Source organism: Hypanus sabinus, chromosome 15, assembly GCF_030144855.1.
Source record: "Hypanus sabinus isolate sHypSab1 chromosome 15, sHypSab1.hap1, whole genome shotgun sequence".
Classification (NCBI taxonomy): Eukaryota; Metazoa; Chordata; class Chondrichthyes; order Myliobatiformes; family Dasyatidae; genus Hypanus; species Hypanus sabinus.
Window position 1 is genome coordinate 10,518,468 of NC_082720.1, and position 144,179 is coordinate 10,662,646.

At 41.5% G+C, this 144,179-nt stretch overlaps 1 long non-coding RNA gene across 1 annotated transcript; it reads right to left on the minus strand.

Annotated features, from left to right (window-relative positions):
* Window positions 1-23,514: 23,514 nt before the first annotated feature.
* On the minus strand, window positions 23,515-115,055 carry LOC132405296 (uncharacterized). The gene is made up of 4 exons (XR_009515801.1): window positions 113,791-115,055; window positions 42,570-42,740; window positions 31,616-31,760; window positions 23,515-24,294 (listed from the first exon to the last, which is right to left on the minus strand). It is a non-coding gene; the product is annotated as an uncharacterized LOC132405296 (long non-coding RNA).
* Window positions 115,056-144,179: the final 29,124 nt, after the last annotated feature.

Consider the following 144,179-nt stretch of genomic DNA (forward strand, 5'->3'; position numbering starts at 1 on the left):
TGCAGAACACCTCATAATTTGTAGATTTCCTTTATCCTATACATGAGGTGCCTACCTTCTTCCTAACTGTCTTATTCTCTCCTTAGGTTCTTACAAAGTTACAACTTCAGGGCTCTCCTGTCTTACAGTAGACAATGCAATAGATGCAAACCATCCGACAAGCATGTTCTGAACCAGGTGCTGACATTGAGAAATCCAACACTATGTTTTGCTTCATGTATTAAAATGTAAATCTTGACTACAAAATGGGGAGTGATACTTTATCTCCAATATCATTAAAGTTATTAAGCAGGGGAAGAAACTTTCCCAGTCTGTCTAACTGCATCTCCACTCCTTCATCCAAGATATTCTGAGTGGTGCAAAGGGTCCATCATTCCTCCATTGAGCTGATGATATATAGAAAGACTCAGTCAATATACACCTCACGTCACACTTACTTGGTGAGATCCTCAGAAGACAATGACAAGGTGGCTAGATTTAACATGCACTATGAGAATAATTAGTTTATACAAATGAGCACCAGGACTCTGTGATATCCTGTCTGCATATAGTCTTGAGATATTTTGTGTAAAAGTCTTCAGCGTACCAAGCCGAACAGTGACGCATAGCTCTATCTGATAATGCGACAGAGAATATTCAACTGCTCAAAAATGCAGACGCTATTTTTAAAAGTGGAGTCGCAAACTGCAGAAGAAAGGGAATTCATATCTCATAAATGTACATTTTTAACCACCAATACCTCTTTTTCTCTCTGTATGTGCATCTCTAAGTAGCCCATTAACTTATTGTCTAGTTTATAATTTACTTGAAATTTTTTACTCTCAACAGATAAGTCTATTTTAGCACTGGGACCATATTGACAGAGCTCATTACACCTTTTAAGGGGACTAGCACAGTAACAAATGGGACCTGACTAGGCTGGCGTAAGGAAGCAAAAAAAACAGTTCAGCGAAATAAATTAAGTGAAAATCAAACATGGAGGATTATAATAGATGGGTTCGTGTTGCAGGGTAAGCATTATTTGATTGATGTCATCGTGTGACGATAAATAGGTTCCAGGTGAGGGAGATTAACCGAAGTATTAAGATGCCAAACGCTCCTCCATTTATAGAATAATTGGACAGAATTATCATTGTTGACGGGTGATTTGGTTAATATCTCTCACCTGGAGCCCATTTATTGCTACACATTCTCCGACCATTGAGGAGATGCTCTCCCAGCAACACTAAGTAGCCTATTAGAGAAAACGCGAGCCAATCAGGGAGAAGCGACAGATTACCCAAGAGAGTACTAAAAAAGTGAATGGAGCTTTTAGTTCACCCACGATAAGTAAGAAGCTTCAGTTCTCCATGCATTCCCACTAGTGCTCGTCATTTGAATGAAGATTTTGTCTACTATTTGCAATAATTAGCAAAACAGGGTTTAAAAAGAGGTCTATTTTGAGTGCTAGAGTTATACGAAGAAAGATTGTACAGGGGAATCAAACTTGCCGTGCAGTTAAGGCGTTAATAGTAACATTTACCCAGAACACACTTTGCGGTGTTACTGCGGACAATTACCCAGAATGCACCGCACAAAAGAGAACCAATGCTGTTTCCCAGGTGGCGAATTCCTAATTGGAAAGCTCCATTGCACAGAAGGGACTGAGCAGAAACCTAGGTTTATGAGTATGCTATTGTAATTTAATGTTAAAATATGCTCCAGCTTCTCCTTTGAACATACCTGATTTCACTTTATTAATAAAGTGAGAATTTCCATGTTTAAATGCTAACGATCTATTCCCTCAATGTTTGCTAGCGTTTTGTTTGATGGTGTTCTCATCCACAGCCGGTATGGGTGAATCCTGGTACACAGCACTGAAGCTATCTCATTAATATCCTTTTGAGCACTATCACTGATCAAGAATAAGAGAACACCATGGCGGAACCAGCAACAAAACAGGAAGAAAAGTGGATTAAGTAATCTATTTAAAAATTGCAATAAATTGGTATGATATGTGTGTGGAAAATATTTAATGTTAGATACCATAAGGAGGATATAGGTTTCATTCTAATCTGAAGTTTGAGGTCCAAATAATTTAATGTGAAAACATTTCATTTTCTCTCCTTTCACTGACAAAATGATGATCACACTCATTATCCACAGGCAGCGATTCACTAGCCTGCGGCCAGGAGCGTTCATTTTTACCAGCGAGGAAGAACCACTTACAGATATTCACTGGAGCCTGAACTGGAGGCTCACTTTATGAGGGGTAAAGGGGTAAAGCTCAGTCCACTCGAACATCATATTTCTGACGTTTCCATTCATGCTTCCTGACACCCACCTGTGGAGGTGACTTTCAAGCTTTCATTTCTTACAAATCAAGAAAACTTGGTCATCCGCACCTCAGTTAAAATAACTGCCTGGAAAGTGACGGAACAGAGTGAATGTACTGCTAGACGGGCCAGCCCAGTGTCTAAACGTACAAACTCTTAATGTTACTTCATCTGTGGCAGTCTATTTCACACATTTCTCTCACATTGATGCAATCATAATTAACCATACCTGCATTTTTACTGTCTTGGGAAGATATAAAGATTTGGCATGTCACCAAATGCTGACAAACTTCCACAGATATACTGTGAGAAGTATCCTAACTGGCTGCATCATGTGTGGTAAGGCAATTTGAACATAACAAGCTGCAAAGCACGGTGTACTCAGTCTAACATATCACAAGCCCATCCCTGATCACTATCAGTACCCTCTGCAAGAGACACTCCCTCAAGAAGACAACATCCTTCAACAAAATTCCCCATCTTTTGGGCCATGTCATCTTCTCAAGTTACCAATGTGCAAGGATACAGAAACCCACAGTCCCACACCATTAGCTTCAAGAACAGCTACTTCCCTTCAACCATTTGGTTCTTGAGCCAACCAGCAGAACCCTAATCCCTATAGTTTAGCAACAATAAGACCATTTTGATAATTTTGCACTGAAAATTACTTTTTCTTGTTTTAGTTGTGTTCTTTCTTGCAGAAGTTGGTGCTTGTATGATGCTATGTACCTGCCAGAAAGTTTTTCATTGCACCTGTGCATTCACTTGTGCATCTGGCAATAAACTCAACTTTTATTCCCTCATTTACCACTTACTATGCTACTGATTGTTGCTCCAATGATGTTCCAACATTCCAAACTGGAATTAAGAACTGAGGCTGATATAGAGAATCAAAACTATGGTATAATATCAAGCATGTGGTAAAATGCTTGAATATAAGCATTATTATAAAACCGAGCATGATTTGAACCTCAGTTAATTTGTTTTTCATTTTGTATCATTAATTCAAACTTAGAGTTATGACCCGTTGAGTTTGAATGTGGTTGAGAGGGTTAGTAAATCATCCCTGATCAAATTGCAGAGCAGGCTGAATGACATCATCTGCTCCTATGTCATATGAGTTTAAATTTGCAAGTATTCTGTGGGTTAGAAATGTTCGACTTTTGGAAACCAAGTACCTATGGACGAGATTGTATATAAAATATTCAATTCAAATGAGAATCAGTCTTGCAAAAGAATTTGTTTACATCTAACCTCCCTACAGTAATCAGACACTATTGTGTCATAAGAATTCAAGCTGCCAATTTCACTGTGGCAGTTCACTCAAGGGAGCTGCTTTGGAAATCAACAGATAATCGCTTCTAATGATACTTGTCCATCACTGTTTTATTAAGTTCAAAGTTCAAAGTAAATTTAATATCAAAGTACATACATGTCACTACAACAACCCTGAGATTCATTTTCCCCAGGCATACTCAGCTAGTCTATAGGATAGTAACTATAACCAGATCAATCTTAGCAGGTAGAAGACAACAAACTGTGAAAATACAAATATAAATAAATAGCAATAAATAACAGGATCATGATTTAACAAGATAAGGAGTCCTGAAAGTGAGATAATTGGTTGTGGAATCATCTCAATGGATGGGCAAGTGAGCATAGCTATCCCCTTTTGTTCAAGAGCCTGATAGTTGTGGGATAGTGGCTCTTCTTGAACCTGGTTGTGAGTCCTGATGCCCACACCACCAGTGGGTGTAACATCTACTGATATTTCAAGCTCACTTAACATATCTATTGAACATCAGACACCTGATTCTGTAGCATTGTATCTAGGTAGGTTGTGTTGGTGCGTGGCCTAGTGGATAAGGCATCAGGTCTGATGATCTGAAGGTCACTAGTTCGAGCCTCAGTGCATTGTGTCCTTGAGCAAGGCACTTAACAACACATTGCTCTGCAGTGCCAAGCTGCTTGGGTCCTAGTGCCCTTCCCTTGGACAACATCGGTGGTGTGGAGAGGGGAAGGCTTGCAGCTTGGGCAAATGCCGGTCTTCCATACAACCCTGCCCAGGCCTGCGCCCTGGAAACCTTCCAAGGCACAAATCCAGGGTCTCACAAGACTAACGGATGCCTATATAGGTAGGAGATGATGATAGATAAATAAATTAATAAAGTCATATCTAAAAACACCTTTAATAGACTGAGTGCAGTACCTTAGTGACAGAGATCGTTGATAGAAACTTTCATACTAGAACCCTGATACTCTGAACCTTCACTTCCAACCAGGCCTGGTGCCATGATGCACTGACAGAGATAAAAGCTCTCATACCACAGATTCTCTGAAGCTTCATTTCCCAACATTCCTGATGCAGTACATCCTCAATGCAAGTAACAGTTAGAAGATATTATAGCACAGCTCTGATACTCTGACTTACAACAGCTTCAGCTCCTAATTCCAGTTCAGAATGTTGGCATGTTGTTCAAGCAGCAATCAAAAGCTTTCCAATAAATTACGCTTGGCGTTAACTGTATTTAAACATTATTGGAAATATTGGTTACACACACACTGAAGTTTGAAAAGCTTACTCCTGCCTCTGGTGGGTTCTAGTCCAAGTTGGGAGAACAAACGTGGCACTGCACATTGCCATTGTTTAAAGCTCCTGTGTCAGCTGTCATAATGAGGGTGCACGTTCTGGTCATTGATACAATTCTGTGGCCCCACTTCATGAAGCCTCCCTCCTAACCCCATTTACAACATGTGTATATAAATAATTCTATATTCACCAACTGGCCTGAGGCAATGCCAGGGGAAATTTACTTGTATGATATTAATTTCTGTGGTGTCTAATTAAACTGTCAAATTGCAATTGGTTGATGTTTAGATTTAACTCTCGGCTCTGATTGTTTTGAGGTTAAGGGAATATGAAGTATGTTTTCTGACTGAAAATTAAAGTTTGCCTGAAACACATTCCGATGGCTCAGTGAACAATACATGGAACTATCACCCGAACCACAGGCAGCCCAACTAAAGCTATTGTCAGTTCCCCAAACACTGACTTTATAATATAACAAATGTAGTGTTCAACCTCCCCCATACCAGTATTAGGAATAATGTTAACCACATTTTATAAATTTATTGGTGAACTATTTAAGTCAGCATAAAACAGGCCCTGGAACAAACATGGTACTGTCCTAATTTCCGAGCTGCACCATCCCAAATGGTGTTTACTAAATTGCAGATGTTACATTTTAAACCCCAATTCACTGAATCCTATTGAGCATTACTATATATTAATGTGCCACTTAATTCCCTGAGACCAGGATTCTCACCTAACTAATAACGTATATAAATGTACCCCTGCAAATCCCTGTATGCATGATCCCCCAAACACTATTAATCATGCAGCCAAAGTATTCCATTCTAAACCTCTTGTAAAGGAGAGCAGTTCCTGGAATACATATCAGTGGCGCATTTTAAATCCCTAGTCAACCATTCGTCCATTGCTGATGGCATGCGCTGCAGTAAGGCAATCGTTTAAATTCCTGTATATAAGTTCCAGAACCACAAGAAATGATGGATGGGCTTGGGGGAGTTACACTGCAGTAGCTTCTTTCTATCTATCCATTTTATTTTCCCAAGAAGATGCTGAAAGTTCTGCTTTATTGTTTGGTGATGCATCAGTTGGAAAACTGAACCCACTAAATTACTCAAAGACGGAGTACCAAATAATGTAAAGTAGAATGCTCATATTGATTAATTGTGCAGGAAAGCAAATAATAGACTGCTACCTTAGTAGACCAACGAGTGATGGATCTAAGAAAATGTATTCCTTATGAATTTCTTTCAAAACTGTAAATTAGCCCAAACTAAGGAGGAAAGTTACATCAACAATCTGAAGAAGAGTTTTCTGCCCACAGTGCTTTTGCCTTACTAAGAAGCTGTGCTGAGCTTACAAGTCTCTGTTCTGCTGACAGAGAAGGTCAGAGTAATCACCTGTGTAGCAACAAGGAATATGTTCTAAAGATTTTGTAATGCCTCAAAAAATCTACAAAATTAGTGAATGCACTGATCCACCTTTGGAAAAGAAGGTATCCGGAAGACAGCCAACAATGAAAAGTAGGAAGACAATTACAGGCTTACTTTAGCAAATAAAAAACAGATTGGAAATTAAGACAAAAATGGAAAGAAAATCATTATATCAAATTAAATGCTGTAATCAAAAAAAATGCAAGCGCAGCTAACATACAGTACAATATTTCCAAGAATACATAAATTTTGCTTGGATATTTCATCTCTTCAGTAAGGTTATTATTCTATACACAACTGTATCCTTGCCAGCCCTCAGCTACCCACCTAATCTAATCCCATTTCTTTGCACTTTGTCCATAGCCTTCAATGCCTTGGCGATTCAAGTGCTTAGGTAAATCCTGTTAAATACTCAGACTACCTGCCTCTGCCACCTATTCAGGCAGTATGTTCCAGATTCAAACCACCCACTTAGTAATGAAAATCTGCCTCAAATTCACTCTACTTCTCCTTTTGCTTACCTTACACCTCAGCCATCTGGCCATAGACACCTTTCCTAATGTATTCTGTCTATGCTCATAATCTTCTAAATCTCATTTAGGGCCCTCCTAACTTCATCACTTCCAAGGGACATAAACACAGCTCGTGCAGTCTCTTCTTATAACCGAAATGCTCCCCCTCAGGCTATGTCCTTGTGAACATCCCCTGCACTCTCCAGAGTTCTGATATAAACTCATACCTCTCTTTTACTCTTCATATATCTGAAAAAAAATTTTGGCATTCTCTTTGATACCTATTAATTGGATTATCATATTTCATTTTTCCCTCCTTATAGCTTTTTAATTGCCTTGTGTTGGTTTTCAAAATCTTCCCAATCCTCTAAATCCCATTTTTCTTTGCTCTAGTATATGCCCTCTCTTTTGGTTTTATGTTGGGTTTGACTTCCTTTGTCAGTCACAGTTGCATCATCTTCCCTTTAGAATACTACTTCTTCTTTGGGATGTATCTATCCTGTGTTGTCTGAATTGCTCAAGGATGTCCAGCCATTGCTATTCTGCTGTCATCTCTGCTAGTGTCCTTTTCCAATCAACTTTGGCCAGCTCCTCTCTCATGCTTCTGTAATTCCTTTTATTCCACTTAATACCAATACATCTGATTTCAGCTTCTCCCTCTCAAACTGCAAGATGAATTCTATATTTTGATCTCTGCCTCCTAAGAGTTCCTTTATCTTTAATCAAATCGGTTCATTACACAGAATAGAATAACTGATCCTCTAATGGGCTCAACCACAAGCTGCTGTAAAGAGCCCTCACATAGGCATTCTATAAATTCTCTCTCTTGGGATGCAGCACCAACCTAATTTTCCCAATGTACCTGTGTAATTCCCATGACAATCATAACATTGCCCTTTTGACATCTGTTTTCTTTCTCCTATTGTAATTTGTAGCACACATCCTGACTCCTGTTCACAGAGGCCTTCCATCACCAACAATGTCTTTTTACACTTACAGTTTCTTAATTTACCTACAAGAATACTATATCTTCTGACACATTGTCACCTCTTTCTAATGATTTGATTTCATTTTTTACTAACAGAGCCACACCACCCCCTCTGCCTACTACCTGTCCTTTTGATACAGGGTACTAAGCTCCCAACTATGATCTTCTTTCAGCCTTGACTTGATGATGCCCAAGTTGCTGACCTTCTCCACCTCTGTTTCCTGAATGAGGACTGGCCATAGAGCTCATGTTTCCTTCTCTTGAAGACAATAATCCTATCTTTGGTTCTGCTGACATTGAGTAAGAAGTTGTTATTGTGACACCACTTCATCTCCCTCCTGTATGCTGAATGGTCACCACTTTAGATTCAGCCTATAGTGCTGGTGTCATCAGCAAACTTAAACATGGCATTGGAGCTGTGCTTAGCCTCAGTCATAAGTATAAAATGAGTAGAGCAGGGTGCTAAGCACACAGCCTTATCGTGCACCTGAGCTGATTTTGATGGTGGAGGACATGTTGTTACCAATCTGAACTAATAGGCATCCGCAAGTGAGGAAATTGTGGATGTAGTTGCACAAGAGGTAGTTAGGTCTTGAAGATTATTGATTAGTTTTGAGGGGATGATAGCATTGAATATCAGCATAGTCAATGAAGAGCATTCTGATGTATGCATCTTCACTGTCCAGGTGTTCCACGGGTTGAGTGTCAAGCCAATGCAGTAGCATCTGCTGTGAACCTGTTGTGACAGTAGGCAAATTGGAGAGGATCCATGTCGCTTTTCAGCTAGGAGTTGATAAATTTCGTCACCAACCTCTCAAAGAACTTCACCACAGTGGATGCAATCATCTCCTTCCTATAGTGTGGTGACCAGAACTGTCCAACTTGCTCCAAACCAAGGCTGAACCAAAGTTGAACCACAACTTCTCTGCTCTTATAGCTTACAGCTCCAGCTAATGAAGGTAAGTATCCAGCATACCTTCATAACTACAAATTCAACTGTACAGCCACCCTCAATCCTTGGATTTGTACAGCATGTTTCCTCAGTGTTCAATACTTGCTGGAGCCCTACTATTTGCTCTTTGTGCTTTTGCCTTATTAATTGCCAAAAATGCATCAATTATAAAGATTAAAATCATCAATATCATCCTGTATCCTAAGACTACTCACTTGACTATCAACAAAACAACTATTTTGTGCAGTCTGTCAATTTGCTAATCATACCTCCTATATTTGTATCCAAGCTGTTAATATATAGAATGACCAGCAAGGGCTCTAGCACCAATTTCTGTGGAAAACAGGTTTCTAATCACAAAAACAACCTTCCGTCTACTCCATCTGCCTCCTGTTTTGGGTCCAATTTGCCAACTTGCCACGGATCCCAAAGGTTCCATTCTTTCGGACTATTCTCCCATCTGCCCCAATGAGGCCTTATCAAAGACTTTACTGAAGTCTGTGTAGACTGCGTCCATTGCACTGCTTTGATTAATACCTGGCTTTCTTCTTGAATAAAAGTCGCAAAGGTGTTTGCTGACCTTATCTGGCAGCTCTCTTGTGGTCATCAAAGTTAACAAAGTTTTGCCCATTCACATGAAATCTGTAGACTTCAAAAATTCAAAGTGTGCATGTGGTATTCAACTCTGAGATTTGCCTTCCCACCGAGAGCCACAAAACAAACAATTCTGTTCAAAGAAAAGCACCAAACCCCCAACATGCAAAGAAGAACAAATTATGCAAGTAGCAAAAAAAAGAGGGAGAAACAGAGAATATAAAACACCAAACCATGTCATCGAAAGAGTCCGGGTATATTTGGTTCAGTTCAATCTAATGCTGTTGTTCTTTATCTGCAAGCCACAGAGCCTGTCCTCCCCAATCAAAATCACACAAGAGAGCAACATAAAGAGAGCTGACCAGAAACACATCATAATGTGAACTTGTCATGGTCCTGATTGTCAATCCCCTATCTTGCCCCTAATCTCCTTTGATTATGCCTTGATTCCAATCATTAATTTCCCATTTACTGCTAATTCACTTGATGACAGCACACCTGATCTCCATCAAGAACTGCAGTATATGAACCCTGGTGACATAACCACTGGTCGCCAGTTTGTTGGTCTATTCCTGTGTGATAACTTCATTTCCTGACCACTTAGAACTGTTAGTTCCAGGTTCAGCTCCAGTTTCAAGATATTCCCTGAAAACCCCATCTCTGTGTCAAGACTCCATATCAGAGCTCTGTATCAAGATTCCACCTGTTTGCTGTTCAATGTTCACATCTGTGCAAGCATCCTGACTCCATCTGTGCCTGTCTCCTGCACTTGGGTTCTCCTCAGTTGCTCAGTGCAACAGAACTACAGAGTTCGAGCCACAAACCGCATTGACTAAGCCTTATCCAAGACCCCAACCCAGTTGGAGATCTTATTTACACTGCACCTATCTGATGGCAGACCAGTTTGTGTGGCTTCAGAGCTGTGTGTCAGATGGGGCTATAAATAGCACAGGGTCCTATACTGCCTTCCTTTCTGTTTACCCTGTATACCTTGGCCTTTAGATACAACACTGAACCATGTTATCTGCAGAAATTCTCTGATGACTCAACAATAGTTGGTTGTATAAGGTGATGATGGGAGGATGAATACAGGGCCTTGGTGGAGGACTTTGTCAAATAGTGAAGCTGAACCATCTACAGCTCAACGTCAGTAAGATAAAGGAGGAGGTGTTAGACTTCAGGTGTTAAGCCTGCACTGTTCCCACTTGCTATTGATGGCAAGGACCTACAAGTACCTGCAGGTGCACCGGGTGACAGATTTGAGTGTAGCACCAATACAGAGGCTATGTACAAGAAGGGCCAGAGTCACCTTTACTTCCTGATGTCCTTTGGAGTGTGCAGGCCTCTCCTTCACTTGTTCTACCAGTCTGTTGTCGCCAGTACAATCTTCTATGCAGTGGTGTGCTGGGACAATGGCATCAACACGGGTGATGCTAACAGACTCAATAAACTGATTAGAAAGGCTAGCTCTGTTATAGGAGTCAAACTGAACCACGGGAGAATGTGGTAGAACCAAGGACCCTACGGAAAATCCTGGCAATTCTAGACAATGTTTCTCACCCTCTACATGCCACCTTGGCTGAACAGCGGAGCACTTTTAGTATCAGACTAAGACAACTGTGCAAGTCCAAAGAGCACTATATGAGGTCATTCTTACCCTCGGCCAATAGGTTTTATAATGAGTCAACCTATAGCCGGGGAAATAATGACCCCCCTGTTGGACTGCTTGAGATGACTTATTTTTTTATTCTTTCTTACTTCTCTTCTAATATCTGTAGATCTGTGCACTTGTTATGCTACTGTGACACTATAATTTCCTTTGGGATCAATGAAGTATCTATCTATCTACTGTCAATTGCTTTAGAATAATAGGTAGATGCAATACATTGACTTCTATAGATATAGAACAGTTGCACTCTAAGCACAGAACCTTATTTGTCACTAGCTGTTGCTTCTGGCCAGTTGCTCACCATACAATCAGTTTCCCAATAATTTACCTTCAGTCCCTTAAACTTGCACTTCAGCTAACAATCTCTTATCAAGTAGCTTCTGGAAGTTCATGTAAACAAGATCAGTGGACAACTGTCTACCCTCTGGTCAGAAAGTTTTATTACATTCTTTAGTTTTCAACCAATCTTTGTTTTTAAAAAAACTGGCTCTCTGATCAGATGGATATTTTCAAGGTGTTCAGTTATTCTGTACTAGTGATTTGGTGATAATTGATTCACAAATATCACTTTTTCTTTCTCCCAATTTTTTTTTTAAATAGCCGAGTGACGTGCACAATTTTGAAAGTAGAAAACATACTTCTTTGCTTCAGTGTCTAAATTGTGCCTGTATCTCTTGCAGTTTAAAAGTATGCCTTAGGCCACAATCTATCAATGCAACTAAATGGCTTCTTTTGAATTCTTTTCCATCCCTTCCAGTCCTGATAAAGTGTCTCGGCCCAAAATGTCAACTGTTTAATCTTCTCTGCAGGTGCTGCCTGAACTGCTGAGTTCTTCCAGCATTTTGTGTGTATTGATCTGGATTTCCAACATCTGCAGAATCTCTTCTGAATACAAGTAATGATTCATACGTCATCATTATTATCAGAACTGAAAAAATTATCAGTGAAAAACATTCTCAATAAAATTAAGTAATGCTTAATACCTTTGTACAGTTTTAACTATTCTGTCACAGCACATAACAGGTTCACAAACAGATTTATTCATTCTGGTAATAAACTAACCAAATGGAATGTAATCTTCGATGATTAAATCCTTTGGTTTTCAATTAATATGTGGATGAAGCAAGTCAAATTAATTCAGTATAAACATTTTGTAAGACTTGTTCAAAACTGATTTTGGTCATCAGTGTGCTTTTCAGTTTGACAGAAAGTTGCTGAGAAATTGGAGTTAATCTTTTTTTGATATGATAAATGAATGTGCCAGCACCCAATTGGGTGACCCACAAAAAAATTAGGAAATTGGTTTAAAAAAAAAGTATTAAGAGAATAATTGGTGCACTCTTCAGCTTGAATCACATGCGAGAATCCCACTTGGGTGTTTCTCGTCAGTTAGTGCCTGCATAACTTATAGCTATGGAGTCAGTGTCACTCTGACCATTGAGAAGTGAGAAGATCAGTTCTTAAAGGGCAATGACAGAATGGCAGCACAAAGAACTGCCTTGGAGGTGAAAGTGCACTCACAACATGCTCAATGAGACCCGCCCGACCACGCTGCTAGTGGCCTTCGGTCACTGCTGGGTTTGGGCTCAGCACCTGCATAGAGGTGACTTATTTGGAAATGCTGACACTTATGCCGTGGTATTGGAAGTTCAAGATTCAAAGACCAAAGTAACTTTATCATCAAAGTAGATATATATCACCACATACTACCTTGAGATTCATTTTCTTACAGGGATTGCAAGCATTTTTGTGCAAATGTAAAGCACAGTATAGCATAGATGTGAGCAAAATTCTGATACCCCACTGGAGACCCTTTAACTTTCATCTTTGGTGAGAGTTTGTTCCTTCTTATACTGTGAGTGAAAAAGCAGCTTTTATTTTGTATGTAACTTAAAGATGTTCTTCACTGGATGTTGCCATTCAATGCAGGTCTAATAGCAGACTAACAATTTTTGTGCCCAGGGAATCACACTTAGAAGTGTCTGAACCAATTTACCAAAGGTCACAAAAGTGTGCACAGAGGCCATGGGCACCACTACAAATTACTTTGAGAGACAGAGATGCACTAAAAGTTTCCCAAAAATCCATTAAAGATAATGATCTAGTATTAGCACCCTTCTCCCTCAAACTCTGAAGATGTTGAAGATTATTTGGTGAGCCCACTGAAGTTATTATGTCATTACTCATCTCACAATTCTATTACAACACTGATGTTTTGCTATAATAATGCTGATGGAGTTATTTTTATTTCACATACCATGTTTGCAGAAACAGAGTTCACAGAAATATGCTGATCTACTCTTTTTTTACATTTAAAACTTCTAAATAAAAGTTATTACCTGCAAGTAGTTGCAATTCTGACTGTTCTGAAAAGTGACAACTTATCACAAACCTGTAGGAACTGGATGCCTTTCACAGTGTCTGACATAGAGCTTGCACACCTGTCTATAAAGCCCATGCAACTTATCACTTCTCACATCGATACAAGGGAAGCAGGTATGAAATAATGCCAATGAACTAATGTGATCATTGGGGTCTAACTGGACAGGGTTTAGTCTAATGATGAGCCTAGGAAAGGTTCTTCATACTCTTGCCACTTGTATTTTGGTTCAGACTCGGTTGTAATGTCTGTTAAGATGTAGCAACCTGTATGCTTCTGTAAATTTGACATCCTTGAGAAACTGTGCTGGGGCCCTATGCCAGTATGAAAAAAATATATTTCCCTTTGCAAAAATAAAATGCTCAGCTTGCGTCTACCTTGGCCATTTATTTTTAGTGGGGCCATTGTTCTCTGGTTTCGAATTCTGTCAGTATATTTGTAGTGATTGGTTTCTCAAAATAGCATTTCAAGGGAAGAAATGGCTTGTCTTATTCACAATTGTTGGGATATGCAGTTTGGGAAGTGCAGCGTTGAGCATGGATTCTGCTAGTGAGTTATTAAATACAGAGAAAAATAGGCATTCTCCTGGGGCTTTTGTAATAAATGATAACATTCATTCTTGGTGCTCAAAGATTCCTAACACTAGCAATGATTTTCTGGGACTTTTCCGACTGGGAAGTTCACTATTATTTACAGCTGTAATTCCTGTAGCATAAATTAGATGCTAATTGTGCTCCATCTAACTTCACGGAATGATTGCTATTTGTAATCTGTTATTTATTCAAACAGATGTCGAGACAAGTCTCCTTCATATTGGTGGATCAGCAGACAACGTGACATTCCCAATGAGCAAGACTCTTCAACAGCCAGCTCAGGGGAACCAAGCTGACAAGTCTATCAAAGGTTGCCAACAGATCAAGGGACAACTATCATTCTGTTCAGGAACATTCATGTGAGTGCGATTTCATTTCAAGAAAGACAAATTATTCCAAGCTTATACTACCAGTAAGGAACCCAATCTTTTATCTAAGACCAACCTTTATACATGGCTTTGATACAAATAGACCTCTTGTGGCATTGTTCACAGAAGACTGCAGAAGAGCTGTAATGCCATCGAGTGGTCACAGACTAAAATGACAACAATACCAACACCTGTTTACATAAGAAATTGTCACTATGCTGACTGCATAAACTTCTTCAACACTAAACATTTAATGAAGTGTAATGAAGGACGAGAGTTAAGGATTGTTAACAGCACACAAAGAAAACAAGAGCAGAAAGATAAATTACTTCCACCTGTAATAAAACTGGTAGCCAAACTGGCCACACTTACTTTGTCTACTAATAGATAGTCAGCTGATTTTGAAATAATTAACAAGTTAACATCTATCATCAGAGAGCTCTACCACATGGGCAATTCCATCTTCTTGCAGCATCAAGAGGCTGGCAGTACAGGAGCCTGTAGTTCCAGATTCAAGAACAGCTACTCCCTTTAACCATTTGGCTGTTGAAGCAACCTGGAGAACTCTAATGACTACCTTAGTACAACAGCACTGTAACTGCTTTGCACTACAAAGGACTTTTTGTTCTAATTAATATCTTTCTTGTAAAAGTTGTGTATAATTTTTGTTTAATTTATATTTTTCTTGTGAAACATATATCTGCTGCTAAGTGTACCTGTGATACAGGTACAAGTGTTTATTTAACCTCTATATATATGTGTACTCATGCATAAGACAGTAAACTCAACTTTGACTTTAATCACAGTGGTTTATAGATTAAAACAATTACTTCTTTTTAAATATCCAAAAATTAAAATGTTGACTTCTAGTATGTGCCGAGATTACATAAAGTGAAATAGAAGCAGAATATGCTGGAAATTCTCAACAGGTCAGATCTCTTCAGTGGAAAGAAAAAAAAGAATTAAGAGCCTTTGTCAGAAAGTCTTCATATTTAATCTGAAATGTTCATTCTGTTCATCCTGCCAGACCTTCTGAGAATTTCCAGCATCTTTTATTTATATTTCAGATTTCCAGCATCCATGGTTTATGATTTTTATAACCATATAACAATTACAGCACGGAAACAGGCCATCTCGGCCCTTCTAGTCCGTGCCGAACGCTTACTCTCACCTAGACCCTCTGACCCGCACTCAGCCCATAACCCTCCATTCCTTTCCTGTCCATATGCCTATCCAATTTTACTTCAGACAATTTTATATAATTGCAACAATGCATGTGTGGTTTGTCAGTTCTAGTCATTAACCTTTCTGGACAATTTGGACTGGGCAACATTGTAGTATCTGCTCTGAGTGAGTAAGAGCATGGACACTAAACCTTCACTGACAAGTGCCCTGCATGTTGAACTATCACAGCAGAAAGATAATCTTAGCTTCAGTTCTCTCACCATCTCTGACCTGATTACCTTTCCATTAACTTATCTCATTTATAGTCAAAGTTAATAATATGGTCAGCATTCAGTCCAAGATGACAAATGAGTAAGCTTGTTAAACTCAACAATTGTTTTTAATTGTGAAAAACACAAAAACAGACAGGGCACTATGACCCAAGGAAAGAACCCACTCAGTCACATACAGATGGGGGAGGTGATTATTACACACCCCAGTTACAGTCAGGGTGACCCACAAACACACACAAGTGAATAACTGTATAACTCAAGCTAAAATGTAACAATTATATTGTTTAACTTTTCCCCAGTCTCTGGGTCAAACAAATCCTGGGAGTTACATCTTTTAAGACACAGGGACAATTTCAGTTACAATTTCATTACAACTGGCAAAATGACCCCTTGTTTTGTCCATGTTTGGTGTTAGAGATAGAACATTGTGTTATTTAAATTAATTGCACCATTCTATTAAAATTCATTACCTTTTCATCAAAATGCTGCAAGGACATTTTCTATCAAAAGTGCTTAGTCGTTCTTAGTCCTTAGTCATTCAACAACTAATTGCAGTGAGTAACTGAACCACAAAGAAATATGTGGTTTAGTTTAAGAAATTGATTTTAAGAATTGGTGGTTAAATAACAAAGTTTTTGATCTAGGTCAGGAAGCTTTGATTGGCCTCTTAGTTTAAGGAGAGAACTGAACCAGGACTCCAGTGCAGATTGTTGTGCAAATCATCAGTGCTGGAGCTACACAAAGGCAGATATTGCTACAGGAATTCCTCAGTACTGGATGCTAAGCCCAATTCTCTTCAGCTGCTTTTGCAAGAGCCTCCTTTCCTCATAAGCCTGGAGTGTAAATGCCAGCTGATCATTTTTAATATTCATTTCAGTTCACAGTTTCTCTATTCATGACATTCATTGACATTGCATTTCCAAATTCCCTACCATCCCAAAGGATTTGGGGGGATACCATGGGCCAGATACGAGCAAATAGGACTAGGTTAAATGGGCACCTTGGTCACTATGGATGAGTTGGGTTGAATGGACTGTTTCCATGCTGTATTTACTCTATCAACCTTTGACCAGAAACTCAGCTACTTAGTTACCATAGATATGGGAACTAGTCAGAGGCTGGACGGTCCAGAGTAATTGAGTTCTGGACAGCTCTAAACCTTTCAGTCATTCACAAGGCTAAAGTTGGGAATCCTCTTTACTTCTCTGTACGAGTGTGGTATGAACATCTTTCAAGATCTCAACACAACCCTGGACAAAGCACCACATTTACTGTCAAAAGCATCCATTCCCACCACCACTGTTGAGTACTGGTTGTTGTATGTACCATCTACAATAAAACTGTAATTATTCACCTGGTTCCTGCAACAACATCTCCCAAACATGCATTAGAACACACTGCAATCAGCATAATTCCCTGACCTGAAATCTGTTGCCAGTGTTTCATTGTTTCTGTGATTAAATCCTGAGACAGCACTGCATGTTCATGGCTCATCACCATCTTCTCAAGGGCAGTCAGTGAGGGGCCTGGTCAGCAAGTCCAGGATCTTTAAATATAAATCAAGTAAGTGTCTTCACTGAAGTAGGCAAACAATGCTCAAGTTTAACCAAGAAATGCTAATGCCTCACCATTTCAAAGGGGAACTCTGGAATGAGCCACTAAATTTGTGCTAACCTGTATGGTTCATAAGGCAGACCTGCATAATACAGACTGGTGTGGAAATGCCAATGCCCATGAATGGAAAAGCCTGCACAAAGTGATGGCTACAGCCAGGTCTATCACAGGAAAAGCCCTTCCCACCACTGAGCACATCGACAAGGAATTCTGCCACAAGAAAGCAACATCAACCATCAAGGACCCCCACCATGCAGACCACGCTCTCTTCTCTCTGCTGCCATTGGGAAGAAGGTACAGGAGCCTCACACCACCAGGTTCAGGAACAGTTATTACCCTCAACCATCAGTATCCTGAACCAGAGCGGATAACTTCGCTCACTACAACACTGAACTGGTTCCACAACCAACGGACTCACTTTCAAGAACTCAACAATTTAGGTCCTCAGTAATATTTATCTAATTACTTATGCATTTGTTGTTATTATTATTAGTCTCTTTTTTGTATTTGCACAGTTTTATTTCTTGTGCTCATTGTTTGTTTGCCAGTCTTTGTGTGTAGTTGTTTCATTGATTTAATTGTGTTTCTTTGTTCATCAGAATCAGATTCAACATCACTGGCATATGTTGGGAAATTTGCTGTTTTCCAGCTGCAGCGTATTGCATAGAAATAAAAACTATAAATTACAGTAAATATATACATAAAATAGATTAAATAAGCAGTTCAAAAAGAGTGGGAAAAATAGTAAGGTAGTGTTCATGGCTTCACTGACCATCCAGAAATCTGATGGTGGAGAGGAAGAAGCTGTTCCTGAAACATTAATTGTGTGTCTTCAGGCTCCTGTACCTCTTCCTTAATGGTAGCAATGAGAAGAGGGCCTGTCCTGACTGGTGGAGGTCCTAAATGATAAGTAAGGCATCGCCTTTTAAAGAGGCTGAGAAGGCTAGAGCCCATATGGAGCCAGCTGAGTTTACAACTTTCTGCAACTTTTTCTGATCCTGTGCAGTGGCCCCTCCAAACAAAACTTCTCACTCTTTTCACTTCTGATCCCTCAATAAGGACTGGTGTGCGTTCTTTCGACTTCCCCAACCTGAAGTCCATAATCAATGTCTTGATCGTAATGGCTTTGAGTGCAAGGTTGTTCCTGCAACACCATTCAACTTCCGATCTATCTTGTTTCTGTACACTCCCTCAGCACCATCTAAAATTCCGCCTACAAAAGTTGTGTCATCGACAAATTTGTAGATGGCATTCGAGCTGTGCCTAGCCACACAGTCATGGGTGTAGAGAGAATAGAGCAGTGGGCTAAGCACACGTCCTTAAGGAGGAGATGTTGTTTCCGATCCGCACAGACTGTGATCTCCCAGTGAAGGATCCAGTTGCAGACGGAGGTACGGAGGCCAGGTTTTGGAGCTTATTGATTATAACAGAGGGTATGATCGTGTTGAACACTGAGCTGTAATCAATAAGTAGCAGCCTGACGTAGGTATTACTATTGTCTAGGTGATCCAGGGCCAAGTGGAGAACCAGTGAGATTGCATCCACTGTAGACCTATTGTGGTGATAGGCAAATTGCAGCAGGTCCAAGTATTGCTTAGGCAAGTGTTGATTCGGCAAACTGCTGAATGAAGCTGGCATTGAGTGGAAGGCCTTTCTGAAAACTAGGGTATAAACTTACCTTCACTTTCTTTGTGATTCAAATCGCTGACTGCCATCCAGCCTTTGCCTCAAAGTATGCAATAATTAAATCTCAGACAGTGAAAACATTTCCCTTGTAATTTGTAGTCTGGGAAGAGTAAGAGGGAAGCATTTCATCACAGTACATGTGAGTGTAGCTGGGCAATAGTCATTGAGGCAGCTCACCCTGATCTTCTTGGGCACTGATCAGTATAATTGTCACTGCTTGAAGTAGGTAAGAACCTCCAACTGCAGCAGCGAAAGAGAGATTCTACTGTGAATGGCTACAAGAAAATGAATGCCAGGGTTGAATATGGTGGCAAATATGTACTTCGATAATAAATTTATTTTGAACTTTGAATATTACAGTCCTGTGGAAACAGTCCTTACATCTCTTGTAGCAGGAAGGGAAGTGGCTTATAGAGGAGGAAGAGCATTAACCACCAGTGCCTCAGGCTGCCAGAGCTCCCCATACACAGCTCATTGAGAAACCATTCCTCCCATCCCCTCACAGAAAACCCAATCATCATTGTCCTTTTTACTAGCAATTGCTTTCATCCAGAATACCATTACATGTCTCAGTCCTGCTCCTGCTTCAGGACAAAAATAAATGCCAAACTTAGAACAAAATAAAATTCTTTCAAATAACTCTCCTTCTGCATCTAATTGTGAACAAAAATAAATTAAAGCACTCCACACAGGGCCTAAGGTACTTCACATTGCTCCTACAGATTGGCTCAGCACCCTATGCCTACAGCAAGGGAGCAAGAAGGTCGCTGGATTCATTGGAGACACGTTCAATGGCTGTAGTCAATGGCCTTAAAAAAACATGGACTAAAATTCCTTAGAAAAGGATGGTGTTGTGACTCAATGATAGTGGGACCAGGGTAGTGACAGCAAGCAGAGATCTCCTCTTCTGGAACTCTGCCTCTGTGCTGGGGTAATAGATCTCTCAGTAAGCACTAACAACAGTGCTTGCTAAAACTAAATTGCCAATATCAAGCCCTAAACTATTAGCAAACTGGGAAGCTATAGAGCAGTAATTCCCACAATTCATACCAATTGTTTAGTCAGTCAATTCAGAAAGCACGGTGACTGGGATGTATTACACTTAGTTCCCTTCCCAAAATCATTGCTATAGCTTGTGAATTGCCATGATTCCACCCCGGTCAATCTGAAAATTACTCACCCCCTCTTACTCTCCCCAAACCCCAAATTTCAAGGGAAATGTTTGCACTGTCTGAGATTTAATTCTTGCATACTTTGAGGCAAAGACTGGATGGCAGTAAGCGATTTGAATCAAAGAGGAAGTGAAGGTAATTTTAGACCCTGGCTTTCAGAAAGGCCTTCCACTCAATGCCAGCTTCATGCAGCAGTTTGGCAATGGAAAACTATGAGCCCACCACTAATGGACAGAGTTAATTCAGGAAGGCACAAAGGCTTGTGCTCCACTATTGGCTCCCACTGACCCAAGGCTTTTCACATCACTGAAGCAGTTATTGTGTGAAAATAGCCTGAGAATATTTAATGTTATCTGACCTTCTTGTTTTTACAGATATGAATCACAGCCAACAGTTAACTCAATCATTCCAATCAGTTCCAAAAGTCAGCCAGCAGTACAAATAGTATATGTATTTTAAAAAGGCTCATCCAGGCAAAGTATGGATTTCAGGTCTATTAAAAGTGTTTAACTTCCCCTTGGCTGGAATCAACAGCTAAACAGCACATTCCACACTTCAATTCATTAGCTGGTTAAACTAAACTTCACTTCATCTAAGGTGTGGATATCAAGTCATGGATAACATCTCCAATATCTGCAGGAGTTTTGCACAATCAGCCCCAGCTTAGATACTGCATTTTGTAAAGCGAGTTTGATGTTGATTTAATTTGCCATACAGACAGCATACGAGTACCATATTCAGCAGGGCAAACATGAAGTACATTTAGGCACAGATATCAAATATCTCAGCCATTAGCTTCAAGTATTGGCATCAGAAATAACACTGGCATCACAGAGACTTTGGCATTAAAAGTTGCCAGTTGCATTGGCACTATTACATATTGTCAACAGAATCCCAAATGGCAAGGCAAAACTCAAACACAAATGTTGCCTTCTAAAATTTGTACATCATGAACACTGTTGCATTGCCATTGTATGTGTACTGCCCAGTCTCTGCTCAGTCACAAAATCATAATATACAGTATGCATTAACATCAGGTCCTATGTCATTATTTTGATAAAAGTAACCCTATATGCATTAAGATCGGAGATTGATCAAATGGTGTTTATATATGCATTGGCTAGTGAGAACTGAGCACTCAGAATGCCACTGTTAGCATTAGGTACTGAGCAGTGTTTGTCATTGAGGTTGTACTCACACAGCTGATGAGAAGCTTCGAGAAGTGTGGACAGAATGAGAAGCTGGTAGTTCAACCATTGAGATTTAGGGTGAAGAGTGCTCTGGAGTATAAGTGATAATGTTTCAGTGGCACTGAGAAATTTGTATCGACCACTTAGTCCATGCTATTAAGTACCTCCTGCCACATCAGTGTTAGTCTACAGGTCCATTTCGACTGCAGTGGTCAACTCTCAGAGCTACAGATTAGTTCCAGCCCTGCAGAAAGCTTGTTGGTTGGAAGGTGCAGGAATGTAATGCGAGATGTCAAGGCAATGTTCAGCCTTGCTTGAGTGGATCAGTTGTTGACCTGTAGGTTAGTATAACAGCTTGCATGCCTTTGCAAGAAAATGCAAGAATTTCTCCAAAGTTGAGGATGGTGCCTCACAGTCAATGGCTTGGTAAAGTCAAATTCATTAGTGAATTCAAAAATACCTGTGATTTGCTTTTACATTGGTTTCAGACATACTGCCAAATGATAGAGGGCAATTGCATAGTTTGCTGTATTGACATCAGATACTGGAAAGGTAGATTTTCACCAGATACACATTGCTGAGGAGTACAAGGCAACTATCACATCATTAAACGTACTGGCATTAGATATTAGATAGCCACCTGGACACTATAATTGCCAAATGAAGCCACTGTTACACTAGTATATGTGGTGAAATGTGTAGGCTAATGATTTCAGTGGGTTTGTGAAGATTTTCATGACCGATTAGTCATGAATTCTTTTCTAAAATCCTTTAAAAGTCACTAGTAAATATACCAGAAATAGAATTTATTTCCCAACTTGCAGTCACCAAATCCTGAGGCTATCTGTCACACTGGGAAAAATCAGCTCTTTCAGATCCCAGTGTGTCATTTGAGTGAAAACCCTGATACAGCAATATCAATCTTCCAATGACCAAATCAAGGCCTACTCCCCTGATCAAAGCCATGGGGGTCGTAACCACCCAGTCCTCTGGACAGTGTGGTACAAAGATAAACAGGAAGCAAATCAAGACTGGTAAAAGTCCCAGAGGTATTCTCCATCCTCTCCAGTCAGATAAAGGAGAAATTCATGACTATGAGCCATCATGATTGTGAAAAGATACCACGGGGAAAAAAATAAGGACCAACCAAATACATCCATTGGCTTTGAGGAGCTTTGATGTTTTAAAAACACAATGATAACAATTTACTGATCCTATTGCCTTAATAATTCTTCTGCTTCCTGCACCAGTACAACCAGCTTAGATTATTGAAAAATGGCTTTTGGATTCCTCCAGTAGTTTTTGAACATATAATGATTGTTTATGGCATCTCGTCCAAGGTATTTGAATTAAAATACATAGTTATGTAGAGTGCTCTGGTGTGCTCTGTGAGATTCAGCAATTTAGCCTCTGTACTCCAGGGGCTGAAAATATCCCTTAATCATGGTGGATAATAGTTCCCACCCAGCCCTAAATCATTCATTAGTGTAAATTCTGCAGAGGAACAATCATTTTATGAAGTAATGATGTTGTTATGGCAGGACTGCACACTGTGCTGTTTGTGATCAAATTAATGATAAAACTTTGTATTTTTCTGCTGGTATTAACTCATTCGGCACTCCCTGTACAAGAGTGTTGTTAATGACAAAGCTTCCAACTCCTTTGCATTTTCCTTTTACCACTTTTCCCCTCACCACTTTTCCCCTCTATTGCTCTGAAGGTGTCATCTTTGTTCCACAACTTATTCTACAAAAGGCAATGACTCTCATGGAGGCTATTTTCCATGTGTAAACTGGACTGAATTTTGCCGAGCTACAACAGTGTTCTTATTTAAATCCAAGAACACAGTCTCTTTGCATTCACACTCAGAAAAATATACACAGAGAGTTTCCATTAGGAATCATTTAATAATCATCAAGATTGGGATTACTTTTTCAATATTTTCATTGTGGATTTGTGCTAAGATCAAGTGTGTCTCCTTGACTAATTCACAGTTCGGGATTTGGATGTGTGCGTCTGTCTTAGACTAGTGTCTGGGATATCGTCTGAGGTATATCGAAGATTAGTGGAAATAACTGCAGAGCCATTGAGCCTTGAGCAAGCTCCAGGCTTGAGGCTCCAGCTCAAGCTCCATTAAGCCTTGAGCAAGCTTTTGACCTCCTGCTACCAGGCTGTATGAATTCGTGATGAAGAGACAAGCCATGATCTTACTGCTCCAGCTGGAATTGTGTCAGCTATTTCTTATAGAAGGGCATTGTCACTTCATTTGAAGAAAGCGTCTCTCTCATTGGCCCCAATATTTCCCATGGCCTGAATTTCTTGAGAAGCATCAATAAGGGTTCAAAGTTTGATGTAAGAGAAGAATTTGTTGAAGTTGGGTTTGCCGAAGGACACAATATCCTAAAATGTCAAACTGCCATTTATAATTCAATGGATCACCAAAGTCCAAAGGTTTACAACATTTTACTTGCTAAGATGCCCCATTAATTATGGCAGTCCACAAGAGCAACTTGCCCCTACATAATACCCCCTTGCATAATAAAATATAACACAATTACATGGATGTAATTATTCTATGCTGGATCAACTTGTTGACGTTGCGTGGAGGCTTGTATGCTTCAAGCACTCCATCAGGCGATGCCAGCTCAGGGCTACCCACAACCGTGGATGAGGTGCTAGATGAAGATTGATCCAACCCTGGCTCTCAAACAGACAGACTCATATCTGCCCCTCCAGGGCCACACTTCACTCGAGGAGTGGCTTGACAAGAGCCAATTAGAACTGTGAAGAGAAGAACACCGGCTATATGAAACAACAACAACAAAATTATTCTAAGCATGGCACCAAGTCATGGAAGAACACCAACGTTGGTAGGTCTGCACCCTCATTCTAAAAATGCTTCCTTCCACATCATTGCTTCCAATCTGGCTTCCCTTTTCTTCAGCCAACAGTTCCTCTGAGTTATTGTTGCCAGGCCATAAATAGTTCGACTCCATTTGCTGAAGTCTGCTCCCACTCCTTAGAGTCATTCACTATAGAAACAGGTTATTTTTCTGCCTAAGTTCACACTAGAAAAGTGCCTGCCATTTTAATTTCCCATGTCACTCTCATTTCAACCTTCCCACCTGTGGCCGACTATGTTTTTCCGCTTGCTGCAACCTCTCTGAGCACTGGGTCAGTGCTCTGCCTTCTACAGCACTGCCAGCAATACTGCTTGGACGATATTAATTAATATTCAGGAACAACCAAAATTCAACTGCAGTGAAGAAGCTTAGGAGGAGGAATATTAATCCTGTCTTTTCCTACCACATCAGTAGGTGTCCTTTTCAGTCTGGTGGATAACTTTATTATTTAAATTTTTCAACAATCTTGGCATATGATAAAGAACTTCATCTTTTACTTTCCTCCTTTCAAACTACAATAGCTATGAGTAAATGAGCAATCAGGGAGACAAACTAACTAAATATATTTTATTCTTTTTGAATTTGTATGACAGATGTTAGACTGAGATCCTGAGTACCTACTCTAACGTCAAAGTTTCTTCAGCTTTATCCTGTGAAAACTCAGCAAAGATTCCTCATGATTGGTACAACCTTAGCTCTAGGCCAGAGTCTAAAATAGATTATCTAATCCATTTGCTTTAGGAAGATTGTTTCATGTGGATTGACAGCCTTGTTCTCTATATCATAAACTATATATTTTTAAAATACTGCATTGAATGGAGTGTTGTGATTATCTTGGGTGATGTAAAGAACTCTATGATGCAAGTTCTTTTTGGAAAGCCACACCTTAAAACTCAGAAAAAGATTAATTGTTCAATGGATGAGAAATTTTGTCAGTTTTTTGTCCAAAATTATCCAAATGCATAGAGGCAACTCAAAACTTCACTCAACAGGCGGCACAAATGAGAAAAAATATCACAAGGAGGATGGATTTGACTTAACTTCTGTTTCTTATTCCCTTTCTCATAATGTATAACAGCTTTGCAAAAACTTTACAGATATTCATTGTGCTGATCCACAAACTCTGAGATTTAGTGTTTTCTTTGAGTTCATAAACTGGATTCTGTCAGTGATAACTTTTAGCTTTGAATATGTTGTTTGGTTGTGGAGAACATGGAAAGAAGGTTACTAATCATTAACTTCTCACCAAGTTGGTGCCAGCTTAAAAGTTTCTAAGCAATGCCAGGACAGGACTCAGAATAAAATGAACAAACAAAGAACTACAAATTAGTATTATCAACAGAACATATTCAGCAGGTCAGGCAACTGGAGAGTATGGAAAGAGGAATAAGGTTAATCATTAAGATCAGTAACCTTTTACGGGTTTTTGAATAATTTAGTAGAAACAGAGTTCAACATACTATATATGTAACAAGAGGACTATGGACATACTGTATGCATAACAAGAGAGCTAAGGATGGTAGTGAATCAAAAGACAGAATGTCTAGAATGACTCAGACTCAGAATAAACAAGACAACACAAACAAAAGCCAAAGTTGAGATCACAAATGGAACTGCTACTATTAAGCACTGAGTGCTTAACCATGAAGTTGTTGACTACAGATTTTCCATGAAGGAATGTTGCAGGCAATAATTGGCAATCTGAGTCTTAAAGGGACAGCTAACCTTACTCCAAGGAATTGCAGTGACAAAACTTGGATACTCGCAGCTGTTCTGTCGAGATTATGACAGAACCATCTCTCCTGTGGCTGGCTCTTGATGGCCCAGGGTGATCAGAATGGGGCAGGTGAAAGTCCTCTGTCAAGGTAGGATCCAGGATGCCCCATGAAGGAATCCAGCTTTTCTCTTCCTGGCATTATCCTTCACAATCCACAAGTTTTACTTCATACAATGAGGGCGTCCAAAAGTCACCAGAATGCGTAGGTGGGTTGTCCCTCAATAATTCTGGGAGGCAGAGGAGGTTTGGGAACTGGAACCGAGAGTCTGGCACTCAAGGGCTTGGTGCAGTATACATGGGAATGTGAGGTGAATCCTCATGGTGCTTGGGAGCTGGAGAGGATAGATAACTGGGTTGACACGTTGCAGGATTTTGAACAGAGTTCAATTTTATGGATTCAACACCCAAGGGAGACCTCTAGTTGAGAGCCAGTCCTGCGAACTGAGAAGTGCAGGTCCCTGTCTTATTCTGCAATGGGCCCAGTCTTCTTGTTGCCATGAATTGGGTCGCAATGCCTTTCTCACTTTAACCCATTTCTGGTGACATCTCTGGACCAGTTAGTCTGCTAATGGAACCCTCACCTTCATTTCTTGTCTTGGGAATTGTGGGGGACAGTACTCAAATTGGCATTCAAAAAGGGACATTCAGATAGACAAATGGTGAAGTATGTTGTGCTCAAGCTCTAACTAAATCAGGTTGTTACTCCATGTGATAGGGCTCCCCGAGGCTAGACACCTGAATGTTCTGTCTAGGCCCTTGTTGTCCCTCTCCATTTATACATTGGTCTACAGATAGAACCCAGACAACAGATGGGCAGAGGCCCCAATGAGCCAAAACTGGAGGCTGCGATCATGCCATAACATGAGCTTGGCGGTCTCTGAAGCCAGTGATATTTTTGTAAGTGATAAAAAGCAGCAGGCCTTGGGGAACTCGAGAGACTGAGAAACCAGGGAAAGTTGAAAGAGATGCTCAGGAGCCCTCGAGATGGGAAGAACATGGAAACATTGAGAAAGCTCCTTGGAAAACCTAGAGAACTTTGACAACCTTGAGAACCTTGACTGCTCTGGCAGGAAAGCTTAGACCAGGACACAGACTGATTAAAAGCCTTGAGATCCGGAAACTCGAGTCCTTGAAAACATGAAACCTAGGGAAGGATCCTGGAAGGAGCTTGCTCACTGTATTTTGCTCTTCACTAATCTTCCAGAGGCAATTTAGAATACAAAGGCTGTACTGTCAATTTTACAGATTGAGACAGCATTGGGAGCTATCTCATCGCTGAGCTATCCGGCTCTCTGTAGGTCTGTTTCATTTGTTACATGGAAGTTCAGTTTTTACATTCTGTACCATGACTTTCATCAAGGGGTTAAATATAAGGTAGTTTACTCTTGATAGGGCTACTTTACTTGTGTGTTTGTACAGTCCAGCCAGCGATCAACTTTTGGAGCTGGGCTCCTCCAAAATTTACACCATTGTCTTGTGTAAAGGATTTCTTATGTTACTGCGTATGTTAATCAAAATGGCTTCTTTGTTATGCTAACTGGAGAGAGAGTGCTTTCTCTCGCAGCTTGTTTGGGTTATGATAACTGATAATGGGAATTATATTCATTTGTTAACCAATTGGGATAGATGTTATTCTCTTTTGTCGGTCTGTGAGCTGTGGTTTCATGGATTTTTGGGGAGTTGGAGAGGAGATCGCAAGGAAGGTGGACAGTGCTGGAGGCCCTGCTGGACGATCACCGAGGGTGGTCCCAGGCACGCGGGTCATGGAGGTTGGAGAAGATCAAATAGTGGACCGGAGACTTTGATGGTTGAGCTCCAACGATTGTGCACTAATGGACTGAACCCTGATAAGTTCTGGCGCCTTTTCTTTCCTTTCACATATATCATATCGCTATTAGTCACTTAGTTCTAGTAAGATTTATAAAGTGTATTCTGTAAACGTACATGGTGTGCGGTTTGATATTGTGTGTGTGAGTTTGTACTAGTGTACATTTCACAGCATCCACATATACGGGAGGCGCAGTTTGGCGGGTGGACAAATTTTCCCCCAGACATACACCAGCCAATCACGTAAGCGTTACACTTGAATGCTGATTTGTTGAATCAAACAAACTTTATTGATAAGCTTGTTTGAAGCGCTCAGTTGTTACGCAGACCTGTGTCATTGGACCCTGAAGCTGGGAAGCCAGGAACTTACAACTTGAACAGCTTGGAACAGAGATTGGAGAAACAAAGAATGTAGAGGAGAGAAGCTTGGCACACAGGCTCAGGACACTTGCAACATAAGGGCTGAGAATAGAAGTTACCCTCACCTCCAGCTACCAATGTCAAAACGCCGCTGGGCCGATTACTTGGCAGGGTCCTTCTGTCAGTGAGGTGGCCCAGGCAAGGGCTCTCCCAGTAATCATGGTATAGGTTACCTTACTACGTTCCAACGGGAACTTGGATGGCTGTAACAGGAATCCGCGACATACTTCGGGGTTACTATCGTACCAGTAGGGGCAGCATCCCTCACGGGTACAGACAGAGCCTGAGCGTGAACTTGCCTGGAAATGGGGCCTGCTCCGGCTGAGCTCAGTATTGGCCTGCAGCCGTCGGTGAGTATGTGGATAATGGTGAAGATCTCCTGAAGCATACTGTCATGTTTGCCTACAATTGCTCCCTGGTCGGCTAATGCGTTTTGCAGACATTCATACCCGGCTGGGTTCATGATGGCTCAAGCATACTGTAATGAGAGACCTAGGGAAGGTGGATAACAATGCTGAGAAAGATCTAGAATAATTCAGACTCAGACTCAAAGCAAGACACCATGAACAAAATCCAAAGGTAAAATCTCAAACAGTAGTACTGGAACTGGAACTCCTATGCTTGATCACTGACTGGTCAGCACAAGACCTTTAAGTACGGAGTTTATATTAAGGAACATTAGCTTAGGTTATTTCATTCTGCACCTTGTGGCATATCTGGCAGCAGCCTTGCCGTTTCTTAAGCATTTTGTCTGTTTTTTTACAAGTCCGAGTTGCTAGCTCGATACTCAACCCAGCGCGGATAGAAAGTGTGCAAGGAGCTGGCCGGTTTCGAATCTGGGATCACTCGCCTCAAAGTCCGGGGCTGAAGCGACTACGCTAAATGAAGGAATGTTGTAGGTTATAATTGGCAGTCTGAGTCTCAAGGGGACAGTGGCAGCTAAACATACTCCAGGGGATTGGAGCACTGAACCTTGGATGCCTGTTGCTTTTCAGTCAACTTAGTTCAACACACTGTTGGATTAGGATCGAAGATTATTGATTAGTGTTTTCTCTTGTAGTTTTAGCTTTCTTTGCACATGTTTATGTTTGTATAATCACTTGTTTGCCTGAAAACTTTAGAAATCTGAAGCATATTTGGTTCTATGTTTCTATGGTTTCTTGGTGTGCATCACTAACGTGTAACTCAGTCAGAACGTGCTCACAGGTCTCTCATCTAAACTGCTTCAGAGCGGTTTGCAGTGTAAAAGGGAAGTTATTACTCAAGTTATGTCCTTACTTGTATTGCTTCTTGGTATAGATGGAACCCATCTGATCTGCACTGTGATGAACTTCTAATAAAACAGCTGTAACCATAAAATTTTCACTTCATTCTTGACTTCTGAAGAAGCTCCTGGATGATATCACTTCCAGATCTAATAACACTAAGAATATAGACCAGGACATTGACAGGATGCAAGGGCTGGCTGAAAAGTGGGAGACAGGGTTTACCCTGGAAAAGCGTGAAGTGATATATTTTGGAAGGTTGATTTTGAAGGCAAAATACCAGGGTTAATGCCAGAATTCTTAGCAATGTCGAGGAACAGAGGGATCTTAGGATCCACATCCATAGATCCCTTAAAGTTGCCACACGTTGATAGGGTTGTTAAGAAGGTGTATTGAGCATTGGCCTTCATTAGATAGAGGATTGAGTTCAAGAGCCATGAGATAATGTTACAGCTCTATAAAACCCTGGTTAAACCACACTTAGAATATTGTGGTCAGTTCTGGTCACCTCATTATAGAAAGGATGAGGAAGCTTTAGAAAGAATGCAAAGGAGATTTACCAGGATCCTGCCTGGACTACAGGGCATGACTTAAAAAGACAGGTTGAGTGAGCTAGATTTTTTTTTCTTTGTGGCGAAGGATGATGAGAGGACTTGACAGGTGTACAAGATAAGAGGCACAGATAAACTGGATAGCCAGAGACATTTTCCCAGGGTCAAAAAGGCAAATACAAGGGGGCATAATTTTAAGGTGATTGTTGGAAGGTATCGGGAGCAAGGTAAGTTCTTTATATTGAGAATGGTGGGTGCTTGGAATGTCCTGCCAGAGGTGGTGGTGGAGGGAGATACATTAGGAACATTTAAGAAAGGCACATGGATGAAAGAAAAATATAGATTTATGTAGGATGGAAGAGTTAGATTGATCTTAGAGTATGTTAAAAAGTTAGCACAATATCATGAGCTGGAGGGCCTGTGGTCTATTTACTTCTTCCCTCCAGTACCTGTAGCGCAAGATTGCAGTGCTCACTTGCTTACCTGACCAATTGCAAAAGAATTTCTGTGTTAACGTACATGCCCTCTTCTCGTTACTACCATTGGAGAAGAGATACAGAAGCCTGAAGACCCACACTCAACAATTCACAAACAGCTTCTTCCCATCCACTATCAGATCTCTGAACAAGGAATAACACTATGTACCTTGCTGTTCATTGTGGTCCGAGAGGTCTGTTTCTATGCTTTACACTACTATTTCTGCATTAGTTATTTGTTCTTGTAATTTATAGAAATGTTATATCTTTGCACTATAGTGCTGCCACAAGACAACAGATTTCATGCCATCTAAGTCAATGATAATAAATCTGATTCTGATTCAGAATTATGCAAACTAGTGAGTAGAATAGTGCTTGTAAATGCTGGGCTTGAGCTTACAATAACGAAAGGCAGTAAATATAAGATGGTTGTGGGGTGGGGGGGCAACAATTTAAAGGAGACTGAGAAAGAATGCTTTTTCACACAGGGTGGTGGACAATACAATGAGCTGCCAGAGGAAGTGGTAGATGTGGATACAATTATGATGCTTAAAAGATATTTGGGCAGATACACAAATAGAAAAGGTTTGGAGAGATGCAGGCCAAAAGCTGGCGCATGGGACTAGCTCAGGAAGGGCTGTTGGTTGGCATAGATGTATGTTTTGATCCATACAACTCTACAACTCTAATTTAGGCTATTTCTGTCCTCTTGTAAGTTTGCTTGAAGAATGAAAAAGGAGAATGATTAATAGAATATCCTTGCAAGGAAAAGGGAACCGCACAATGCATGATATTTTTCACATTGGAAATAATATAGTTGTGTGCTTATTACACAACTATGTTGATTACTGACATGATAAAGTGGGCTGGTCATTTAGCTTACCGCTAGAGGGAGAGGCAGAGTGGAGAGCCTCTGCCTCAGAGCTCCAATCCTGAGTCCAGGTGCTGTCTGTGTGGAGTTTGCATGTTTTCTCTCTGACAGTCTGGGCTTCTTCTGGGTGCTCCAGTTTCCTGCTGTAAATTGTCCCCTGTGCAGATGAATGATGGGATATAGTATGGGGGGGGGGGGCAGATCAAGGAAATGGGAGAGAATAAAATAAGTAAGAATAGGATTAATGTTAATAATTGGAAGATAGTTGGCACAGACCAAGTAAGCCGAAGAAGAGCCCTTTTTTGTATTACATTTCTATATGATTATGGGTATGATTTTTTCTGTATGAAACCTTAATTATGCACTGGACACCTTTTTAAGGATCTTACCTTTCACTGCTTATATTTATTTATTTATTGAGATACAATGTGGAATAGGCCTGTGAGCAAACCCCAATGTAATCTTAGCCGAATCACGGGACAATTTACAATAACTAATGTATATCTCTGGACTTTGGGTGGGAACTGGAGCACCCAAAGGAAACACATGCAGCCATAGGGAGAAATTATAAACTCCTTACATGTAGCTGTGGGATCCTTACATATTCTTTCTGTATCAGCCTGGAGAACCAACACCCCCTCCCCCAGTGAGTGTGATTTCTTTAAACTCAGCTGACGGGCATTGTATCTTAAGTGAGATAAATGCTTCCTCAATACTACACACATGGAATTTGACCATGAACTAGTTCTCTGGTGGTGGCTTGAGTCTGTGCTGGGAAAAGACTGCAGGATTTGATTGACAGTACGAACTCAATGCTCGTGGTTTCTAAGAATTCTATCTCATGCATAGTAGACTTTGTTTTCTTAAGGCAATGCTTGCTGTAGATACTAACAATGATGGAGAGGGCAGTACTTGTTATGTATTGGGCAGAATCCACTACGCTCTGTAGCTTCTTAGTTTCCTGAATATTCAAAATATTGTTGCACCAGATCATGATAAAACTGCCCAGGATCCCTTCAACAATATCAGTAGAAGTTTGATAGAGTGTTAGGTGAAAAAGAAAGCTCCTTACCCTTCTATGAAAGTAGAGATGCTGGTGCACTTTCCTTATAATAGTGTATATGTGCTGGATGGGGGTGTGGGGGAAGGCCATCCAATATGTTAACATGGAGGAACTGAAAGCTGTTGACTCTCTCCACTGCTAATGCCCCAATGTAGGGTGGCTCATGTTCATCTCTCTCACCCTTCCTGAAGACAACAATTTTGCTGAGACACATTTCCACCTACGATTTGTCCAACAACAGCAGTGGTGTTGGTGAAGTTTAAGATGACATTGGGGCCATGCTTAGCAACACAATCATGTGTATATAGGAATAAAACAGGCGTTACGCGTGCAGCAGCGTTGATGATCAGCAAGGAGGTGATGTTGCTGGGTTAGCCTCACTGATTGAGGTATACCAATGAGGAAGTAGAGTATCCAGATGCCTAGAGAGGTAAAGAGGCCCACGTCTTTAAGAGCAATGATAAGTTTGGAATGGGTATTTGTGTAGAACACCAAACTGCAGTTGATGAACAGCAGAGTGATGTGTGAGTTCCATTTGTCCAGATGGTGCAGAGCAGAGCAATGAGCCAAAGTAATTGATGAACATGAGAAAGTCTGCAAATGCTGGAAATCCAAAACAACACACACAAAATGCCGGAGGAACTCAGCAGGTCAGGCAGCATCTATGGAAATGAATAAACAGTCAATGTTTCAGGCCAATACCCTTCTTCAGGATTGAAAAGGAAGAGGGAAGACACCAGATTAAAAAGCTGGGGGAGGGGAAGGAGGATAGCTAGAAGGTGATGGGTGAAGCCAGGTGGGTAGAAAACTTAAAGAGCTGGAGAAGAAGGAATCTGATAGGAGAGGAGAGTGGACCATGGGAGAAAGGGATGGAGGAGGGAACCTAGAGGGAAGGGTGATAAGCAGGTAAGAAGAGGTAAGAGGCCGGAGTGGGAAATAGAAGATGAGAGGAGGAGAGATTTTTTTTTACCAGGAGAAATCAATATTAATGCCATCAGTTTGGAGGCTACCAAATGGAATATAAAGTATTGATCCTCCATCCTGAAGGTAGCCTCAATGTGCATCTGCTTTTAATATGTTGTGCAGTAAGCTAATTGGAGTGGATCCAGATCATGCCTTAACCAATCTTTTAAAACACTTCAGTACAGCTGAAATAAACATTATTGATTGGTAGTCACTGAGTCAGGTCACCACATCGGTATAATAGATGTCTTTTTAAGCAGGTGGGAACCTCAGACCACAGAAGCAAGCATTTGAATATGTCTGTAAACATTCCAGCCAGATGGTCCACACAGATCTTAAATATTCAGTCAAGTAGGCCATCTTGAAGTTGGTCTTGACAGTTGCACAAATGACTGCCTGTCATACAACCAGTTCCTTTGACTTTGCTACAATTAATGTCATTCACAGGCTACTGTGCCCATCACAATGACCATGCTTGGAAAGCCTGAAAATTAGGTTCTTCTTTAAGCTCATTTCAGTGTTTCAACCATTCATTTTGTAATTGACCTCAGTAGGTTAACCAATATCTCCAATTCCTCCTCACTCATGATTCCCCTCCATTTAGTCTTAACAATTAATGTACTTTCAATACTGAACCAGTAATCCAGTGCTTGGGTTAATAATCCAGAAAATATGTGTGTAATTTCCAACACAATAACTCAGTTTTCAAAAAAATTATAGTTAAAGTGAAATTTACTTTGGGAGTTTTTTAAAATTAAAATCCATTAGATCACGCTTGTATGTGACTTCAGTCACACATCATCTGCTCTTTAGAGGGAACCTTACATGGATACCCAATGAAGTCAAACCTTGCTGATAAATCCAACAACTGATTATTACAAAATGACCATGAAGCAGGATTTGGACATTAGAACCTGTTCTGTTCTGTTCTATAACTAAACCCAAAGTTGCAGAGGCTCCCATGTCTCCATTGACCTGGGTGCAGTTGGCATGTTCTCTCTGTGGCCATGTCTGTTTCCCCAAAAACTCTGGTTTCCTCCCACATCTAATTCATACTAGTAGGTTATTGGCTAATAAGGCCATAAGAGATAGGAGCAGAATTAGGCAATTTAGCCCATCAAGTCTGATCTGCCATTCTATCATGGCTGATCCCAGATCCCACTCAACCCTATATACCTGCCTTCCCACCATAATCTGTGATGCCCTGACCAATCAAGAAATGATCAACTTCCGCCTTAAATATATGCACACACTTGGCCTCCACCACAGTCTGTATCAGAGCATTCCACAGATTTACTACTCTTTGGCTAAAAAAAATCCTCCTTACCTCTATTCTAAAGGGTCTCCCATCAATCTTGAGGCTGTGCCCTCTTGTTCTGTATAGCCCCACTATGGGAAACATCCTTTCCACATCCGCCCATCTAGTCTTTTCAACATTCGGTAGGTTTCAATGAAATCCGCCCATATTCTTCTAAATTCCAGTGAGTACAAACCTAAAGCTGCCACAGCACCTCATATGTTAACCCCCTCACTTCCAGAATCATCCTTGCGAACCTCCTCTGGAATCTCTCCAATGACAACACATCTTTTCTGAGGAATGAGGCTCAGAACAGCTGACAATACTCCAAGTGTAGCCTAACTAGTGTCATATAAAGGCTCAGTATTATCTCCTTGCTTTTATATTCCATTCCCCTTGAAATAAAAGCCAGTATTGTATATGCCATCTTTACCACAGACTGAACTGTAAATTAACCTTCTGGGAGTCTTGCACAAGGACTCCTAAGTCCCTGTGCACTTCTGATGTTTGGACCTTCTCTTCATTTAAATAATATTCTGCACTGTTGTTTTGTTTACCAAAATGCATTATGAAAACTTAGAAACATAGAAAACCTACAGCACAATACTGGCCCTTTGGCCCACAAAGCTGTGCCAAACATGTCCTTACCTTAGAACTACCTAGACTTACCCATAGCCCTCTATTTTACAAATCTCCGCGTATCCATCCAGGAGTTTCTTAAAAGACCCTATAGTTTCCGTCTCCACCACCGCCGCCCGCTGTCCATTCCACGCACTTACCACTCTCTGCGTAAAAAGCTTACACCTGACATCTCCTCTGTACCTACTTCCAAGCACCTTAAAATATATATTATCATATATTTCCCAACATTGTACACCATCTACCACTTTTTTGCCCATTCTTCCAATTTGTGTAAGTCCTACTGCAATCGCATTACTTCCTCAGCACTACCTACCCCTCCACCTATCTTCTCAATGCATCTGAAAACTTTGCCACAAAGCCATCAATTCCACTATCTAAATCACTGACAAACAATGCGAAAAGTAACGGTCTCAATACTAACCCCAGAAGAACACCACTAGTCACCAGCAGCCAACTATAAAAGGCCTCCTTTATTCCCACTTATCGCCTCCTGCCTGTCAGCTATTCTGCTATCAGTGTCAGTATCTTTCCTGTAATGCCATAGGATTTTATTTTGTTAAGCAGCCTCAAGTGTGGCACCTTATCAAATGCCTTCTGAAAATCCATGCAAATAACATCCACTGCCTCTCCTTTGTACACCCTGTTTGTTACTTTCTCAGAGAACTCTAATAGATTTGTCAGGCAAGATTTCCCTTCACAGAAAGCATGCTGACTGTCTTATTTTATCATTAGTCATTAAGTACCTTGAATCCTCATCCTTAATAATAGACTCCAACACTTTCCCTGCCACCGAGGTTAGGCTAACTGGCCTATAATTTACTTTATTTTGCCTTCCTCCCTTCTTGAAGAGTGGAGTGACATTTGCAATCTTCCAGTCCTCCAGGATCATGCCAGAATCACATGATTCTTGAAAGATAATGACTAATGCATCAGTTATTTCTTCAGCAACCTCTCTCAGGACCCTGGAATGTAGTCCATCTGGTCCAGGTGATTTATCCACCTTAAGACCTTTGAGTTTGCCTATCACTTTTTCTTTTGAAATAGCAATGGCACTCACTCCTGTTGCCTGACATTCATGGACCTCTTGCACACAGCTAGTGTCTTCCACAGTGAAGCCAGGTGCAAAGTACCCATTAAGTTCATCTGGCATTTCTCTGTCCCCCATTACTACCTCACCAGCATCATTTTCCAGTGGTCCATTGTCAACTCTCACCTCTTTTACTCTTTATATAACTGTAAAAAAAACTTTTGGTATCCTGCTTTATATTATTGACTAGCTGCCCTCATATTTCATTTTTCCCTTCTTGCTGCTCTTTAGTTGCCTATTGTTAGATTTTAAAAGCTTTCCAATCATCCAACTTCCCACTCACTTTTGCTACCTTATATGCCCTTTCCTTGGCTTTTATGCAGCCCTTAACTTCCTTTGTCAGCCATGGTTGCCTATCCCTGCCATTAGATAACTTCTTTCTCTGTGGGACTTGCCTATCCTGCGCCTTGAGAACTATTCCCAGAAATGTCAACCATAGAACATTACAGCACAGAAACAGGCCTTTTGGCCCTTCTTGCTGTGCTGAACCATTTTCTGCCTAGTCCCACTGACCTGCACCTGGGCCATATCCCTCCAAACCCCTCTCATCCATATACCTGTCCAAGTTTTTCTTAAATGTTAAAAGTGAACCACTTCATCTGGCAGCTCATTACGCACTCCCACCACTCTCTGCGTGAAGAAGCCCCCCCCTAACATTCCCTTTAAACTTTTCCCCCTTCACCCTTAACCCATGACCTCTGGTTTTTTCTCCCCTAGCCTCAGTGGAAAAAGCCTGCTTGCATTCATTCTATCTATACCCATCATAATTTTATACACCTCTATCAAATCACCCCTCATTCTCCTACGCTCCAGGGAATAAAGTCCTAACCTATTCAATCTTTCTCCGTAACTCAGTTTCTCAAGTCCCGGTAACATCCTTGTAAACCTTCTCTGCCCTCTTTCAACCTTATTAATATCCTTCCTGTAATTAGGTGACCAAAACTGCACACAATACTCCAAATTCAGACTCACCAATGTCTTATACAACCTCACCATTACATTCCAACTCTTATACTCAATATTTTGATTTATAAAGGCCAATGTACCAAAAGCTCTCTTTACGACCCTATCCACCTGTGACGCCACTTTTAGGGAATTATGTATCTGTACTCCCAGATCCCTCTGTTCTACTGCACACCTCAGTGTCCTACCATTTACCTTGTATGTTCTATCTTAGTTTGACCTTCCGAAGTGCAACACCTCACACTTGTCCGCATTAAACTCCATCTACCATTTCTCAGCCCATTTCTCCAACTGGTCCAAATCCCTCTGCAAGCTTTGAAGACCTTCCTCACTGTCCACTACACCTCCAATCTTTGTATCATCTCTGCTTTGCCCTCATCCGCGCTAGTATGCTCCTCCAGTCCACCTGCCGAAGGGTTTCATCCTGAAACGTCAACTGTATTTTTTTCCATAGATGCTGCCTGGCCTGTTGAGTTCCTCCAGCATTTTGTGTATATTGCCTCAGTCCAGCTGGGCAAGCTTCTTTCTCATGCCTCTGTAATTCCCTTTATTCCATTGCAATACTGACCCATGTGAGTTATGCTTTTCCCTCTCAAATTGCAGTATAAATTCAATCATATTATGATCACTGCCTCCTAAGGGTTCCTTTATGGGTCCCTAATAAGATCTGGGTTATTACATATGTAAATTGCCCCAATGCTGTCTTCAATCCAAAGCGAGCTGAAGCATAAGGTACAATGAGAATGGAGCTGCTCTGAGTACCATAATGGATTTGATGGGCTGAATAAAATGTATTAAGATTATGAAGGTTCAACTCAAATACTTTAATTACAGTTGTCTACAAATCCAAGTACCTGACCTCCGAGTTAAGTGTGAAAATTTGTAATTGTGTACAAATATGAATGAGAACATCACTGTCAAAAGTATGCTGCCAAATTATAACAAAAAATAAATGAGGGAGCCAATAAATCCAATAAGGTATCATGATCCTGATTTGCTAGCTAGTTTGACTTTTCTCACATCTTATAGCACTAATTTGCTTTGCCCCCAACCTACTAGAAGATCAAAAGGATAACATAATTATTAGTGGTTTATGAAAAATAAAATCCTGCAGATTCTGGAAATCTGATGCAAAAAGGCTGGAAATACTTAGCAGATCAGGCAGCATCTGCGGAGAGAAACAGAGGTAAACCTTTAAATTGATGAAGTAACTAATGGTCTATCTCCACAACTACTAAGAATCAGAATTTAGGCTGAACCAGAGTCAATAAAACAGAGAAAGAGTCACAAAGTGAGGACAGAAAAACTGGACTATGAAAAAGAGGTAGAATAAAAATATTAATGAAACCAAAAAAAAATTAACACAATTTTGTTGCCTGAGGAAATAAATGCAGTGCAGTTTAGTTTTCTCACTTGCTAGTCCTAAAGTTTGCAAGAACTATCACAGCAAGGATTCTATGCTGTTATAGAGCCACCCTAATCTTACCTTAACCAAGCTCATTGGCCACACTGCATAAATAATGCAACCGTATTGAACTTTGTGTTGAGGTTGAGGACAAGCTATTAATTTGGTGATGTTAATGTTGGGGCAAAAATATTGTCCTACTGATTCATGATTCCAAAGGTGTTGTGAATATGGGGTAAGAAACATGATGTTGAAAGAATTCAGGCAGCATCTGAGGAGGGAAAAGGACAATCAACATTTCAAATTGGTAAATTTCAAATTCAACCTGGGCTGGAACATAAGTTTGAATTGCACCACAGCTGTAGGGAAAAATAAATTCAAGTACCTAAATAAATCTGGAATTCTAACAAAAAAAAATCTAGTTTCAGTAGTTGTAACTATGAAACAAATAGTTGTTGTAAAGTCCACTTGGTTTGCTAATGTCCTATCAAGAAGAAACACTGCTGCCCTTACACAACCTAGCCTTGATGTGTGTCTAGGTCCAGCAATGTGCTTGACTCTTCACTGCCAGATCAGTTCATGGACAATCAGACATGGCCAATAAATTCTGAACCATCAATGATATCTAAATTCTGTGAAACTGCAGTATAAAGGTAAAGAAAAAGGACAAATTAGTATCCACCCATGACATTTAATAATTACACACAATGACACTTGGATGATTTACTAGCAAAATACGGATGCAGATAAATGGCACATACATATTTGGAAGCCTTTTTAAAATTATTTTAATAAAAACATAACATGCTACAGGTTTGGTGATTTTGTAGTACTTTTATTATTTCATCATGGGTTACTAAAGCACTATTGTTCTGAAATGTCATGACATTAAATATCAAATCTGAGTACCACAGCTGGCTGTGAATCTTTTTTTCACCCAAAGCTGAACTCTTCCTTAATGTGATCTTAAAATCTGTCACCTTGGTCACTCTCATGAGCCAAATATCTATTCATATGGCTCATTTTCAAAATTCATTTGTTAAAGCTACAGTGAAGCACCTTCAGATGTTACAGCATTAAAGATGCAATATAATTGCAAGACATTGCTGTTTATAATATCTCACTCTTCCGCAATCAAATGTGCAGCAATTTCTCTCTCCCAATAAAGCAGTATCCACACTGTGTAATCACTCACTCCCTGCTTTTCCTTCCTATGCTCCCATGCCTCCCCAAAAGACCCATAACCTTTGGTTGCCAGGAAGGGAGAAGAAGCCTTTTTTGCAGTACAGCAGCAGGTCATCACTCAGTCTGGCTAGTTGCCAATAAATTGCATATTAAAATTGTAATGAGATCCTGAACTTCAGTTCCCCTGAAATGGTGGATCTTTCACCCACAGAGTCATTTCCTTGCTGGTTCCCACACAGAAGGTTTCAGCTGTTCCTAGGTTTCTAGAATCCTTCAGCTGCACCACCATTTAATGGCTGACAGAGATGCTGCCTCCAAGTTCCAGTGACCTGGGTCCACCATTGCTGTCTGTGTGGAGTTTGCAGTTCTCCTGGAAAATCACAAGGGTTTCCTTCAGCTAGTCTGGTTTCCTCACAATTGCTAAGGAAGTGTGAAATGATAAGTTAATTCTCCACTGCAAACTGCCCAATGTTCATAGCTGATTGGTAGAATTTTGGGGGCTGAGAGGTAGACAGAATATAATTGGGTTAGTATAGGAATAATGTAAATGTGAGTTTAGCTGTCAATGTGAACAATGGATTGAAGTCTATTTCTGCAGTCTAGTTCTCTCTTTCTCACTGAAAGCTGTAGTCTTGTTGTCTACATTTCCTTTATGTACGAGACTCCCCATATTGCTCTGTTCATAAGCATTTCTTAACCTTCAATAAGTGCACCCTGCTTCCTCACTCTTCCACTCCCTGCATCCTGGGGGGGTGTTGACAGAATGGATATGGAGAAAATGCTTTCACATGGGAGAATCTTGAACTAGGAGTTGCAGTTTAAAAGAATTGGGTCACTCATCAAGGACTGAAGTGAGGCAAATTTCTTTCTCTCTGAGGATCATGGAAGTTTGGAATGTCTTCTTCAAAGTGCAGTAGGCAGTCTCCATAACTGTTTGTAAGCTTAAACTCTAAGTTGGAAATGAATAGTGTGTGTGAAAAGATCTCAGAAACATTTGTGACAGAAGAGTGATCAGGCACAGAAGTTTGACCAGCAACTGGCCTCACTGTATCAGTGAGTGGGCTCAGCAGTCCTCAGCTCTGCTCGGCTCTACCTATCGTCTGTTTGTTATGGCTCTGGGGCAGGCGTAGGGAGAGAAGGCATGGGGCAATACCCGGTTCCCACCACCAGAAGATCCATATGGTCCTGAAACAGCCCGTAAATCGATTCCCGTTCGTCTCATCGGTCTTCCGAACATTCATTCAACAGAATGAGGTCTCCATAAGTAATCGGGGAGGATGTATAATGTGTAGAGTCATTTTAGATATCGATATTTGATAAGCAGGATGTGAAAGGTTACTAGGGCTAGGAAGGGTTGCAGGGTTGAGGTTAATAAGATCATTGACCTTATTAAATAACAACACAAAAACAATAGTTCAGGTGCCTAACATGTGCATGTTGATACAGGTTTCTCTCTCTCCCTCTCAAACGTGTGAGGATTCAACAATCCCTCCTTTCCTCCACGGTCAGTGAGATCTGAAGAGGGTGGATTCTCCATTCTGCATTGCTCGAGAGAGCTGTGAGAAACAGCATTTCTGGTCATTTCTATTGCAACTGAATTATTCAAACCATCTTCTCTCTTTGCATTTTGCTTTATCAGCTTGGTATCAGGGAAGTTCGTCAGCTCTGAAGCAGAGGATGCCGTGCATCAACATGTGCAATTGTGTGGCTGATTACCATAAATGAGTTTTAAGAGTAATTTGAGGAAGATCCTGGCTGCAGGCAGTTTGAGCAGCCTGCAGCCATTGACATTCCTACAGGGAGACAGGAGCAGATGGTGGTTTCGACAGCCTTGGCAGGAAGGGCTGATATAGCATCCAAAAAGTCACTCTTTGAAAAAGTAACAGGTGCACATGCACATTATCCTCTCTCTTTCGCATTTATTCGCTAACAGCAAATATTAATTGTAGTATCAAAACCTCTGGGCACTTTATATTTGAAGCTGTTATGGGGTGACTGAAGTTTTCTTATCAAATTTTCTTTGCTTTGAATATTCCAACTACTCATACTGATAATTGTCTTTTAATTGTTGGAAGACCTAATTTGAAACAATTCACTTGTTCAGCATTGTGTCGAGAATACAACGGAGACCTTCCAAAATTGGTTCACCTTATTATCCACTGTCTGCTTGGGGATTTCCCAGTGTGCTGTAAAAATGGAAAATCCTGGAAGTGCACAGGTTCCCAGAGATCATGGATGTTAGAGGTGGGGCGGGGGGGGGGGGGGGTGACAGGAAGATTAACTATTCAGTGTGATTTCTTTCCCACCTTTGACTCAAAGAGATTTCCACATTGTGAACATCTTTATAACTTGCTGATATACCTGCGATGAAATTCTGACATCCTCTGGTCCATTTGGAGTTGTTTTTGTTTCCTTGCGGCTGTCCTTGTTGTGACAGACTTCCTTTCTCCCTCCATCAGTGAGGCCAGCTCTCTCCTAGATGCCATTTGTTTCTCATGGGATCTTACTGTGCCTAATGTGGCTGCCATACATCTGCTCCACAGAAGAAGAAGAATTCAACAGTTCATTTTGAGATTTTTAAAGATATATTGTCAGTATTAATATCAGGGTTCCTTTTCCATCAAATACATTACATGGATGGTGCTTATTTTCTTTGTCAAGGTACACGAACATTTCTGTGCTCTTGTTATACATGGCATAGAGTGGAATTGTTAGCTTTTCTTTTACATTATTAACACATTGGAAAGTGTTAATAATGTAAAAGAAAAGCTAACAATTCCATGTTCTATTTGAGCCAGCTGACATCTCTCTAAACCAGTTGTTCCCAACCTAGGGTTGACAGACCCCTTAGTCTTTGGCATAAAAAGGTTAGGAACCCCTCCTCTGAATGATCATTGATGATAGAATCAAACCAAATGATCTTTATAAAAGATATAATGATTTATTCATGTGCTTATCCATTGGCCTAGGAGTCATTATCTGAATAAACTAGAGGACTAGATATCAGTCTGAACTGGACTAAATATCCTAGTCTTGCTACCAAAACCAACCTCAACATTCTGACTGAGGTTCACTTGTTGAGCAAACTTGAAGTATAAGACTGGGGTTGGCTGTCTGAACCCCTCCATGAATGGACCATGTATGAAGGCTTCTAATAAGTAAAAACAAGGAGAAGACAAAAGTGAATCATTCAGTTAAATCATTGAGTGGTTTCCATCAGTCAACTAGATCATGAATTCACTCTTTACTTGCTCACTGATGTTCCATATTCTTTAACACCCACAACAATCTACAGGTATCATTCATCACAACTCCACTTCGTCCCAGCCACCTTTATACCTATCACCTTTATAGAGGATAGAATCTTAGACTCAGGCTGCCTTTATTTGGTGAAGTTCCCCTGGACAATGCAGAAGAATGGATTCACTCTCACTTTTAACTTCAACTCATCAAGACTCCTTAAGGAGTGCCAGCATCATCAAAAAGACCCTCCCAACCAGGCACTCTCTCTTCTGTGCCCCCGCCCTTTGGCAGAAGATACAAAAGCCTGAAAGCATGTATTACCAGGCTAAAGGAAAACATTTGTGGAAAAGAGTAAACAGTCAACATTTCAGGCTGAGACCCTTCTTCAGGACTGAGGAAAGAATCTTAACAATTTTCCCATTATTCCCTTGCCCATTATTGTCTGCCTGCTCTGCAATTTTTCAGTCACTGTAACAGTACATTCTGCATTCTCTTATTGTTTTCCCCTTGTACTACCTTGATGTACAGATGTAATGAAATGATTTGCACAGATGGTATGCAAAATAAAGTATTTCACTATACCTTGGTTCATGTGACAATAATAAACCAATTTACCAACTTACCTTCCAATCCCAGAACTTTTACCAGATAGAGGACAAAGACTGCAGAAACAGGGATACCACCATCTTGAAATTGGCCTCCAAGCCACACATTATCCTGATTTAGAAGTATTTTGTCAGTCCACCACCATCGCTGGGTTAAAGTCCTGGAACTTTCTCCCTAACAGTATCATGGGCATACCCACACCACAAAGGCTACAACAGTTCAAGAAGGCAGCTCACCACCACCTTCTCAAGGGCAACTAGAGATGGGCAATTAAGTGCTAAATCAATCTGCGAATCTCACATCCCTTGAATAAATATTAAACAAATTCTCCCTCGTTGTGAACCTTCCTTCAATGAATATAACACCTTCTCCCTCTTGTCTAAACAAGGCCCTGGAAGGAAAATCAGAATTTCAAAATAATGAAAATCCTCCCCTCATTATAGCAAGTAAAATAGCCTATAATCAGATTCTGATGCCTAAGCTAACTGCTAATGGAACCTAAAAGGGTCTGCATTCTCAAATCATTATATGTTGTTAACTGGATCCACATATTAACAGCAATAGTTTGGGTTTGCTTGTTATCATTCAAAACTGGAAACACATGTAAACCTTCAAGCTCTCCCACTCCAGTAAGATATATGCTAAACTCTCTGACATATTGGAAGATTTCCAGAAGTAGACATGGGAACATGTGCATTTGCTGTTCTCCTAATATACTACACACAATGAGTCACAGGATGCTCTGCTTATAAATGAGACTGTAATACAAAATCTATTATTGGGTTATTTACAATAAATAATTCAAATTGTTTTTTCAATGTTGTTTTATAATTTTTACTGGCTGTTATGGGATCAAAATCTGCTGTTCTTTTTAAAAACAGAAACATGACCTGGGTACATAATTATCTGTTCCTTTTGATAAATAATTGACTGTTAATTTTCTTCAATGAGAGGCTGAAGTATATCTGTCAATGTTGGAGAATGGAGTACTTTCTATTGAATACATCCCTTGTTGGATGTAGTCTATGCATTTACAATCTTATACAATGCTTGCAATAAGGCAGGGAAAACACAGCATAAAATAGTAAAGAGAACGTCATTTGTAAATTGGTAATTAGTGTATTATTGTCACATGTACCAAAATGCCGTGAAAAGGTTTTGTTTGCATGTTTCATGCTATGTTGCATGTGAACCCATTGAAGAGTACTACCATACGAACTTTCTGTACGTTGTCATATTGTTGGTATTGAATGGCTGAAACTGGTTGCCTGCCTGATAGTAGACACACAACAAGAAAACCTTTCTCTCTGAAGGAGGTTCGAATGGTCTGGACTGGAGTTTTGTGACAACTGGAGGTCACCCTTACTGGGAAGGAGATTGGGGCAGTGAGTGATGAAGAATGTGTAAGGAGATCTCTTCAGAAGTAATGACTTTCAGTTGATTATTTGGATAATAAGTAACTGAGTACTGCCCAGCATCACAGCAGTCATGGACAGAAATATTATGAAGACAGGAAATGTTCTGTGCCTTTGTGAGACAGCTCTTCCTTGGATTCTCATGAGTCACATAAAAACTTTAAATCAATGTGTTTCCCGTTAATTCATTTCTGTCTCAGGTTGTGCTAATTCAGGATTCATCCATTGCTGAGACAATCCTTTGAACAACAACTTTTTAAAAGATCTAACTGCCTTATAAAACCTTAATGGGACAAATAGCAAGCAAGAAATAGAATTGGAATCGGTGTTGCCTAGACTCTGTGGATAGTTGCTAGTGACTCGGGAGCAGTATTGGTTCACTCCATGATCTGGACAACCCCAACATACACCATGTTGGAATAAAACAACACTGGATACCTAAAAGAAACATCGTTGAATGAGTGGCTACCAAAGAGAGGCAGACTTACTCAATCACATTGGAAGGAAGATCACATTGAAACACATAGAACTGTCAGGGAGTTTGATATGGAAAATGTGGCATTGAAGATTACCCTCCTGGGGTGTCTAGAAACAAAGTTCACAGTCTCAAAACAAAGGGTGGTCTTTCAGGAAAGTGAGAAGTAACTTCGTCAGAGATAAATGAAACTAGAATTCACTACCCTAAAGGTCTGTGCGAGCTCAGTCATTAAGAGCATTGCAAATGAAGCCCATAGACCACTGCTTCATAAACAGACCATGGGATCTGAGTTGGTGCAAAAAATGGGCTAGTGTAAAAGATCAGCCATGATGTTGCTCAATAACAGAACAGACACAAAGGGTCAAATATTTACCCCCGCTTTTGTTTCTTAAAATTAAAGGACAGAATCCATTTTGTGTGGAAAAGACATCTATCAGACTGTCTGTCAGGAAACTATTGCAGGGGTTAGAGGGTGCTCAGCCCACTGCTGACTCATGACTGCACCGTCAGACCCAGTCAAACTGCAGCACCAAGTTTTCTGATGATACAACAACATCATCATCGACAACAATGATAAGTCGGCATACAGATATGAAGTAGAGAGGATTCTCAAATGGTGTGAGAACAACAACCTGGGTTGCAATGTGGACAAGACAAAAGTGGTGATCGCAGACTTCAGTAAGGTGCAGGTTGACCACTTTCCACTGCACATCAATGGCTCTGCCATGGAGAGAGTGAAGAGCACAAAGTTCCTTGGTGTGCACGTAACGGGCAATCTAACCTGTACCCGCAATAGCTCATTAATTAAGAAGGCACAGCAGTGTCTATACCTACTGAGGAGGCTGAGGCATGCAAGGCTTCCTGCCTCCATTGAAACAACTTTCTACAGGCGTGCCATCATGAGTTTCCTGTCTGGCTGCAACATTGTGCGATACAGAAGCTGCAAGACCCTACAGAGGATAGTAAAAAACTGCCGAGAGGATCCCTGGGGTCTCCCTCTCCTCTAATTGTGATGTTTACTGGAGGTGTTATATACAAAGGGTCTGAAGCATTGTTAAAGATCTCTTCTCTCCATCTTTTATCCCTTTGAGCACTACCATTGAGAAGGAGGTATGGGAGCATTAGGACAAGGGCCAAACTGGGTATACAGCTTCTTCCTCCAGTCTCTTGATGGGGAAGTACCCTGCCACCACCGAGACCTCATCACTAGGACAGTGAATTGTTTACTGTTTACAGTTTGCCCACGCTGTGCATTTTGCATACATTTTGAATTATATTTTATTAACTTATTTGAGGTAATACTTTGTTTTACGTGCTGTGAGTGCACCATGGTCCAGAGGAACGTTGTTTTGTTTGGTTATATGTATATAAGCACAGTCAGATGGCAATAAACTTGAACTTGATCTTAATTATACAATACATCCTCTGATTTCCCATATCTATCATTAAACATATGGTTAACTTCATATGAAAATAAACCAAGTGACTGCGAGGCCAAATGGCTTAAATTCAATGCATCAAATTTGATAAATGTTAATATAATGCTATTACTCTAAGTGCAGAGGACAATCAGTTTGATAAAGAAAAATATATCTATTTGCCATGCAAGATAAACAACATGTGGAATTAATGAGCTTCATAAACTCAAGATGCTTTATAGAGTATATCAATATTTCTGCTTCATAACTGCAACTCTCTGCTTCAATCTCAAACTCATTGAAACTATTTAAGTTCCATAATGTGCCAGCAAAAAACTTTGAGTACCACTTGACAGTAACTGACAAGTCTACTAATCCCTGGAAAGTACATTTGTTTTTCTACACTGGAGCCTTGGAAGTTGGATAATAGCATCCAAATGTTTAATGAGTTTGCTTGGAATTCTTTCCTCTGCTATTTAATTGATAATATTAATCTGTTTATTTTGAACTGAATGATGCCTTTCTAAAATGATGGGAGAGAGAGAGATTTCTGACAAATGTGTTTACGCTGTTTTATCCAAAGGTGTGAATTTAAGCCTTGCATGTGTCCCTTATTATTTTCCTTCATCTTGTCTTTGTTCCTCCCTTTAAAGGCAATTGCTGTGCAGTGTGCTATTTTGAATATATGATTTAATTACTTTGTTTGGCTGTATGAAATTCCCTTGTCCTATTTTAATGAAACAATAAAGAGAGTAAACCTGTGTTTTATCAGCTGATAAAAGAAGAACTAAATTCCAAAGTAATTAGATTTTATTACACCATGTTTTAAGGTCTTTCAAGTGAAGCCTATCAACAACAACAATAACCACGAATATTACATTACAAATTCTCCCATGATTGTATTCCCATTGCTGACTGCTGTATTTACACTCATCTGTAGAAAACGCTGCAGTGCATTTCATTACTCTCTTTCTTAAGAAATGAATATGAAGATGAATTTGTCATATGAAGAGTGTTTGATGGCTCTGGGCCTGTATTCACTAGAATTCAGAAGAAGGGGAGACATCATCAAAACCTATCAAATGTTGAATGGCTTTGATAGAGTGCTTGTGGAAAGGATGGTGGGACAGTCGAAGACCAGAGAGGTGTCCTTTAAGAATGGAGATGAACAGGAATTTCTCTAGCCAGAGAGTGGTGAAGCTATGGAATTCTTGGCCACAGGCAGGGGTTGAGGCCAAGTCATTCTGTATAGTTAAGGCAGAGGTTGATAGATTCTTGACTGGTCAGGACATGAAGGGATATAAGGAGAAGGCAGGAGATTGGGGCTGAGAGGAAAATTGAATCAGCCATGATGAAATGGCAGAGCAGGCTCGATGGACCAAATGGCCTAAATCTGCTCCTATATCTTACAGTCTTATGAATCAGAATCCTGGTCTATGTTAATTTCCTCCAAGTACTGAAAATTAAAACACTGTAGATGTTGGACATCTGAAAGTGCTGGAGATACTTAGCAGGTCAAGTAGCACCTATGGAGAGAAAAAAGGCTTTATCTTTTCAGACCAATGATCTCCAGAAATCCATATTTCACTCTTCCAACTTTGCCTTTCACTTCCCTTTCCTTGGCATTACATATGCAACCTGTACTTTAACTTAGCTCTTCCCATCTTCCAGGAACCTCAGCTGTACTTCCATGAGAAACAACTGTTCACAGAATATAGTGAGATCAGGGAGGGGTATGCTGATATTCTAGGGCATGTTGATATCAAAAAGGAGGACGTGTCAGAGGTCTTGAAGAAAAGTAAGGTAGATAGGTCCCCGGAGCCTGATGGGAACTACTCCAGGTTATTGACAGAGGCAAGAGAGGAGACTGCTGGGGCCTTGACAGCATTTCTCCTTAGTGTGTTGTATCCTGTACAGCTACAGGAAAGGTCCCAGAGGACTAGAGAATAACCAATGTTGTTCCTTTGTTTTAGAAGGAACAATGGAGATAATCCAGAAAATGATAGGATGGTGAGCTTTACATCAGTGGTTGGGCAACTGCAGTAGCAGATGCCATTCTGGTCACCAGAAATTATAATATTATGAGAGATACAGAGCGAGAAGATGATCAGTGTCTTTTTTCCAAGGCAGAAATGCCCAAAAACTAGAGGATAAATGTTTAATGTGAGACAGGTGCATGAACAGGTAGGGAATAGGAGAACATAATCCATGTGCAGGCAAATAGGATTAGTTTTAATTGACATTATGGTCAGAACAAGGCCCAAAGGCCCAGAGAGCCCTGATCCTCTGCTGTACTGTTCAATGTTCTATGTTCTCAACCAGGAGGAAATTGAGAGAGGGATATATAAAAAGAGTTTCTTTAAGTATATAAATAGGAAGAAAGAGGACCAAGTAAATGTTTACTCTCTCCTTCCCCTGTATTGTGAATAATCCTGGGGTGGAATCAAATTTCAGTATTATCACTAGAGAATTGGTATTAAGCAAACTAATGAGGGAAAAGACTGATAAGTCCATTGGCTCAGATACCTTGTATCCTGGAATCATAAAACAACTAGATACTGAAGTAATGGATGCATTAGTCATAATCCACTATGAATCCTTGGATTCCGGTGAAGTGTCCAAGGGTTGGAAAATTGTCGATGTGACATCCCTACTCAAAAAGAAAGGAAGCTAATTTTGGGATAATCATCTTAAAATATATATGGTTTGAGAAATATTGATTAGGCAAGTAGCTCATTTAGAAAATGTTATTCCAATCAAACATGGCTTTCAAGGGGGGGGACCACAGCTAGAAAAATTAAAGGAATGTTTTGAGTATATCTCCAAGTTTAAAACCAGTAGCTGCATTATCTTTAGATTTACAGAGGTATTTGATAAGGTGCCTCTTGCAAGATTAAGTGAGAATGTATGATCCCATGATATTGGATGAAATCTTGGCATGGATAATAATTGGCTAACAGGCAGGAAGCAATGAGAAAGGATATGGGAATTACTTTCCGGGAATTACTTACCTCTGTAATCAGTGATGTTCCACACATATCTATGTTGTGACAACAATATTTTACAATATATATTAGTGCCTTGAAAGGGAGGGATGAAGGTCCCCGAAATGCATGGATGATAGAGTAGGAAGGCAAAGTTCAAGAACGATAAAAGTTATAGTGAGATATAACATAGACAAGTGGGCAAGAAATCACCAAGTGGAGTGTAATGCCAGAAAATTTACAATTGTTCATTTTGGGAGAAAGAAATAAATCAGAGAAAAATTGCTGAAGGTTGCCACAGAAAGGTTGCAACTAATGCAGCAAACAAAGAAAGCTAGCTCATAAGTGCAACAGGTTACAGGGAAGACGAGTGGAATGTTGGCCTTTGAGTCAGTATAAACACCTGGAAATCTTACAGCATCTGTACAAGTGAGACCCCATCAAGACCACAGTGTGAGTGATGGATCCCAGCACACAGAGAGAGTGATTGATTCTAGCACAAGGAGTGAGTGAGTGAGTGAGTGACAGAACTGAGTATAAGGAATGAACATCAGACCCAATACTGTGTGTGTGTGTGTGTGTGTGTGTGTGTGTGTGTGTGTGCGTGCGTGCGTGCGTGCGTGCGTGCGTGTGTGTGTGTGTGTGTGAGAGAGAGAGAGAGGAGAGAGAGAGGGAGAGAGATCCAGCAAGGAAGTGAAGTGCATGAGTCTCTGAGCCCAGCAGAAGTGAACTGTTGTGACAGGGAGTGAGCACTCCATTACCAAAGAAGAGAGTGAACATCAGAGTGAGCAACTATTCACAGCTAATGGAGATAAAGAATCAAGTGCAGGCAGAGAATGAGAAACACACATACACGGAAAAAATATTCCGCTTCCCAGTGTAGAGAGTGAATTACTGTTTCCAATATAGGGGATGACTTATTGTTCCCAGCATAGAGCATGCATTACTGTTCCCAGCATAGAGTGTGAATTACTGTTCCCAGCAGAGGAATGGAGTGCATTTCCCAGCACAAGAAGTGAATTAATGTTCCCACTACAGAAAGTGAAATATTGTAGCAAATACAGGGAGTGAATTACAGTTCCCAGCTCGGGCTTCATTCCTCTTCTAAGAATTAGGTGTGCTTTACTATTTCCAATGGTACGGCATTCATTGTAACTGCTGGCCCCATCCAACTCTGACTAGGGCTGTGTACCTATTGACAGGGTACAGCTTCTCCCTAGCCCACACACTGGGGACTATTTCGTTATCAAGTTCATCACTATTAAAAACCTCAAAATTAGATCAATTAGTGTTTCTATTTTAATACCCTATTTGAGCAATAAATTGATTTAACCTTTTCAATTCCAGAAGAAAGAGCAAGCATTGTGAAACATCTATTTTCTATCCACATCAGTTACACACCAACCACTGTCCTGTCAATATAGCTTAGGTCATCCTTCTTGGTCAGGATAAGCTGACGGGTTTGTTTCTGTGCTGCTTTAGTCTATGACACCACACTAATTTATTTTTAGAAGGATATTCTATTGATAATGAGTGACTTGACTGGGAAATGTTACCATTTGCAGAATGCTATTAGGGTACCTTCAGAAATCCACAGTGATCTATGACTAACATCTTCATGGTGAAGCAGCAGCAAAACTGGCAATGAGCTGATCTATTGCTGGTCATTCTAAAGGGAGGTACCAATTACAATGAGACAACAATGATGAGCAGATCTGAAAGCTTGAAGGTCATGCTTGCTCTGGAGATAGCCTGGGGCCAAGGTGCAGAGTGGTCTCCTTAATTCAATAGACAATAGACAATAGGTGCAGGAGTAGGCCATTCGGCTCTTCTAGTCAGCACCACCATTCACTGTGATCATGGCTGATCATACACAATCGGTACCCTGTTCCTGCCCTCTCCCCATAACCCTTGACCCCGCTATCTATAAGAGCTCTATCTAACTCTCTCTTGAATGCATCCAGAGACTTGGCCTTCACTGCCTTCTGGGGCAGAGCATTTCACATATCCACCACTCTCTGGGTGAAAAAGTTTTTCCGCATCTCTGTTCTAAATGGCCTACCCCTTATTCTTAAACTGTGGCCTCTAGTTCTGGACTCACCCATCAGTTGGAACATGCTTCCTGCCTCCAGCGTGTCCAATCCCTTAATAATCTTATATGTTTCAATCAGATCCCCTCTCATCCTTCTAAATTCCAGTGTATACTAGCCCAGTTGCTCCAATCTTTCAACATATGACAGTCCCGCCATTCCGGGAATTAACCTTGTGAACCTACGCTGCACTCCCTCAATAGCAAGAATGTCCCTCCTCAAATTTGGAGACCAAAACTGCACACAGTACTCCAGGTGTGGTCTCACCAGGGCCCTGTACAGCTGCAGAAGGACCTCTTTACTCTCATACTCAATTCCTCTTGTTATAAAGGCCAGCATGCCATTAGCTTTCTTCACTGCCTGCTGTACCTGCATGCTTGCTTTCATTGACTGATGTACAAGAACACCTAGAATTCCTATCAGGTATTGCATTCTTAAGGAACCCCTCTTTGCAGATGGCCCCCCTCCTATTCTTCGCTCTTTTTGGCATAAATGGAAGGACATTGAATAACCTGTTGTCTTGGGCATAAGCTGGAGCTTTTTGTGGATGGAGGCAAGAATAGAACATCAGTGGGGGAGTGAGAACGGCAGCCAGTGTGGGTAAGAGTGAGATGTCTGGGGGTTGTGGATGAAGGGAACCTTTTGTGAACCTGGGTATCAGAGAGGCAGACAGTGTCAGTGCAAAAGAGCAATCGTAATGCTTAACAGAACTAGCAAGGTCACAATATTCACACAGTACATGGAATCGTATAACACAGAAACAGGCTCCTCAGTCCACACTGTTGTGCTGAACACAATGCTGAATTAAAACTAAATCTCTACTGCTGTCATGTGATCATATCTCTTCAATACCCCTCTTGATTCTACTTCCATCGCTAAGCCTGGTAGCCTGTTCTAGGCACCCAGTACTCTGCCCTGCATATCCTCTTTAAACTCTCCCCCTCTCATCTTAAATGCATGGCCTCTAGTGTGTGACATTTTACCCATGGGGAAAAGATTCTGATTGCCTATCCTAGTCTCTGATTGCCTACTGTCTATGGAGAAATGTTTCATATTTCAGGCATTCTCACTGCTGTCAAACATTACCCACGTCACCTCCTGTCAGGTTGTTCCAACGGAAACCTAGGTGGATCTTGTTACAAAGATTACCTCTCAATAATATTGACAGGTTTGGCACAAAGAGGATCGTATTTACTGACAAATATCTATATTGTTTCAACTAACAAGCACGTGAATTTACAAACTAGCTGTGTTCCCATCCACTAGGTTTCCATGACCTTTCATGAACAATCAAAGAATGGAAAATATAAGAAGAATCTACACTGCCTAGGCATTCCTCCTGGTCCAGATCTCATCTCCACTTTCTGATGTGATAGTTTGTCTCCAATATTATCACTGCCTCTGCTCCCAAAATCCTCATTCTTATCCCTTTCCTTATCAGATCAATCTTGATAAATCTATCCCTTTCCCATAACAATAGCATGTGTTGGTGGGTTACTTAAGGGTATCCAAGACTTCTCATGATATTTGCTCACATTGTGACCCCTTTTCGAAGGTAGGTTAGATTATTTCCATGTCAGGGAATGTGGAACACTGCACTTTACCATTGTCATAGGCACCCAGTACTCTATTGGTTGGTGTAACACTTCTAAGGTGACATAAGGTAACCTTTCCCCCAACCCATTCTTTTGGCTGCTCGTCTGATACCTAGTTTGGTACTTGATGTGCATCAAGTTATAATAAATTAGTGCCAATCATAGTAAGCAAACAACTAACATATGTAGCATAGATCTCAGTCTTCTATGTTTCCTTAGATGTGAGGTCTATATGGTCATTAATCAGATTTGTTGTATTTTGAAGGGTCTTCAGAAATTTAACTGCATCCAGAGTTACCTGGGATGCATTTCAACCAATCTGATTAGTTTGTATCTGATCGCCAATGATTTTCTCCAGTAAATCCCACATTTTCTACTGGAGGGACTGTATCTAGTTTTCTAATTCTGCTACATATAAGGTATTGGCTCTGATGCACAACCTGCTCCAACCTGCTCTCCTTCCATTTTTGATTAACTTAAACTCGCTCGTGTTTATCTGTCTCCAAAGAAGATGAATAAATAATCATCTCATTGTAGATGAGCACCATTCAGACACCATTATTTTAGTTAGATTAAAAATCACCTGCACATGCAGGTATCATGGTACTATAATGACAAATTCCTCTGTATCTTCAGGCACTAATCCCACCCTCTTTGTGCTGCATGGAGTCTCACTACATTTAGGCTCTGGTGTAATTTCAGTTCCTTGAGGTCGCAGGGTGGTCAGCTTTCTAGTAGGTTTGAAAACCTTGAATGGGCCTGGCCCCTGAGGGAAACCCTTACCCGTGTCCTTTAATGCCCTTTCCATTCGTATTTCCCCATGTACTATTTGCTCCTGTGGACAGTTTATAATGATTGAAGCAATCTTCGAAAAACATTTGACGTGACCACCCATACAGTACATATCTCTTGTGCGAATAACAGCCCCACTCAATATCCACGAGTGTGAGCCCACAGAACTGTATTCTTGCTGTGGCCATTAGTACATGAAGAATGTTCAAAAGGACCTGAGAACTGACTAGAGATAATGTCATCTCTAGAATTTTATTGCATAAGAACTGTACCGTTGTACATTCTGGAATACCTATGGTTTGGTCCATGCAGTCAAACCATCTATCCCAGTATAATGCAATTTTGAGTTCTCTCTTTCTCCGTTATTGGCATGCAATAACCCTGTCCGCTGAGAAAGTTTATTTCTGATCTCTGAGTGTTCTCCAACTAACATCATCACTGTGAATATATTTGTCCACTGCAATGGTTCCAGAGCAAGACCAATCATGGGCCCAGTCATGGTTAATTCCATCACAACAAAATACGTCATTCTCTTCATGGTGAATTAAACCTGTATCACATGAGATTAATTTCTGCTCTTATTTCCAGTTACAGTTTTAAATTATTTTGTCCATATTTTCTACTTGTTTTACCAGACCACCCTTGAATCCAGGCTCCCAATTGTCTTTGAATTCAAGCCATCCATTTTCCTTCACCCAATTTCATTTAGGGTAGGAGAAGCAAGCACCAACATGTTTTTCTTCTTTATTTTTTTGACGAAACTCCCATCTTTCAGGATGAGGGAGCTGAAAAGCACCCCCATGGTTAGATCTGTCCCCATCTACTTGGAACAGTTGTTCCAACCTTAAATCTCCTAAATTGGGAGATCATGTACATCGATGGCAATAAAATTCCTGTTTCTTCCCCACCAATTTCAGCTGGTTGATATGGTAACACTCACTTTTATCTTGAGAAGCCAGTGCTTTGGACTGATGAACTTGCTTCATCTATAATTTCATAGGGTCCTGCAAACCTTGGACTTAAAATGCAGTGGGTTGGTGTATTCTAATCATTGTTCTTTGTCCTGGGATTAGTTTTATGGGACTGACTTTTGAGTGAAAAGAGACTTTATTCTGTTGCTTTTTCTTTCCTAATTGATGGGCTCCCACATAATCGGCCTCCTTCACTGTCTCTACCAACTCATACAATCTCTTCTCCCTCCTGACTTCTGGGAAAAGGCTCTGAAGCATTCGGGCTTTCATGACCAGACTATGTAACAGTTTCTTCCCCCAAGCTGTCAGACTCCTCAATACCCGAAGCCTGGACTGACACCTTGCCCTACTGTCCTGTTTATTATTTATTGTAATGCCTGCACTGTTTTTGTGCACTTTTTGCAGTCCAGTGTAGGTCTGTAGTCTAGTGTAGCTTTCTCTGTGTTGCTTTTTTTTATTACGTAGTTCAGTCTAGTTTTGTGTACTGTGTCATGTAACACCATGGTCCTGAAAAACGTTGTCTCATTTTTACAATGTACTGTACCAGCAGTTATGGTCAAAATGACAATAAAAGTTGACTTGACTTGACTTGAACTGTTATACTCGCTTTGCTGACACAACCCAATCACTTTCGGGTTCTGATAAATCTAATCCTAACAACTCCTTTAATCCTCCTCCATCTAACAGAATTAGTTCTTACTCTCAATAATTTCTCCTTTGGCTCCTCACACTTCCTCCAAACCAAGGGTGTAGCCATGGGCACCCGTATGGGTCCCAGTTATACCTGCCTTTGTGTTGGCTTTGTGGAACAGTCCATGTTCCAAGTCTATACAGGTATCCATCCCCCTCTTTTCCTTCATTACATCGACAACTGCATTGCTTGTCGACTTCATTAACTTTGCCTCCAACTTTCACCCTGCCCTCAAATTTACCTGGTCCATTTCCGACACCTCCCTCCCCTTTCTTGATCTTTCTCTCTCCATCTCTGGAGATGGCCTATCTACTGATATCTACTATAAGCCTACAGACTCTCACAGCTACCTGGACTATTCCTCTTCCCACACTGACTCTTGCAAAAATGTTATCCCCTTCTCACAATTCCTCCATCTCCGCCGCATCTCAGCTCTGTATCACTTTCACCAATCACCTTTCCAGCACTTAGCTTCATCCCACCCCCTCCGGTCTTCTCCTATCATTTTGCATTTCCCCCTCCCCCCACTACTTTCAAATCTCTTTCTATCTTTCCTTTCGGTTAGTCCTGACGAAGGGCCTCAGCCTGAAACGTCGACAGCTCTTCTCCCTATACATGCTGCCTGGCCTGCTGTGTTCCACCAGCAGTTTGTGTATGTTGTTGTTTGAATTTCCAGCATCTGCAGATTTCCTCCTGTTAACTCCTCTAGTCCCCTCATGTCTCTTTTGGTCATGAGTTTAAAAAGGGTGTATCCTGTTGAAGATGCCGCTGTATTCTTTATAATCATCAGAACAAAAGGCAAAACCATCTGCCACATTGTTCCATGGTGTTGCACTATTTTGGCAAACATATTTTTAGTGCTCGATTCACTCTTTCCACAATTCCACTAGACTGTGGTCTGTATGAAATCTCTCCTGATGAAATGACTCCTGATGAAGGGTTTCGGCCCGAAACGTCATTATTACCTCCTCCCATAGATGCTGTCTGGCCTGCTGAGTTCTGCCAGCATTTTGTGTTTTTTATATGAAATCTCTGCCTGATTCCTAGAAGTGACATGACATTGTCTGGGCTGTGAAATTTGTACCTTGATCCGGTTTGATACTCCGGATTAATCCCTAGTGAGTAAATACCCTTTCCAATAAGCTTTTCCAATGGCTATGACCATTTTTGTTGTAGTCTGGAAAGCTTCCACCCATTTGGTAAAGGTAATATACCTATTACTATCAGAATACATTTGTGCCCTCCTGGAGTGGGTGGTAGGGAACCAACATAATCAACCTGCAATTCGTCCAAGTCCCTTCCCCTGGGCTGGTGTGTCAGAGGGCTCCTTTCTTTACGTCAGGGTTATATTGTGCACAGGTCAATTAAATTTTGACATAGTACTCCACGTCATCCTCCACCCTCAGCCGTCAACACACCTCCTTTATCTTTTTCAGGGAGTTCTCGGCTCCCTGGTGTCCTCATAGATCATGGTACATCTGGTTTTGTCCTCCTTTTGGAATCACAAATGATCCTTCACGGAAGACTAATTCACCCTTAACATGCATCCCCTTGTGCTCGTTGTATATTTTTAACAATTCTTATATCAAATTTTAAAATTTGTTGTATTTCTTCTACTCTGTTAAATTCATAACCTTAACTGATTGCTCCTTCTTCCCATTCTGTAGCTGCCTTTCCTGCACCTTGTTTTGCTAATTCATCAGCCATCCCCTTCCCTTCAAGGGGTAATTTTGAGTGGGTTTTTTCCTTTTATATCTATATTCTTTTCCCTTTACTTCTTCAAATATACAGTGGCATGCAGAAATTTGGGTTAAAATTTCTGTTACTGTGAATAGTTAAGTGAGCAAAAGATGAACTGGTCTCCAAAAGTCATAAAGATGAGATATTCTTTTCAACATTTTAAGCAAGATTAGTGTATTATTTTTGTTTTGTACAGTTTTAGTGTGAATAAAAGGAAATGAGCACCATGCAAAAGTTTGGGCACCCCGAGAGATTTGAGCTCTCAGATAACTTTTACCAAGGTTGCAATCCTTAATTAGCTTGTTAGGGCTATGGCTTGTTCACAGTCATCGTTAGGAAAGGCCAGGTGATGCAAATTTCAAAGCTTTATAAATACCCTGACTTCTGAAACCTTGTCCCAACAATCAGCAGCATGGGTTCCTCTAAGCAGCTGCCTAGCACTCTGAAAATTAAAATAAATGATGCCCACAAAGCAGGAGAAAGCTATAAGAAGATAGCAAAGCATTTTCAGGTAGCCGTTTCCTCAGTTCGTAATGTAATTAAGAAATGGCAGTTAACAGGAACGGTGGAGGTCAAGTTGATGTCTGGAAGCACAAGAAAACTTTCCGAGAGAACTGCTCGTAGGATTGCTAGAAAGGCAGATCAAGACCCCCGTTTGACTGCAAAAACCTTCAGGACTATTTAGCAGACTCTGGAGTGGTGGTGCACTGTTCTACTGAGCAGCGACACCTGCACAAATATGACCTTCATGGAAGAGTCATCAAAAGAAAACCTTTACTGTGTCTTCACCACAAAATTCAGCGTCAGAAGTTTGCAAAGGACCATTTAAACAAGCCTGATGCATTTTGGAAACAAGTCCTGTGGAATGATGAAATTAAAATAGAACTTTTTGGCTGCAATGAGCAAAGGTATGTTTGGGAAAAAAAAGAGTGTAGAATTTCATGAAAAGGACACCTCTTCTACTGTTAAGCATGGGGGTGGACTGATCATGCTTTGGGCTTGTGTTGCAGCCAGTGGCACGGGGAACATTGCACTGGTTGAGGGAAGAATAAATTCAATTAAATACAAGCAAATTCTGGAAGCAAATATCATACCATCTGTAAAAAGCTGAAGATGAGAAGAGCATGGCTTCTACAACAAGATAATGATCCTAAACACACTTCAAAATCCACAATGGACTACCTCAAGAGGTGCAAGCTGAAGGTTTTGCCATGGCCCTCACAGTCCCCCGACCTAAACATCATCGAGAATCTGTGGATAGACCTCAAAGAGCAGTGCATGCAAGACGGCCCAAGAATCTCACAGAACTAGAAGCCTTTTGCAAGGAAGAATGGGCAAAAATCCCCCAAACAAGAATTGAAAGACTCTTAGCTGGCTACTGAAAGCGTTTACAAGCTGTGATATTTGCCAAAGAGGGTGTTACTAAGTACTGACCATGCAGGGTGCCCAAACTTTTGCTTTGGGCCCTTTTCCTTTTTTGTTATTTTAAAACTGTAAAAGATGAAAATAAAAAAAGTAATCTTGCTTAAAATATTAAAGAAATATGTCATCTTTGACTTTATGCCTTTTGGAAATCAGGTCATCTTTTACTCACTTAGCTATTCACAGTAACAGAAATTTTGACAAGGGTGCCCAAACTTTTGCATATCACTGTATACTGCAATAGAGCAGCAGATGGGGCTTCCTGGCAGCTGAAACAAACCCTCATGCTTCCCACAGAGGTAAATGCTCTGCAAGTCTGTTACAGGCGTATATACTGTCAGAGTGTATGACGGACCCAGGCAGAAAACATTCCGGGTGGTTAACCATAGAAACGTAGAAAACTTACAGCACAATACAGGCCCTTCGGCCCACAAAGCTGTGCTACAGCTTTCTGGACGCTCATGATGTTGAGTCTATACTGTACTTTTCTGACCATGTTCATCTTCTACATATATGCTACACCCAGTTCTCCCATCATCCTGTACTGATGAGGAGCCATCTACAAAAACTTTTAACTAATGTTCCTGTGTGTCTTTGCTCTCAGGCATTACTTAATCTGATCTACTACCACCTCCTCCTTTTTATCTTGATACAAATGGTCCCTTGGAATCATTTGTTGCCATAACTTGTCACTCATGTTCATGTCCTTGGTACACCAGTTCATCGGCAATCATAGAGGTGTTACTTACTCGCTTTACATCAATATTTCTCCCTAGCAGTAGCAATGTCCATCTAGCAATTCTGTGTTGGCTCACTGAACCATTTTTAATCCATCTGTCTAGCAGTATGGGGGTGTGTTCTGTCAGTATTGTAAGTGGATTAAGTCTCACTATGTAAGCAAATGTACCACCCAGAAAACAGCTACCACATATTTCTCACATACCGTATACTCTTTTCCTACTGGTGAAAGAACGTGTAATGCTTACGCCATTAGTCTTAACTTCCCATGGGTCTCCTGCAACAGCAACTGCTCATTGGAATTGGGGGTTTTAGGGCAGGCACAGTGGCTGATGCTTGATTCAATGGGCTGGGCATGCTCTGATTTCCATTCCCACATCACATTCTTTGTCAGTAACTCCATTAAAGGGGCTGCCTTGCAGGAGAATTCATAAATGTGATCTCTACAGTATCCTACCAGCTCTCAGAAGGACCTGTCATGTCAGGGCTCAGGAAATAGGCAGCATTCTATTTCCTTTCCCTGTCCTTCCATTTGGTAGCATAGCATAGCCACACCTCTGGTGTGGGCCCTCTCTCCTCATTTCTCCAAGCAGCTGCTTGATCTTTACTAGCTAGCAGCTTCCCACTAGAGGCCTTTGTGTCTCCTTTTCCTCTGCTCCTCTCATTCTCATCAGTACCCATGCCTCGGTATGTGAAGGGTCAGTAGGATCAAACATCTCCAATGCTTTTTTAGATTCATCAATGAGACACCAGTGTCATAAACCATCTATTTGCGGGCTCTGGTCCTAAATGGTCTCAGTCTAATACTGTTCCATATACTCCTTGAAACACTGTCCTTAAACAGGATGCAAACACAGTGGAATGTTCACCTCTCCTCCAGTAGATTTGGCTAGAACGTCTACCAGATTCCTTCTGTTTACACCTGTAAGAGTCAATATTGCAAACTTTATTTCCTCACTTGTTCACTCACCTTGTGATTGTGTATCCGGGAAAGGTGAGTGTTGCATTTGGATGGAAACACATTATAATCAGTTTCCTTTCCTTAGCATCATCTGGACTATCTGAAGCTTTATTACCTGCCAAGGATCATCTCTGAATACATATCCTTAGCAATATCTCTCAGCGGCTATATCCCAAATGGGGTAGTGTATGTTATATCCTGGATTTGATTTCCTGCCCCGGCTCCCCCATGTCTGATAGCAACTAGGGGGCTAATGGCACCATTGCACCATCGGCTCCTTATGGTTCTATGCAGAGGGAGATCCTGAGGAGGAGGCTCTTCATCATTATTATTACCATATCTGGCAACATCATCTGCTAAATCGCTCCAATCTATATCTCCTCCCCTCTTTCAGATCCAAAGCACATATTATTCTTTTCTGATGAAGGGTCTCGGCCTGAAACGTTGGCTACTCTTTTCTCACGGATGCTGCCTGGCCTGCTGAGTTCTTCCAGCGTTGTGTACTTACTCTTTTCTGTGCAGCCTTTGTATCTGCTTTAAACATTGTGTATGGTCCCCGGTGTTACTTCTCTTTTCATGTACTGATTTCCGAATCACATCCACAGCCGGCTTTAAATTGCTGCACTGTTTCCTCAATCCCTCCACTTTGTTCTTAGTTGCTTAGGCTTCTTCTTGCCATTTGCTCTTTTCTTTAACCAGCTTTTCACACAGTAACTGAAACGGGTACATATGTGCCAGACACACTCTTCCCTGCCCCTGTAAATCAGTAAGATATCTTTAAGGTTTTCTGTCTCCTCTTGGAGCCTTTTGCCTTCCTCTTCTAATCTATCCCACCCTACTTGAACTTTATGCTGATATTCTATTTTTCCTTTTCTGATGTTTCTTGGTCTATTTTAGCTTTCTGCCAACATTTTATCCAATCCTCAATTAAACAGCCAACTGCTACTGGCTTCTGAAATAATTTAGATTCCTTATCTGACAATTTCCCTTGAGCAATCTTCCACAGAGCTTTGCCTGTAATTTTCCTTTCACCACCAGTGTGTCCAGCATACTCCCTGTATTATGGTCATTTTCACAATACATATTTCTGGAGGAGTCCCCTCCAAACAAAACAATGCAAGCCCTCTGGACTTGCAGAAATCCCTGAATTGTTCATCCTTGGTCAGTATTAACTAACTACCCAGCCCCACATCTCTCTGTAGCTCATCCACGTGGTCCAACTTCAGTCTTCTGCTGACTCAGTGGATAGATTTCTCCTCAAACCCTCCCAGGGATGCCAATTCTGTCGCCCCTCAATATTAATAACCAGTTAGACATAAAGAGGATCTGTATTTACTGACAAGTATCTTTATTGTCTCAACTAACAAGTATTTGAATGTACTAGCTAACTGTGTGCATACCACTATGTTTCCCTGATGCTCCACGAACCGTCTAAGAATAGGAAAGGTAATACCCAGGACTCTAAGCAGGCCTGGTGTTCCTCGTGGTCCCAATCTAATCTCCACATTCAGCCATGATGAAATGTCAGAGCAGATGTGTTGGGCCAAATAGCCTAATTCTGCTCCTGAATCTAATGGTTTTATGTCCAATGTGGGGTCTTCTATATCCATGCTAGTTGGTCACCAAGGTTGTCACTACCTGTGCTCCTGAAATCCTTATTCTTATCCTTTTCCTTATCAAATCAATCTTGATGTTTCAATTTCATTGGCTCGAGATCATCTGACTGCTTCTAACTGGACGTGGCCAAAGGCTACAAGCAGTTTTGCCTATGGCCTTTCCCTGGGTAATAGCTTTTGTTCTGTCCAACTCAGACTGGTTCAAACCAGTCTAACCAAGTTAGCCAAACTCTGGGCCCGGCCAACCAGATCAGAAGCTGCTCCTGCTGCAGTCCTTCCAGATTACATAATAAACAGCTTCTTATCTGAGAATGGCCTCAGGTTCAGCAGATCATCAGCAGAAACTTCTTGTGTCCATGTTCAGTTGCCAGTTCACTCATTGCTCACTCATTGAGTCTAGCCAGTGGCCGCTCTTCCCACATTTGCTCATTCTCCTGTCACAGCTGTTCTCTGATCCCCTCCCATACACTGTTGTGAATTATTCCTGACCTTGGCACAGTTCTCTGGAACAGACCCCCACTATAACCTGGGTACTGACTGTAACTGATACTTTCATGATAATTTATATAGTATCAACATGAAACACAATGATCATACAATGCACCAAATGTAGCTGAAATCTAATTCCTTGTCTCTGCAATTCCTAATATAAAAATCCATGTTCCTCTCGTGTTCTTTACCTGGTTAAATGTTTAAGTTTAAATTTCCTCTATTTGCATCAAGTCACATTTCACATTCTTCCTCAGTCTCTCTTCAACAGGCTTTAGACTCACATAACTATTTGCAATCGAACAAGTTATATTTGGAATCAATTCTTCATCATAATTCATGCTCCAGGCAAACAACAATAAATAAAAAAAGTAAACAAGCAACAATGACCTGTAGAATTACTTGGTTCCTGTGTAAAACGTGATTCAACACCAATGGACTTTTCTCCCCTTTTACATTGGCACTCTGGCTGCTGTCTCAGTCTTGACCAGGAACCTAATACACAGAATGTGAGTTCTTTTACAGACTTGATTCTGTGTGACAGGTGAGCAATCAGGACAGAGGTTTTAACGTTTGGCCTGAAGGCACAATCCAAATTCAACTGTTCCAAATCCACTGTGTCGGAGTTTATTTGCACAGGATAAGTAATGTCAATTGCAGTCAAGCTGTGGAGAGTGTGGAGCAGCCTGCCCTCTTGTGCTCTGTATGCAAAGAGACAGTACACTGTTCAGGGCAAGATCTTTAACAGAGCTGCAGAGCAGAGAGATCTTGGGATCCAAGTTCATAGCTACACAGGTCGATAAAGGTGATTAAGAATGCTTGCTTTTATTAGTCAAAGCATTGAGTTCAAAAGTCAGGAGGTTATGTTGCAACTTTATAAATCTCTGGCTAAGCCACATCTGGAGTATTGCACACAGTTCTGGTCACCCCAGGAAGGATGTTGAAGCTTCAGGGAGAGCACAGAAGAGGTGTACCAGGAAGCTGCCTGCTTTGGAGGGCATGTGCAATCATGAGAGGCTGGATAAGCTTGGGTTGTTTTCTCTAGAGTGCTGGAGACTGAGGGGAGATCTGATAGAAGTTTACAAGATTATGACAGGCATAGATAGAGTGGACAAAGAATATCTGCTGTCCAAGGTTGAAATGTCGAACACCAGAGGGCATGCATTGGAGAAGGGGTAGGTTCAAAGGGGGATGTGATGGGTAAGTTTTTTACTCAGAGAGTGGTGGATGCCTAGAATGTGCTGCCTGGTATGGTGATAGAGGCAAATACATTAGGGGCTTTTAAGAGATGTTTGGATAGGCACATGGATGTAAGGAAGATGGAGGAATATGGACGGTAGGTAGGAGGGATTATTATGTTTTTGATTTGCTTTTTTTGCTTGTTCAGCACAGCACTGTGGGCCAAATGCCCTGTTCCTGTGCTGTCCTGTTCTATGTTCTATATCCAAAGCACAAACAAAGGGAGGTGGCAATCAAAGTTCCCCTACCTGGGCCCTCTTATACACAGGGCAAGGTAAAAGAGCAAAGCTGTTCTTGGAACTGTGTTGAGGTCTCCACTGTTCCTTTGTCTTTGTCTGGGCCTTTTGGCATTGGATAAACATTCTCACTTAGCAATGTGGAACAAAACTTGACAACGTACCTGAGCAGAAAGTCAAACTGGTTGTTTTAAATAGCATTGTAAGGAACAATAAGAAGTGGAAAATGGAAGGTTAAGGAAGGGAATTTCTGAAGTCAGGCCAAAGCAGCTGAAGACACTGTCACTAATGAGATTTTTTGTTCCTCCCTGTTTCAATTTATCTCCCTTGTTCCCCCAGCTTTCAAATGTGACAACCCTAACGCTTAATTTTCCCTGTGTTTTGATATGTTGAAATCAAAGCCCTCTTACACCAGCATATGCCCTCTATGAACCTATGAGGAATGTCCCTTTCTCAAGCTCTCCTTCCTCCTATGGTTTCAATCTGCTTAAACCCAATCTTGTCATCACCCTGATTTGCTTCCACCCCTCTACAGGATTCAAAAAAATTTAAACAGAAAACATTAAATAGAATTTCACCATCTTTGCTACTTAGAACCAAGAAATCAGTAGTAAATAGCAATCACACTGAATGGCACCCCTACACATTAAAAGACTCATTTGGCTTTAGGAAGAGTAAGTGGATTATCAACTTTGGAAGAAAACCCTTTCTGTTGCAATCAGTGACTTTCATCTACACTGGGCGCTTCTTTATCAAGTATTCAAGGTCAGAATAGGAGTCAGATTTATTAACACTGGCCTGGATGATGTGAAGTTTGTTGTTTTACAGCAAAAGTACAGTGCAAAGATATAAATTACCAAAATAAATAAAATACGCAAGAGAATGAAAAATGGGGAAAAGTTTTTGGTTCATGGACCTTTTAGAAACTTGATGGCAAGAAACAAAATGCTGTTTCTGAATCATTGAGTGTGGGCCTTCAGGCTCTTTTCTCCCCTCCCTGATAGCAGTAATCAGAAGACATGCCTTGGATGGTGAAGAATGGTGACGTAAACAGTACCAAGTAATCTGGAGATGTCCACATCCTTCTTTTAGCTTCAATCATAAGTATGTTGAACAAGAAGTTATGTGTCATTGAAAAGGTAACATATGCAACTATGGCAACTGAGGAAGAACGTAATGAGCATAGGACTAAGAGGAGATTGAAGCTAAAGAATGGGGACACAGCGGGAAAGGGGTGCTGTGGAGATTGTTGGAGCTGTGCTTAAATTGCAGTACTTGCAATATTGAATTAGATCCAATTTCTAGTAGACTCAACTGATTGATTCTGGTGTTTAGAAACTTTAACTTGCCTACTTGTAAATCTTTCAGCATAATCTGATATCCCTTTTTCCCTCAGAACATTCCCATTAACAGCACTCAATTCAGTGACTCAATTATATAGTAAGTTCCAAATATTAAGCAACGGGCTAATTTAGAATTCTAACTGGTTCTTTTGCTAATATCCCTTCGTTTGGAGTTCCCTTCTGAAAGTACTACTAAGTGTATGCTCAAGGAGACCCAAACTTTTGAGGACTTTGGATCTATTGACCTCTCAACCCTTATCTTTGTAGGGAAAGGAGAGCTAGTATGGGGAATCATTCTTTATGGCTATAATCCTTTAATAAATGGCTGCAGCAACAGGAAAGGGTGCATTTTGAAACTGAGTGGCGGCCAAATCAGCCACAGTCACATTACCAACTGCATTCTGCCACTTTCTATGATGAAGCATGTTAATGAGGAATCCTACTACCCTTACCTAAACTATAAGATGGTTGATTATTCATTTTAATAACTTTTTAACCAGTTCTGATTTGTTTTGAGGAGTATGTTTGCCCTGGTGGTAAACACAAAAGGCATCAGTGAGACTGCAAGCTTTGAATACTTATTTTGTTTAAAGAGCAAAGAAAGTGAATTAAGTAGTGCAGCTGAAATAGCAAAGTCCTCAGAAGGGGCCCAGGTCAATGGCAGTAAGTGTAAGTGTTAACTTCACTCCTTCATAACATCAAGTTCAGTAATTCATCCAAGCCAATCTCTTGCTGATGACGTCAGCACTCAGCGCTGAAACAATAATATTCCAAGAAAGAAAGAGACAAAAATAAACAGGACAATAGTAAAGTTAATTGTTGTTTTTTCCAGTGCACTTCATTTCCTCCTGAACTCTTCAGTAATGCAATTTAATCCCATATTTTCAGTAGTTACAAGGCAGGATGCCTGCTCTGAGGCAACAGACACTGACCACCCCAATTGCACTGATTATGTTAGAAGCTAAATCTAAGTAGGATTGTTCTTACAAAATGGACATTTGCTTTTCGATTTTTCTCCCCTTCTTTCCAAAAGGGAAGGATGCCAGTTCTGTCAGTTCTCTATCATTCCTTTTTGGGAGAGGAAGCTAAATATCCTAAGTAACAGTAGGTCACAAATACTGGCCGTACAAGGTATCTGTAGCTTGGAACTATGTGGAATTACGAATATGACGTTATTAAACTGCAATGATCTCTACCACCCTGGATACTGTTAGAATTTGCAAACAGAGGATTAGCGGTAGTGATCTTACCAACATATCAGAAAATACTGAAAATATTCCAGAGACACAATGATTCAGCTAATAGAGCTTCTGCCTCACAATCAGTATGGACAGGTTGGGCTAAATGGCCTGTTTCCGTGCTATACTACTCTATGACTTAAGATATGCTGGGTTAATTGGCCTCTATAAATAACTCCTACTGTAGGCAATCAGAAAAGGATCTGAAACACATATAATCTGAAATTACGTATATCATGGCAAGTGTCCTTGTTTCAAAGGTAAAGATCTAAGAGCTTCATTTGCTGTCTAAGAGTGTAGTAGGAGCAAACCCAACGTTAGCTTGCAATGGATAATTATTCACTTGAAAAACAACATATGGGGTTACTGGAGCAAACTGTAAACTTTCAAAGCTGAGATACAGCACAAAAGGACAAATAATCCTCTTTTTCACTTTAGGATACTATAATTCCTATTATACACACTTTCAACTTTGATTTTATTATCCTACACCACTAATGACCTTATGTTCCACCCTGTTCAACAATATTTAATAAAATGGCAACATAAACATCTGTGAAATATCTTTAGGCTGCCCACTGCTTTCTAAAATAAGTTTAGATAGCCTTGATGTTGATATATTTTGCCTTTTTCTGTTATAGAACTGAGCCTGCTGCGGACTCTTAGAGTCCCACGGCTTCTCACACTGTGGAATTTACCACATTAAAACAGCAAGCTAATGTCAAAGAGAGAAGATTGCTGTTGCGTACAAATTCTGGTAAAAGCAATCAATCAAAGACTATTTGCAACATTGGAGAGAAACTGTAAAAATTAGGCTGAAACAGGCACCAAGCCAAAGCCAATAATCAATGGTTGGTTTTACCAATGACATCTATTAATTCTTGCAAGCTGACAGTCCTCTTCCTCGTAACACACTTAGGGCATTCACTGACATTTACCCACACTAATACTACAGACATGTCAAAATGCTTCACACTTCTTTGGGCCACCGACAATTCCCAAGTGGACAATTTGTGGCAGGCACTTTGCAGTGCAGTCCTTCCATACCAATAACTTGGGTAAACCAATGTTTTGGTAGTGTTGATGGAGGAACGAATATTGGCTGGACACCAGGTTATTCCTGGACTTCCACCAATAGTGACATAGCATTTTTGAAATCCATAAGGGCCACTGGAATAAGCAGCTGGCGGATTGATTTAGTGCTTCTTCTGAAAGACAAATTCCAGCACTTTCACTGATGCACTGTGATGACAGCCTCATGGTCGGGTTTTAACCAAGTTTGCACCTGAACCTTCTGACCCAGGTGTGACTGTTACCCATTGAGTCAAGTTGACAGCCTTGCTGATGAAATCACATTTCCCATTAACAGCTGCAGGGCTATATAAAGAATGTATTTGTCTCAGTGTACAGCCACACTTTGTTCTGCCACTGAATAAGTGGAAGGCATCCAAATTGTCATCTCCAGTAAAACCAATCAGTGGCATTAGTTTTACAGGAGACCCACCCAGAACAATTTAATAAAGCAACCACACAAGTAAGATTAACAAGGCTCCATCAAAGCTCAGAGGGCAAAAGGAACAGCTGGTACAAAAGCTAGAAATGAAGAGAATTATACTTATTGCACATCACAATGCTGAAGACTTCACACAAAAATGAACTAGTATCACTGTTACATACCAACAAGATGCCCCAATCTCTAACAGTGGAATAAGTAGCTATTTCGGTTTTAGCTGAGAAGGGAATAAGGGACAACACAGAGAAGTCCTTGTGAATTGGGATCTTTAGTGTTTAACTGAACTGATGGACTAAAATCTGAATAGGCAGCTCACTAAGTGAACTCAAACAGTTGAGTTTGGAGAGTCCCTTTCTTTACCCAAGTATCCAAAGACTTCCATCTCTTGTTTACTATCCAGTAACCCTTCTGGAAAAAGATGTGTCTGTGGAAAGTTTTGGATTTATTTGTATTACCCTTCCAAGCTACACTTCCCTTCTTAATGGAACTCTCCTTCACTTGTTCCATATACATCTGGTCTTCCGTGTCCATACTACCTTTGGCAACTATTTCTTTCCTTGTCCCTGTATCATTTACTGTGACGAACTTACCAAAGATGTACTGGCCACACTGTTGTTTTCCTCATTTTAAGGTCCTGATGTTCAAAGACACCATTAAAAACCCAGGAGATAGAGCTTGTTTATGAGAAAAGCATGCAACTTGATAACTATCACTTTCAAGTTACCTGCCAACCATCAAATCACCTTCCTCCAATTACGCCAAGGCCTCTGCACCTATCAGCAAATTCCCTTGCTTTCAATTCCACTGATGTCCCAAGTCAAAGCTTAAACCTGAGCCAGCCTGATTACAGCCTCCACATTCCAACAAGCTCTGAACTCAGTTTTAAACTAGTATCATCTACAACAACATCTTTCCCTTCCATAATATCACATTTTCTGCCCCTGCATTGCCCCTTTTGTGCTGTAACTTCTGTCTATACTTCTTTATCTCCATTCCCTTCCACCTCCAGGCTTCACAATCACTTAATCAGCTTCCCAAACACTGCAACCACAACTATTGTATGCATTCTATTCCAAACCACCTCCTGATCAACTCTCATCAACATCCATGCTGCTCTCTATCCTCCTGCTTTGAATTCCCCTCAGTAATGTTTGTTTCCTTTTACTGAAGGAATGACAATTGTTCTACGCTGCACAACTGGCATACCACAGATTCGGCCTTTCAGACGCTGGAAACTGAACTGGAGGTCCCATCTGTCCTCTCAGGTGAACACCTTGGGTTCCACACTACTCTTTTTCGAAGAACAAAAAGTTCTCCTTGGTAACTAATCCAATAGTTAATGTCCAATTAAAGTCACTAAAACTTTCTCTTCTACGCTACATTTTCTACTCTACAACCATGACTAGACTGCAAAATACTTGGATATGCTTTGTAGCAACCTGTGGTCATTAAAATCAAAAGAAATAATTATTTCTTTTACTCAGCCTTTATATTTAGGCACACATGCATACACAGACAGGTTCTCAGAGAAAGTGAGATCACTGGCGCCATGATATTGTACATCTAAGTTTTTGAACAAGTCTGAAGGTTGAAGTGGAGCAGCTTTCAAGGGAAGGCTCAGCAAGTCTCTGCTGTATTTGAAAGGCAGAGAAAACTGGCAAATCTGTCTGTCTTCCTCTAAAGACAAGCAACTTGCCAAATGTTTCAAGCAACAGTTAGCAGTGAAATATGCTGTTTCAGGAGAACTCCTGCAAGCAAAATGCATAAGGAAAGCTTGCCAGTCAATATCCTGTTTTTACAACCTCTCTTGCTTAACTCCTCCACTTTTCTCATACATTTTATCTCAACGATGTTCCTACCAAACATCTCAGCTACAGATTTTCTGCCTGTGACAGCCCTTCAAATAACAGCTGAAATTCATTTTGCCTTCCACCACATCCTGTTTTAAGAAACTTTGACAATGTTCTAATATGATTGGCTTGCGACTGTGAGTTTAACCATTTGAGCTCTTCAACAAGCTGTTCCCTGCCTTCATGTCCCTAGCTAAAGTACTAACGACTGAATTGCATGATTGCTATTGTGAAGTATTCTTGCTTTGTGTAATACGAAATGCTTTCAGACTATTCTACTTCTTTGTCTCTTTACAATTGCCATGGAGAGCAAGAGAGACTGATGGTGCTGCTGGCTCACTGGGAGTGGGGAGGGCTTGAAGACAGACAATCTGCCTGGGGAGATGTAAGTAGAGGAAGATGAATAAAAACAGAGAAGGGAGGATGCCACTAAAGAGGCGAAACACGGCAGCTGCTGGAAAGGTGAATCAAGAAGAATTCAGCTGAAATCAGTCAGAAACTGGAATGGCTGGTTTTCTGAAACTTGAATTCAACGTTAAGTCCCAAGGGAGTGAGATGCCCGGTGTGCATCTGAAGTGCTGTTCCTGGTTCTCTGTTCAATGGAACAGTGAAACAAGCAGAAAGATCAAAGTGGGAATGATATGGAGAATTAAAGCCACAATCAACTGGAAGGCTCAGGAATGCCCTTGGGGGGGGGGGGGGGGGGGGGGGGGTTCTGCAAAGCTTCCATCCAGTCTGGCCTTGTTTCCTCCAATATACCACATTACATGCACTAAAAGCAATGGCAAGCTGTAAAGTTTTGTTTCCCCCCCCCCCCACCCCGTATTACATAACTAATTTTCTATGCTATCTCGTTACAAGAGAGGTATGTAATCAGGAAAGGTTTAGAGGGATATTTGTCAAATATGGGCAAATTAGACCAGCTTAAAATGGAATCTTGGTTTATGTGGAACTGTTGGGCCAAAGGTCCTGTGTTTCTATGCCGTGTGACTCTCTCCACCAGTAGAAGTAGTGTATGATGAGCTGTTCCATTGGGAAGAGGATGAAGGTCTTCAGGATACTGGCCAGCCTATGCTAGATGTGCTGATCAGAATGGTGTAAGGAGGCTTGAGAAGTAGTCTTGGTGCCACTGAGATGGTCCTCAGCATAGCTCCTAGCTCTTGATTCCTATCTATTTCTCACTACAGGAAAGCACAGGCATTTGGATATACGGCCCAGGAGCCTTTATATTTGACAAGTAGTGCAGCTACTGCAGAAACTTTTCTTATGTTAAGTCAAGGGATGTGAGCTAGCATTTCATTGGCCAACTTTAGCTGCCCTTGGGAAGGTGGTACTGAGCTACATCCATGAGTTGTTGTGGTCATTGAGGTGTTGGTATACCCTATTGCCTTCAGGGAGGGTGGCTCAGGACGTTGAAGGAATGGTGATATATTTCCAGGTCAGGATAGTAGTGTGTGGCTTGGAGAGCATCTACAAGGTAATGATTTTCCCACATTTTTGCTGCCTTTATCCTTTTCACTGCTAGAGGCCGTGGAATTAGAATGAGCTGTCTAAGTGCGGGCTACTATGCCCTGTACGGTGTCAAGGCTCGTAAGTGTTGGTAGCTGCACTCAGCCATACAGGAAAAGCTCGCAAACTCCACACTGGCTCCAAGATCCTAGATGAGTCAGTGAGGAATATATAGGTTATATAGGTTCTCCCCATGAATGTGAGGTTTTCCCCTGGGTTCTCCAGTTCCCTCCCTCATTCCAAGGATGTGCTGAGCTAATAGCAAAAGGAATCAGAAGGAAATTGATGGTGTGTGTGTGTGTGTGTGTGTGTGTGTGTGTGTGTGTGTGTGTGTGTGTGTGTGTGTGTGTGTGTGTGTGTGTGTGTGTGTGTGTGTGTGTGTGTGTGTGAGAGAGAGAGAGAGAGAGACAGAGTGAGATAAAAAGGAAGAGTTAGAGAGAGATGGAGAGAGAAAGAGAGAATAATTTGCAGAGGTAAAGGTGAGAAATGTGACCAATTCAAGCTCTTCTGGGAGCTGATATGGACCAATGGGCAGAATGGCCTCATTCTGCATCATATTTGGTTTGTAGTCAGCTACCCAGATGGTACTCATTATGAAGATAAATAGCCTGGTGGTGATCTCAGAGGGTAGGAACGTCATGTAGACACAACTGATGAGAAGAGTCAGAATGGGAGAGAAGTCGATAAGCTGTTGGAAAAATGAAAAGGTGAATGAGAAGGATAAAATGTAGCCAGCACATCAAATGTTAATGAGCACAGTGTCTTTTCCCAGAGTCAGAAAAAACATAGCTGGGAAAAGAATGTCAGAGAGTGGTTTCCTGCAAAATGCATTACTAAGCCAAAAATTACTTTATGGATTACAACAAATGCACTATCATGTAAAAATTCATGTGAAAATTCCAGCAAAGGTTCTAAATGAGCTGGCAAACTGTATATGTTGAGAACTGCCAGCATTAAGGAATGGAGGGCTGCCAGAAATGAATTCATTTTTAAATTCTGCTAATCAAGACCATACCTCACAAGTATTTAACATGACTCGCATAAATCATGTCCACCTTACCCTCTTCAACAGCAGTGTTGGAAACCTTTGCGACAGTTGGCAGCCCACAAGATGGGTAAGGCACCCCCTTGGATTGGTTCTGAGCCATAGTAACTAGGAGGCCCCATGTTTGCTGTCATTCCATTGCTAAGTCATCTGGTCTCTGGAGATGGGGCACTGCATTTAAACTTAACGTTGCTGCACTACAACAGAGAGAAATCAAAGCAGTGCTTACATTCTTGGGAGCTGCCATATGACCTGTAGTGAAGAGTGTTCATGAGTGGGGAACATCTGAGGAGACCACCAGCAGGAGATGGACTAAGTAGCTGAGGTCTGGGAAGTGAAATCACTCAATTAATTCATGGACTGAATGCATTGTCCTATCATGAGTAACTTAAGCAATAAATATCTGCATTTTTTGGAGTTTGAGTGGTGATCTTATAAAGGCATTTAAGATTATAAGGAGGCATAACAGATTAGAGGTAGTGGGAGAATCTCAAACAGGGGGACATGGTTAGAAGATTAGAGGGTGGTCATTTAAAAGTGATATTCATAAAAACTCACAGAGGGTAATGGATCTATGGAAATCTCTATCTTGCAGAGTTACAGTAACTAGGTCACTTTTGTAAGGTCAGGGCATTGAGGATTATGGGGAAATGGCACAGAAGAGCCAAGATCTTGTGTTGATCATTCATGACCATACTGAAGAGGATTGAGGGGACAAGTGGTCTATTCCTGCTCCTACTTTTTTTTGTTTTTATGTTTCTTATACTTATATTTCCCTAACTGGCATAATGAAGAATAATTTGGTTTATAAATTTTCCTGGAGCTCCAACAAACTCCTAGAGCAGCTGTTTTTTAAATAAAGAGAATGAATACTGGAAATACAGTATTCAGCTTGTTAAGCAGCATCAATGGAGAGAGAAACAGGGTTAATATTACTGATGAATGATCATACACCAGAACTGGGAAAGCCTAGAAATCTGAATGTTATTGTATGGTTGTGTATGTTATGAACTGGAGAGAAAGGAGATGGTGAGCTGGACAAATTCTATGATAGAATGGAGAGTGAGAGACTGATGGTGCTTCTAGCTGACTGGGGGTGGGGGGCTTGAAGACAGACAATCTACTGGGGGAGATGTAAATAAAGGAAGTTGAATGAAACAGGAAGAGAGGAAGTCAGTGGAGAGGTAAAACACACCGGCTGCTGGAAATGTGAAATCAAGAAGAATTCAGCTGAGCTGACAGAAACTCGAAAGGCTGGTTATCTGAAACTGCTCCATCCGCCAATATCAGAGTCCTGGTGGCCAAACTATTTAATTATAATTTCCATACCCATTCTGACATGTCAGTCCATGGACTCCTCTTGTGCCAAGATGAGGTCACCATCAGGGTGGAGGAGCAACAACTTATATTCCACCTGGGCAGCCTCCAACCTAATGGCATGAATATCAAGTTCTCCTTCAGATTAAAAAACATTTCCCTCCCTCTCTCCTCTTCCTCTGTTCCCCACTCTAGCCTGTTATCTCTTCTCACCTCCATGTCACTTCCCCTTGGGTCCCCTCCTCCTTCCCTTTTTCCTATGGTCTACCCTCCTATCTGATTCCTTCTTCTCTAGCCCTTTACATTTCCTACCCACCTGCTTTCACATATCACCTTCCAGCTAGCCTCCATCCCTCCCACCACCATTTTATTCTGGCTCCCTCTTCCTTCTCAGTCCTGAAGCAAGATCTCAGCCCAAAACCTCGACTGCTTATTCATTTCCAGGATGTTGTCTGACCTGCTGAGTTCCTCCAGCATTTTGTTTGTGTTGTTTAATTTAATGTTAAGTCCCAAGGGAAGTAGGATGTCCAGTGGGCATCTGAAGTGCTATTCCTGGAGCTTCAATGGAACAGTGAATCAAGCAGAGAGATCAGAGTGGAACGATATGGGGAATTAAAGCCATAGTCACCTAAAAGGCTCAGGATCACCCTCCTGGAGGTGTTCTGCAAAGCCTCCATCCAGTCTGGCCTTGTTTTCTCCAAAATGGCACATTATACATACTGAATGCAGTGCCTAGAAGTGTAATAAGTATAAGTGAGTCACTGTTCACAAGAAGGAGTGTTCAGGCCCCAGGAAACTGGGAAGGAAAGAGGTAAAAGGTCAGGTAGCGCACTGAAGTTTTGAAAACTTGCTTTAATACGGAGAGAAAAAAATCAGGTATGAGCTCAGTCTAGCCAGGAATATAAAAGGGGATAGCAAAAGCTTTTTTAGCTATGTGAAGAGAAAGAAGATAGTTAAGAACAACGTTGGCCCCTTGAAGAATGAAATGGGAGAAATTGTTATGGGAAACAGGGAAATGGCAACAGAATTTAATGCGTACTTTAGATCTGTCTTCACCAGGGAGGACACAAGCAATCTCCCAGATGTATGGATGGGCCAGGGTCATAAGATATCAGAGGAATTGAGACAGATTGACATTAGGAAAGAAACTGTGATGAGCAGACTGGTAGGACTGAAGGCTAATAAATCCCCGGGTCCAGATGGTCTGCATCCGAGGGTTCTAAAAGAGGTGGCTCAGGAAATTACGGATGCATTGGTAATCATTTTCCAATGTTCCTTAGATTCAGGATCAGTTCCTGAAGATTGGAGAGTGACTAATGTTATCCCACTTTTCAAGAAGGGAGGGAAGGAGAAAACAGAGAACTATCGCCCTGTTAGCCTAACGTCAGTCATGGGGAAGATACTTGAGTCCGTTATTAAGGAAGAAATAGTGGCACATCTTGATGGCAGAAATAGGATTAGGCCAAGCCAGCATGGATTTACCAAGGGCAAATCATGCTTGACTAATCTGTTGGAGTTTTTTGAGGGTGTAACAGGGATGTTAGACGAGGGTAAGCCAGTGGATGTTGTGTACCTAGATTTTCAGAAGGCATTCGATAAGGTGCCACATAGGAGATTGGTGAGTAAAATCAGAGCTCATGGCATTGGGGGCAGGGTTTCAACATGGATAGAAAACTGGTTGGCAGATAGAAAGCAAAGGGTAGCAGTGAATGGGTGTTTCTCGGACTGGCTGGAGGTGACTAGTGGGGTACCACAGGGCTCTGTATTGGGACCACAGCTCTTTATGATTTATGTCAACGATTTAGATGAGGGCATTGAAAACTATATCAGCAAGTTTGCTGACGATACTAAACTGGGTGGCAGTGTGACATGCGAAGAGGACGTTAGGAGAATACAGGGAGACTTGGATAGGCTGGGTGAGTGGGCAGATACTTGGCAGATGTCATTCAATGTGAATAAATGTGAAGTTATCCACTTTGGAAGCAGGAACAAGAGGGCAGAGTATTGTCTGAATGGTGTAGAGTTAGGTAAGGGAGAAATGCAAAGAGACCTAGGAGTCCTAGTTCATCAGTCAATGAAGGTGAATGAGCAAGTGCAACAGGCAGTGAAGAGGGCAAATGGAATGTTGGCCTTTATTACAAGGGGAATTGAGTACAAGAGCAAGGATGTCCTTTTGCATTTGTACAGGGCCCTGGTGAGACCACACCTGGAATATTGTGTACAGTTTTGGTCTCCAGGTTTAAGAAAGGACATTCTGGCAATTGAGGTAGTGCAGCATAGATTCACTAGGTTGATTCCTAGGATGGCAGGGCTGTCTCACGCAGAGAGATTGGAGAGATTGGGCTTGTACACACTGGATTTGAGGAGATTGAGAGGGGATCTGATTGAAACGTTTAAGATAATTAAAGGATTTGATAGGATTGAGACAGGAAATATGTTCCAGATGTTGGGAGAGTCCAGTACCAGACGGCATGGATTGAGAATAAGAGGTCAGTTATTTAAAACAGAGTTGAGGAAGAACTTCTTCTCCCAGAGAGTTGTGGAGGTGTGGAATGCACTGCCTTGGAAGATGGTGGAGGCCAATTCTCTAGATGCTTTCAAGAAGGAGCTAGATAGATATCTGATGGATAGGGGAATCAAGGGATATGGGGACAAGGCAGGGACTGGGTATTGATAGTGAATGATCAGCCATGATCTCAGAATGGCGGTGCAGACTCGAGGGGCCAAATGGTCTACTTCTGCACCTATTGTCTATTGTCTATTGTCTAATATTAGTTGGAGCTATATTCCCTCTGATTGGCAAGCCCAGATAAAGTGATGCACTGGCCTTAAAGAGATTCTTAAATGTGAGGTAGTCAGAGATGACTCTCAGCTCCTTGCCAGTTTCATACAACATGATACGAACTGCTCTTTATCTTTTGCCTAATTAAGTGAAAGCAGTCAGTGCCACGATCTGAGCTGCCTGACCTCTTCACCATTTTCTTCCTTGCACTCCTGGTAAACATTATTCCATCCCAGGAACAGAGTCTGGGAAAATAAACCACAAACTAACACTCTTACATTGCCCCACAACGGAAATAACTTTGCAATAACACAAAGGCTGCACTAGATGCATACGTGTCGTGGCTGCATTTACAAAATTAGTCTGGGGTAGCTCCAGTTGCACAAGGCTTACCTCCCACTTTGGTAAAAGCATTGCCTTAAGTATTCCACAGTAGTGTGGTCCAATTGCACTCCTATAGTTCATTTTGTGACAATAAATCATTATATGGAGCAAATCCTTCAGTTACCAAATGTATCATTCATCTTCTTGCTATTTTTCACTCTTATTTTCGGATGTTTTTATTGGCTTTTGTTATCATTCCAAGCTCTCATTTTCCCAAGCCAGATCAACTCCTACACATGGCTGACACCATGAATCTTTGCAGTTATAACAACAATCTCTATATCTGTCATTTTCCTGTGTTTTAATAGGGATGAATTTATGAACCCACAGATTAAGCCATTATTTGTATTGGTTTGCTGAAAATAACAAAAGAAAACTCAGTATTTTGACATATAGATAAGAATGACCAGCCTGGTTGAGGCTTGTATGCCAGTAACCAAAATCAAAAATCAGATCAACTGGTCAACAGCATTGCTGGGATCTTGCTATTCCCAAAATTGCTGCAGTTTTACTAAACATGATCATAATGCATGTGTTATTCTTCCAGAAACATTTTAAAATGCAAGCAATTTCATTTTAACTGTACTAGTCTTCCTTTGATAGTTGTTGGTACCAGGGACAAACTGCTTAAAGTCAAAATGATAAAAGTTATGCCACCTCATGTTAGAGACACATTGAAATCTCTCACATGCCTGTGAAAAATGAGCTTAGGGAAACTGCAGTGAGGCCTCACTGGGGTACCTGGTACATGAATATCCTTGAGAAGAAACTTGTCAACTTTGTTCAGCCTGGTTTAGAGGTGACTGCAATCTTTATTGAGGTAGGTGACTTTGAATTATCATGTGACCGTTAAATCAGTCAAGGAATGGTGAGAAAATTTTAAGTCAACCAGCAATGCTAACATAACATTAGAGATTAAGCCAAATATAACACATGCATACTCGGGATAAATTTATAGTACAAGAATTTATGGTAGGTGAGTAGGCTTGTATTACAGTCACTAACAGCCACCTCCTCAAGGAGGTCTTAATGTATTTAATTGTTATTGTGTGTTTTTCATATTTCCTTACAACATAAAAGGGTACTTAACCTAGCAAATCTATGCCATATCAGAGTGTAATTCCATTTCCCACTGATTTGCCTGTCACCTATTCTCCTCACATTCCCATTGTTGAATCCTGGTGCTTTTGTGATCCAAAGGTACTTTGGTAGTTTTTTTCGCCAAGATGGCACTGGTAAAAAACTTCGAAATACACTTCATCTGAACTACTCTCACTGCAATCTGCAGCCTTAAGTATAGCACTTTTGAACCATCTTAACAAACTAACGATTTCATGATCTTCTGAAGGACTTAACTCTCAAGAACGCAGTTACGGCACCTTTAAGCAGACAAGCGTACACACATTCTATAGTAAGGACATATTCGGCACAGCTTTGTGGGCTGAAGGGCCTGTATTGTGCTGTAGCTTTCTATGTTTCTTTTGCCATGGCTGAAAGAGAGAAAGGAGAGGGTGGGCTCAAAGCCAGACTAAACACGAGGGTATAAAATTTCATCTACCCATTATCTTGTTAGAAAATGTACAATCGCTGGAGAAAAGACTGAGGACCGAAGGGCAAGATTGCTGCATAAGAGAGAAATGAGGAATTGCTTTATTCTGTGTTTCACAGAGACCCAAAAGAAGCTACCGGTGCCCAAAAAGAATATGGTAGCCTGCCTCAATGACTATCATCCAGTAGAACTTATATTCACTGCGATGAAGTGCTTTGAGAGATTGGGCGAAGTGCTCAGCTCACTGCTCCACTCACTTTACACTAATGACTGTGAGGCTCCGATGCCATAGGTATGTTTGCTGATGATGCCATTGCTGTTGACTGAATTAAAGGTTTTGACAAGTCAGCGTATGGATGGGAGAGTGAAAATCTGACTGAGTGGTGCCACAACAACCTCTCACTCAATGTAAGCAAGACAAAAGAGCCGATTATTGACTTCAGGAGAAGGTCCACGAGCCAGTCCTCAACTGAGGATCAGAGATGGAGAGGGTCAGCGACTTAGAGGATCTGTCCTGGGTCCATCACGTAAGTGCCATTATCAAGAAAGCATAGCAGTGCCTCTACTTTCTAAGAAGTTTGCAAAGATTTGACATTGTCATCTAAAACTTTGACAAATTTCTATAGATGTGCAGTGGAGAGTCTACCGAAGTCTAGAATGGAAACTCCAATGCCCTTGAAAGAAAAAATCTTCAAGAAGTAGTGGATACAGCCCAATCCATCAAAGGTAAAGCCCTCCCCACCACTGAGTTCATTTACATGAAGCACTGTTGCAGGAAAGCAGCCTCCATCATCAAGGATCCACACCACCCAGGCCATGCTCTCTTCTCATTGCTGCCTGCCATCAGGAAGGTGGTACAGGAGCCTCAGGATCCATACCACTACGTTCAGGAACAGTTATTTCTCCTGAACCATCAGGATCTTAAACCAATGGGAATAACTTCTTTCAATTTCATACACACCATCACTGAACTGTTTGCACAACCTATGGACTCACTTTTGAGGACTCACATTCTCAATATTTGTTGCAATTTATTTATTATTTTTTTGAATGTTTTCTCAGTTGAAGCTGGTAAAACCTGAGGTATGGGTATAGCCAAGCACACTCATTTTTCAACTGCGAGGAACTTTCAGACTATTATACTGGTGTTTAGTTTTGTGGTTTTCTAGAGATTTACATAAATGTTGCTGTGTAGCCTTAATCGTTTAATGGTTCATTAAATGTTGTAGAATTGAGTTTAATTTATATTTATGTCAAGACTTCTATTGACTATGAGTGTGGGACAGAATCAAATGTGTTTTGGCAGTAATATAACAGGAAAGATGTTTCCATGACAATTATTTATTTTCTTTCTTTTTATTTTGATGGAGTTTGTTGTCTTTTGCATGTTATTTGTTTGTCCGGTTGGGTGCAGTCTTTCATTGTGTTTCTTGTACTTACTGTGAATGCCCACAAGAAAATGACTCAGTACTGTATATGGTAACATACATATTCTTTGATCATAAATTAATTTGAACTTTGAATAAGGCATAAAACTTATTGTTCACAGTTGTTTTATTAAGTGTTACAGTAGCCATGAAACAACCAAGAAGGACAGGCCGAGAGAATAAGACAAAGACAAAGGAGAAAATGGACACGGTCATCTCATACTCAATTCCAATGATAACAATTAACCTATAAAATACCTAGATTCAAGAGACATGACACCAGCTACAGAAAGCTAAATGGTTTCAATAGTAATGCAGAATCAGCTGTACTGTAGTTGCTGGAAAAATCACTGAGCAATTACATGTATATAGGTGATTATATCAAATAAAGCAAGGGATAGGGAAATTAAACAACAAGGGAAAAAAACAATATTAGACCTTAGTCAAACACTTTGCCCAGATTTTACCTCCTACAGCATGATTTGATATGTGGGAGCAGCATCTGGAGGAACCCCACACTGTCATACGGGGGTGTTGTATCAGGACCCAAATGCAGGAGGCAGACACTGCAGTGCTAGGAACAGGGCAGCTCGAGGGACTGGGAACAAGGAGCCTGGGGTGGACTCCAAGCCCGAGACTGGACAAGGACCCAGAACCTGGGTCTTGCCTCGGGCTTGGACCCCCAAACCCAGGCGAGGATGTGACGAGTCTCGGCCAGAGACTTGGAGGCAGACTAGGAACTGTACATAGACAGGGCCGGGACTTCTCCTTCCACAAGCCAGGACTCAACTTTCACACCACACCAAGGTGGAGCAGGACCATCTGTCGGGTAACGGCCAGACTTACCCGACGGAGGCAAAGACAAGACCAGACAGATTTTCCCCACAGGGCAACGGCAGAATGGCCTGTCTTACCCCACGGAGGCGAGGACAAGACAGATTATCCCGCAGGGCAATGGCAGGATGGCCCCGCTTACCCCACGGGGCGAGGACGGGAAGAGACCAACACCAAAGAACGACAGACAGTTCCATCTCTGCATCGGGACTGCTCCGAGTAGCCGTTACGGCCAGCAAACTTGGCTGGCTACGGAAACAACCAAATCCCTACCTAGCCTGGAGTAGCTGACAGCCACCCAGCTGGCCCGGGAAATGGCCGAATCCATACCGCAACAACAGCTCCGACTACTGACAGCAAGGCTCCAAGAAGCAATGGTTCTTCAACACAACCTAAAGATGGCAAGTGGCCATACCAGCCTTCCACCAGCCATTTGCTCCATGAGCATCTTGCCAGGGAAGCTTGACAAAACACCCCCTCCAACCACACTCAATCCCAGAGCCACTTATACTCCCAGCCAACAAGATGAGCGTCAGGTGTTTATGGTTTAGTCCAGCTGAAACAAGGGACAGCCGGAGGACCCAGAGTCCGGAGCCCGCGGACCCTGGACCAGACCACGACACACACAGTCACAGGGAAACTGCAAACTCCACACAGATACTGTAGCATCAGAGGTGAGGTGAGGGGTGAACCTAGGTCATTGGTATTAGCATCAGAGGTGAGGTGAGGGGTGAACCTAGGTCATGGGTATTAGCATCAGAGGTGAGGTGAGGGGTGAACCTAGGTCATTGGTATTAGCATCAGAGGTGAGGTGAGGGGTGAACCTAGGTCATGGGTATTAGCATCAGAGGTGAGGTAAGGGGTGAACCTAGGTCATGGGTGCAGTAAGGCAGCAGGTCAATGGGCTGCATCATGGTTCTGCTTTCTCTTTCTTTCTCAGACTCTTGTCAACCCTTCTAGACAACTGTTTGATCCACCTATCACTTCCCAGCTCCTCCCTGACCCAGCCACCTCACCACTGTGTACCGGCTATCACCTTCTTCTCTCTCACTCCTGAATGTAGGCTATCTTTGCCACTACTGGTGCAGCCTGATTTGCTGAGTTTCTGAAGCAGTTTCTCATGCTTTCAATTTCAGTATCTGCAGCCTCTTATGTCTCTGGTTGAACTATTGATTGACTTTCAAAAGCTAAGCTTGGTTGAATTTGCATTTTATGATTTACCTCTTCCTCTTTCATGTTAATCTTCTTTGTTCCTGTGGTGAACTACATATACCTGTCTGGACACGCCCCCCCCCCCCCGACTGCTCCTGTGGCTCCTCCCACAGACCCCGGTATAAAGGCGATTGAGGCCTGAGCCCTGCCCTCAGTCTCCAGGATGTAGCATGGTGGTCAATTGCTGCTTGTTCTTTCTTCCAGTCAATAAAAGCAGATATTTTGCCTCACATCTCAGAGAGTTATTGATAGTGCATCAGTTCCATAGGTTTTGGTCTTTACCTGAGGTTCCTTATAAACCATTGAACAGCCAAGGGACAGAATAGCTTGCACAAGTCTCGGAGCCACTCACAACATGGTAATGAAAAAGACTTTTAGCCAGCTTGCCTCCAAACCCTAGACTATTGAGTTAAAGAGCTGGGACATCATGTTGCAGCTGTACAACACATCGGTTAGGTCATAGCTGGAATACTGGGTGCATTTCTGGTCACCAGAGATACGATAGTGCAAGAAAGTGTGTAGAAGAGATTTGGCAGGATGCTTCCTGGAATGAAAGGCCTCAACTACAAAGAAAGATTTGATTTGATAGATTTGTTCTCACTGGAGTGCAGGCTGCTGAAGGGTGACTTTATGAAGGCTTATAATACTATGAGGGGAATGAATGAGGCAGATTATCATGGTCCTTTTCCAAGGCAGGGGAGTCTAAAACTAGAGGACGCAGATTTAAGGTAAGGGGGAAAATATTTAAAGGAGATCTGAGGGGCAAGTTTTTCACACAGAAGATGATGGGAGCATGAGTTGAGAGAAGGTGATAAAGTCATGTATTGTGTTTAAAAATGCATAGGACAGGAGCAGTACAGAGGAATAGGGGCCAAATACAGGGGAAAGGGATTATCTCAGATTGGCAACTCAGTCAATATGGATTGGTTGGGTTGAAAAGTATATTTCTATGCTGTATGACTCTCAGAGTTGAAACTGTTGTCCCTTGAAGCTAATAGAGGCAGGGATGTTGGAATGCCTGAGAAAAGCTGTCTCCAAAGGCAATTCTCTGGGTTATGACAGTAGTCTGGTGAAAGCATATTAGTAGCAGGACAACCTCTCTCTCCTGCCTAAGTAGTAGGCAGCCATTGATCCTAGGGGATCATGGGTTTGTGCCTCTGGTGGACTGGGTCCTCTCCAGGATACAGGCCTGGGTGGGAAGATTTGAAGAACCGGCTGTTGCCCATGCAGTGGGTTCCCCCTCTCCACATCACTGATGTAGTCCAAGGGAAGGGCAAGTGCCAACACAGCTTGGTACCAGTATCGTTGCAGAGGTTGCCAAAGTGAAGCTATAAAGAACATCGAACTGCCTTAGGAACCCCAGCTCCGGATTTCTTCCTTGGGGTTTACTCCCAAAGCCTTTTCCATAGGTGGGTATGACTGCAAGGCAGTGGAGGTTTAAAATCAGAGTTTTCCTTCTCCTGGGCGGGCTGCCATACAAGGCAGACAAGCCTCACCTGCCCAAAGTTAGTGCCCAATTAATAACAAAGTCTTCCCTCTTACTTTCCCTTTCACTCATCTCGCTACTTTATGATATTTACTATTTAAACTTCCATCACTCTGTGTTCCTTCTTTCTTCATGACCTCTTTTCTTTCACTTCTCCATCTAGGAACTCAGAAACGTAGAAGCAAGACTGACCCATTTAGTATACGTATTCCACCATTTATAGTTCATGACTGGTCTGTGCCATGATTCCATATACTCACAATTTTCTCTGCATTCCCTTGACAAGCTGAAATCTACTAATCTCATATGAAAATTAACAAGTGACTTGCATCAATTACCATTACCTAGAAAAGGTTTCTAACAGCTACTATGTATAAAGAGCAGTCTCAACTTCATTCCTGAAAGGCATCACTCCAATTATTAAGTTAATCCTATAGGATCAGTCCAAAATTAGCAGAAATAGCTATATTTTATAATATCACAAGTCTTCAATAAAACATTGCTAGCATTAATTACCCTGAGATGAACTCAGTATTGTGCTGCCTAGAGAAGGATGAGAAAGTTAACTATTGACCTTATTCCAGATCACACTACAATAGCAACTAAAGAAGAAAGAAAACTTTTCAGTAAAGACTGAAAATCCAGGTAGACTCCAGGTGTACTGGTGCTCACTGTCTATCTTTCCATGGAGAATATTATACTGAGAAAAGTTAATGAGGATAGATTCATGATGTGAGGGAGTGAACACCTTGAGTGGAGACTGGAAAGAAGAACCTGTGTTACTGAAGGTGATTAGGAATGAGTGCAAGGCAAGCTTCCCTGAAACTTAGGTGGAAAGCCAGCAATGATCTTTGCAGAGATTTATTTTCTTTAGCACAGTGGAAAGTTGGAACAGAGCCAAAAGATTTGGAGCAGGCTCTTTCGCCTCTACATTCCTTAGTTGGCCTGGATTTCATGAGAGGTAAATTCACTCAGCCTTACCACAATGGCCAACAAAAGCAAAAGAGTGACAAGAAGTAATGCCTGTCTTTTTTTCCCTAGCTCACCCTGTAATCCATGATAGGTCATCTGGAAAACCTAACAGATGTATAGAAAGCAGTTAGTGCATTGGGGATGCAGACTTCACTGCTTAAATTGGAGAAGAATCATTTAGAAGTTTTACTGATGAATGAACAGTTCTGGTATCAAGCTGAGCAAAATGTAGACAGTCAGACCCAGTGGCCAACACTGTTAGTTCTGTTTGTTCTGGTAGAGGTATTGATTTGGCCTTTGCATTAGAAATTTGGGCAAAATTCCAACTTCTGACTATTGTGCTTGGCTTAGTTAGCTGGAAACCAAATCAGCTGCCTGGACCTGAACTGACCACTTTGGCTGATACTTCAGTGCTGCATTGGAAACACCTTCTCTGAAATGATAAACTGAGCCTCCGCATCCTGATTCAAGCGGATGTAAAATATCTCACAACACTTTTCTGAAGAACAGGAAGTTCTCCTGGGATCCTGTCCAACACCGATCCTTCAATCAACGTCTGCAGAGACAAATAAACTGGTCGTTCATCTTGGTGCTGTTGCTGAAACTATGCTCTGTACACACCGGCCGTTGTGCCATATGAATGATGATTGTGGTTAAAATATGTTTTCATTAGCTCAGAAAGTGTTAGGACCTTTTGGGGTTATGAGAGGCATTATATAATATATATTCTCCTTCCTTCAGTACAGTGCCCCGAGTGGGAAAAAGTCATTGAGATATTACAATCAGGTCAGTACTAAGGTTCACAATAAAGAATGGCAACAGAAAGACTCACTGAAGAATGATCGGTGTTGGGGAAAACTCTATGCTATCTCACACAAAGGCAAAGTGTTCCCCTGCAGAGCATAGTACTTCATCCATCTGTTAATTGTGTAACATCGCAGACCTTTAAAATAAAGATAGGCTGAAAGATTCCAGAAAGGAGCAAGGGAATTCTATAAATATCCTCTGCCCATATTTATTATTCAACAGATATTGTGGGAACAGGCTGCCTGAACCTCATTGTTGTTCAGGAGAGCTTGGTGTGGGTAAATTGCCTGCCATAGTTTGCTGATGTCATGACAATTCAGAAGTGCGGACCTACAAAGTAGTATGTGAAAGATATATCAACTTACATTTCCACCTTTCCATATCCTGACCCTTGTTATGCCTTATCTGTAGAGAATCTGTTACACAAATCTTAGTTGTATGCCACTTACAACGCATGGCCAAGATATCAGTTGTAGCTGTTTGACCTTCAGTTTAATTGAATACCTTATTGGAATAGAATCACTCGTATTACAATTATGTGCTTTCTGCTGCTCTCTGACATGATAAAAGAAATGCCTGGGGTCACAGAAGTAATGCGCAGAAGAAGGAGAGAGCCTTCTTCAAAACAAGGTGATGGTAGATGAACTGTGTACAGGATAATTACTAAGTCCATGTTGGAAGTTATAAAACGGATCAATGGAAGAGCTGATGTGCTGACACATTAAGAACCTGTAGTGAATCACATTTGCACAAGCTTTCCTCGGAGGAAATGTTTGAAGTTATTTGAGCTGTTACTCTTTCCTAGTCTCTTGGGCACTTCATAAAATTGTAATTTACTTGAGATCATCAAGCAGAAATACAATAATTTTGGGAATGAGCATCCACAGTCAGCACAAGAGATTTTCAGTTCAGTGTGAAACGTCTGGATGCTCTAATGCTACTCTTGAGCATTCTGCTTCTCTCATTCAGCCCAGACTGGTTTTCCTCTGACTACTGGTTTGTACCTCTTTGGAACCAAGCCCGTGCTCAGAATAAGGTTACCCAATTTCATTTTTTTCCAGACTGGTAGAAAGGGAGAGAATGAAAAAATCTGGTGGTTACACAGCATCTCACATATCCCCTGGATTTAGAGCTTTCCTCCCAATATTTCACATCTGAAGTCCAGCCAATTTTGTTCTTGGAGGCAGACCTGCTTGTGGGCAATGAAGCATATCGATCATGTATGAATCTGCTTTGAATGGAGATGGGTAGAGGTCAGAGTACTGGCGAGGACTTCATGAACTGTTGTGTAAGAGGACGGAGGGGGTCTTGGTTTTTAAAAGGAAAGAAACCCCAACTAAGAAATGCTTTCTCACCATTACACTAAACTCCCAGATTAGCTCTCTGATATAGATCCTGAACCCACTTATTATGACTGGTTATCACTGAACAAAAAGACATACTTTCTTAGAGGGCACTCACCACCATCCTGCTACATGAAAGGTCAATATCTCATCTAGTTTCCAGTACCTTTCTCAAACTTCCCCGATCAGTGAGCCTTTTGTTTAGGCTCCTCTGACAAAGATTTCTAGATATGGCTCCTGGACAGAGACCAAGATGTTTTCATGTGCGATGTGATTAGATTCTCATGGATTCTGGATGTGCACCTGATGCATCCACAGAGAGTCAGAACATTATGTCATCCACATCTGCCATAAAATACAGCCCTGCCAAAAAGCAATCAGCTGAAACAAATACTCAAACAGAAAAATTATTACTCATCCACCACAAATGATTAGCTAGCACACCCTGAACAGTTCAGTCAGACTTTATTATATTAATCATCTCAGTTTTGACAAACTGTAGCATTTAGAATGAGAGGATATTCTGTTGCTACAAATATTTGGCATATAACTTAATCACCATCGGATTGGACATACTGTGAAGGCATTTGCATAGAGGCTGAGCTTAACCAGCCTCTCAATTGCTGGGACTGTTTGCCATCTGTTATAAAGTCAACTCATGCAAGTATATAAAGGAATATATTTTGAAACAAAATTGTAATTGGTGGCTTTAAATGGCATAACTAAATAATTCAGCATTATTTAAATGGGAGAGAGGAGGGAATGAATCTCAACCCACACTAGCCACTGATTACAGGGCAAGGGGATTTTGACATAAAGTGATCTGCCTCATGCCCTGCTGTCTCTGACCACCTTTGGAACTCCTCGTGCAGTATGGTATCAGACACGGGCCAAGTGTAAATAAAGGTTGCATTATGTCAATAGGAATAAATCGGTCAAAATTTCCTTTCCTGGGAGATAGCATAGAGTTTTGGCCAGGAATTCATTTCTGTTTAAAGCTGAAACTCATCAGCCTACCTTTACCAGGAAAACTGAGATCAGATTAACAGTGTTATATAAAATTAAAGCATAGCTGACAAACTCGGCATTACTTACAATTCCTAGTTTCCCTTGGTAAGGTAGCGGTGAGCCAACTTTTTGAGCCATTCTGGTGAAGGATACTCAAAATGTTGGTATTAGAAAAGGGCAGGATTTAAACCCTGTGATAATGAGGAAGTACCAATGTATTTCCAAGTCTTGACAGTGCACCTGCCACTCTTGTCCCTTTAGATGGTAAGGATGAGGTTAAGGAGATACTGTCAAAGAAGCTGTAGGGAGTTGCTACTCCAGTAGTGTTACAAATGACAGGAGTGAGTGGATGAGTTGCCCATTAAGAGGACAGCTTTCATTTGAATGATGCAGTAGGGAGGTTGAAAACATTCTCCTCAGATTCTTCTTATCAAGTTTGTTTTGAGTGACCTCTTCCGCTGAGTGTTCTGCCTCTCGGCGGCCACTTGGATCAGGAGGTGTTCAGATGGTTTTTCCACTTTTTGCCACCACTGTGGTGGCCTCATAGGTGAGGCTGCTAAATATCAGACCCCAGGCCCATGTAGTTCACAGTGGTTGCTGGGTAACGAGGACTGACAACATTCAAATGCGTGAACTGAGCTGGGTTCAAACACAAAATAATGTGATATAGGTAAGGACCATCAGTAAAATAATTAACACCATAACTTGGTTTTGCATTTCAAGGGCTGTTACGTGAGTCTTATTTTTAATGGATAACTAATTTGTGTTGGTGTTATCTCAAGGAGGAGAGATGGAGAAGGTAGCCAGAAAACTCTAAGCTCTTCTGAAGTAATGAATGGTCTGTTGATTTACCGCAGTACAAGTCTGGAGTATCAATCCAGATTATGAGGAGTTTGTACAAGTCACTCTGATCCAAAGTACTACTAACCAAGCCAAGCTGTCAAACAGATCATTCTGCATACACAATTGTTACAGCAGCAGGTAGAATTATCACCCAGTGCCCACATTAGGGTTTTGACAGGAACTCATTGGTCAATATGTTTACGTGTTTGAACTTGAGTCATTTCACTGGAATGCACAGCTGTGAAAATCACTGATCATTTATACCAAACTCGAACTCTGTATCTGAAAGGCCAGTTAGGGACAAGGAGCCTTGTCCAGATCCAGTATAGAATGCACAGCCCAGCACCTGCCCCTCCCAACAAGGGCAGAACTGATGGAAAGAGTAAAGGGTTCCTATCTGGTTTAGAGACACTGGAGTCTCGAGCAACAAACAATCTGCTGGAGGAACTCAGTGGATCGAGCAGTATCAGTCATTATTACAGTGCTCTTTTCTAAAACATTGCCAATTCCTCTTCCCTCACAGATGCTACTCGACCTAAGAAGTTCATCCAGCAGGTTGTTTGTTGCTCTCTATTTGGCTGGGCTTGGGAAAGTCAGGTGTCTGTGGATCCACAAGTCTACACAATACAGACATGCCCCATTAAAACTGAAAATCAGACAAATGTTGTGACAGATTGTATTAGGTTATAAAGTCATCCGACTAGGTTAAGCAGCAACCACTCTCTGTATATTTTAAGAAAGTTAATGATGAAACTCAAAAGGAAAAATTAAAATCACATTCCCCACAGGCCTATTTTGTAACAATGTACTGCGCAAAACCCAGTATTAAACAAGGCTGAATGAAGGCAACAGGTCAATATGAAACAAGCCTAAAGGTCATTCATTCAAACTTAGTACATTTAACATCAATATTCTGTGACACATAAAACAACTGTGACACAACAGATTGTCACTTAAGGCCTTGAAATTTAATGTCAACAATCTGTGTGGCCTGGCTGCACTCTAGTACTCAAATTGAAATTGAAATTGTGTTCACGTTCCACATATGCATAATATTTCTGCTAGCTGCTTTAAGGTAAGTTATCACACTTGGCTTAAAGTCCATGTAGAAACTATGTATATTAATCGTTTTAACCATTTCACATTCCTTAACAGTAATTACTGTTTACTTTCAGATCAACGGATAGGGCACATGAGATAATTGGATTAATGAATTTAAACCTATGTGTATGATCTAGGTCTTTTTGTTGTATTATGACAATGCAAATAATATTTCCCATTTTATCATTTTTATTCTCTCCCCATTATCATCCCCCAAACCTCTTCCATTTCTTTTAATTGTATCTTCTCTTTTATTCAAACTCCCTTTCCCTTTGCCCTGATCTTTGAACTGTTACCTTTTTTTCTACTCTCTGTCTCAATTTTTCCCAGGATTTTCACTTTATCGCCATGTTTTTACCAATCACTTCAGTTGCACTTAAATTGAGGCAATATAGGCCTGTTAGAACACAACAAGCTTTCAATGGTCATTTAATATGTCAGAGACATTGGCTGAGAGGTAGAAATTGCCCAGGACACAAAAGCACCTCCATGCAAATTAACATCTCAGGATTTTTCTAGAGAAGAGAGACAGTGCTCGTTTTAATATCTGATCCAAAAGGTGGCATCTTTGACAATGTAGTATTCCTTTCTTCCTTCAGTGGAATCATCAGATTTGAATCACAAACTATTAGCTTATGATATTGAGCTTTCCAAACCACAATTAGTGCTGGATCCCCAAATCAGCACTTTAAATCAAAACACTGTGTTGCCATGTCAACTTCTACAAGAAAGTAATTCCAGCTTCCTGCACAAAAGGGGGATGCAAAATGAATGGTGAAAAGGGAATTTTCATGGGATTTAAAGAACAAGAGCAAGAACACAGGTAGGAATTGGCCAGATAGCACCTACTCCATCATTGAGTAATGACATGGCTGATACAATCTTTGTTTCACCATCACTTTATTTTTCCTGATGCTTCTGTGGCCAACCTGCCCTGCTCTCAATCCTTACTCGTCAACTCCATTGTAGTTCAAATCTCTGTCAATATACTTCATTGACTAGTCTGCCTCCACAGCTCAGTGAAGTAGAGAGTTCCAAATATTTATGACCCCCTGTTCTTCTTCACCTCAATCCAAAATGGCGACCCCTTTTAATTTGAAACTGCGCCCAGCCCTGTCCCCAGTTCCAGATACCCTTCTGGGGAATCATCCCCTCAGCTTTCACCTCCTCAGATTTTTCAATAAATTGCTTCTCATCTTTCTACAGCCCAGTGAGTGTAGACCCTGCCTGCTTCTCATGTCAACATTTCACCCCAGGATTCAACCTCATGAACCATCACTGTACTGCCTCCGACGTAAATATTTGCTTCATAGAGATTTCATTGAAGAAAGAGATCAAATCTGTACACAGTGCTCCAGGTGACCTCAGCAGCATCCAGTAAAGTTGCATCCAAACAATCCTATTTTTATAATCTATTCCCCTAGTATTAAAGTCCAACATTCCATTTGTATTCTTAATTACAGTAAATGCTGAATTTGAATGCTGACTATTTTGGTGTCATGCATGAAGATCCTGAAATCTCTCTATGCTCTGTTTAAATAATGTATTTTCCATTCTTCCTTCCAAAGTGGATAACTTCACATTTTCCCACATTATACTCCATCTGCCAACTTCTAGCCCACTCACTAGATTCTTTTGCAGGCTGTTTGGTGTCCTCACAATTTTCCAACCCACTCAAATTACTTTGAATCAGAGTCAAGTACGGTCACAGTACACTTGGTCCCTTTATAAAAGTCTTGGATAGGAACTATAAGTATTTGAGGCCCCACCATTGACCCTTGTGGCACCTACTAGTTACTGACTGCCAACCCAAAAATAACCAAATATCACAATTTTTTTATGTTAGTTTGCCATGTCCTTTTCCTATTAAGACCATGAGAGCATAAGATATAGAAACAGAAGTAGGGTCTGCTCCACCATTCAATCATCAGCGGATCCAATGCTTCCAATCATCCCCACTCCCCTGCCTTCTCCCCATGCCCATTGATGCCCTGGCTCATCAAGAACCTATCTATCTCTGCCTTAAATACACCCAATGACTTGGCCTCCACAGCCACTCGTGGCAACAAATTCCACAGATTTACCACCCTCTAATTTCTGCATATCTCAGTTCTAAATGGAGGTCCTTCAATCCTGAAGTCATGCCCTCTTGTCCTAGAATCCCTTACCATGAGAAATAACTTTGCCATATCTAATCTGTTCAAGCCTTCGAACATTCGGAGTGTTTCTATGAGATCCCCCCCTCATCCCCCTGAACTCCAGGGAATACAGCCCAAGAGCTGCCAGACATTCCTCATACAGTAACCCTTTCATTCCTGGAATCATTCTCGTGAATCTTCTCTGAACCCTCTCCAAATGCATTATATCCTTTCAAAAAAAGGAGCCCAAAACTGCACATAATACTCCAAATGTGGTCTCATGAGTGCCTTTTAGAACCTCAACATCACGTCCCTGCTCTTATATTCTATACATCTAGAAATGAATGCCAACATTGCATTCGCCTTCTTCACAACCAACTCAACCTGGAGGTTAACCTTTAGGGTATCCTGCACAAGGACTCCCAAGTCCCTTTGCACCTCTACATTTTAAATTCTCTCCCCATCTAAATAATAGTCTGCCCGTTTATTTCTTCCACAAAAGTGCATGACCATAGACTTTCCAACACTGTATTTCATTTGCCACTTCTTTGCCTATTCCCCTAAACTATTAAAGTCTCTCTGCAGACTCTCTATTTCCTCAGCACTACTGGCTCCTCTGCCTATCTTTGTATCATTGGCAAATTTAGCCACAAATCCATTAATCCTATAGTCCAAATCATTGACATAAATCGTAAAAAGCAGTGGTCCCAACACCGACCCTTATGGAACTTCACTGGTAACTGGCAGCCAGCCAGAACAGGATCCCTTTATTCCCACTCTCTGTTTTCTGCCGTTCAGCCAGTGATCCACCCATGCTAGTAACTCCTCTGTAATTCCATGGGCTCTTATCCTGCTATGCAGCCTCATGTGCGGCACCTTGTCAAAGGCCTTCTGAAAATCCAAGTACACCACATCTACTGCATCTCATTTGTCTACCCTGCTTGTAATTTCCTCAAAGGATTGCAGTAGGTTAGTCAGGTAGGATTTTCCTTTCAGGAAACCATGCTGGTTTTGGCCTATCTTGTCATGTGCCTCCAGGTACTCTGTAATCTCATCCCTAACAATCGATTCCAACAACTTTCCAACTACTGATGACAGGCTAACGGGTGTATAGTTTCCTTTCTGCTCCCACACTTCTTAAATAGCAGAGTAACATTTGCAATTTTCCAGTCATCCGGTATAATGCCAGAATCTATCAATTCTTGGAAGATCATCGTTAACGCCTCTGCAATCTCTCCAGCTACTTACTTCAGAACCTGAGTGTGCATTCCATCAGGTCCAGGAGATTTATCCACCCTCAGACCATTAAGCTTCCTGAACACCTTCTCACTCGTAATTCTCACTGCACAGACTTCACTTGGCTGACTCTCTTGAATGTCCAGTATACTGAAGATGTCTTCCACTGTGAAGACTGATGCAAAATATACATTCATTTCCTCTACCATTCTGCATCTCTCATTACAATATCTCCAGCATCATTTTCTATTGGTCCTGTATCTACCCTTAACTCTCTTTTACCCATAAACTTAAAAAAACTTTTAGTATCTTCTTTGATATTAGTCACCAGCTTCATTTTATAATTCATTTTTCTTTCCTAATGAACTTCTTAATTTCCTTCTGCAAGTTTTTAAAAGCTTCCCAATCCTTCATCTTCCCCCTAGCTTTGGCTTTCTTGTATGCCCTCTCTTTTGCTTTTAATTTGGCTCTGACTTCACTTGTCAGCCACGGTAGTGTCCTTCTTCTATTCGAAAAATTTTTTCTTATTTGGAATATATCTGTTTTGCACTTCCTCATTTCTCGCAGAAACTCCAGCCATTGTTGCTCTACTGTCCTCCCTGCTAGGGTCTCTTTCCAGTCAACCTTGGCCAGTTCGCATCTCATGCCTTTGTAATTTCCTTTATTCCACTGAAATGCTGACATATTGGAATTTAGTTTCTCCTTCTCAAATTTCAAAGTAAATCGATCATATTGTGATCACTGTTCCCTAAGGGTTCCTTAACCTTAAGCTCTCTTATCACCTCCGGATCATTGCACAGCACCTAATCCAGCACAGCTAATCCCCTAGTGGGCTCAACAACAAGCTGTTCTAAAAAGCCATCCCTTAGACACTCCACAAATTCTCTTTCTTGAGTTCAAGTTCAACTGAACTGGTTTTCCCAATCCATTTTCATGTTAAAATCCCCAGTGATTATGATCACATTGCCCTTCTGACATGTCTTTTCCATCTCCTGCTGTAATTTGTAAAATACATCCCGACTACTGTTTGGAGACCTGTATCTGACTGCCATTAGGGTCCTTTTACCCTTGTCATTTCTTAACTCAACCCATAAAGACTCTGCACCTTCTGATCCTATGTCATACCTTTCTAATGATTTAATATTATTTCTTATACAAAGGGCCACACCACCCCCACTGCCTACTAACCCATTTTTCCAATACACCATATATCCTTGTATGTTCAACTCCCAATGGCAGCCATCCTTTAGCCAAGTTTCAGAGACGGTCACAATGTCTTACTTGCCAATCTGTAGCTGAATTTCAAGATCGTCCAGGTTATTCCTTATGCTGCGTGCATTCAAATATAACACTTCCAGTCCAGTATTGGTTGTTTCCTGTATTAACTGTACCATGCCTCTATTGCCCTGTAACTTATCCCACTGGCTGTGATGATGCCTCATCTCCTGCCTGTCCTTTTTATCACTTCTGGTGCACTCTATCTTTGATTTACTTCTGTTTTCCCCTTCCTCAGCCCTTTCACTCTGGTTCCCATCCCCCTGCCAAATTAGTTTAAACACCCCCTAACAGCTCTATTAAACCTGCCTTCTAGGATATTGGACCCATTTGGGTTCAGGTGTAACCCATCCTTTTTCTACAGGTCATACCTCCCCCAGAAGAGGCTCCAATGATCCAGGAACCTGAAGCTCTGTCCCATTAATGAATTAATGTTCACTCCCATCCATAGATCTGATTCCAGTTGGGAGTTGTTTATTTGGAAGGTAAGGAGTAGGTTGATTGCTTATTTTTTCCCAAAACAAAGATAATTATGGAGACATAAGAGACAAAAAAATGCCCAAAGAACCCAATGAGTCTACAAGCATCTGCAGAGGCAAAGGGACGACTGATGTTTCAAGTTAAAACTCTGCATCCAGACCTGAAATAGGGTCTCATCTTGAAATGAATCCCATCCCTTTTCCTCCACAGATGCTGCTTTACTAGATGAGGTATTGCACTTTGGAAGGACAAACCAAGGTAGAACATACAAGATAAATGGTAGGACACTGAGGAGTGCAGTAGAACAGAGGGATCTGGGAGTACAGATACATAATTCCCTAAAAGTGGCGTAACAGGTAGATAGGGTCATAAAGAGAGCTTTTGGAACATTGGCCTTTAGAAATGAAAATATTGAGTATAAGAGTTGGAATGTTATGGTGAGGTTGTATAAGACATTAATGAGGCCAGATTTGGAGTACTGTGTGCAGTTTTGGTCACATTAATTACCGGAAGGGCATTAATAAGGTTGAAAGAGTGCAGAGAAAGTTTACAAGGATGTTGCCAGGACTTGCGAAACTGAGTTACAGAGAAAGGATGAATAGGTTAGGATTTTATTCCCTGGAGCGTAGAAGAATGAGGAGAGACTTGATAGAGGTATATAAAATTAGGATGGGTATAGATAGAGTGAATTTGAGCAGGCTTTTTCCACTGAGGCTAGGGGAGAAGGAAAACCAGAGGACATGGGTTAAGGGTGAAAAGGGAAAAGTTTAAAGGGAACATTAGGTGGGGCTTCTTCACACAGAGAGTATGGAATGAGCTGCCAGATGAAGTGGTAGATGCGGTCTCACTTTTAACATTTAAGAAAAATTTGGACAAGTACATGGATGAGGGGTGTATGGAGGGATATGGTCCAGGTGCAGGTCAGTGGAACTAGGCAGAAAATGGTTCAGCACAGCCAAGAAGGGCCAAAAGGCCTGTTTCTGCGCTGTAATGTTCTATGGTTCTATGATCCATCAAGAAGAACTTTGATTTTTTTTGTCAGACCTAATGTTAAGAACCAGTGTTATTCTGCAGAAAGATACCATTAACTTTACATTGGGCTATGCAGACTAAGAAGCTCCATCTGCAAGTAAAACACAATGTAAATCGAGCTGGTTCCATCAGGGATACAGAAATGAGACAGCTTTCTCAGCTCCAGGCCAGGAAAGTGTACATTAAGTAGGGCTTGTGCCCCAGCTGATAGTGAGTAACTTCTGCCCAGAAATCCATGATGGGAGCAGATTCAGTTGTAGTGAATCTGAGACTGAAACTCTGTAAAGCAGGCAGCAAGAAAAAATATACATGTAGGGGAAAGGCAATTTAACAATAAACCAAGGTAAAAGTAACTTAAGTACAGTTACATCACTAAAGTAATGAATTAATGAATCAGTACTGATCATTTATCGAATGCCACACTGTGTTACTACAAACTGGTTTACTTCCATCCCTGTCAGTAAACAGAATTGCTTTCTTTTATTCCATATGACAAATTACCAAATGATAACTGATGTTTTCCCTACATTCACTTGTCTGCTTACTATTTATCCTACTTTTTCAGCGGTATATCACTGAGGGACTAAGGTGAGACGCACAATATAACTGATTGGTTATTTCAAAATGCCAAGATTGGCACATGGGGGAGAAGAGTCTTTTCTGCAATCTCTCACTCTTTGAATCTTGGCTGCCATGGAGATTTTCTAAGTCTGTTACTTTATGTGTCTTTCTTGGGATGGGCTGTGCCATCCCAAGCAATTTCGTTGACATTCCTATTGCTGCATTCACAGCTTTTCTGCACGTGTGGCTTTTTAATTTCTATGAGTTTCCTGGAAGTTTTTTTGGAATTTTTATTTCCTTTGTATTTTTTATATAAATGTATCCAAACATCTGAGGCATATGATATTTTTATCATTTATAATTCCTAATAGTAGATCCCAAGAAAACATCATTTGAGGCAGAAGCTCTTAGTCTTCATTCCCACTAATTCAAAGCTACTAAGACCACTTATGGTGCCTGCTCTTCAGTGAAGCCAACACTAGCAATCTGGTTCCAGGAGAACCTTTGAACAGTCACAGACAGGGAGCTTTTCATCTGCAAGCTAAGTATTCTTGGTTCAGGCATTTAGTGCCACCTAGTGTCCACATTCTGCTCTCTGGTCTCCAGCATAAACACAACTTATTCTGGAATGTAACATTAATATTCCACCTCTCTCAAATAAAATAAAGGACACACTTTAATTACTTTTTGCAAACTTAGATGGACCAACACTGGCACAATGAAGAGGAAAAGCAAGTGAAACATCAGAGCCATATTTTCTTTTCAATAGAGCATTAGACCACACTGGTGCCCTATTTCTCTCTCACCACTGGCATTTAGGGTGGCATTGAAGATCCTCCATCTCTGGTGGCAGTCAGAGCTTCATTTATTGTGTCAGTAACTCAGCTTTCACCACTGTCAGTCGGGCAAGTTCTGAGAGAGGACTCAGGACTACCGTTGCACTCAGGTGCAGAAGGATTCTTCATTGCTCTTTCCGTAACAGTTTTGTTTTACCGGTCAGGGTTCTTGGTGCTGTACTGAACCCCTGAACCTGGAGGACTAGTGGTCCACTTGATCTGGCCTCTACCCTTTGACCTGTTCAGTATGGGTGACCCTATCAGGAGCCAAAGCATAACACCCTGACTCCAGCCAACGTAGTTCTCCGACTCACTGAGGCACACAAGCCTGCAAACCACAACAAGGTCATGGTCCTCTTCGACAGACCCCCGTTCATAGAAGGATGTAAACACGATGAAAGCATTTCAGAGGAGATTGATCAGACTAATACTTGGAATGGTTGGATTGTTTTATGATGAACGGTTAGGCAGACTAGTCCTGTATCAAACTGGAGTTTGAGAGATGAATATGGGGTATGAGTGATACATACAAGATCCTAAGGGTTCTTGAAAAGATTTATGTATAGAGGGTATTTTCTTTTACTAGGGTTCACTGTTTAAAAATTGGAGTTTAAGAAAGAAATGAGGGAAACAGGATAATGAGTCATCAAATCATTCTGCATGGAACTAGGCCCTACAGCCCACTGACTATGCTAACCATCTGATATCTGTCTATACAAATCCCATTTCCTTAGCCATCTATGTTTCAGGTCATCATATAAATACTTCTTCATGAAGATTAGTGCAACACCTCACATCAAATAGATGCTCAAGATCCATGCTCAGCTAAATGGATGCCTTTGTTAAAGCTCCAGTACCAAGTAGTGTGTCAAAGCTCAGGGGAACTTTAGGTTTACTGAATGATTCCGGACCTTGCAGCACCAACCTGTCAACTGGTGGAAGTCATCCCCATCGTGTGAGGAAGACAATGCAAGCAGCGACTTTTGAAACTAAGTGACTAGCACACCAACTTCAGCGAAGCCTCCAAGACTTTAAAAACATAGAAACATACAGCACAATACAGGCCCTTCGGCCCACAAAGCTGTGCCGAACATGTCCCTACCTTGAAACTACCTAGGCTTTACCCATAGCCCTCTATTTTTCTAAGCTCCATGTAGCCATCAGGGAAGACTCTATCATTTGCGCCTCCACCACCGCTGCCTGCAGCCCATTCCGTGCACTCACCACTCTCTGCATAAAAATCTTACCCCTGACATCTCCTCTGTACCTGCCTCCAAGCACCTTAAAACTATGCCTTCTCGTGCTAGCTAATTCAGCCCTGGGGAAAAGCCTCTGACTATCCTCTCATTATCTTATACACCTCTATAAAGTCACCTCTCATCTTCTGTCACTCCAAGGAGAAAAGGCCGAGTTCACTCAACCTATTCTCATAAGGCATACTCCCCAATCCAGGCAACATCCTTGTTGTGATTCATTCCCTTATGGAATCACAGCAGTCAATTGACATGCATACCCTTCAAAATCCTGACAGCAAGCACCAAAATCATACTCATACTGGGAAAGAAAAGGCATAACCTTTGGGGTCAAGAAACTAAGCAAGTATTTGTATGGTCAAAAATTTCACTTGCTGACTTAGTGCAGGTTTCTCTACTATAGTAGAAACAATACCAGCACCAAACTTGCAACAATGAGAATGCAACCTTGACCTTGTTGACCTATGGCCTCAGAATTGAGTAATAATGTTCTCAAGACCATGCAGTTGCTGACACTCTCCAGTACCATACAGAAAGTGATGATGATGAAAGAGAACTTTAAATGATTCACATTGTGTGTTCTGTTCTGTTACCAACAGCAGTAAAAATCACGATCCTGACCTATTTTGAAATTAACACTGATGGACTGACCCAACTTGGTGAGATATCAGCTTGTGTCATTTCAAAGATAAAAGGTTCAAAGTTGTCTATATATCAAAGCTGTGTTCTGTGTGGTCCCAGATTCGTAATACCTCTACAGTTTATGAACTATTCACTGGCCGGCCTTAGGAGTATCAGCTTGGCATTTCTGCATGCACATTCAAACCTCGGGTCACCTTTAGTGGCTGGGACTTGATCAAGAGATATGGAATTTTGTGAATTAATATACACAGTGATAGATGTGTACAAGATGATAGGCATAGATCGAGTGAATAGGCAGAGACTGTTCCCCAGAGTGGAAACGACTCATTTTACGTTGATTGGTGGAAAGTACAGGGTGGATGGTGAGTACGTGGAAATCCCTGCCTGGCATGGTGGTAGAGGCAGATGCATTAGGAAGTTCTTAGATAGGCACATTGGTGATAGCAAAATGGAGGACCATGTGGGAGGGAAGGGTGAAATTGCTCTAAGAGTCGGTTAAAAGGTCACCGCAACATCTTGGGTTGAAGAGCCTGTACTGTGCTGTAATATTCTATGTTCTATGCATAGGCTGTTTCAAACTCTTATGGTCAAATTAGTATTTCTGGCTGTGATTGGTATTCATTCGAAATGGGCAAAAGTGCTTCCCTGACAAATTACTATTATTGATGGGACTATGAAATTCAGAGGTATCACATTGCGTTTTATGAATTATCCAGAGAATTTGTATCAGACAATGGTCCTCAGTTTCTTGCACATAAATTTGAGCTTTTCGTGAAAAAATAAACAAGTCTACTGTACTTGCCCACCTTATATCATCCTGTAACAGTGCAACAGACTAGGTTGTACAAACTTTTAAGACCTAGAACAAACAGGAATGTTTTCCATTTCATTTTCCAAAAATTTTCGGACATAATAACATTGGCCAATTAATCTTCCTTAATGTCTTCAGGATGTAGGAAGAAATCAGAGCACCTGTATGGAAACCCACACTGTCACACGAAGAATATGAAAACTCCACCCAGTCAGCACCAGAATCGGGATTGAATTTGGATCACTGGAGATGTAAATCAGCAGCGGTACAAGCTGCACCACTGCACTGGCCCATCGGAGCATAACAAGGACAGTAATTTTATTGGAAACATCCATGGTATGATGTAGTTTGGCAATCTAAGGTGAAATGCATGAAAAGATACTCTGCTGGAGGAATTCACCAGGTCGTGCAGCATCTATGAAAGTGAATAAAGCCAAGACCCTTCTTCAGGACTGGAAAGGAAATAAAATAATAATAAAAAGAATAAAAAGGAAGGATCAAGGGAAAGAGGATAGCTGGAAGGTGATACGTGAAGCCAGGTGGGTAAGAAAGATAAGAAAGGGCTTGAGAGGAAGGAATCTGATAGGGGAGTAGACCATAAGAGAAAGGGAAGGGGGAGGGAATCCAGGAGGAGGTGATAGACAGGTGAGATGAGGAAAGTGGCCAGAGTAGAGAATAGAACAAGAGGGAGGGGAAGGGAACTTTTCTAAACCAGATGGAAAAATTGATATTCAGGTTGGAGTAGTAGCCTTTATTATTATTAGAGGAACTCAGAATCAGATTCAGATTAACTTATTTATCACGCATATAAGACATAGGAGCAGAACTTGGCCATTTTGCCCATCAAATCTGCTCCACCATTTCATCATGACTGATCCAATTTCCTCTCAGCCCAAATCTCCTGCCTTCTCCCCATATCCCTTCATGCCCTGACCAATCAAGAATCTATCAACCTCAGCCTCAAATATACATAAAGACTTGACCTCCACAGCTGCCTGTGGCAACAAATTCCATAGATTCACCACTCTCTGGTAAAGAAATTCCTCCTCATCTCCATTCTAAAAGGATGTTCCTCCATTTTCAAGCTGTATCCTCTGGTCTCAGATTCTCCTACCACAGGAAACATCCTCTCCACATCCAAAGGCTTTCAACATTTGATAGGTTTCAGTGAGGTCACCCTCATTCTTCTGAATACAGGCCCAGTGCCATCAAACATTCATCATATGACAAGCCATTCGATCCCAGAATAATTTTTGTAAACGTCTTTTGAACCCTCTCCAGTTTCAGCACGTATAACATGTGAAATACACAGTGAAATGAATTGTTTGCATTAACAACCAAGATAAGGATGTGCTGAGGGCAGCCCACAAGTGTCACTACATCAAACACTCTGGTGCCAACACAACAAGTCCATAATGTGCAGCAGAACAGCAACAAAACAAGCCCCTTTCTTCCCTTCCATTCACACACACAGACAGTCCTTCAGCCCCTGGACAGGCCACCTCCAGGCTTCCAGTCTCTACTGGACCCACTAACTTGCAGACATTGGGCCTTCAGCTTCTCAGTGGATTCACAGACTTGCAAACCCAGGGCTTCGAATGGAAACAGAGGCAGAGTCATAGAGCACCACAGCACAGAAACAGGCGTTCTGCCCATCTACTCCATGTCAAGCTATTAATCTGTCTAGTCCCATCGATCTACAATCGGACCATAGCCCTCCCTACCCCTCCCATTCATGTTCTTATCTAAATTTCTCTTAGTTGTGGAAATCGAACCTGCATCCACCACTTGCTCACTCCATACTCTCACCACCCTCTGTGAAGGATGTTCCCGTAAAACAATCCACTTTTCACCCTTAACCCATGACCTCTAGTTCCAGATAACACGATCCTAAATTATCTGAAAATTTTACAATATCTGAGGCTTAGAATTACTGAATCAATAAAGTGAACTCTGGCCGTAGTTTCCATGGAAAACCACACAAGGGTGAGTTGTATAGAAATGCCACTCAGCGGTTGAGGTTTTGAGATGGTCAAAGCATTGCCAAGTTAACAAAACATAACAATATCAAACTCCAAAACTGCACAAAACACTGCAAGATCATTACTGTTCAAAAACTATAGCACTGATCACAGATTAAGGGGAAATTAGTGAGGAGATGGGAAGAGAAAGTATCAGTGAAATTTCCACAATGTATAGATCCACTTAATAGCAAAGATAATTACTCTTATTACATGGGATGTACACAAATATAAAGCAATAAAGATTAAAAGAGTTAAGTCTGGATGCTCTTGCCTTGGTAAATGATGGGAAGTGTTATTAGGATCAGAAAATTACAGAAGTTTAAATGATAGAGAAATTGACAGCACTGGTACACTGGTCTAAAGTTAGTACCTAGTTTTGATTTTGACCGAGAAAATTGCAAGTCCTTTGTGAGTTATCAAGGTTAGAAAGTGATTAAGATGGAAGAGAAATTCAAAGAGATGTGAGATAGCCACAGGACATGAAAAACAGGTGAGTGAAGGGAGCCCAGAGGAGCAGCAGGGTGCATGACTTCACATGACCACATATCACCTTCAATCCAAAGCTGCCCAACACAGCACAGACCTGCTGTCACGATCAATACAGTAATGAAATAAACAATATAGACGAGGTAGCAAAGCAAAGGAACAATTTATTTTGTAGTGGTAAAATTTCTTTGAAAACAGCGCAAGACTAATATAATTCACTTTAAAGTGAAAATCACCCAGCATCTCTCATTGCTACCATCAAGGAGGAGGTACAGGAACCTGAAAAACACACACATAATGCTTCAGGAACAGCTTCTTCCCCTCTGCCATCAGATTTCTGGATGAACCCATGAACATTTCCTCAGTATTTTCCCCTCTCTCTTTTTGCACTATTTGTTTAATTTAATTTATATATACACTTACTGTAAATGATGGCTTTATTATTATGTATTGCAATGAATTGCTGCCTCAAAACAACAAATTTCATGACATATGCTGGTGAGGTTAAACCTGATTCTGAAAAGGGTGTTTACACAACATGTTTAATAATTCTATAGAGCTGGTCTCCATTTTTTTTGAGTTTTGTGATATAATTTCGAGGGATTGGTCAGTTTTCATATCTTATTAAAGTTCCCATTATTCACGTGATCCTAGACACAGAGTGTCTACCCAACCATACGTCTCTTTATGCTTCAAAAATGACCCCAATACCCTTTCTACATAAAATCCACGGACTTGTGCTCTCCCACAACAGTCTCCACAAAGGGTGCCACAGTAGCACTGCGGTTAGCTCGATGTCATTGCAACTCAGGGCATCAGAGTTTGGAGTTCATTCCCGTCAACCTCTGTCAGGAGTCTCTGCACATCCTCCCGGTGGAATGCATGGGTTTCCTCCCACAGTCCAAAGTCGTACTGGGTAAGTTAATTGGTCATTGGAAATTGTCCCATGATTAGGTTAGGAGTAACTTGGTGTTGTTTGGGGTTCCTGAGTGGTGCGGCTTGAAAGGATTCCATGCTGCATCGCTCGATAAATAAATAAATAAAATCAAGAATACATGCTCAACGGGTTTTTTTCTCTCTTATATGTAGTCTCACTATTTTCACAACAAAAATCAGTTAATCTGGCACAAACCAGGAAATACTCTGGGCAGCCTTTGTCTAGTGACTCTTTAAATAGATATTCATGGACATCAGTTGTGAGAAGTTTGGTGAAAAGTTTCATGTTTTAACCTGCTTTGAAAACCTGTTTCAGACTGCTCGACAAGCCAGACTCTTTAAGAAAACTCTGTTGCAATCCTCCAAAAGAAATGTGAGGCAAGTAGTTTTGCAACATGAGAGAAATTTGATCCTGCGGTTTAATGTTCAAACGTTCAATCTGAGGTGAGTTTGGTTGCGATGTTGCCACTTTATATTTTAAAATAATCCAGTTAGCTTTAAGTTGAACAAGTTTAGCTTTATGAACATGGATTTCAGCCAGATGTAAAAGAAGATTAATAGTAAACTCTTTCAGGTGGCATTTTTCCAAATTAAAACTCCAAATTGCATCTCCAAGCTTAATTTTTTGCTGAAAGTTGAAATTAGTGAAGGTAAATAGACTGAATTTGTTCCAAGCTATTTTAAAAGCAACACAAGAAAAAGAAGTCAATTGCTTTAGTTTCCTTCCAGTCCCTTGCCGAGACTTAATGGCTCATACTCCAAAGCAGCTCAAAGCCAGTACTGTAAAGGTTTTGTCCAATAAATGACACATTAAACTCTATCCTACTCTTCCCACAACCCTATACAAAGAAACACATTTGATTCTTTGGAGTCTTAGCCAATATTCCTCCCTCAGCCAAGACTAGTTACTAACCCCAGGAAAGATCGTCAATTCTCCACCCCACATGCTTCCTGTATTTACCTTTATCCACTTACAACCAAAATAACTGGGCTCTGAACTGTTTCTGTAAGTTTTAAATTATCACCAAATGAATGCAAGTATTGATGAACAGGACATCATAACTTAAATTTCAGTTCCTAAATTTTTGGCTTACATAAAACAAAGAACATAGTATAACACTGGAATAATTTCATTGGCCCTCGATGTCTGCACTGAACAGAAGGCCAAATTAAATTAATTTTCTTCTGCTTGTACATATCACTCCATCCCTGCATATTCATAACTTGTCTGAAAACTTTTTAAATGACGTTATTGTATCTATTTCCAACACTGCCTCTGGCATTCCTTGGGCAGTTACCACTTACCGTGTAAAATCTTGCCCCGTGCATCTCCTCTAAACTCACATGTCCCACCCCACTCCCAACCTTAAATGCATGTCCTGTAGGTTTAGATATTTCTTCCCTGGGGAAAAAAAGATTCTGTCTTGAAAATTTTTAAACAGATCGATTAGTATTAGTTTTTAACCCTTGTGAGTTTGGACAATTACATCTCTTCAAGACATAAGAAGTAATGGTCTCAATGCAAATTTATAAGTTTGATTTGTATTAGCAGGTACTGAGTGATCACCTGGCCAGGCACATTAACAATGCAGCAGACTGAGTAATCCCTTGCAGTGAATGTAAAACCAGCTTTGGATCAGGATTATTTCAATTATTGTGATTATTCTTCCACTTTACTGTTCTTTTGATACAATGTGTATTATTGGACGTTAAACTCCAAGCTATAATCTTCAGATATGATTCAGGGATACCTTATTCCATATACTGCATGCATTCAAATATAAAACCTTTTAGTCCTATAATCCCCCTTTACAATTTTGTCCACCTTTTACATTGCAGCTCATCCAGTTGACTGCAATTTTGCCCCATGAACTGTATAGATTCCTTAATGAATACTTCTCTTCGGTATTCACCACAGAGAGGGAACTTGATGACGATGAGGACAATATGAGTGAGGTTGAAGTTATGGAGTATGTTGATATTAAGGGAGAGGAGGTGTTGGAGTTGTTAAAATACATTAGGACAGATAAGTCCCCGGGGCCTGACGGAATATTTCCACAAGGCGAGGGAAGAGATTGCTGAACCTCTGGCTAGGATCTTTACGTCCTTGTTGTCCACGGGAATGGTACCGGAGGATTGGAGGGAGGCGAATGTTGTCCCCTTGTTCAAAAAAGGTAGTAGGGATAGTCCAGGTAATTACAGACCAGTGAGCCATACGTCTGTGGTGGGAAAGCCGTTGGAAAAGATTCTTAGAGGTAGGATCTATGGGTATTTAGAGAATCATGGTCTGATCAGGGACAGTCAGCATGGCTTTGTGAAAGGCAGATCATGCCTAACAAGCCTGATAGAGTTCTTTGAGGAGGTGACCAGGCATATAGATGAGGGTAGTGCAGAAGATGTGATCTACGTGGATTTTAGTAAGGCATTTGACAAGATTCCACACGGTAGGCTTATTCAGAAAGTCAGAAGGCATGGGATTCAGGGAAGTTTGGCCAGGTGGATTCAGAATTGGCTTGCCTGCAGGAGGCAGAGGGTCATGGTGGAGGGAGTACATTTGGATTGGAGGGTTGTAACTAGTGGTGTCCCACAAGGATCTGTTCTGGGACCTCTACTTTTTGTGATTTTTATTAACGACCTGGATGTTGGGGTAGAAGGGTGGCAAGTTTGCAGATCACACAAAGGTTGGTGGTTTTGTGGATAGTGTAGAAGATTGTTGAAGATTGCAGAGAGGCATTGATAGGATACAGAAGTGGGCTGAGAAGTGGCAGATGGAGTTCAACCTGGAGAAGTGTGAGGTGGTACACTTTGGAAGGACAAACTCCAAGGCAGAGTACAAAGTAAATGGCAGGATACTTGGTAGTGTGGAGGAGCAGAGGGATCTGGGGGTACATAACCACAGATCCCTGAAAGTTGCCTCACAGGTAGAAAGGGTAGTTAAGAAAGCTTAAGTTAGCTTTCATAAGTCGAGGGATAGAGTTTAAGAGACGCGATGTAATAATGCAGCTCTATAAAACCCCAGTTAGGCCACACTTGAAGTATTGTGTCCAGTTCTGGTCTCTTCAGTATAGGAAGTGTGTGGAAGCATTGGAAAGAGTACAGAGGAGATTTACCAGGATGCTGCCTGGTTTAGAGAGTATGCATTATGATCAGAGATTAAGGGAGATAGGGTTTTACTCTTCGGAGAGAAGGAGGATGAGAGAAGACATGATAGAGGTGTACAAGATATTAAGAGGAATAGACAGAGTGGACAGCCAGCGTCTCTTCCCCAGGGCACCACTGCTCAGTACAAGAGAACATGGCTTTAAGGTAAGGGGAGGGAAGTTCAAGGGGGATATTAGAGGAAGGTTTTTCACTCAGAGAGTGGTTGGTGTGTGGAATGCACTGCCTGAGTCAGTGGTGGAGGCAAACACATTAGTGAAGTTTAAGAGACTACTAGATAGGTATTTGGAGGAATTTAAGGTGAGGGGTTATATGGGAAACAGAGTTTGAGGGATGGCATAACATTGTGGGCCGAAGGGCCTGTAATGTGCTGTACTATTCTATGTTCTATGTTCTATGAACAGCCTCTCGTCACTACACATTGTCTGTTTGTAAACCAGCTATCTCATTTTCAGCACTGTCATCCGCATTTCCTTTGACACTTCTTGCACTGAAATATACGCAGCTCAAGACACGAGTCACACCATGCTCAACCATTCGATTCCTAACGTTCTCTGATATCTTACCAACATTTGCCTACACAAAGTCTCCACTAACAGTTCTGGAATTCTGGTTCCCATCCCCCTGAAACTCTAGTTTAAACCCCACCGTGCAGCGTTAACAAGTCTTCCCATAGGATATCAGTCCCCTCCATATCAGGTGCAAACCCTCCCTTCTGTACTGTTCCCAACTTCCCTGAAAGAGAGCCTAGTGATCCAAAAATCTAATGCCCTTCCTTCTACACCACCTCCTTAGCCACATATTAAACTGTTTAATTTTCCTAGTCCTGGCCTCACAAGCACGTGGCACATGTAGCAATCCTGAGATCACAACCCTGGTGTTCCTGCCATTCAACTTGGCACCTAACTCCCTAAACTCCCTACGCAGAACCATGTCACTCGTCCTACCCATGTCATTGTTGACCAGCAGTGTTCCTCAGTCTGTGTTGGAACCGATTCATAGAAACAGAAAAATAGAAAACCTACAGCACAATACAGGCCCTGCGGCCCACAAAATTGTGTCGAACATGTCCTTACCTTAGAAATTACTAGGCTGACCTACAGACCTCTATTTTTCTAAGCTCTATATATCTATCGAAAAGTCTCTTAAAAGACCCTATTGTATATGCCTCCACCACCGTTGCCGGCAGCCCATTCCATGCACTCACCACTCTCTGAGTAAAAAACTTATCCCTGACACGTCCTCTGCACCTACTCCCCAGCACATTAAACCTGTGTCCTCTTGTGGCAACTATTTCAGCCCTGGGAAAAAGCCTCTGACTATTCATACGCTCAATGCCTCTCATCATCTTATACACTTCTATCATCTGTTGCTCCCAGGAGAAAAGGCCGAGCTGACTCAATCTACTCTCATAAGGCATGCTCCTCAATCCAGGCAACATCCTTGCAAATCTCCTCTGCAGCCTTTCTATGGTTTTTATGTCCTTCCTGTAGTGAGGGGACCAGAACTGAGCACAGTACTCCAAGTGGGGTCTGACCAGGGTCCTATATAGCTGCAACATTACCTCTCAGCTCCTAAGTTCAATCCCATGATTCAAGACCAATACACTCTATGCCTTCTCAACCATAGAGTCAACCTGCGCAGCTGCTTTGAGCGCCCTACGGACTCGGACCCCAAGATCCCTCTGATCTTCCACACTACCAAGAGTCTTATCATTAATACTATATTCTGCCATCATATTTAACCTACCAATATGAACCACCACACATTTATGTGGGTTGATCTCCATCTGCCATCACTCAGCCCAGTTTTGCATCCTATCAGTGTCCCATCGTAACCTCTGACAGCCTTCCACACTATCCACAACACCTCCAGTCTTTGTGACATCAGCAAATTTACTAACCCATCCCTCCACTTCCTCATCCAGGTCATTTATAAAAATGACGAAGAGTAAGGGTCCCAGAACAGATCTGGGAAGATAAGTGAAGTGTCGCCTCACCTGGAAGGACTGCGTCTGGTGCTCCCAGTGTGGCCTTTTATATATTGGTGAGACCCGACGCAGACTGGGAGACCGTTTTGCTGAACACTTATGCTCTGTCCGCCAGAGAAAACAGGTTCTCCCAGTGGCCACACATTTTAATTCCACGTCCCATTCCTATTCTGATATGTCTGTCCATGGCCTCCTCTGCTATCAAGATGAAGCCACACTCAGGTTGGAGGAACAACACTTTATATACCGGCTGGGTAGCCTCCAACCTGATGGCATGAACATTGATTTCTCTATCTTCTGTTAATGCCCCTCCTCCCCTTCTTACCCCATCCCTGACATAATAAGTTGTTTGTTTTTTTTCTCTCTCTCTGCCCATCACTCTTCCTGTTCTTCATCTCCCTCTGCTGCTCCCCTCCCCCTTTCTTTCTCCCTAGGCCTCCCGTCCCATGATCCTTTCCCTTCTCCAGCTCTGTATCACTTTTGCCAATCACCTTTCCAGCTCTTAGCTTCATCCCACCCCCTCCGGTCTTCTCCTATCATTTTGCATTTCCCCCTCCCCCTCCTACTTTCAAATCTCTTAGTATCTTTCCTTTCAGTTAGTCCTGACGAAGGGTCTCAGCCCAAATCATCAACAGTGCTTCTCCCTGTAGATGCTGCCTGGCCTGCTGTGTTCCACCAGCATTTTGTGTGTGTTGTTTGAATTTCCAGCATCTGCTGATTTCCTCGTGTTTGCACTATAATCAGCAAGATCCTTTTTCATAGTGAATACTGAAGTATTCATTAAGTACCTCTGCTATTTCCTCCGGTTCCATACACACTTTCCAACTGTCACACTTGATAGGTCCTATTCTTTCATGTCTTATCCTCTTGCTGTTCACATACTTGTAGAATGCCTTGGGGTTTTCCTTAATTCTGTATGCCAAGGCCTTCTCGTGGCCACTTCTGGCTCTCCTTATTTCCTTCTTAAATTCCTTCCTAGTAGCCTTATAATCTTCTAGATCTCTAACATTACCTAGCTCTCTGAACCTTTTGTAAGCTTTTCTTTTCTTCTTGACCAAATTTATTACAGCCTTTGTACACCTCGGTTCCTGTAACCTACCATAACTTCCCTGTCTCATTGGATTCTTTTTACATTACTGTATATGTCAATGATTTGGATGATAGAATTGATGGCTTTGTTGCAAAGTTTGCAGATGATATGGAAATAGGTGGAGAAGCAGGTAGTTTTCAGAATGTAGAGAAGCTACAGAAGGAATTAGACAGATTAGGGGAATGGGCAAATAATTGACAGATGGAATACAGTGTCAGGAAGGGTATGGTCATGCACTTTGGTAGAAGAAATGAAAAGAATGACTATTTTCTTAATAGTGAGAAGATACAGAAATCTGAGGTGCAAAGGGACTTAGGATTCCCTAAAGGTTAATTTACAGGCTGAGTCTGTGGTTAGAAAGACAAATGCACCGTTAGCGTTCATTTTAAGAGGACTAGAACATAAAAGTAAGGAAGTAATGTTGAGACTTTATAAAGCACTGGCGAGGCCTCGGAGTATTCTGAGCAGTTTTGTGCCCCTCATCTAAGAAAGGATTTGCTGAAACTGGAGGTGTCAAAGGAGGTTCATGAAAATGATTCCAATGATTGATAGGCTTGAAGAGTGTTTGATGATTCTGGGCCCGTATTCACTAGAATTCAGAAGAAAGAGGGCTGACCTCATTGAAATCTATTGAATAGTGAAAGGTCTTGATAGAGTGGATATGGAGAGAATGTTCCCTATGGTGGGAGAGTATAAGACCGGAAGGGGCAGTCTCAGAATAGAGTGGCATCCTATTCAAACGGAGATGAGGAGGCCAGAGAGTGGTGAATCTGAGAAATTCTTTGCCACAGGCAGCAGTGGAGGCCAAGACTTTATGTATATTTAAGGCTGAGGTTAATAAAAACTTGATTGGTCAGGGCATGAAGGGATACAGGGAGATGGCAGGTGATTGGGACTGAGAGGAAAGAATGAATCAGCCATGATGAAATGGTGGAGCAGACTAGATGGGCCAAATGGCCTAATTCTGCTCCTATATCCTATGGTTTTATGGTCGTTACCAAAGTGACTAAAGTGAAATGTATTAATAGAAATGGATGATTTCGTCTAACTTTTAAGGTGGTCCACCTCTAATTTCATTGCATTTACCTGTGTTGGTTGATCCCTTAACCATAAAACCCTTGCTTAAAATATTCTTGCTATTTCTGTTTTGAAGATTTTGATTGATCTTTGGCCCACACACAGAGTTTTGGGATAGAGTTACATTTTTCCACCGTTTTGTATGAAGAAGTTTTTCCTAACATTATTTTGGAAGGCCCTTGATTTAGATATTAAAGAACTTGCTTCCCTCCAATTACCCTGTCAACTTTATGTTATCTCACACAGATCAGCAGTGTTCATGAAAGTAGCCAAGTTGATGTAAAGCGTCTGCTTGGTTTAATCATTTTAGTTGTGGTGAAACTGTTGCTTGTCTTCCAAGATCAGTGGTTCTTCCTGAAGTGCCTAGAACTGGCTCAGTTACTCCAAATGGAGTCTAAACAACATTTTATACACCTGCAGCCAAACTACCACACCTTCTATACCAATCCCCTTGAGTTAAAGACTAAAGTTCCATTAGCCGTTAATTTGTTCTGTAACTGTACATACCTTTTCATTGGTCTAATGAGACATATTTTTGGAAACACAGTTGAAAATGGGCAGGTCATATTATACCAACCTATAGTCAATCTATTCCTTTCCCTTCAAGGATCCATCAGTGCCATACATTATCTAGGATTTATTGTGTACTGATCATGATGAAGGTCTTGTCAATATTGGGTTAAGATTGCAGACACCCTGAGCCATTTATTAAAAGGAAAATTCCTGCTCTCTTCTCCAATATCAGACCAGCACCTTGGTTTGCAACAGCAGTAACTTTTTTTTTGTGCTTGTTGTCTGTGACACCACACATACTCCTGGAACTCAGTTTATTCTAAACAGATGTTCATAAGCATAATAACAAAAATAAAAGCAGGTGTAAGTTATATGGCCCTTTAAGTCCATTCCTCCATTCATCAAGGCAACAGTTTATCATTTATTTCAGAATGATTTTCCAGCACTCTCCCTATATTACTCAATTCCCAGAAATCAATCAATCTGTATTTTCAATGAACTTACACCACCATTTAGGGAAGAGAATTCCATAGATTTGCTACTCCCTGAGTGAAGAAATTTCTCCTGCTCGCACATCGAAATGACATACCCTTTACTCTCAAACTGTGCCTCCTAGTGCTAGAATTTTTAATTTTTGGATACCTTCTTTCAGCATCCAACCTGCCCAGCCCATAGGAATTGTATACTTTTCAATGAGAACTCCTCTAATCCTTCTAAACTCCAGAGAAATTGTCCTTCCCTACTCTATCACTCTTTATATGATATAACATCTAATCCTGGAGCCAGCTGAGTGAACCTTACTTTACGTCCTCTGTGACAAGTGCCTCCTTTCTCACTAGGAGTGGTCCCACCAAGGTCCTAAATAGACATTTCTGAAGGAACACAGAATATTGAGTTTTACTCATGGTCCTTACAACAATTTGTGTTCTATCCCCAAAAGCTGTTAAACATTTATAACTCAGGTGCCTTTACATTTTGGTTTTAAATCAGCAGACATTAACTTATTAATGGGCACTCACGTAAAAGAGGCTTCAGTTTGTCCCCTGACTTTTAAAGATCATGCTTTTTATTCAATTGTGTATCTTTTTCTCTCAAAGGCAGTAATTTATTCTGCTGTTTGATCCAAACTGTAAAGAATCTACTCTTTATATTTGTAACCCAAGATGCTAAGTTTTAAAGGTTCAAACAGGTTCAAAGGTTCATTTATTATCAAAGTATACAACACTGAAATACTTCTTCTCCAAATAGTCATGAAACCAAGAAGGAAAAGAACGGCAACATGATCATCAACGCCAAATCCCTCATCCCCGCACAAAGAAATGAACAAGAATAGAGCAGGCACATTGACCCCCAAATCCCCATCCCCCACACACAAAAAAACAAGAAAGATCAGGTGAAAGACACAGAATATAAAAAAAAACTATGAGACTGAAAAAAATCTATAGTCCAAGTCTACATCCAAAACACATAAAACCTGGGTAACAATCTCTAGGCCCAGTGGCAAGATTTTCCCTCTCTGTAGCAGAGCGATCCCACCTGCAATCAAAAGACAGTCTCTCCTCTCAATAGCAGTGCAATCTCACAAGCAGTCAAAAGGCAGACTCTCCCCTCAATACCACAGTGATCCCACCAGCAATCAAAAGGCAGACTCCCCCCTCAATACCACAGTGATCCCACCAGCAATCAAAAGGCAGACTCCCCTCTCCGTCGCAGAGTGATCTCACCAGCAATCAAAAGGCAGTCAGCCAGCACTCACCTCCTGCATTCACCTTGATGTTTCAATCTCCCCCATCACTTTAATTGGCAATCAATGGAAGCTTTCATCAGAGAAACAGTTGAATCTTGGCTCGCACCCTGTCCTGCAGTCTTCTCGCCATGAGGTTTGTGTCTCCTGGAATCCTTTCAGAGACTGCAAAGCACTGGGACACTGGAACAATCTCCAAGCTGCAAATCACAGGCTTCGACAGTTCCAGAATCACATTCAAAAGGAAAAACAAACGTTAGACATAAAATAAGTGAAATAAATGGCTTCATAATCTATCCAGAAAATTGCAACTGAATGAGCATTTGTACACAGGTGCTGTCTTGACAGTTCTTAACCTCCTTAAAAACATAAGTGTTGATTTTTTTTTAGGAGAGGTTGTGCATTATTTTCCAGGATGCTAAGCAAAATTACTCTGTAACCTTCAGCAAAACATAGTTGTGAACCCAAAAGTTGTGGAAATCTGAAAAAAAAGATTGCTGGAGATACAGAGAGACAGAAAAGCATTTGAAGGAGTAGGCCTGTGAAGCGTGCTCCAATATTCAAGTCTAGACTCAGTAATGTTCTTCCTCCATGCTTTTCAAGTACTTATCTTACCTCTGCCTTAAAATTATTCAGTAACTCTAATCTTAGTGCTCAAAGAGTGTTCCAAATATTCTAGTCTCCAGACAATGTAAAGGGTGTGATTGCACTGAAGTGATTTACCAGACAGTGCCTGTATTGCTTCGACTATGAGGAGGTACTTGTTACACTGGATTTATAGACCTTGATTAAAGGAGGCTTGATTGAATTTGAGGGGACCTGACTGAGGCACATAGGATTAAGCACGGATGAGAAACTTTTCCCCAAAGCAGAGGTGACAACAACCTGGTCTCGGGTAAGACATGAGAGATTTAGAGGGGATTTGAAGAAGCAATTTTTCTCCTAGCAGGTGATTAAAATCTGGAATCCACTGCCTGAGATGAATTGCATACTCTCTCTGACTTTTTTTCAAAATACTTTTCCCTTTCCTGACCAAATCTACTGGGAGTTTGCTAGTTGTTTCTAACACAGTGATAACATGCTTGGCTGCCTCCTGGCGCTGTATGCACCTTGTGAACCATGGCACTGTTGGGTCAAGATGGAGCACCGACTTCTTCTCATCCTTACAGGCAAGTTTCAAAGTCAGTGTAGTATCACAGGCCAACTTAAATGCCACATTCTCCTGTGACAACAGCCATTTGTGGAAAGCTTCCCTACAAAACACACGCATAAACTAATCACTGGGGACTTTGTAACACAGGTTAATCAAACCCGAGGATGTAATGTTAGAAAGCTCCAACAGTGGAGGGATGAAAACAAGGTTTACTGAGCCTTTTTTGTAAAAGAGAACTTGGGGAAGAAAAGCTTTGCAAGAACAAAACGTGTCTGGTGCAGGCATGGACAAGTGAAAGAAACACAGCAAGCTATTAGAAATTAAAGATATAAACTGTTAAAAGTAGAATTAGCAGTGAGTATCCCTATCCTACTTACTTGAAAACCTTAGGGTGAAAACCCTGGAGGGACGATAGCAATAAAGGATCTATTGAAACTGCAGCTATAACAAGCAGCAGCTATAGCAAGACAATATCAGCAGAGGCAAGTGTCCCAGATCTCTACCGTGTAACCGGGAATTAGTTCTGTTAAATCATACCAAGGGATTTGGTCAGATTTTTTGGTGTATTATAAATCGACTTTCTATAGATGATCGACTATTACATCCAATGAAACAAGAAACAAGATGGCGAGCCACCCAAGATCAAAGAACCAGCACGGGAATGAAATGTTTCATGACATTAGAGGATTTAATATGATTGAATGTATAAGTTTATTTTCATTCAAAGGATCTGCATTTGATTTTCTGCACAAACTGATTATTGCTGCAAAGACTTTGATAAGTTACTGAACAAGATTTACTTCGTTTAAAAGTTGTGATGTTGGAGAATCATAGTGAAAGGAGCTAGGTTGTGTGTGTGTATATATATAAATAAAAATTTTGAATTTGAATTTCTAGACATACTGACTGGAACTGAAATCTCACTGATTCTAACTAAAGAGAAATTTGGTTTTTATTTGCTATCCTGAGATTTGGAATCTAAACAGACTGTTGACATTTGAGTTGTTCTTACTCATGTAAATATTTTGTAAATATTGCTTTTCTTTATAACAAGCTTAGCTCCAGAGGTGTGTGTTTTCTGTTCACTGCCTCCTTCTGATACCTAGAGCTTCTGAAGGCCTACTGGCACCTAATGTAGTAATATATAATTTGATTTTCTCACAAAATGTGCGGCAACCAGTCACATGAGATAAGCCAAGCACTACACAGGTGTCACAAGTTCAACTGGCAATGCACCAAAATGAGAAGAGCTCTCTATGCATGGAGGTGTCATCAGCAGGAGCTTCTCCTTAGATGATGCAAACCAAATGGATGTTCTTCTATTCTGAAGCTGCACCCCCTGTTCCTGGACACTCCCACTATTTTAAGCATCCTTTCCACATTCAATCTACGTAGGTCTTTCAATTTTTTCAGAGAAACATTACTTCTGAGAGGTCCAAAATCTATAGGGCCCAAAGTGGCAAGAAAGGCACTTTTCCTCATCGACATTATCATGGGTCACAAGCCAGCATCCAGAACATTCTAGAAAAGGATCAAAGTAAGCTTTTAATCCCTTAGACTCTGGTATTTGCTTCAATGTTACTCTCTTATTGCTCTGGAGATTTAATTATAACAGTAACGACGCTGGTTATTCAGGATCCAAAACCACATACAGAATATTTGAATTGCCAATTCATAGCAATCCCCTTTCATCATCACTGCAATATTTTTTGTTATAATATTGCAGAAAGAGACTGGGCGATTGCTGGGCTTAAATTAGGCACGGCTATGTTACTGACTAGCAGCAAAACACAACTGCTGGAGGGACTCTGTGAGTCGGGCAGCACCTGTAGAGGCAGAGGGACATTTGCCTCCGCACCAAATGCTGTACCAGGACTGAAAGCTTGGAGGGGAGGAAGCTGGTATAAAGAGATGAGAGGAAGGGGGTGAAGCAGGAGCAAGCAAGAAATAGGTGGAATCAGGTGAGAAGGAAGAGTGGAAGAGTATGGGAATATGGAGTTAGATGTAGGAGGGGAAAGGGGTAGAGATGGGAAATTTCACTTGCTGAGTGATAGGTCCAGACAAATAGAAAGAAAAAGGTGGTGGGGGGCAGATAGGGAGAAGATATATCAGAATACTGATGCTGTTAAGTAGAGAAGGAGATATATGCAACCAGATAAGGGCAGATTGAATTGATAAGCACCATGTTACCAAGGCAGACAAGCACAACAAGATAATTATCACATTCATACTTCATATGATGTAGAAGGTCATTGGGCCCATCAAGGCTATGCTAGCACTCAGAGCTAACCCATCATCCAATTCCTCTCTTATCTGTCTGCCGCTCATTCTCACTCACATGCCCATAAACTCTGCCTGATTCTCCAGCCACCCACTTATGCTTGGGGGTGGGGGGTGTGGAATTGCAGCAATTAACCTATTCATATCAATGGAAGAAAACCACAGTACCACGTTGAGGTCAAAAGGGAGAATGTGCAAACTCCACACTGACAGCACCCAACATCAGAATCAAATCCAGTCACTGGAGGTGTGAGACAACAGCTCTGCCATCTATAGTACTGTGCCATCCTCCCTGAAGATCTGAGGCACCAGCGACGATGGCAGGACAGTGGATTTAAACCATCAAGAGGGAGGTTTTAATGACAGCATTCAATGGGAGAGCAAGAGGTTGTTGGGCAGAGATCATTCGAAAGTGGGGCTTATAGAGATGAAACCATGGATGATCATGATGAGATGAATATCATCAGGAAGTCCCAACAGATGACACCTGGAGAAAAACTGAGCCTTTACCATTCTTGAGGGCAGGAGGAGGCTAGAGAAGCAGAATTTTAAGAAGAGTTTATAGGAATGAAAGTTGTAGAAGTGTGGATAGCCAGAGGTTTTTTCCCCTGGGCTGAAATGGCTAACACGAGGGAGCATAGTTTTAAGGTGCTTGGAAAGGGGATGTCATAGGCAAGTTTTTCACACAGAGAGTGGTGGGTGCATGGAATGTACTGCCAGCAACAGTGGTGGAGGTGGATGCAATAGGGTCTTTTAAGAAACTCTTAGATAGGTACATGGAGCTCAGAAAAATTGAGGGGTGTGTGGTAGGGAAATTCTAGGCAGCTTCTAGACTAGGTTACATGGTCGGCACAACATTGTGGGCCGAAGGGCCTGTAATGTGCTGTAAATATCTATATTCTATGTTTTAGTGAAAATGTTCTGATGACACCAAGAACTTGACACAAAAATATTAACTGTAGCTTATAACCACAAAATGTTTACTTTGTACACAGTTTATTCCAAAATGACTCATGCTTTTACGAGAGAAAGGAGTAATCATTCCCCAGTCTCTCCAAAACAATTAGTGGTTGCTATGCATCGCATTGAAAACATCACCTGACAGTTTCTTCAAACAGCATAAGATAATACGATTAAATTAAATTAGTAGGAAGAATCATAACACAGAGATACAGTTTTTTTATTTATGTACAGGATCTGGTTGTTTCTTGCAAACTGAGTTGGCCGGCCCATCCCTAACTGTTTGTGAGATGGTGGTGGTGAGCCACTACATCCTGATGAAGGTCCTCCCACAGTTCTGACAAGTAGCGGGACCCAGTGTTTTCTCCTTAAACACTGGAAACCCATAACATTGCAGCCAGCATACAGGATACTTGCTGAATATCTCAGCATCCCCAGGTTAGATCGCAACCTCAAGGCTGGGAACCATGCCTTGATGGAGAAGGATATATTTGTAACTCAGACACGGAGAGGAAATAGGTGTCTGCTGATCTTACCCTTCACAGAGGCTGAGGTTGTGGTTCTGGGTGGTACTGTCAGAGTAGTTGAAAATGAGAAATTACTCCACAGTTAATAGAAAGTCCCCATGCCAGCCACTATGTGCTGGTAAGTGGATGGGATGAGTACTTCATGTGGAGGATGGGCTACTCTGCCCTGGCTGGTGTCAGGTTCCTTGGAGGTTGCTGGAGCTCTAGTCATCCAGGTAAGTGCAAAGCACTCCATCATGTTCCTGGCTTGTACATTGTAGTTGGTGAGAAGAACGTTGGAGTCTCAGGAAGTGCAAATCAACAGTGTATAACCAGCCCTTGTGACAACATGTATTTATGTAGCTGGTGCAGTTGAGTTTCCTGTGAATAGTGATCTGAAATTGTTGATAATGAGGAACTCAACACTGATAATTGTACTCAATGTCAAGGGTGGGTGGTGAAATTCTGATGTTAGAGATGATCATTTCCTGCCAAGACAGATATATTGTTTGTCATTTATCAGCCCATTCCTGCTTGGTGTCTCAGTATTGCTACATACAGGCATGGGCTAGTTCGTTTGGTAATAAACATCATGCAATTATGAGAAAAAAAATCCCCATTTCTGATCTTATGTTGAAAGGAAGGACCATGATGAAGTTGTTAGAAACAGTTGGGCTGCCTATTGGAACTCCTGCAGTCATGTCTTTTTGCTAAGATGGTTGATCTCCAATAAACACAACTACTTCCATTGTGTAAGGGATGTCTCCAACCGCTGCAGTTGAGCCCTCAGGGATGGTGAATGGTAGGATAGACTTAAGGGGCTTGAGGGGTTCAGCAGACTACTCCTTTTCCTAATTTCTTGTGATTGTTAAAGGCCATACATGTGTAAAAAGGGCACTAAATCAACATCCACGTGGTTTACACGCTCCAAGGACCCAACATTGGCACAGTGGCACAGCTGGAAGACCCACTGTCTCCCAGCTCCAAAGACCTGGCTTCCATCTTGGTGGAGCTTGCATGTACTCCCTGTGACAATGTGGGATTTCTCCTGGCTCTGCCTTCCTCCCACATCCCTCTCACCGGTTGGTGTTTTAATCAGCCACTATACGAGGGGTGATTGATAAGTTCATGGCCTAAGTTAGAAGGAGTCAATTTTAGAAAACCTAGTACATTTATTTTTCAATATAGTCCCTTCCTACATTTACATACTTAGTCCAGCAGTCATGGGACATATGGATCCCTTCTTTGTAGAAGTCAGTGTCTTGGACCTCCAGAAGTGGTCCACAGCAGCGGTGATTGATAAGTTTGTGGCCTAAGGTAGAAGGAGATAAGTTATTAACTTCAAACTTTCTGCATAATCACTCAAAGAGTTGAGTTGCACATGTATATAACAAGAGCTGTATAACTCATGTATGCTCCATGACCACTGGACTAAGTGTGTACATGTAGGAGGGGACTATGTTGAGAAGTAAATGCGCTGGGTTTTCTAAAATTGACTCTTCTACTTTAGGCCACAAACTTATCAATCACTCCTCATAAATTGCTAGTAATAAGCAGGTGAGCAATAGGATCTGGAGCGAGTTGTTGGGAATGTGGTGAGAATAAAATGGGATTAGTATCAGGGACTGGCTGGGCTGAAGAGTTTGTTTTTGGACTATCTGACCCTGTGACCTCGCTGTCTCTAAAGTGACCCCAGCAGTGTCTCTCTCCATATATTCTTTGTCACAACTGCCACCACTCCCCATTTCTACCTTCTGCCTTGGAGAAGATTAACACCAGGTTCACCCTGAGCAATACCGCAGAAGGTCTGGTTCATGCATCTGTTGTATGCTTGCACTTGAACCAAAGACCTGGAGAGAAAGCTTGGAGCTTCAGTTCAGAGCATACCACTGAGTTCAAAATGTACAAGTCAGGCAGTATTCTTAGGTACAAATAAAAATTATAGTGTATGATTATGAAAAGGGAAAGGGCATTTAACTTACAAAGTCAGGCGCTATCTATCTGCCTCTTGCTTGCAGTTCCCAAAGGAATATCTCTCTCTCTCTCTCTCCCCCCCCATCTACCTATCTCTATCTCTCTCTCACTCTATCTCTCTCTATCTCTCTCTCCATCTCTATCTCTCTCTCTGTCCCTCTCCATCTATCTATCTCTATCTCACTCTATCTCTCTCTATATATATCTATCTCTCTCTATCTCTCTCTATTGCTCTCTCTCTATCTCTATCTCTATGTCTCTCTATCTCTCACTCTCTCTCGCATTTTTCAAAGTGTGAGTGAGCAGGGTGACCACTATACTGAACATTTTTGAGATCAGTCATTTCTTTGTGCCATACTTCATTATACAAGTCCAACAAAAGAAAATGGAAGTTGGATATTTGTCACAGGTGTAACCAACCCTCTGATGTTGTTGGATTAGATTGTACAGTGGAAACACAAGAGAATGCAGATGCTGGAATCAGGAGCAAAAGCTAGATGCTGGAGGAACAGAGTGACCCGATAGTATCTGTGGAGGGGAATGGACAGTCAACATTTCAAGTCAAGGCCCTTCATCAGTCATTGCACTTATAGTGATCTTGTCCTTAAAAATCAATTTGTCCTTTGGCATGTACGAAGCAGCAACATGGGTGTCCTGATAGCAATCATTTACTTATTGTGAACTCAGTGGAATGAGCACAACATTAAACCAGCTAATGGGACAGCAGAAACAACAGTGATTGAAAACTGTGTTGGGCTATTGCAACCTCCTCACAGCAAGAAAGGATTCTCAAACGATTCACAGGAGAGCGCAATAAAGAAATTATTCCCCACTGTTAAACTGAATTATAAGGAAATTAGAAGCCCACTGTATGTTATTAAAAAAATGCAGCAATCAAATTGGGTTTCCCTTGTCGGTCATTTTAGACAATTTAATTTTGACTCTTCATGAAAGGATGATTATCTGAAATCTGAACTCGGCTTTTTGTTTCTATTAATCTGCCACTACGTTGAATTTCACTGCTTATAGGTACAGCTGCTGTCTGTGTAAAACCCAATGCAATCTGACACAAAGAATGACTATTTTGACAATGATTCTCCCAATCCCTTCATGGTATTAGCAGTGTGACTTTCCCTGCTAGGCCAATGAGTAAATGCAGCAAGACTTTAAAACCTGTGAAAAGTCAGGTTCTATCCCAGGTCATAACTGCTTTAAAATAGACATGCTTTACTGAATTGGCATGTTTATTCCTGCTGCTTTTAGCTCAGGAAAAGATTGAATGGTTGACAATTCACCTGTCCCAGATTGCCCAACTTTGAATGAAATCCTGGCTGCATCATTTCACAGCTCCATCGATCTACTTTAACTTCATTTCCTTCTCACCCCGACATTCCTTTTTAAAAAATACTCACATTCACAGAGTTAAAATGCAGGGTTTCTGTATATGTGTGATGCAAAATATTTCCAACACCATCCTATAGACTTCTTTGCATCTTTGAGGCCAGGAATTCCGAGAAGTTATTGGAGATATGCATTTCTTCCAGAATCAGAACCAGGTTTGTTATCACTGTCATATGCTGAGAAATTCTGTGGCGACCCACTTTCTGCGCAGGCGAACCAGCTCACAAGTAGCCAGTGCGTGGGTGGAGACTTTGGTAACGCACCTCTGACGCATTTCCGCCCGGGGAGGGTGGGCGCTAGGGATTAAATGCCAGCGCCGCGAAGTTTGAATAAACTAGTCTCGAAACGACTTACCGACTGCATGTCGTTATTTCAGTGCTGTGTGTAGCACATCGCTACATTGGTGACCCCGACGGTCACCAGTGCAGCTGCAGTTCGGCGCCAGCCAGTTCACATGGGACTTCACACTGGCCGCGGTGGCCCAACCACTCCTGGGGGCGGACTTCTTGCGAGCTCACAGCCTGCTGGTCAACTTGCAAGGGAAAAGACTGGTACATGCCGAGACTTTCCAGACGTTCTCCCTGGGTGAAGCCAAGTTGCCAGCTCCACACCTGGACTCCATCACGCTGTCGGACAACGAATTCACCAGAATCCTGGTGGACTTTCCATCGATTCTGGCACCACAGTTCATGGCAGCCATGCCCAGACATGGGGCTCAGCACCACATCCCGACCAAGGGACCACCCCTCCACGCCCACGCACAAAGGCTCCCCTCGGAAAAGCTCCGCCTGGTGAAGGAGGAGTTCAAGAGGATGGAGGAATTGGGGATCGTATGGAAGTCCGACAGCCCATGGGCCTCCCCCCTGCACATGTTGCCCAAAGCAGCTGGGGGTTGGAGACCATGCAGTGACTACCGCAGACTGAACAAGGCTACAACTCCAGACCGCTACCCCATGCCGCACATACAGGACTTTGCAGCAAATCTTCATGGGGCAAGAATATTTTCCAAAATAGACCTCGTCCGGGGATAGCATCAAATCCCGGTGCACCCTGAAGACATTCCCAAAACAGCACTTATCACCCCGGTCGGCCTGTTTGAGTTCCTCCGAATGCCGTTCGGCCTGAAGAATGCCACACAGACGTTCCAGAGGCCGATGGATGCGGTGGGACGCAACATGGACTTCTGAATGGGCCAGAACGTGCGCGCAGTTCCAAACAGCCAAGGTGCAGCGGCACACAAAAGCCCCGCCGCAGAAGTTCAAACCCACCCACCGGAGGTTCGATCACATTCATGTGGATATCGTGGGCCCCCTACCAGTGTCCCGAGGAGCGAGGTACCTCCTAACTATAGTGGACCGGTTCACAAGGTGGCCAGAGGGGGTCCCGCTCACCGACACATCTGCCGATTCCTGCGCCCGAACACTGATCGCAACCTGGTAGCACGCTTCGGGGTACCGGCCCACATTACCTCCGACAGAGGCGCCCAGTTCACCTCCAGCCTGTGGTCGGCTGTGGCCAGCCTGTTGGGAACGCAGCTGCACCACACTACTGCCTACCACCCACAGTCAAACGGACTAGTGGAACACTTCCACCATCACTTGAAGTCGGCTCTCACGGCCCACCTGAGAGGACCTAACTGGGTGGACGAGCTTCCCTGGGGCCTGCTTGGAATTCACACAGCGCCCAAAGAGGATCTGCAGGCCTCGTTGGCTGAGTTGGTGTACGACGCACCCCTGACCGTCCCAGGGGAGTTCATACCAGCCCCAAGGGGGCAAGAGGAGGAACCCGCAGCAGTCCTGGACAGACAACACAAAAGGCTCGGCAACCTGGCCCCCGTATCGACTTCACAGCACAGACGGACAGAGCCCGACCCATGTACCCATAGACCTGCAAAACTGTGTTTGTACGAAGGGGCAGACACCGGGCACCACTACAGCAGCTGTACAAGGGGCCGTTCAAGGTGACCAACAACAACGAGTCCACGTACGTTCTGGACATCGGGGGGGGAAAGAGGAGGTTTTCACGGTGGACCGAATCAAACCAGCCCATGTGAACTTGGCGCAGCCAGTCGAGGTTCAGGCACCGCGGCGCAGAGGCAGACCTCCCAAACAGAGGCTGATCCAGACTGTGGACATTGGGGGGTGTATCGCCGGTTCTGGGGGTTGGGTTATGTGGCGACCCACTTTCTGTGCAGGCAAACCGGCTCGCAAATAACCAGCGCGCGGGGGGAGACTTTGGTAATGCACCTCTGATGTCACTTCCACCCGGACAGGGCGGGCACTGGGGATTAAATGTCAGCGCCGCGAAGTTTGAATAAACTAGTCTCGAAATGACTTACCGACTGCGTGTCGTTATTTCAGCGCTGTGTGTAGCACTTCGCTACAATTCATTGTTTTGTAACAGCAATACAGTGCACTGCATTAAAAAAAAGACTTACAACAGAAAAATATTTTTAAAAATTGTGGAAATTAGAACAAAATAGTAAGGTAGTGTTCATGGGTTCACGGACCATTCAGAAATCTGACGTTGGAGGGGAAAAAACTGAGCCTAAAGTGTTGAGTGTGCGTCATCAGACTCCTGTACTTCCTCCCCAATGGTAATAATGAGAAGAGGCATGTCCTGGATGATAAGGCGCTGCTGTTTGAAGATGTAATTGATGGTGGGGAGGCTAGTGCCCATGATGGAGCTACCTGAGTCTCCACCCTCTGCCACTAATTCTACCCTGTGCATTGGCGCTCCTTACCAGATGATGATGCCACCAGTCAGGATGCTCCCCACATCTGTAGAAATTTGCTAGTCTTGGGTGACATACCAAATCTCCTTAAACTCCTATTGAAGAATAGCTTCAGGGATGCCTTCATTGTGAATGCATCAATATGTTGGGCCCAGGACAGATCTTCTGAAAAGCTTTGAGAACATTCTTCAACCTTTTCCTCTGTTTGTCTGGTACTCTCTTCCTAGACAGGACTCATAATAAAGTGTCTGTTGTAAGTGACATGGCTTGTCCAGTGTAGTCAACCAGGTTCACAGAGCTGGGACCGTTGGCCTTGTACTGCAGCTGAGCATTGACGCCTCTACCCTTCCCAGTGACCTCGCAAGATTTTGCTAAAACATTATTGGTGGTATTTTTCCAGTGCCTGGAGATGTCTATTGTAGGTAGCCTAAATCTTAGAAATGTAATGGAGAACTGGAATTTCATATTATGTTACCTATCTTCATAATCTAAACCTTGGGGCCAGATAACTTTCTAGTAAATCTGCAGCAATCTAGTGAGTAGTAAAGCTTTGTGAGGCTCACGAGTCCTCCTAACATGCAAATCAGTGACTCTCAGGGGTGGGGGCAGAACCTGAGAACCACATAACTCCTGCAGGTTGTATCAGCCTGTGGAATCCCACAATATCAGAATAGTATACAAGGAACATGAACAAGAGGTGAGTAAATTATGGAAAACAAATTTCTGAAGATTATATAAAATAGGTGCTGAGATTGTAAAATCTTCATTACTACGTGACTTTGAAAGCTTCTCGATGCTCACGTCATTCTCAACTAATGTCATTTGTGCCCTTGGTGTGTCTGCAAGAAAAGCTGGGCTGGAAATAGACTTCTGATCTTCATTTTCAACATTATATGATAAGGAATGACAGCAGTTTGCTTTAATGGAACACTTACAGCTTTATGTCAAGGCACACAAGAGATAGGTTCAGCATAAAATACCTGCTTTCCTCTGGAACATGGATTTAATGATTGGGTTGCCAATAAATTAATCTGGACTTATCACTCAGAAAGCCTTGTGTTCTTTTCTGAGAATGTTCTCTCTTGTTTTACAGATTCTGAGTCATTCTAGGACACAGTACACTGCATTTCCATGCCTGGTGGGTCGTTTACATTGCTGTACCATTGCTATGATATACCAAAAGGTGGGTTATAGCAGATAAAGCATTTTGATTTGCCGGGAATAAATAAAGTTTCTTTTCGACATAGGTATTAAATTACCCTTTGTATATTAGGGGACCACTTTGTCAAGCACCTCTACTCCATCCGCCCAAAGTGGAGCTTCCTAGTAGCCAGACATTTTGATTCCCATTCTGACATGTTGGTGCATGGTCTCTTGTGCCAAGATGAGGCCACACTCGGGATGGTGGAGCAGCACCTCACAATCTGTCTGGGTAGCCTCCAACCTGATGGCATGAATATGGTGTTTCCTTCTGATTAAAAAAAATTACCCACCTTCTCCCCTTTCTTCTATTCCCCTCTCTTTCCTCTTGGCTCTGGCCTATTACCTCCCCTGAGTCCCCTCTGCCTTCTCTTTCTCCTGTAGTCCACTCTCTTCTCCTATCAGAGTCATTCTTCTCCAGCCCTTTACTTTTCTACCCACCTGGCTCCACTTATCACCTTCCAGCTAGTTCTCCTTCTCCTCCATCGACTTTTCTATTCTGCCATCTTTCCACTTCACTTTCAGTCCTGAAGAAGGGTTTTGGTTTATAGGTGCTGCCTGACCAGCTGAATTCATCCAGCATTTTGTATGTGTGTGTGTTGCGTTGGATTTCCAGCATAAGTTCATAAGACCATATGATATAGGAGCAGAATTAGGCCATTTGGCCCATTTTGTCTGCTCCGCAACCCCTTCAGCACAGCTGATCCAATTTACCTCTCAGTCCCAATCCCCTGCCTTCTCTCTGTATCCCTTCATGCCCTGACCAATCAGAATCTACCAAGTTCTGCTGTAAATATACGTAAAGACCTGGCTTCCCTAGCTGCCTGTGGCAAAGAGTTCCACAGATTCGCCACTCTCTGGCTGAAGAAATTCCTCCTCATTGCCATTCTAAAAGGATGCCCTCTGGTCTGAGACTTCCCCACCATAGGAAACATCATCTCTACATCCACTCTATCTAGGTCTTTCGCCTTTCGACAGGCCCAGAGTAATAAAACACTCTCATAGGACAAGTCATTTTCGTGAAACTCCTTTGAATTTTCTCCAGTTTCAGTACATCCTTTATAAGATAAAGAGCTCAAAACTCCTCACAGCAGTCCAGGTGAGGTCTTGCCAGTGCTTTGTAAAGTCTCAACATTACATCCTTAGATTTTATATTCTAGTCCTCTTGAAATGTATGCTAACATCACATTTGCCTTCCTCACCATGGACTCAACCTGCAAATTAACCTTTAGGGAATCCTGCACAAGTTCTCCCAAGTCCCTTTGCACCTCAGTTTTTTATATTTTCTTTCCATTAGAAAATAGTTAATTCTTTCATTTCTTCTACCAAAATGCATAACCATTCACTTCCCAACACTTTATTTCATCTGCTATTTCCTTGGCCATTCTCCTAATCTGTCTAAGTCCTTCTGTAGCCTCTCTACTCCCTTGAGACTATTGCTCCTCCAGTCCCAGCACTGAACCCTGTAGAACACCACAAGTCACTGGCAGCCAACCAGAAAAGGCTCCCTTTATTCCCACTCTTTGCCTCCAGGCAATCAGCCACTGCTTTATCCCTTCTAGAATCTTCCCTGTAATACCATGGGCTTGTTAAACAGCCTCACATGTGGCACCTTGTCAAAAGCCTTCTGAGAGCCCAAGTATAAAACACCAAATGATTCTCCTTTATCTATCCTGTTTATTATTTCTGCAAAGAATTCCAACAGATTTGTCATGCAAGATTTTCCCTTGAGACCACATCCATAACAATTGACTCAAACACCTTCCCTACCACTGAGGTGAGACTAAATAGCCTATAATTTCCTACCCCCCTTCTTGAAGATTTGAGTGTCATTTGCAATTTTCCAGTCTTTCAAAGCCATTCCAGAATCTGGTGATTCTTGAAAGATCATTACTAATGCCTCCACAATCTCTTCAGTCATCTCTTTCAGAACACTGGTGTGTACACTCCAGGTGACTTATTACCTCCAGACCTTTCGGTTTCCAAAGAACCTTCTCTCTAGTAATGGTAACTTCACACTCTTACTGTCTTCTGACACCTGGAACTCCCACCATACTGCTAGTGTCTTCCACAGTGAAGACCAATGCAAAATTTTGTCCTCCATTTCCTCGTCCCCCATTACTACCTCTCCAGCATCATTTTCCAGCAGTCCGATATCCACTATTGCCTCTCTTTTACACTTTATATGTCTGAAGAAACTTCTGGTATCCTCTTTAATAATAGTGGACTATTAATTTCATACTCCATCTTTACCATCTTAACAACTTTTCTAGTTGCCTTTTGTTGGATTTTAATAGCTTCCCAATCCTCTAACCTCCCACTAATTTTTGCTCTTTTATATGCCCTCTCTCTGGCTTTTATGATGGCTTCACCTTGCCTTTAGAATACTTTTTCCTCTTTAGGATGTATATATCCTGTGCCTTTCAAATTGCTTCCAGAAATTCAAGACATTGCAGCTCTGCTGTCATCCCTGCCAGAGATCGTTTCCAATCAATTCTGGCCACATCCACTCTCATGTCTCTGCAATTCCCCTTACTCCACTATAATACTGATACATCTGACTTTAGCTTCACTCCCCCCAAAGGGTCTCTAATCAATTCTGGTTCATTGCACAACACCCAATCCAGATAGTTGATCCCCTAGTGGGCTCAACAATGAACTGCTGTAAAAAGCCATCTCATAGGTACTTGAGAAATTCTCTCTCCTGGAATCCAACATCAACCTGATTTTCCCCTCTACCTGCATACTGAATTCCCCCATGACTTTTGTAATAGTGACCTGTTGGCATTCATTCTCTACCTCCTGTTATAATTTGTCAAGCACATCCTTACGGCTATTTGGGGGTTTGTATACATTTCCTATCATGGTCTTTTTACCCTTGCAGTTTTGTAGCTCTATCCACAATGATTCAACCTCTTTCAACCCTGTATCGTCTCTTTCTACTGATTTTATTTTATTTCTTACCAACACCACCCCCTATGCCTTTCTGGCCATCCTTTTGATCCAATGTGTCTTCTTTGATACTAAGCTCCCTTTGATAATGTTCTTTCAGCCATAATTCAGTGATGTCTAAAACATCATACCTGACAATCTGCAACTGTGCTACAAGTTCATCTACCTTATTCCATATACTGCACGCATTCGAATATGATACCTTCAGTTCTGTATTCACCTTTTTTGATTTTGTCTGCCTTTTACGTTGCAACTCATCCTGTTAACTGTAATTTTGCCCTCTCATCAGCCTCTCCTCACTACACACTTGCTTCTGATTGTAAACTACCTCCTCATCTTCAGCTCTATCATCCACCTTTCCTATGACACTTCTTGCATTGAAACATACGCAGCTCTGGACATTAGTCACAGCATGCTCAACCTTTTGATTCCTGACTTTGTCTAAGGGCTTACCAACATCTGCCACCACAACCTGTCTGGCACTCTGGTTCCCAGCTCCCCTGTAATTCTAGTTTAAACCCCACTGTGCATGCATTGACAACCTTGCAGACTGTAGAATTTCTCATGTTTATGTGTTGTGATACTCTGTGGGGGGGGGGGGGGGGGTTAGTCACTGGAGTGTGATGATCACCTCCTCCAACTGTATGAGACTGAGTGGGTTCTCTCTCCTGGTCATGGCGCACAGTCTGTTTTCTGTTTATCACAATAAAACGGTTGTTGAGTTTAATGAGATTCCTCATCTGTCATTATGGACCAAATGCTCACCACAGTATTGTGAATTCAGAGTCAGTTATATGTTTGTAGACATGAGAAGCAGGAATCTGTCAAATAACAGGCAACAGAAGCTTTCTAAACACTACCAACTATTGGGGAAAGTAGCTGAGTCATTCCTAATGTACATAGAACCGAAACTCAACCGGATTTGTTCAGTGTTTAACACAGCAAATTCAAATATAATGCATTTATTGTATTTCTTCAATGTGCCATGATATTTATTTATGTTTCATGGGGGCTACTCGTAACAGACCTTAAGGCTGATTTATACTTGTGCGTCGCATCTACACCGTAGGTACCACGTACCCTACCCTGTACATACACCGTACCCTACCCTGTACATACACCGTACCCTACACTGTACATACACCGTACCCTACGCTGTAGGTACTACGTACCCTACACTGTACATACACCGTACTCTACGCCATAGGTACCACGTACCCTACACTGTACATACACCGTACTCTACGCCGTAGGGGGACGTGCACCTCCCCAAAAAAGTAACTCAGGCGTCACAGTGATGCAGACCGCAACAACTGTGATTGATCTGCTTGGTAGCATCGTATTTCCTCCTATGCATTTCCGTTCTTCTTCTCCGCCATGACTGTACACTGATACAAAATAGGTGAACCAAATCATCAAATCTACCTGCCAACATGCAAAAATGTTTGAAATGCATTTCCTCGTCCATGTCTCTCGTGAAGAAACTCAACACAGTGGCACAGAAACTTAACCGCCAACTAGCGTTTTGGCACACACCAACGCATGCTCGCTACAACATAGAGCCTATGCAGAAGTGAAAATCAGGGCTATGGCGCAGGCTATGGCATAGCCCATACGCACAAGTATAAATCAGCCTTTAGTAGAAATATTATTCAATCCAAGTCCACTAGCTTGGAAATTCTGCAGGAAGAGGAATTATTGAGAGAGCAAAGTCAGAAAGGCAGACAGGTAAATGTTGGCATTGTGGTTTTTTGAGGAAGATCAGCAAGTTACACAGGGCTTCTGTGCAGACAGTAGAGCTGTCAGACATTCAAGGAAATGACTCTCTTTACCTCGTCAGCACCTACATTACACACCAAAATTGTTCTAATAATCTCTTATCAGAAACAGTAATGAGAACAGACTTTCTGGTGATTTTTTTTTAAAGGGAATAACTCAAAAAAGGCATTATATGACCATGGTTCATCTAACGGAAGGGGACGATCTTATTGGCCGAGCTTCAATGAAATTGAAGCAGAAGTGGGGCCTGTAGTTTTCTGCCTATTTCTTCTTTGATATTTAACCAGAAAGATAAATGTTTTAAACTGAAACATCACTGAGCCAAATGTGATGTCCTGTTATGTTAGAAGTTAGTGATCATGAACAACTTGTCAAAGTTTATTGTTAAATTCATGTCATGAGAGAGTCAAAGAATTCCATTGCTCTAAGGTGTGGAGGAAGAGCAAATTCACATTGGATTCTCTACCATGAGCCTTGATGTTGATGTTGAGGAGTGTGTAGCATGGCAAGACACCAAAACTGTATCCGTGCTTCATACTCTTACAACAAATGCTCATAATAGGATTCAACCTTGATAAAAATTGGCTTTGATTCATTATCTCTGACACACACACCACAGTGACAGATGTTTAGTCCACAGCTACCGTACATGTAGCTTTGAGAAATTGGCATTATTGAATCTTATGATGAAAAGTCACATCTCCATTCTGTAAGGCTGTGACACTCACTTAGCCAACAAACTGTAAATAGAAAAGGATAATTACATGTTTACTATAGTAATTGCCCTTGTGTGAAATCATGTTTGTTTTTGATATTAAACTACAATGGTAGTGAGGCTTTTCTCTGGGTAAAATAAATGCTGGATGTGTGTTTGTACCATCTGTGTTCACAGGCAGACATGTTAATAATACTGCTAATCTGATAAAATTTGCCTTTTGCAAGTATAGTTTTATCAACCTGTCACCATTCTGTGTCTTGAATGTGAGTGTGTTTCAAGACAGTCAACAGATCGCACACGTCAGGAATTGACTGAACCTGTTGCTAAACTTACAACAATGTCATAGTAGGAAATGTCACTGAAGTAAACATTGCTTGCTTCCTCACATTGTCACCCCTAAACTAAATGCTTCCTTTCTCTTTAATTCATCTATAAATATTAACATATAGCATCCCTTTTTCTTTCTTTATTCCATGCACCTCTTCAAAACTTTCACCAATTGTTGAGGAAGAAGAAAACTATGATTCATCCCACTGCCACTCACAATAGTCTGACCTCCAAACCTAGTCAAGAAACCTTTCCATTCAAACTAATTTTTTTCAAATCTATCTGGGGAGGAGCTTAGGAGGATTAATGGCACCTAACAGTGACTCCTTTGCTTGCATCTTCAGAAACAGCTCTACCTCCATCTTTAATATCTCTATTTTTCCCTTTCAGGGTTCTTTTGAAGACCTGAAGTTATACGCTGACTACTGTTCATTGCAGGAATGGGACCTGCTCTCGGGGTTTCATGAATGGCCATTGTTCGGCATGCCAAGGGCTCGGCCTAAGAGTTTCGCCTTAGGAGGACTGAAATTTCGTGGCTCTGGGGTCGTGTGGATCAAAGGTTGGTGTCACAGCAGGAGATCGGTATGTCGGCAGGGAAGTCGGAAGATCTGTGGCTGTGTGCCCAGAGACTCGAAATCTTTGGGCACAGAGCTCGGAAAAAGCGATGCAGCCGCCTTTTAACATTGTAAACCAGCAAGTTGTTTGTTACGTCTCCCCTCTCGCTGTATCCCTTATTAGGGAGAGAGAGAGCCTGTGGTATGTTGAAAACCAGGTGAACGAGTAATTTTTGGGCTACTACAAGTCTGTGTCTTTGCTGTTGCTTTGCTGTATGCTTGAGTGCTCGATGGCTGGTGCCGATGCACTTTTCTTTGCTGGTGGGGGAGGGGGGATCGTGGCTCGCTGCCGCTTACGCGCGAGATGGAGGGGAGCTGGGGGGATCTTTGGGGTTCTAACATTTAACTGTCATTCATTCTTTGGGGGCACTCCTCTGTTTTCATGGATGGTTGTGAAGAAGAAGCATTTCAGGATATATATTGTACACATTTCTCTGACATTAAATGTACCTTTGAAACCTTTGAATAGTTCAACACCTCAGCTACAAAAACATGAAAACTCTTTGGCATTATCAGACAATAACAGGAAAAATAGACTCATTGGTATTTTTCAAACACTTGATGATAGGAAATACTTCATCACCTAAAATACTCCAGGTGAAGACATCATTGTTTGTTGGTCATGATGCAAAGTGTTTGTGGGCTATGGAGTTGGGGATTGATTTGACCAGCAGATGCTGCTAGTCTCACCGGTCATGGGGCAAAGAAACAGGCTATGTGGCCTACTGTTTCCATGCCAACCATTATGTATCCATTCTGCATCTATAGTAATCCCAATTACCATCACATGACCATAAGACCATAAGGCACAGGAGCAGAATCAGGCCATTTGGCCCATCAAGTCTGCTCCACCATTCAATCATAGCTGGTCCTTTTCTTCTCCTCTTCAACCCTATTTCCAGGCCTTCTCCCTGTAACCTTTGATGCCATGTCCAATCAAGAACCTATCAATCTCTGCCTTAATTACGCACAACAACCTGGCCTCCATAGCCACACATGGCAACAAATTCCACAAATTCACCACCCTTTGGCTAAAGAGTTTTCTCCTCATCTCTGTTTTGAATCAATGCCCTGCTACCCTGAGGCTGTGCCCTTTTGTTCTAGACCCTCCCACCATGGGAAACACCCTTTCCACATCTACTCTATCTAGACCTTTCAACATTTGAAAGGTTTCAATGAGGTCCCCCTTCATCCTTCTAAATTCCAGTGAATATAGACCTAGAGCCATCAAATGTTCCTCATATGATAGCCCTTTCATTCCTGGAATCATCCTTGTGAACCTCCATTGCACCCTCTTCAATGCCAGCACATCTCTTCTAAGATGAGGAATACAAAATTGTACACAATACTCAAGGCGAGGCCTCACTAGTGCCTTATAAAGCCTCAACATCAAATACCTGCTCTTATATTCTAGACCTCCTGAAGTGAATCTGAACATTGCATTTGCCTTCCTGATCACTGACTCTATCTGCAAGCTAACCTTTAGGGTGTTCTGCACAAGGACTCCTAAGTCCCTTTGCATCTCAGATTTTTGGATTTTCTCCCTGTTTAGAAAATAGTCCACACATTTATTTCTGCTACCAAAGTGCATGACCATGCATTTTCCAACATTATATTTCATTTGCCACTTTCTTGTCCATTCTCCTAATCTGTCTAAGTCTTTCTGCATCCTACCTGTTTCCTCAACACTACCTGCCTTTCCACCAATCTTCATATCTTCTGCAAACTTGGCACCAAAGTCACCGATTGCATTTCTAAATCATTTATATAGAGCATAAAAAGAAGTGGTCCCAATACCAACCCCTGTAGAACACCACTAGTCACTGGCAGCCAGCCAGACAAGGATCCTTTTATTCCCACTCGCTGCCTTCTTCCACTCAGCCAATGCTCTAACCATGTTAGTAACTTTCCTATTATATCATGGGCTCTTAACTTGGTAAGCAGCCTCATGTGTGGCACCTTGTCAAAGGCCTTCTGAAAGTCCAAATATACAACATCCACTACATCCCCTTTATCTATCCTACTTGTAATCTCCTCAAAGAATTCCAACAGGTTCGTCAGGCAGGATTTTCCCTGAAGGAAACCCTACTGACTTTGTCCTATCTTGTCCTGTGTCACCAAGTGACACTCCATAACTTCATCTTTAACAATTGACTCTAATGTTTTCCCAACCACTGAGGTCAGGCTAACAGGCCAAAAATTTCCTTTCCTCTGCCTTCGTCCTTTCTTAAAGAGTGGAGTGACATTTTCAATTCTCCAGTCCTCTGGCACCATGCCGGAGTCCAATGATTTTTGAAAGGTCATTTCTCTAATGCTCACAATCTGTAATGCTACCTCTTTCAAAACCCTAGGGTGCAGTTTATCTGGTCCAGGTGATTTATGTACCTTTAGGTCTTTCAGCTTTCTGAGCACCTTCTCCCTTGTAATAGTAACTGCACTCATTTCTCTTCCTTCACACACTACAACATCAGGCACACTGCTAGTGTGTTCCACAGTGAAGACTGATGCAAATTATTCATTTAGTTCATCTGCCACCTCCTTGTCCCCCGTTATTATTTCACCTGCCTCTTTTACTAGCAGTCCTATATCCACTCTCATCTCTCTTTTATTTTTTCCATAATTGAAAAAGCTTTTACTGTCCACTTTGATGCTATTTGCTAGCTTCCTTTCATATTTTATCTTTTCCCTTATGATTATTTTAGTTATTCTCTGCAGGTTTTTAAAAACTTCCCAATCCTCTATCTTCCCACTAATTTTTGCTTTGTTGTATGCCCTTTCTTTTGTGTTTACAATAGCTTTCACTTCCTTTTTCAGCCACTGTTGTACGATTTTGCCATTTGAGTATTTCTTCATTTTTGGAATACACATGTCCTGCACCTTCCTTATTTTTCCCAGAAACATACACCGTTGCTGCTCTGCTGGCATCCCTGCCAGCAGCTCCTTCCAATTTACTTAGGCCAACTCCTCTCTCATACCACTGTAATTTCCCTTACTCCACTGAAATGTGGCCTGTAGTCTTCCATGCCTTGGCAATTAAATGCTCAGTTGATCACTCTTCCACCAGGGCTGCACTGAGAGATCCACTATGAGACCAGTAAGCTCTCATGTGGCAGAAGAAAACCACTGCTAGTCCACTCCCAGTGACAGCGTGTGCTCCCGGCTACTTGAGATCCATGCTAGGCCTAAAGAGGTGTGACCATCGACAACAAGGATAAATGAGGGGAGAAGGCAGGGGCATTTGAAGAGTTCTCCCAAAGTGGGAAGGACTAGGTGATCAGAATACGAGGGCTGGGGGAAACTAGGACAGTGGTGAGTATCAGGGTGATAGGATTACAGATCAGGTAATCAGAGAGCAGATGACTTGGGGAAGGAGGAGGGAAGAGAGAGAAAAGGGTGCTGAGAGAGGGAGAAAGGAGGATAGCAAGAGGGGTCAGTGATAGGGGTGGCGGTTAGAGGGAGGAGATTGAGGAAGGGCATGGGTAAAATAATCCTCTATGCACAGGAGTGTTTAAGTACTGGAATATTTCCTCTACCATCTCAATGGGGCAGAGATTCTCAATTCAGTCTCTGCAGACCCACAGTGAAAGCAGGTTTTCATTCAGGAACCAAATTATCTCCATCACTTAAAATGGTGAGAGTGGCTAAAAGGTGATTAGTGGTAAGTAAGTCATTGAAGCTTTTAAGAACAAACAGTAAACACACTGCTTCACCACGAACAGGGTTGGAAAGCCAGCCATGATCAAATCTAGAGCGTGCCTGTGAAAACTGGGAGCCACTTTTCTGCATCTGGACGTAGAGAAGCATGGGAGTGGCAGCATCTCAAACTTAACAGTGGGATGAGAGAGAGGGCAAATGTCAAAACGTCTTTATTAAAAACAGAATCTGGTCAATATGAAAATTTGCTGATTTTATAAGCATTTGTGAAGTAACTTGTGCACTTTTAATGCTGGGTTAGAGAGGTCAATAAATGTATGGGGACCAATATTTAAACATAGCAGGTTATTAAAATCTAAAGCATTCTTGATTTTCTATAAAAGCAAGAAAATTATGTCAAACCTTTAGAAAATGTTGGGTAGACCTTAGCTGGAGTTTTAGACACAATTTGCCACTATACTTAAGAAAGAATGGCAAGACATTGGAGAAGATGGAGAATAAAGCCATGGTAGAATGTCTACATTGATGTAGAAAGGCGAAAGAAACTGGTGTTGTACCCTTGCAAGCAGGTTCAGATAGATTGCTTGAAATGGTGAATGACAAGAGAAGATAAGGTGAAATGATTCTGAGTAGCTTAAGACTTGAAGCTAGGAACACTTGAATTGGCTAATGTGTCTGAGGCAATGTGAAAAATCATCTTGTTATTTCGTGAGTAATCACATTCTGTCATGAAGTGTCTTGAAGTATGGGTGAAACAAATTCAATAAGAATGTTCAAAAAAGAATTTGATAAATATTGTATGAGAAGAGCTGCAGGCTGTAGAGAAAGAGCAGAGGATTGGACTACATTGCCCATTCTATCAGTGAGTCCAATCACATGTATACATCCAATATCTGGACCAGCTACATTGGAAAATACTGCAGTGTATTACTAACTATATTGAATATTCAACTGCAGCAGCAGGACAGTGATATACCCTAAACACAAAGTACACTGCAGATGCTGTGGTCTAAGCAACACTTAAAACATGCTGAAGGAAGTCAGCAGGTCTGGCAGCATCCGTGGAAACGAGCTGTCAACATTTCGGACCGAGACCCTTCATCAGGATTGAAGAGGGAGGGGACAGGGGCCCTATAAAGAAGATGGGGGGGATGATGGAAAGGAGAAGACTGGTAGATGCCAGGTAGTAAGATGATGGCACAGGCTCTAGAACCAACTGTCCGTCTACCAGGCTGCCACAGTAGAGTTTCCCCACTGACACTGTGTAACTGCAGAGCAGATAGCCAATATTCATTATCAATATTAGCATATGGACGTGGAAAGTGGGTTTATATATTACAATCAGTGCTCCCTAAATTGTTTAGGTATGAGTCAATGCTCTTATGAAGAAGAAACTAGAATGATAAAAAAATACTAATGGAAGTCCATTTGAGGAGTTTTTATCATAGTGCTGGCTTTCCTGTTATCCATTTTAATGAAAGAGATTTCTATCTACTTACCAATCCTCTGAAAGGTTAATTTCAGTGCAAAGCATCTGTAGCAAGATGAATTATGTGTTGTAAAAGTACATCATACCAAAATGAAACCAGATGTTCAGAAGAAAGACTTGGACTCTTTGAGGAGGTCAATTTACTGGCCATCATTTTGGCACTCAGGTATGAAAGTTACGATACACTTTAAATGATAAATATCAGTCTGCTGCTGAACTTCCCTTTTCATTCCTAAATGAGGCCCAAATGCTCATCAAATTTCCATGGTATTTTATCTCTGTTGTAATTTGGGAGATATATGTTTAGAAACTGCTTTACCTAAGTAGGATACAATGCACTCTGCTGATCAGTTCTACCCAAAAAGGTGTGATATTCAATATTCCTTGGAGCTCCTGCTTTGAGCAGTTACAGATTGCTGATATTTGATTTACATATTTTTATAATAATGCCATTGATTCTTCGGATTTTATGCCTTTGACTTACAATCTATTTTTCACTGTAGTGAACATTACATCACTTTGCAAGATTAGAAATGCACTGACCCATAATGCATTTCACCTGGCCTTTTTAATTTGTGAAATTTTGCTTAAAATATATACTGACCCAAGTTTTCGGCCCTCTCATAGTCAAGGAATGGTTGTATAGAATGTGAAGATCAAAATCAAAGATTCAAAGTACATTTATTAATAAAGTATGTCTGCAGTATACAGCCCTGAGATTTGTCTTCCCACAGACATCCATGAAACAAAGAAATACCGAGGAATCCATTCAAGAAAACATCAAACACCCAATGTACAAAAAAAAGGAACAAATTGCGCAAACGGCAAAAACCAAGCGAGAAACACCGAATATAAAACTTCAGACTGCAGAGTCATTGAAACAGTCTGGGAATGTTCCGTTTAGTTCAGCTCAGTTCGGTTTAGTGCCATGTCATTCATTGGCTACAGAGGCAGTCTGCCCGATCAATATTGCACAAAATAACGATTAAAAAAGGAGTAACCAGAAATCAGAAACAAATCATAACACAACTCACAAACCACGTCGATTAAACCTTGCCCAAGACCCAAGACTCTGGCAGCATCGAATGAGAGGGAGAGAGTGAGAGACTGTCAAACTCAGACCTCTTCCTCCAGCAGCAGTCAGTAAGAGGGAGAGACCAGTCAAACGCAGGCAGATGGCACTGAAAACCTGCTTGCCTTCTGCTCTCGTCCCTTAATCAATGAGATCAGTGAGAAATGGTGTCAATCATGGGCTTCCACGCCATCTCCAAGCTTCTTGGCCTCCAGGCTGCACACTCCACTCCAAACCTCACTGAACACCCTCTGAGACAGCAAAGCACAGATCATTCATTTGGCTCAGAAACTCTCCATCAAGACATAAATCACAGGTTCCAAGCCAAGCAGCAGAATCACATTTGAAAGAAGAAGTAAAAGATGTAGCTTTGTGAACTGTCTGAAGGACATCCCCTTTGGTCAGTGGTCCCCAGACCGCAAAGCATGTGCTACCGGGCCGCGAGGAAACGATATGATCTGGCGATATGAAACGATATCAGTCAGCTGCACGTTTCCTCATTCTCTGCCACGCACTGTTGAACTTGAAATAACCTACCAAATCATAACAAATAACACATAAAACCTAAAATATCACTAACATATAGTAAAAGCAGGAATGATTTGATAAATACACAGTCGATGTAAAGTAGAAATAATGTATGTACAGTGTAGTTTCACTTAACAGAATCAGGAAGATTAAGCCAAAACTGATTTGTAGAGAAAAAAATCGGCACGTACATGCATGCACACATCACGTATGTGCACACAGGTACCCGCGCAGAGCTTCGAGGTCACGGTCGTCTTTCTCAGGGTAAACACAAGTGTCCTGTATTTGACTGCTACTTTTGTCCTTTATTTGGGAGTGAGAAAGTTGGCAAACCTACTTGAACATTCCCCCCCCCCACCCCCTGTTGGCCAGTCTGCAAGAATATTGTCAATATTAAACCGGTCCGCGGTGCCAAAAAGGTTGGGGACCCCTGCCTTTGGTTGTGTTGTTCGCTGGTGCCATCTTCCTCCCCAAAGATCAACTTCCTTTGTCAGATCAGATCCTGGCTGCAGTCTGTAAACTAAAGACTGTCTGATCAGTGACAAAGGTTCATACTGACTTCAACAGAAGTAAAACAGAGGACTTCTGGCTTTGTCCTCCTTCTTGCTGCCCCACTGAACAACTGGTGATTATGCACTGAGCCAATTTCTCCAGCATTTCACCGACCAGCCCTAAAGCCGATTCTGTGGCTGTCATCCACAGCTCAGCAACGGTATACAAGCCAGAGGGGCTACTTCCAACCCCATCTCATCCATTCCGGGTGGTGGTTCATTTTGGATTGTTCTGATCCAAGAGGATGTGGCATAACTGAGGGGGGTAATGGGGACAAGGGCCCACTGCCTATTAAATGCTCCCAATGGCATGCATGTCAAAAAGCCTCTGACAACCAAGTCCAGCTCCTGGTCTTCACGTGTGGCTTTGCTACTAAGCACAGAAGAACCATTTCTACTGACAGGACAAGGGGCAAAGGCAGGTTACTGGTACCTTAAAACCAGCTGCTTCAGGCAAATGGAGCTCGTCAGCTGTGGTTGGCAGCCTATCTAGGAGAAGGAAAACTCTGATCTCAAACCTCCACAACCTTGCAGCTATACCCACTCATGAAGAATGCTTTGGGAGTAAATCCCGAGAGAAAAAATCCAAGGCTGGAGCCCTTAAGGCAGCCCTACACTGACTGGCAATTCCTGCAATGCGGCTTTTACCAAACTGTATCAGCCTCTGCCGTTCCTTTGGATTCATCAGATGCATGGAGATGGGGAACCTGCTACAGGGACAACAGCTTGCTCTACATATTGTACTGCCCAGGCTTGCATATCTAGACAGCTAGGACACAATATCTATAGTCAACTCTGACCGACAGAGGCCCAAAGATTGATTATATAAGATAACCTATGCCATAAATCAAGCACAATGGGGTTCACTGTAAGAGGCAAAGAAATAAAAAGCACATTCAGACAAAGAGCAAGAGTAGCCCCTGACCAGCCATTAGGAGCGAAGAGTAGCCCCTGACAGTCTTTTTGTATTTTGTTAAATGCGTGTTGCCTAAGTTTGTGCAGAACTTGGTGAGACTAGATATGGGAGCGGAGTGACCTGATCTGGTTCTATTTGATAAAAGATATATAAGCAGTGAAGAGGGAGAGATAAATGAGTTGCTGGAGCAATTTCAGACCTACCAGATTTTACCTTTCAGAAAAGATTGAAAAGACAGTAAATTGGAACTGATCTAATAGTAAATTTTAAGTCGGTGAGAGAAGTTGATCGAGCAGACGTAGGGAAGAAGGTTCTACTTGCAGGGAAGGACTGGAAGCAGAAGCCATAAATTGAGGATTGCAACCATAAATTCAGTAAGTTACACAGGAGTGGTTAAAAGTGGATCTAACTATCACAGAAAGTGCCCAAGGGATTTAAAAGAAAATGAACCCAGTACATTGAACAGAAAGGTAGATGAAGATGTGGGGAGGTAGAAGGATGGTTGTGTGAACCATCATCACTTGTTAGGTCAAATAGTTTGTTGCTTTTAATGACATGCATAATGCAAAACCAAGTACCTATATAATGAGCTACATTGCCGCAGGGATCCTCTGCTTCTCTGATGCTACAAATTACAATCAAATCTAGAATGTCATTGTGGAAGTGAGGGAGGGGTAAGAACGGGAGAAACTCTAAAACTTGAAAACAGGGTTGAAATGACCAGCTATCATTCTGAAAGTACTTTTAACGTTTTGAGCTATTACACTGAAAGACAATGAGTGCTCTCAGAACTTGTGTAAAAATAGCTAGGACATGAGCCAAACGAGCAATGCCAGTTGACTGAAGAAGCCTGCACACACAATGATTATTGCAGGTGATGACATTACATACACGCAGCACTGGGCCCAAACCATGTAGCTTCCTGGGACAGGCAAAAAAACTGAAGAAAAATATCTGGGAAATATGCCCCTAGCACGCGAAGATAATTGGTCAAGTACCTTCACACCATCAGTCATAAGTGGTATTTCCTGGTAGCCAAACATTTTAATGCTGATTTCCATTCCTGTTCCAACATGTTGGCCCACGGCCTCCTGTTATGTCAAGATGAAACCACCATCAGGATGGTGGAGCAACATCTTATATTCCATTTGAGTAGCCTCCAACCTCATGGCATGAATATCGATTTCTCCTTCTGGTAAATAAATTAACCCTTCCCCCCATTCTTCTATTCCCCTCTCTGACCTTCTATCTCTTCTCATTTGCCTGTTAATTTCCCCTGGGTCTCCTCCTCCTTCCATTTTCCTATGGTCCACTCTCCTCTCCTATCAGATTCCTTCTTCTTCAGTCCTTTACCTCTCTCTACCACCTGACTCCACCTGTCAGCTTCCAGCTAGCATTCTTCCCCTCCCCCACCTTTTTATTCTGGCATCTTCCCCCTTCCTTTAGAGTCCTGAAGAAGGGTCTCACCCCAAAGCATTGACTATTAATTTCCATAGATGCTGATTGACCTGCTGAGTTCCTCCAGCATTTTGTGTGTGATGCTTCAGATTTCCAGCATCTGCAGACTTTCTCATGTTTAAGATCATTGGAGATACAAAATTCTCTGCCATTGATATGGATTTGGTTTTATCTTCATCATTTAGAAGAGAGGGGAGATAACCCTAGATCTAGTTTAGGACCTCAACACCAATTTATTTTCTTAATTCTGTTCCTGAGTGCACCACTGCATTAATCCAAACTGCTTTATCTGTAAACTTCCTTCATCTCACCCAAGTGGCTTCTGTTATTGGGGCACTCGGACAATGGCATTGCACACCACATTGTCACAGAAGGCTTGCAGGGGGTGTGGTAGTGAAATGCATTTTAACTAACACTGCTGCTACTTGGTCTGAAATTCAAATCTCACCGTGGTAAATATTTCAAATTAATTCATAAAGTCTGATCATCTGTGAGCTAGCATTAAAATAGTGAAATCTGCTGGAATGCCTGTGTGAAAAAATAGGTGTATTTCCAAAAACGTGCTTTATTCATTAATATACAGCAAGTGGTAAATATAATTGAGACATGTTTTTCTCTGTAATATTGTACTATGTAGAATCAGTTCCCGGGTTACATAAGGGGTTCATTCCTGAGAACTGTTAGGCAGAAGCATTTTCTATAAGTAACCATACTGTATCACCCCACGTAACACATAATAATTCCTTTCAGTTTGTCGAATATTTGCCTGAATTACTGATGGAAAATATTCTGTATCCAGACACAATGAATACTGCAATGCATTTTATTACTATGACTGTTTTGAAAAATGTTTTTAAAATTTATGGGCGCATTTGTGTAAAGTTGTATTTCCAAATGGCAGGTTATTTGGAACCTAGGAAGATCCTGTACTTTTCCTAACATTCCACCAGGACCACTCATGTTTGCTCCTTAAATAATTCACCCATGAATTGCTTGTGAGGATGTTGTACAACACTGAGCCGTCAGTGTTCAACTAGACTCGACCCTAAGCCGTGGTCCTTCCGCACAGCTTTTTCAGTGGCTGCACTCTGCCCTATTCCATCTCTCAGGATGTGCTTCTGCAACCACTGTGGTCTGTCATTCTTATCCCAGCCTAACTTATCCATAACCCTTCATACCTTCTAGGCATTAAAGAATAGGTCATTGTCGTCTACAACTCTATAAGGGGTTCTAAAGGAAACTTAGCATTTGGTTTGTATTTGAAGATTCCACCTATTTTATTCTCTTGCTTTAGCATCTGTCCTTTGTTTTACAACTGCCGATCATCAAAGTTTACACTGCAGCACTGTAGAGCATGTGACACAGATAGACTTTATCTGCATCTCTGTGAAGAACTCCTGAGACATTCTGCGACAGATATTTCTCTAGTTCTTTTCGAGCCTTCTATTCGAGTTATATTCCAAGTCAGTCACTACCAATAGCAGCTGTCAGCTTCCTCCAGTGACTAAAAAAAACTACATCAAACTACATCCTTTGATTAGAAGGTTGTGTCAGCAAGTTGAAACTTCAACACAGATTGTGCATAGAAGCAAGAGAACCTGTATAAAGTTATCTCGTTTCCCCCAAGAAAAGAAGAAAACTTCTCTGTTAATTTGTAGAGGGGTTTTTTTTGATAAATCTCAATGCTTGCAATGTTGTCAGTTTTCTGGGATTTTTGAATTATGTTTACAAAGAAATCTAAATAATTACAATGAAAATTAATCACCAAGGAACAGAATATGCAGCTCGGATCTTAAAGGAAGCATTGTCCTATTGATGATTAATAAACAAATGGCTGAAAATACTATTAAGCTAAGCTTTGCATTTTATTTGTATGTGCATTATGACAGGAAATTGAGGTTAGTATTGAGGTCTGAGAACTAGTTAATGGTGTTACATGTATCCAGAGAGAAACCACCAATAACTCCCATTAATTCTTACACAACTGTGAGCTGAGCCTTAGAAACATAGAAGCATCTGTTACGGTTTCAAAGCAATAAACTAATTGAAAGGAAAAGACAGAAGTCCAAAATGCGAGTCTAAAGTTTCTTTTTTACCTTAAGCGAGAAGCACATGTTTAACGTGGCAGAGTCATA